The 144,179-nt window shown below is 32.7% G+C and overlaps 8 protein-coding genes across 11 annotated transcripts; 3 read left to right on the top strand and 5 right to left on the bottom strand.

Annotated features, from left to right (window-relative positions):
* The first annotated feature begins 30,833 nt into the window (after positions 1 to 30,833).
* On the top strand, positions 30,834 to 34,347 carry LOC7478842 (UDP-glucuronic acid decarboxylase 2). The gene is made up of 7 exons (XM_052450638.1): positions 30,834 to 31,774; positions 32,206 to 32,285; positions 32,387 to 32,470; positions 32,582 to 32,656; positions 33,345 to 33,437; positions 33,849 to 34,047; positions 34,168 to 34,347. Exons 1-7 carry the CDS (start codon positions 31,003 to 31,005, stop codon positions 34,197 to 34,199), a joined length of 1,335 nt encoding a protein of 444 aa, XP_052306598.1. The 5' UTR covers positions 30,834 to 31,002; the 3' UTR covers positions 34,200 to 34,347.
* Positions 34,348 to 35,514: 1,167 nt separating this feature from the next.
* LOC7478843 (uncharacterized) lies at positions 35,515 to 38,117 on the bottom strand. The gene is made up of 6 exons (XM_024594794.2): positions 37,956 to 38,117; positions 37,786 to 37,832; positions 37,088 to 37,112; positions 36,538 to 36,612; positions 35,998 to 36,102; positions 35,515 to 35,807 (listed from the first exon to the last, which is right to left on the bottom strand). Exons 2-6 carry the CDS (start codon positions 37,788 to 37,790, stop codon positions 35,691 to 35,693), a joined length of 327 nt encoding a protein of 108 aa, XP_024450562.1. The 5' UTR covers positions 37,791 to 37,832; positions 37,956 to 38,117; the 3' UTR covers positions 35,515 to 35,690.
* A 15,870-nt stretch (positions 38,118 to 53,987) lies between these two features.
* Positions 53,988 to 57,605, bottom strand: LOC7487784 (caffeoylshikimate esterase). Of its 2 annotated transcripts, none has more exons than XM_024595139.2 (8): positions 57,403 to 57,605; positions 57,191 to 57,287; positions 57,073 to 57,105; positions 55,317 to 55,463; positions 55,106 to 55,236; positions 54,887 to 55,024; positions 54,673 to 54,771; positions 53,988 to 54,566 (listed from the first exon to the last, which is right to left on the bottom strand). In XM_024595139.2, exons 1-8 carry the CDS (start codon positions 57,427 to 57,429, stop codon positions 54,207 to 54,209), a joined length of 1,032 nt encoding a protein of 343 aa, XP_024450907.1. In that variant the 5' UTR covers positions 57,430 to 57,605; the 3' UTR covers positions 53,988 to 54,206. The 2 variants fall into 2 exon arrangements, with proteins under 2 accessions (XP_024450907.1, XP_052306288.1); XM_052450328.1 differs by having other exon boundaries at positions 55,317 to 55,450.
* A 13,328-nt stretch (positions 57,606 to 70,933) lies between these two features.
* Positions 70,934 to 72,318, top strand: LOC7487786 (60S ribosomal protein L22-2). The gene is made up of 2 exons (XM_052450172.1): positions 70,934 to 71,292; positions 71,806 to 72,318. The coding sequence occupies exons 1-2, from the start codon at positions 71,060 to 71,062 to the stop codon at positions 71,948 to 71,950; spliced, it is 378 nt and encodes a 125-aa protein (XP_052306132.1). The 5' UTR covers positions 70,934 to 71,059; the 3' UTR covers positions 71,951 to 72,318.
* Positions 72,319 to 80,962: 8,644 nt separating this feature from the next.
* On the bottom strand, positions 80,963 to 83,734 carry LOC7478844 (blue-light photoreceptor PHR2). The gene is made up of 4 exons (XM_006386675.3): positions 82,637 to 83,734; positions 81,846 to 82,066; positions 81,644 to 81,745; positions 80,963 to 81,374 (listed from the first exon to the last, which is right to left on the bottom strand). Exons 1-4 carry the CDS (start codon positions 83,603 to 83,605, stop codon positions 81,293 to 81,295), a joined length of 1,374 nt encoding a protein of 457 aa, XP_006386737.1. The 5' UTR covers positions 83,606 to 83,734; the 3' UTR covers positions 80,963 to 81,292.
* A 13,707-nt stretch (positions 83,735 to 97,441) lies between these two features.
* Positions 97,442 to 101,620, top strand: LOC7487787 (O-methyltransferase 1, chloroplastic). Of its 2 annotated transcripts, none has more exons than XM_002301446.4 (7): positions 97,442 to 97,800; positions 99,414 to 99,562; positions 99,647 to 99,767; positions 100,122 to 100,246; positions 100,388 to 100,516; positions 100,607 to 100,771; positions 101,171 to 101,620. In XM_002301446.4, exons 1-7 carry the CDS (start codon positions 97,614 to 97,616, stop codon positions 101,240 to 101,242), a joined length of 948 nt encoding a protein of 315 aa, XP_002301482.2. In that variant the 5' UTR covers positions 97,442 to 97,613; the 3' UTR covers positions 101,243 to 101,620. The 2 variants fall into 2 exon arrangements, with proteins under 2 accessions (XP_002301482.2, XP_024450641.1); XM_024594873.2 differs by lacking the exon at positions 97,442 to 97,800 and adding an exon at positions 98,887 to 99,318.
* A 2,328-nt stretch (positions 101,621 to 103,948) lies between these two features.
* On the bottom strand, positions 103,949 to 109,545 carry LOC7478845 (uncharacterized protein C57A7.06). Its single transcript, XM_002302681.4, has 11 exons — positions 109,063 to 109,545; positions 108,587 to 108,770; positions 107,688 to 108,163; positions 106,982 to 107,200; positions 106,408 to 106,731; positions 105,837 to 106,184; positions 105,671 to 105,748; positions 105,488 to 105,580; positions 105,031 to 105,402; positions 104,533 to 104,664; positions 103,949 to 104,325 (listed from the first exon to the last, which is right to left on the bottom strand). The coding sequence occupies exons 1-11, from the start codon at positions 109,384 to 109,386 to the stop codon at positions 104,176 to 104,178; spliced, it is 2,700 nt and encodes an 899-aa protein (XP_002302717.3). The 5' UTR covers positions 109,387 to 109,545; the 3' UTR covers positions 103,949 to 104,175.
* A 22,880-nt stretch (positions 109,546 to 132,425) lies between these two features.
* LOC18109788 (U1 small nuclear ribonucleoprotein A) lies at positions 132,426 to 135,840 on the bottom strand. Of its 2 annotated transcripts, none has more exons than XM_024594691.2 (5): positions 135,601 to 135,840; positions 135,280 to 135,452; positions 134,572 to 134,665; positions 133,441 to 133,529; positions 132,426 to 132,842 (listed from the first exon to the last, which is right to left on the bottom strand). In XM_024594691.2, exons 1-5 carry the CDS (start codon positions 135,731 to 135,733, stop codon positions 132,552 to 132,554), a joined length of 780 nt encoding a protein of 259 aa, XP_024450459.1. In that variant the 5' UTR covers positions 135,734 to 135,840; the 3' UTR covers positions 132,426 to 132,551. The 2 variants fall into 2 exon arrangements, with proteins under 2 accessions (XP_024450459.1, XP_024450460.1); XM_024594692.2 differs by having other exon boundaries at positions 135,280 to 135,499; positions 135,601 to 135,747.
* Positions 135,841 to 144,179: the final 8,339 nt, after the last annotated feature.

Below are 144,179 nucleotides of genomic sequence, written 5' to 3'. Positions count from 1 at the left end.
GTGCGAGTAGGTGTGTGAATGTTAAAATCACCAATAAAAAATATCACGAGACTTTTACAATCCTCCTCCTCAAAATGATCTGAACTACTATGTGACTCTAAATATGAAATGTTAGTAATATTTAGAGTAATATGATGAGTGACTCAAGTGTTCAAGTTCCAATTAGAAGAATCAAAACCAGTAAAAACAAATACCATGATCTATTAAAACTAATAAGTTCACTTACCTAATAGATTGTAAGTTTTGCCCACTTCCAGATTGAGAATTATTTTTGTTTCTATTATTGGTCTATAGAGGGCAGAAAGTAGTCGAGTGATTCTAATTGCAACATAGTTGACACCATGAGTAAGGTTGCAAGATGGACTAATTTTTAGGTTACATAGAGCTAAAATTATGATAGAAATTATAGGTTGGACCACAACAATGTTATCAATGACCTCGCCTATGATAGTTAAACGTCCAACAATCATTAGAGAAATTATAACTAGAGTATTAACCTCGACCTTATTGGGGTACAAGATGCAAAAAAAAAAAAGTGAGATGTTTGTTGGAAGGTTCTGATATCATTATGTTGGCGAATGGAAAGGTGCTAAAAAGTTTTCATGTAGAAAAAACTCATGACTTAATAGTAAAGAGTTCAATTCAATAAAATATATTGATTTTTTCTAAGCCATAAAAGTAGTTACAAGGTCCTTACATTTGAAGTTTTAGGATTAAAGTGTAAAAACCTAAAATTAAAGGGATGAAAAATGAAGAATCTAAATATTTTAGGGATAAAATTGAAATTTTTAAAAAAATTAAAGGATCAAAATAAAAATTTATGGATTTTATTGTTAATGCATAGTGCAACCCACGATAACACTACAATAAAAGTAGCAGTTGTTGTAGTTCGTAGTATTAGTTAGTTTCTCACGCGTTGTCGCTAAGAATGTTATGATAAAGTTATTAAACCTAGCTTGTCTTGAATGGTGGTGACTCGTTGACCCGGTTCATAGCCTCAGATGGGTTTCAAATTAAACTAGATAGGGGTCGGCCTATTATGACTTGGTTGACCTAGCTAGTCAACCAATGACTCAGTCGAATTAATCAAAATTTGGTTTAAATTTTTTTCATTTGAATTTGCTTTCCAAACCATGTTGTCTAAATGTTGTTTTTAATATTGATTAAACATTGTTTTTTATTAACCCGAATTAACTCGTCTAACCTGTAACCCAATTCAGAAGCCCGATCGAGTTTAATAACTTTTCTTTTAGGAATCTATTTCTTATTTAATCATACAATAATAAAAGTAGATATTTACAAGAAAGACAATGAATAAAATTATAGAAGGGAAATGTTATTTTCTTTGTCAATTTTTTTTCTGATTAATATTTTTTTGACCACGAAAATAATTTTTTATTAGCATCAGAATTCAATGAATAAAAAAATAGAAAACAATATTTGTAAAAACTATATTAATTTAAACTAAAAAGTTTAAATATATTTTCAATCAAAAACCTAATATTTTTATTCAATCATTTCTTTTTTACTTTGACAAAAAAAAATGTTTTTTTTATGAGAAATTGTTTTTCTAGCAAAATATTATTATGATTGTGAAAGCAAGTTTCAATTAAGAAATTAAAAAAGTATTAGCTATTCAATTTGACACACCTATATTAAGAAATTTAAAATCAATAAATTTGAGATAATCATTTAAAAATAAATAAAAATAATATATATATATATATATATATATATATATATATATATATATTATTTTAAATACTAATGAGCAAATTATTGTATAAAATCTGCATATTAGACAAACACATAAATTTATTCATAAAGAAATTGATAATGTCATCATAAGAAAAAAGCACTAATCTTCTATAATATAATGGAATAATTGGGTAATCACATAAATATTATTGTAATAAATTATTTTTAAATTATTTTTTGTTAAAAAGTTTCTTAAAAAAGGAATCTAGAAAAAGGTCAATCATGCACGGGCGTAGCCTCCCAGCCCATACATGTTTAGCCTAAGAAAAATAGAACAAGTGCAAGGGCCTAGAAGGCCAGACCCATTTGTCTAGAAGGCTAAACCTTTTTTTTTAATGGGCTAATAACACATTGTCCGCCCATTCTTTTTTAAAAAATAAAAAACATAGCAAGCGACGCATCCTTTACTATTTGCCTAGATACCTATCAAAGGCCACCTTAGAGACTAAAAAGTTAAGCCCTAGTTCTAGGACTCCAAAAACTCATTGCCAACCATTATTCATATGAAACACCAAAACAATACTCTAAAGACCATAATAAACTTATTTTCAACTCCAAAATAACATTAAAGTTTTCTAAAAATTCAAAATTAAACCAAAACCAACAAAAAATTTCAAGCTCATATCTACTCTTTTTTTTCTGATGATATGAATGGTAAAAATTGCTTTAATGGAGCTTGCCTTGTCAATAGAAACTCATTAACACTAAGATCAGTCTTTTTGGTGGTTAAAATATAGTTGACTGGCAATATTTTCTCTTCTTTTATTTTCCAATGAGTCTATTTCTTCTATTAAATTTCATGGACTAAAAATGAAAAACAAATGAAGTTTAGTAATGAAATATAAAACGCTAAAAAACCAATGACCAAGAAACAAAAAAACAAAAATCTCAAGAACCAAACTATAGTTTTCCACGCCCCATGAACAATAATAAAAAAAGGGGAATGCTTATTTGTTTCTTTGTCAAATTTAGCCCTTATTGTTCCAATGTTTTAAATTGATAAAATTAAATTTTAGTTTGCAAAATCAATCATCAATTTAATATTGAGATACTTTTTTATATTGGGATTATACGATGTATCACGTGATCCATAAATTAAGAGGTTTAAAACCATGTGAACAAAACTTGAGAAGATGAAATTAAAAAAACATAGGCCATGTTTGTTTTCCGGAATTCACTTTCCGGGAAACCACTTTCCGGGAAACCACTTTCCAAACATTCCTCTGTTTGTTTGCCATTAGGAAAGTTGGTCAACAGAAAACACTTTCCGGTCAACGTAAAACACTTTCCAGTCAACGGAAACACTTTTCGGTCAATGGAAAACGCTTTCCAGTCAAAGAAAAATTTGGTTTGGTTTTCAGGAAAGTGTTTTCCCTTTTGGCTGTGTTTGTTTTCCGGAAAGTGGTTTCCGAGAAACCATTTTCCAAACTTTCCTGTGTTTGTTTGCCATTAGAAAAGTTGGTCAACGGAAAACACTTTCCAGTCAAAGAAAAATTTGCCTTGGTTTTCAGGAAAGTGTTTTCCTGGAAAATTTGGGTGGAAAACACTTTCCGGAGGTTGTGAAAAATTTAGAAATGTCATTATTTGCTGATTATATCAAATTTGATCCTCAAACTTTTGATTGCTATATATAATTTGTTTTGAATATTTATTTTTCAATTCCATCTCTTAAAATTTAATTTTTATATTAATTTTGGTCCTTATTTTTATAATTGCTATTTGCTTTTTCCTTATCATTTTTTTATTGAAATTTTTTATCTATCAAATTTAATCCTCATTCTTTTGATTGTTAGTTATTTTATTTGAAATAATTTATGAAATGTTAATTATTATTATTTTAATTTCTTCACCTTTTATTTTTTTTTAATTTTTTAGATTTGATCTCTATTATTTTGATTATTATTTATTTTATTTGAGATAATTTATGAAATTATATTTTTTTTCAATTTCATTCTCATTCAACTTTTTAATTTGTAAGATTTGTTCCTCATTATTTTAATAAACTTGAGAAAAATAAAACATTAATAAGTTATTTTCCAGCTCATTTTCCATGACATAACGAAACACTGGAAAGTGTTTTCCAACTTATTTTCCATTACACTACCAAACATCGGAAAATACTTTCCCGGAATTCACTTTCACCGAAATTCACTTTCCAAAAAAAAACTACTTTTCAACAAACAAACGGGGCCATAGTGACAAAAAAAAGTTCAAGAACAAAAAGAGGCTAAATTAGACACACTGTAGCATTTAACATGGCACAAAAAAATAGGGGAGTGGTAAAACAAACTGTGAAAGAGGGTTTTGTTTTAGTTTATATTAATTCATTGGCCCGTGCTTCGCAGCGGGTCAATATAAAAAAAATATTAAGAGTATGGAGAATGTTTTAATAGTGTTAGTAAACTTAATCAAATGGGTTAATTTTTAAACTTCTACTCAACTCTTTGTCAAACTCAAATAACGTTGGTCTAGCAACCAGCGGCGGAACCAAGGGGAGGCAGCAAATTTTTTTTTAAAATATAATAAATAATAGGCTTTTTAATACTAAATTATTATTTTATTAGTTATGTTTGACTTTAAAGCTATATCTCCATGTATCTTTATGTAAGTGGAAACCAAAAGGACAAATAAGCTTTTCAATTTAATTCCCTTCCTTTATTGTCTCTTTCTCTTTCTTCTCTACAACCCTAACCGAAAAAATTAATAATACAAAGCATAAAAGTTAAAGCAAAGCTGCTGCCAATTAATTCTTCATCGAAACAAGGTAATTAGTAATTTAAATTTTGTTTATGTTTGTTAAAAATTTGATGAATATATATATATAATTCTGCTATTTTGTTTTTTCAGTACTAGTTTTACCATTTTTTATTTCTTGTTATAGTGAATGTTGTTTTTTCTAATTAATTGGATATATATTATGGGTTTGTTTGTTTCGATTATGCTTGGATTTTTTTTATGTTTTGTTTTTAGCAGAGCCACCAAAATTATTAATTTTTTCTCACATGTACCTTACTATCACCAGGTCACATGTATCTTACTATCACCAGGTCCACTATACAATTAGACACGATCTTTCTAGCCAAATTGACTTCTTTGAAGAGCGTATACCCAACTTTGATTCAGTGTAAGTTTTCTTTTTTAGGAACCAGTAATCCTATTTTTTATGTTAGATATGCTTTTATATATCAATTTATTTTTTTAATATGTTAATTTTGCTTTCATATGTCAGTGTGGTTTACATGTAAAAATTTATTTTTGGTTCTGATTATTGCTTCAACACATCGTTATTTGTATTTATTTTTTAAATAAAAAACAATAAAAATTTATGATGTTTTGATTTTAGGTTGAACCATGAACAAAATAAGAAGAATTGATTCCTTTTATGAGAAAAAGAAGAAAAATATTGATAACTCACAGCCTAGTGAATCAACTCCAATGTGTGATGTTGAAGTTATGGTTGAACAACTCGAATGTGCTTCAGTTTATGAAGAACCTGCATTGATTAATGAGCAACCTCCTACTAGAATCGACATTGCTCATCTGATTATAGATCCAAGCAATCATCCTCAAATTTGGGAATACCCGGTTAATCAACAAGATGAAATTAGAAGGGCATACATTAATTTGGGGTCATATCAACTTTTGATGTCTGAATATCCGCTGACTGGTAAAAAACATCCTCGTCGATTTCAGTCTCATTGGTTCAAAAGTTATCCATGGCTTGAATATTCAGAGAAAAATACTGCATTTTGTTTCCCTTGCTATCTATTTTCAAGTAAGTCATCTGGAAAGTCAGGATCAGACACATTTATTGTTAAAGGATTCAATTGTTGGAAGAAAGTTAATGATGGAGAACGATGTGCTTTTTTAACTCATATGGGAAAAAGTCCAAATTCAACTCATAGATTTGCTACCAGGTGCCTGGAAAATTTGAAAAATCAGTCATGTCATATTGAGAAGGTAGTTAAGAGGCAAACTACTCAAGAAATTCTAAATAATCGATTGCGTATTAAAGCTTCAATAGATATTGTTCGTTGGCTCACATTTCAAGCATGTGCTTTTAGAGGACATGATGAACGTCCAGAATAAAAAAACCGAGGTAATTTTCTTGAAATGTTGGAACTTTTAGCATCATACAATGAACAAGTAGGTGCTCTTGTTTTGGATAATGCTCCACAAAATGCTAAATACACCTCGCATCAAATTCAAAAAGAAATTTTGCATGTCTTTGCTAGAAATGTTTAGTCTTCAATTCATCATGAGATTGGTGATGCAAGATTTTGCTTAATTGTTGATGAAGCTCGAGATGAATCCAAAAGAGAGCAAATGGCCCTTGTTATTAGGTTTGTTGATAGAAGTGGATTTATACGAGAATGATTTTTGGATATAGTTCATGTCAAAGATACAACTGCTTCAACTCTTAAGAAAGAGATTTTCTTTGTTTTATCTCATCACAATCTTGATGTTCAAAATATTAAGGGCCAAGGGTATGATGGTGCTAGTAATATGCGTGGAGAGTGGAATGGATTGCAAGCTTTATTCATTAATGATTGCCCTTATGCATATTATGTACATTGTTTAGCTCATCAATTACAATTGGCTCTTATTGCTGCAGCTAGAGAAATATCTGATGTTCACACTTTCTTTCAGAACTTGATTTTTATTGTTAACATTCTTAGTGCTTCTTGCAAGCGTAATGATGAATTAAGGGCTTTTCAAGCAGCTACAATTGAACATTTAGTTGATTTTGGTGAGATTGAAACGGGTAAAAGAGTTAATCAAGTTGGTGGTTTGCAATGACCTGGAGATAGCAGATGGAGTTCGCACTTCAAATCAATTTGCAGTTTGATAAAAAAAGTATGGGGCAACTTGCTAGGTTCTTGAAAACATCGTTTTAGATGGATCTACTTATTCTCAACGTGGTGATGCGAATTTTTCATTTAAGTTGCTAATGTCATTTGATTTTGCATTCATCTTGCATATAATGAAGAATGTTATGGGAATTACTGATGTGCTTTGCCAAGCTTTGCAAAAGAAATCTTAAGACATTTTAAATGATATGCATTTGGTGACTACCACAAAGACTTTAATTCAGAAGTTAAGAGATGATGCCTGAGAAACTCTTTTAGAAGAAGTGACATCATTTTGTAAGCATCAAGACATTGAAGTTCCTTATATGGATGCTTGTTTTTCTAGTGTGGGACGATCTCGCCGTAAAACAAAATCAATAACAGTTGAGCATCACTATCGAGTTGATATATTTACAGCTATCATTGATCAATAGTTGCAAGAGCTAAATAATAGATTCAATGAGCAGGCGATCGAGCTTTTTAAGTTAAGCACAGCTTTAGATCCTAAAAATAACTATAAATTATTCAGTGTTGAAGATATATGCTTACTTGTTGACAAGTTCTATCCTGAAGACTTTTCTGACCAAGGAAAAACTCATTTGAGATTCTAGTTGCAGCATTATGAGCTTGATGTGCCCAATCATCCAAAGTTAAAGAATATGTCATCGATTGCTGAATTATGTCAAGGATTGGTTGAAACAGAAAAATCAACAATTTATTCACTCGTTGATAGGTTGATTCGGCTTCTTTTGACGCTTCCTGTTTCGACAACAACTACTGAACGAGCTTTTTCAGCGATGAAGATTGTTAAAACAAGACTTCGCAATCGGATGGAGGATGATTTTCTTGCAAATTATTTGATTGTCTATATAGAAAAAGAAATTGCTGAAAGATTCACAATTGATAATCGATGATTTCTACTCTATGAAAGAACGACGAGCACAATTAAAATAAATATGTAAGAATCATTCTTTATTATTTTTTATTTCATTTCAAAGTTTTATCAAACATAAATAATGCATCGCTTTAGCTAATGTTTCTTATACATTTTGTATGTTTATATTTTATAGGTACAAAGACCAACAAAATTAAAGTGATGAATACATTATGAAGATGAAATTAACTTCATAGCTTTGACTCAATTTGGTATTGCTTTAAACCTCTTATCTTATACAAAGATTGTCATATGTTTGTAGTTATTTCTTTGAATAAAACTAAATCATGCAGTTTTTTTTTTTTTTACAATTCATGTACAGTAAATTAAAAAATTTATATCTTTTTATATTATTTTGGCCCCCCTATCAAATAATCTCAGCTCCGCCCCTGCTGACAACCATGTTAGACTCAAGCGCATACCCAAACTACTTGGGTCTAGCAACCATGCTAGGCCCAAGCGCTTTAAGTCTGGCACCGAAGTACATTGGGTCTAACATGTTTGCTAGACTCAAGTAAACATGTAGCTTTTCAACTTTAAAAATAATAAAGCAATATGAAAATACCAAAATGCCCCCATGATTCTAGATACACAAAAAATAGTGTGAAAGCATAAAAATACTTGCAACTGCAAAGCTTATTTTTTTTTATTTTTTTCAAGGCTAAACATATATTTTAACTATTTAACAGTTTGTGAATGTCAAACCCAATCGTCTTGGATCTGGCAACCATGTCAAACCCAATAATCTTGGTCTAGATAATAAAACAATATAAAAATACTAAAATACCCCTATGATTATAGAAAATTACACAAAAAATAGTGTGAAAGAACAAAAATACTCGCATATGCAAAGCTTATTTTTTGTCTTTTCCAATGCTAAAGATGTATTTTAACTATTTAACACTTTGTGAAAGGTCAAAAAAACCCCTAGGAAATAGTTCTTAATTTTGTTAACCTTGGGGGTAGAATAGTATTTTTATTATGCAAATAAACGTGAAAAGACTACCATACCCCCGCTCAAACATTTAATGACCAGTGATCTCATGAAAAATACTAAACTACCCCCACAACCAAGGCTTCAATTTTTTCAACTAGAGGGTAAATTGATAATTTAACTTTATGTGAAAAGATAACATTAGCTCCATCTCAAGCCTTCAGAGCTTGGAAAATCTATTGTACAAGTCTACAGTGGACTGTGTCTTTATCCACATTACACTTGCACAGGGTTGCCAGATCCAAGCGTCTTGAGTCTGGCAAACATGTCTGATTTGACAAACAACAAATAAAAAGGATAATTGTGAACTTTAGTTGTCAGGAGAGATAAAAAAAAATGCAAACAATCGATTACCGGTGGCAATCTAACCATTATCTGTCTACACGCGCCACACCATGTGTAAGAGGGCACGACTTAGCATCCATTTAGACGGCGGATGGCAAAATTTGGCCACCGGAAAGTGTCCTACACACCTCTTTAATGACGCGGACACCACACATTCGCTGGAGAAGAAAAAGAAAGCCAAAGAAACGTTTATCCGCTTGTGAAAGATAAGAAATTAAAAGTGAAATTATTATTACAATTCACAGTAAAAGATCTCTTGATTTACAATGATTTCTCGACACCATTTAGTTTTTGTTATAATATGTATATTATTACACTATAAACTAACTTATACATTAACAAGATTGGCCCTGGGAGCAATTTGACATCATAAATATAGCCCAAGAAGGGCATGTCATTTCCAATAAGAAGGATAAAATGCAGACTTTACATGGCAAAAACCGAGAATCCTATGAACACCGTCATGTGATAAAAAAAATGTATGCCAAATAACAATTTGCCTTGATCCCTTGCCGCCGTGACATTTTCTTGAACCCAATGGTAAAACATTCGCTTGTGACGTCAAAGTCTAATATGCTCTCAGAAATGGGCAAGTTCTCCAAAGGCTATAGAGAGGGTGGGTTGTTTGCAATTATCATGAAGAGAAACGACAAATAGTTTTGCTCTCTCGAGAATCACAGGTCGAATCCCTTTCCACAGAAGGATTACCAGTTCCTACAGAAATGAGTCGTTGCTCATCCAGGTGCAAGGAAAATTCTCCACTTCCCATGTAATTGGAATATTTTATAAAGTAGTAGAGGCATTTTGGAAGCAATTATTAGCACACCAGACACGATGGTGGGTGCGTAGTTAGCAATTTCTCGAAAGAAAATATTTAGCACACAGGTAGTTCGCTTTCGATGGATGGAGACCCAATACCATCTTCGTCTCCACTACAATCTTCTTGATCAGCTGTGAAATTTTCAAGGAAGTCGGTATCTAATCGAGTTATATAAAACTAGCAAGAGTCGTGGTCATCGAAAACTTGTCAGAGAGTATAGATGTCTAATGTGCGGAGGAGATAAAATGTCCAGTCATGGTTTCTTCTTCATGGTCCTTGCTTTTTTAGTTAAATTATTTTCAAGTCGTTTTCTGGGGGAGAAATGATCAAATAAATATTGCTTGGAAGACACCAATTATATTTATGCAAATTCAAATTGAAATTTCCCATCATACACTCTAAACACTAGTAAAAAATTGACAAAAAATACCGACGTGGTTTTTACTGTTGGTAAATTACAGTGACATTTACTGATGGACTATTTCTTCGCTATGTCCCTTGGTAGTCGGTATGTATCGAGAGAATTATAGTTAGAAATGATAGAATGAAAAAAAAAAGGGAGAAAAAAATAGCGTGTCAATATAACAAATGATATTGCCGATGAAATGAACTAGTCGATGAATCTGTTAGTAGTTTTTAAGTTATAACCCGACAATCGACCTTCTCGCTCCCCCACTTCTTCTTTTTCTTCTTCCATTTTTTCACCAAAAAACAACAACCTCCTATTTTATCACAAATTAAGCTCTCATCATCACAAATTCGACCACCCCAACACTCATTTTGTCAGCATCCATGTTCTGGATCAAAAATGGTATTACCCGTTTTTTTGTAAATCATTTTTAAAATGCTATTTTCTTTGCATTTTGATCTAGTATATGAAGTTTGTTTGTGTGCTTACTTGTTTTTATAACTTTTTCCTATCAAAATTTGTTATATGGTTGTATGATTTGTACATGATAGGATTTGTTTAGGGTTTTGAAAAATTATATTTGTTTGTAATTTGATGAAATTAAGTTCGATTTTGTAATTTAGATGTTTTGTAATGAAATAAATAATGTCTTATTTAATTAGTACATTTCATATTTTGTTAATTTTATTGTTAAATTGAAAATTTTGGTAAATGTGGAGGAATTTGAATTTTTATATAAAATCAATAATGATTTAAGTGTATTATTAAAATAGATTGAATAAATTTGAGTTAAACTAATGATATAAACTAATGATATCTAATTAGTTGGGTGTCGATAATTCATTTAGTTCACATAATTAATTAATACATGTTGTTATAAATATTCTATATAGATTTCATACAAGTAATGGATAATCGTTCTTAAATGTATCAAGTTTCACTCGAAGGGTTGTGTATGATGGATTATTTTAACGGGGTTAAGGGTTTTATTAATTACGCACTATATAATCCGAAATATATTAGTGGAAACGGTTTTAGAAATCCATGTAAGAGGTGTAAAAATAAAAAGTTTCTCGATTTAGATGTTGTTACGATGTATTTTCTACAAAAAAAGGTTCATATAAAAATATTTGTGTTGGTTTGCACATGAAGAACCATATATTCCTTACAAGATCAAGTTCATCAATATCAATATTACCAACGGAATGACCGATATAATATAAATCATCAACGATAGGTTTTTTGACTAACTGTCATTGTCCATGATTTGTTCGGTAAATATTTTCCCGATGGAATTGGTATCTAAATACTAATATAAAAATCCATCGATAATATGAAAAATTCTGGTAGTGAATTTAGTGAAAAAAGTAGTATGCAAATAAAACGGACTAGTAAAGTTTTGTTGGAACACAAAGCTGTTGAAGATAATCAATCAATGGACATCTAGGGGTCTTATTCATCGCATCAAACCATATTATTTTTCTACCACATGGTTTGGAGATGATGAGCATGTAATTGATACACAAGTCCCGAAGAAACATATTTGCATGATTGCAACAAACTTAATGGTGACATGCTTTTAACGTGTGAGTGCGAGAAATGTTATTAAACGTGTGTTGTGTAATAAGATGTAGATTATTTTATAAAAAGCATTTAGATCATGATGTTTTATTCAAGTGATTTTTTATGATTCCATAATAAAATCATTTTAAAATATTAATTTAATAAACATAAAATTTAACACATTTTAAATATTATCAAATATAGTTCATACTAGCTCATTACCAAATTAACTAATATACAACAATAAAGTAGTTGGAGTTTTTTTTTTTTTCATTTTCAACTTTTTTTTCCTTTTGCAATGGAATTCTTTTGTCAGATAGAATTAGACTTGAAATTATAGAATAAAAAAATACCAAATGAAAAGATAAAGGAACAAAAAATAAAACACGCAAGATATACATGACTCACTCCAGATTCACGATAATTTTTATTTTGGTCTAAAGTTTTTTTTTTCCAATTCTTGAGTTTGAAAGGAAAAAAAAAAGATCATTAAAAAATGATGATAAAAAAAAATTACCAGTTGTCACGATCTCAATAATCAAAATGACAAAGCTTAGTACCAAAGGGTTGCGAAGTTCGAAGATGATGATGATTTTTTTCTCTAAACATGGCAGGAATGACATATCCAATTCTATTTTAATTTTTGGGATTCAAATGATTTTTTTATAGTGATTTTGATGTGTTTTGAAATTATTAAGTGGTTTATATTGATTTATATGGTGTTTTTAAATAAAATGGCTTGAAAAATAGAATTTTAAGCCACCTCCCACCTCCCCTCAATTTTTTGGCCTCTACCATGGTGTTTTTGAATGAAATGGCTTGAAAAATAGAATTTTAAGCCACCTTCCCACCTCCCCTTGATTTTTTAGCCTCCACCATGATGTTTGAATTTTGGGCACCAATAGACCACACCTTAGCACATGCTTGGGCTTCCTAATTTAGTACAGGCTCAATTCAGTACAGGCTCGTGTCCCTAACATATTTTTTTTATTTAATTAAATTTAGATTTTTTTAAAAAATAATTAGTTTAAAATATTAATAATATATTAAATTCATCAATTAATTAAGAATATATTTTAAATGTTATTTTAATAATATTTGCAAGTTTTTTTACAACCCATCATTATTTTTTAAAAACAATTATATGGTTATTTTTTTTAATAACGTATATTTTTATTATTATATAATTAAATAAAAAATATTTTAAGAAACTAATGTTAAGTCTAGTTAAGTTCATGGCTCCAATAATTAATTTTGTAGATTGACTCACGTAACCTGGATCAATCAAAGATGTCATTATTAATATTTTTTTAAAAATAAGTTGTATACATTAAAGTTTTAGATCATAATTAAAATTTTATTTATAAATAAAAAAATATGTTATCAACAAATGCATTTTTTACATTAATATTTTTTTATAGAACCCCGAACCATAAAAAGATCAAATTGTGCTTTTAAACCGTGATTTTTTACATTTTTTTTACATTTTTTACATTTTTTTTAGGTTTATTATCTTTTAAATATATAATATAATGACTAAATTACTCTAATTTTCTCGTTGTGCTCTTGTTTTGGATAATGCTCAATAAAATGCTAAATACACCTCGCATCAAATTCAAAAAGAAATTTTGCATGTCTTTGCTAGAAATGTTCAGTCTTTAATTCGTCATGAGATTGGTGATGCAAGATTTTGCTTAATTGTTGATGAAGCTCGAGATGAATCCAAAAGAGAGCAAATGGCCCTTGTTATTAGGTTTGTTGATAGAAGTGGATTTATACGAGAATGATTTTTGGATATAGTTCATGTCAAAGATACAACTACTTCAACTCTTAAGAAAGAGATTTCCTTTGTTTTATCTCATCACAATCTTGATGTTCAAAATATTAGGGGCCAAGGGTATGATGGTGCTAGTAATATGCGTGGAGAGTGGAATGGATTGCAAGTTTTATTCATTAATGATTGCCCTTATGCATATTATGTACATTGTTTAGCTCATCAATTACAATTGGCTCTTATTGCTGCAGCTAGAGAAATATCTGATGTTCACACTTTCTTTTAGAACTTGATTTTTATTGTTAACATTGTTAGTGCTTCTTGCAAGCGTAATGATGAATTACGGACTTTTCAAGCAGCTACAATTGAACATTTAGTTGATATTGGTGAGATTGAAACGGGTAAAAGAGTTAATCAAGTTGGTGGTTTACAACAACCTGGAGATAGCAGATGGAGTTCACACTTCAAATCAATTTGCAGTTTGATAAAAATGTATGGGGCAACTTGCTCGGTTCTTGAAAACATCGCTTTAGATGGATCTACTTATTCTCAACGTGGTGATGCGGCTTTTTCATTTAAGTTGTTAATGTCATTTGATTTTGCATTCATCTTGCATATAATGAAGAATGTTATGGGAATTACTGATGTGCTTTGCCAAGCTTTGCAACAGAAATCTCAAGACATTTTAAATGTTATGCATTTGGTGACTACCACAAAGACTTTAATTCAGAAGTTAAGAGATGATGGCTGAGAAACTCTTTTAGAAGAAGTGACATCATTTTGTAAGCATCAAGACATTGAAGTTCCTTATATGAATGCTTGTTTTTCTAGTGTGGGACGATCTCGCTGTAAAACAAAATCAATAACAGTTGAGCATCAATATCGAATTGATATATTTACAGCTATCATTGATCAACAGTTACAAGAGCTAAATAATAGATTCAATGAGAAGGCGATCGAGCTTCTTAAGTTAAGCACAGCTTTAGATCATAAAAATAACTATAAATTATTCAGTGTTGAAGATATATGTTTACTTGTTGACAAGTTCTATCCTGAAGACTTTTCTGACCAAGAAAAAACTCATTTGAGATTTCAGTTGCAGCATTATAAGCTTGATGTGCCCAATCATCCAAAGTTAAAGAATATGTCATCGATTGCTAAATAATGTCAAGGATTGGTTGAAACAGAAAAATCAACAATTTATTCACTCGTTGACAGGTTGATTCGGCTTATTTTGACGCTTCATGTTTCGACAACAACTACTGAACGAGCTTTTTCAGCTATGAAGATTGTTAAAACAAGACTTCATAATCGGATGGAGGATGATTTTCTTGCAAATTATTTGATTGTCTATATAGAAAAAGAAATTGCTGAAAGATTCACAATTGATAATCGATGATTTCTACTCTATGAAAGAACGACGAGCACAATTAAAATAAATATGTAAGAATCATTCTTTATTATTTTTTACTTCATTTCAAAGTTTTATCAAACATAAATAATGCATCACTTTAGCTAATGTTTCTTATATATTTTGTATGTTTATATTTGATAGGTACAAAGACCAACAAAATTAAAGTGATGAATACATTATGAAGATGAAATTAACTTTATAGCTTTGACTCAATTTGGTATTGCTTTAAACCTCTTATCTTATATAAAGATTGTCATATGTTTGTAGTTATTTCTTTGAATAAAACTAAATCATGCAGGTTTTTTTATTATTATTTTTACAATTCATGTACAGTAAATTAAAAAATTTATATCTTTTTATATTATTTTGGCCCCCTTATCAAATAATCTCAGCTCCGCCCCTGCTGACAACCATGTCAGACCCAAGCGCATACCCAAACTACTTGGGTCTAGCAACCATGCTAGGCCCAAGCACTTTAAGTCTGACACCCAAGTACATTGGGTCTAACATGTTTGCTAGACTCAAGTAAACATGGGTTTGGCGCAGCTTTTCAACTTTAAAAATAATAAAGCAATACTAAAATACCAAAATGCCCCCATGATTCTAGATACACAAAAAATAGTGTGAAAGCATAAAAATACTTGCAACTGCAAAGCTTATTTTTTTTTATCTTTTCCAAGGCTAAACATATATTTTAACTATTTAACAGTTTGTGAATGTCAAACCCAGTCATCTTGGATCTGGCAACCATGTCAAACCCAAGAGCTTTGGTCTGGATAATAAAACAATATAAAAATACTAAAATGCCCCTATGATTATAGAAAATTACACAAAAAATAGTGTGAAAGAACAAAAATACTCGCATATGCAAAGCTTATTTTTTGTCTTTTCCATGCTAAAGATGTATTTTAACTATTTAACACTTTGTGAAAGGTCAAAAAAACCCCTAGGAAATAGTTCTTTATTTTGTTAACCTTAAGGGTAGAATAGTATTTTTACTATGCAAATAAACGTGAAAAGACTACCATATCCCCGCTCAAACGTTTAATGACCAGTGATCTCATGAAAAATACTAAAATACCCCCACAACCAAGGCTTCAATTTTTTCAACTAGAGGGTAAATTGATAATTTAACTTTATGTGAAAAGATAACATTAGCTCCATCTCAAGCCTTCAGAGCTTGGAAAATCTATTGTACAAGTCTACAGTGGACTGTGTCTTTATCCACATTACACTTGCACAGGGTTGCCAGACCCAAGCGTCTTGAGTCTGGCAAACATGTCTGATTTGACAAACAACAAATAAAAATGATAATTGTGAACTTTAGTTGTCACGAGAGATAAAAAAAAACGCAAACAATCGATTACCGGTGGCAATCTAACCATTATCTGTCTACACGCGCCACACCATGTGTAAGAGGGCACGACTTAGCATTCATTTAGACGGCGGATGGCCAGATTTGGCCACCGGAAAGTGTCCTACACACCTCTTTAATGACGCGGACACCACACATTCGCTAGAGAAGAAAAAGAAAGCCAAAGAAACGTTTATCCGCTCGTGAAAAGATAAGAAAGTAAAAGTGAAATTATTATTACAATTCACAGTAAAAGATCTCTTGATTTACAATGATTTTTCGACATCATTTAGTTTTTGTTATAATATGTATATTATTACACTATAAACTAACTTATATATGAACAAGATTGGCCCTGGGAGCAATTTGACATCATAAATATAGCCCAAGAAGGGCATGTCATTTCCAATAAGAAGGATAAAATGCAGACTTTACATGGCAAAAACCGAGAATCCTATGAACACCGTCATGTGATAAAAAAAATGTATGCCAAATAACAATTTGCCTTGATCCCTTGCCGCCGTGACATTTTCTTGAACCCAATGGTAAAACATTCGCTTGTGACGTCAAAGTCTAATATGCTCTCACAAATGGGCAAGTTCTCCAAAGGCTACAGAGAGGGTTAGTTGTTTGCAATTATCATGAAGAGAAACGACAAATAGTTTTGCTCTCTCGAGAATCAGAGGTCGAATCCCTTTCCACAGAAGGATTACCAGCTCCTACAGAAATGAGTCGTTGCTCATCCAGGTGCAAGGAAAATTCTCCACTTCCCATGTAATTGGAATATTTTATAAAGTAGTAGAGGCATTTTGGAAGCAATTATTAGCACACCAGACACGATGGTGGGTGCGTAGTTAGCAATTTCTCGAAAGAAAATATTTAGCACACAGGTAGTTCGCTTTCGATGGATGGAGACCCAATACCATCTTCGTCTCCACTACAATCTTCTTGATCAGCTGTGAAATTTTCAAGGAAGTCGGTATCTAATCGAGTTATATAAAACTAGCAAGAGTCGTGGTCATCGAAAACTTGTCAGAGAGTATAGATGTCTAATGTGCGGAGGAGATAAAATGTCCAGTCATGGTTTCTTCTTCATGGTCCTTGCTTTTTTAGTTAAATTATTTTCAAGTCTTTTTCTGGGGGAGAAATGATCAAATAAATATTGCTTGGAAGACACCAATTATATTTATGCAAATTCAAATTGAAATTTCCCATCATACACTCTAAACACTAGTAAAAAATTGACAAAAAATACCGACGTGGTTTTTACTGTTGGTAAATTACAGTGACATTTACTGATGGACTATTTCCCTGCCATGCCTCTTGGTAATCGGTATGTATCGAGGGAATTATAGTTAGAAATGATAGAATCAAAAAAAATTAGCGTGTCAATATAACAAATGGTATTACTGATGAATCTGTTAGTAGTTTTTAAGTTATAACCCGATAATCGACCTTCTCCCTCCCCCACTTCTTCTTTTTCTTCTTCCATTCTTTCAGCAAAAAACAACAACCCTCTATTTTATCACAAATTAAGCTCTCATCATCACAAATTCGACCACCTCAACACTCATTTACCCCTTTTTTTGTAAATCATTTTTAAAATGTTGTTTTCTTTGCATTTTGATCTAGTATATGAAGTTTGGTTGTGTGCTTACTTGTTTTATAACTTTTTCCTATCAAAATTTGTTATATGGTTGTATAATTTGTACATGATAGGATTTGTTTAAGGTTTTGAAAAATTATATTTGTTTGTAATTTGATGAAATTAAGTTCGATTTTGTAACTTAGATGTTTTGTAATGAAATAAATAATGTCTTATTTAATTAGTACATTTCATATTTTGTTAATTTTATTGTTAAATTGAAAATTTTGGTAAATGTGGAGGAATTTGAATTTTTATATAAAATCAATAATGATTTAAGGGTATTATTAAAATAGATTGAATAAGTTTGAGTTAAACTAATGATATCTAATTAGTTGGGTGTCGATAATTCATTTAATTCAGATAATTAATTAATACATGTTGTCATAAATATTCTATATAGATTTCATATGAGTAATGGATAATCATTCTTAAATATATCAAGTTTCACTCGAAGGGTTGTGTAGGAGGGATTATTTTAACGGGGTTAAGGATTTTATTAATTACGCACTATATAATCCGAAATATATTAGTGAAAACGGTATTAGATGTCCATGTAAGAAATGTAAAAATAAAAAATTTCTCGATTTAGATGTTGTTACAATGCATCTTCTACAAAAAAAGATTCATATAAAAATACTTGTGTTGGTTTGCACATGAAGAACCATATATTCCTTATAAGATCAAGTCCATCAATATCAATATTACCAACGAAATGACCGATATAATATAAATCATCAACGATAGGTTTTTTGACTAACTGTCATTGTTCATGATTTGTTCGGTAAATATTTTCCTGATAGAATCGATGTCTAAATATCGATAGAACAATCCGTCGATAATATTTAAAAGTCTGGTAGTGAATTTAGTGAAAAAAAAAATAGTATATAAATAAAACGGACTAGTAAAGTTTTGTTGGAACACAAAGCTGTTGAAGATAATCAATCAATGGACATCTAGGGGTCTTATTCATCGCATCAAACCATATTATTTTTCTACCGCATGGTTTGGAGATGATGAGCATGTAATTGAAACACAAGTCCCGAAGAAACATATTTGCATAATTGCAACAAACTTAATGGTGACATGCTTTTAACGTGTGAGTGCGAGAAATGTTATTAAACGTGCGTTGTGTAATAAGATGTAGATTAATTTATAAAAGGCATTTAGATCATGATGTTTTATTCAAGTGATTTTTTATGATTTTCACATCACCAGAATAAAATCATTTTAAAATATTAATTTAATAAACAGAAAATTTAACACATTTTAAATATTATAAAATATAGTTCATACTAGCTCATTACCAAATTAACTAATATACAACAATAAAGCAGTTGGAGTTTTTTTTTTTTTCATTTTCAACTTTTTTTTCCTTTTGCAATGGAATTCTTTTGTCAGATAGAATTAGACTTGAAATTATAAAATAAAAAAATACCAAATGAAAAGATAAAAGAACAAAAAATAAAACACGCAAAATATACATGACTCACTCCAGATTCACGATAATTTTTATTTTGGTCTAAAGTTTTTTTTTTTTTCAATTCTTGAGTTTGAAAGAAAAAAAAATCATTAAAAAATGATGATAAAAAAAAATTACCAGTTGTCACGATCTCAATAATTAAAATGACAAAGCTTAGTACCAAAGGATTACATTCGTCGAGCGAAGTTCGAAGATGATGATGATTTTTTCCTCTAAACATGGCAGGAATGACATATCCAATTCTATTTTGATTTTTGGGATTCAAATGATTTTTTTATAGTGATTTTGATGTGTTTTGGAATTATTAAGTGGTTTATATTGATTTATATGGTGTTTTTAAATAAAATGGCTTGAAAAATAGAATTTTAAGCCACCTCCCACCTCCCCTCAATTTTTTGGCCTCTACCATGGTGTTTTTGAATGAAATGGCTTGAAAAATAGAATTTTAAGCCACCTCCCACCTCCCCTTGATTTTTTAGCCTCCACCATGATGTTTGAATTTTGGGCACCAATAGACCACACCTTAGCACATGCTTGGGCTTCTTAATTTAGTACAGGCTCAATTCAGTACAGGCTCGTGTCCCTAACATATTTTTTTTATTTAATTAAATTTAGATTTTTTTAAAAAAATAATTAGTTTAAAATATTAATAATATATTAAATTCATCAATTAATTAAGAATATATTTTAAATGTTATTTTAATAATATTTGCAAGTTTTTTTACAACCCATCATTATTTTTTAAAAACAATTATATGGTTATTTTTTTTAATAACGTATATTTTTATTATTATATAATTAAATAAAAAATATTTTAAGAAACTAATGTTAAGTCTAGTTAAGTTCATGGCTCCAATAATTAATTTTGTAGATTGACTCACGTAACCTGGATCAATCAAAGATGTCATTATTAATATTTTTTAAAAAATAAGTTGTATACATTAAAGTTTTAGATCATAATTAAAATTTTATTTATAAATAAAAAAATATGTTATCAACAAATGCATTTTTTACATTAATTTTTTTTATAGAACCCCGAACCATAAAAAATAAAAAATATTAATATTTACCAAAAGCAATGAAATAAATAAAAGAAAATTACTTTGCAATGAAACGCGTACCAACTACTCTAATACAATCTAATTAATATATATCAAAAGCAGATGCATGAAGGAGTGCACAAAACTCATAAATGGTGTGACTAATTAGCAAGCCTTTGAATTTGAATATATATATATATATATATAGGTCGCTTACAAACCACTTAAAGCCTATCGAATTTGCAACTTGTACTAGCATTCCACTGAGAGAGGGAAAAAAAAGATTTGCTTCTGGTTAAATTTTGAAAGAATATTATTAATATTTTTTATATAAGTGCTTCGCGCGCCTACTGTGTTAAAATTAAATTATTCCCAGCACACCGCATCCATTAACTAATCTTTCCTCGGACAAATCCCATGCACAGTAAGTAGAGTGAGGGGACAAATCCACGTTGTTCCTTGGCAAACCTACTTCTCGTCCCTCCTCGTCAAAGATTATACACATTCGCCATTCTTAAGTTGTGGATATCATGTTAGACTCCGTAAAAGGTTGACAAGGTAAGGTATTTTATACACATATAGCATGTAGGGAGATGAATATTTTTTATATTAATATTTTATATTAAAAATCATTAGAATAAATAAATGAAATGAATTTTATTGGCCAACATGGGGCTTATAATGATAGTCAAACTCATACTCACTTGATGCCAAGCAAACAGATATTGAGTCTAACAATTTGTTATATTCACGTATGTTTGGGCTCAGTGCGTAGCTGAACCAAAAAACGTTGGGTCTGATAGTTTCACCAAACTTATATGTACCTAGACTCAACGTTAATGTTAGCTAAACCCAATAATATCATGTCTGACAACTTGTTAAACCTATGTATACTTGGGCTTAACGCGTATTTAAACCCAATGATATTGTGTCTGACAGCTCGTCAGACTCATGTCAACTTGAGCTCAAAATGTAGCTGAATCAAACGTTGAGTTTGGTAGCTCATCAAACTCATATCTGCTTGGGTTTAGGACGTAGCTGAACCTAAAAATGTTAGGCCTGAAAGCTCGCGAGACTTATGTCTACTTGGGCTCGGCACGTAGCTAGATCTAAAGATGTTGGGTCTGACAACTCACCAGGTCTATATTCGTTTGGATTTAGCATATAGCCGAACCTAAGGATATTGAGTCTGAAAACAAGCCAGACCCATGTCATTTGGATCCAATATTCTACCACACGAATATAAATAAAAATCTCACTCTCCTGTCATTAAATTATTACCTTGTCTTTAGCCTTTTTAAATATAGATTTAGGTTAAAAATTAAATTTAAAAATATATTGATTCACCACGTATCAAGCAAGAATGCCTCTCTTTTTTTACATTCTATTATTCTAATTTTCATCATCTTCGTTATTGGCAGGCAATGATAAACACACAAACATTCTATTTTTTGACTTTCTATTATTCTAATCTTCATCTTTTTTATTATTTGCAAGCAATCATAAACACCCAAACATTCTATTTACAACCATTAAGACAACATTTACTAAACAAGATCTTTAAGGAAACTTACACTAAATATAAAGGTGTTTGAAAGTGTGGTAATGGTGGTTTTTCAAAGTGTTTTTTATTTGGAAATGTATTAAAATAATATTTATTTTTTAAAAATTATTTTTGATATCAGCACATCGAAACGATATGAAAACACAAAAAAACAACTAATTTGAAGTGAAGAAAAAAATAAAACATAAATAATTTTAAAACATAAAAATAAACAAAATCTTGATCTTTAAGATAATATTTACTATAAATAGCCTCTAAAACAACCTACATTTTACAGGAAATTTACATCAATATTTGTCTAACAGGTATACCAATTTAAATATTGAAAGATCCCCTTTATTTTGTTGGGTTCAAACTATAATATTTATTTTAAATATTTTTGTAACATATTTATTTTTAAAAAACTATTATTAATACGTGTTAGAATCACAAAAGACCCACATTGCAGAAACGTGGGAAATGGAAAGGGTCCTGCGCCACGTGGCTGGAAAAGAGTCAACGTTGCTTAAGAACAAATATTGCTCCACCCCCCCCTCCACCTCCTGCCAGCTACTTATATACAATGAATACTGTTATAATTATAATTATAAACCTGAGGAGTTTCTTTTGCTTTATATTATTATGCATATGTGCAATGAGAAAAATTATTTCTATGTTGCATAAATATTGTTATTACAAAATAAAATTATAGGGTTCATTTAAAAAACAATTTAAAGAACTTATGGACCGAAATTAACATCATAAAAAAGAGGGTGTTTTTTATTTTTTTTATAATTCAAGAGGTGCAGATTTTTACATTTTAATATCTTATTTTTAAAAAATTTACATTTTAATCATAAAATTTTATTTTTCTTATATTTAAGGCCTTGACAACTAGGAGATGGAAGAGAAATTCAATATAAAAAGAGAGGAGAGAGAAAGCTTTTGGTCCATCATGTTTCAATAATAAAAAAATCAATTTTAATATTAATAGGTTTGTCTTGACAAAGATAGTTTAATGAAAATAATTTGAGTCTCTAATAATTTGAAGAAAAAAAATTGATATGAGATAAGTTTGGTTTGATTTTTAGTGTTTAGGCAACTTAAAGCTTGTTTGTTTTTTTCATTGGAAATTGGGTTGTTTAGTTTCTAAGAATATTTTAAGATGTTTTTAATTGAAAAACATAGAAAATTAGGTAAGACTCGAAATATCAAACCGTGATTTAGGTTCTGTTTATTTTTGCGTTTCAAAAGCGTTTTTAAAAAAATTTAAATTTTTTTATTTGTTTCAAATTAATATTTTTTGGTATTTTCAAATAATTCTAATGTGTTGATGTCAAAAATGATTTTTAAAAAATAAAAAAACATTATTTTGATGTATTTTTTAGTGAAAAACATTTTGAAAAACAACTGCAACCACACTTCCAAACAGGCAAATAATTGAAATCCTTATAGACGCACAGTGCATCATCCACTTAATTTTAATAAGAAAAAAGAGGCTCATTTATGCCAATATCTTCGATAAGATTAGAGGCTTTTGTGATATTATTTATGTTTTTTTAATGATTATGTATGAAACTATATTAACAAAAAAAAAAAGCACATGAATATTTGATAAAAATAAAATATATATTTTATTAGTTTTTATTATCAATTTTTTATATTATTTCCTCAAACTAATTATTCTTTTATTTCTCAATAGAGTCACATAAAACTATCAAACCATTATTTTTTTCATTCTATGTTGAAAACTGCTTTAAAATCATGGTAAGTTTTTATTCGAAAATTAAATCATGCTTATGATAAAAAAAAACATGTTTTTTTTTTGTCATGGTAGAAAAGAAATGAATTAAAAACAAAATTAAGGGGAGTTATGGCTATCCAAATGCAAGGTTCTCTTCCTTCTAAATTTAAATTATTTGAATTATATATATATATATATATATATATATATATATATATATATTGCTTTTAATTTTTATTGAAATAATCATATTATTAATACAAAAGATTCATGATTTCATCAAGATAAAAAAACTGAATGAACAAAAAAAAGAAGAGATTTTGATAGCAGTTGAGATCCCCGGTTGTCCAGGGTGGCCGGATGCCCCCACAACATTTTGTTTCACGTTACGAGGTCTTCATCATCATCTAACGAAATAAACAAAGATCTCTGCTTTATATAAAACATAATTTCTTGCTCAAAATCTCTCAAAATAACTGATTAATCTCAACAAACATTGCCTCTGCGATGATAACGACAGCAACCGTCGACGACGGAGATCGACGTGAGTATATCTTGGTGGATGAAGAGCCAGAAATCAGGGAATGCTTTTTTAAAACCATTCCTCTCTTTGCTTTGAATGAAATGCATGTCCCCTCTCCCGGAAACCTCATGCAGCTATTCATGCAATTCTGATGCTGGCCGGCACGTTATTTATGTGAAATTCTTATCTTACAGTTTCACCTGCGCTGGGCATAGAATGATTTTTAAAAAAATTAATATATTTATATTAAAAATAAATTTAAAAAAATAAAAAAATTAATTTAATATATTTTTAAATAAAAAAAACTCGTAAAAACAACTATTACTACACTAATAACACAAGGGATTCGCTCGGGGAAGATGGAGATGGCCATTCTGGTAAGAGATTTTTGGTAAACGTAAAGTGGTTTTTTCCTTAAAAGAATTAAAACAGTTAATATATATTAATGCTATAAGTTAAAGGGATATTAATTATTATAAGTAGCTGCATGTTAGGTTAGCCATAAAACGAGCGTTTAAAACACTCCAAGAGAGTCCACCAAAGTGCCTTTGAGTGCTACCTTGGAAAGCCATTAATGGAGGCACCAACATCACACCTAGTTTTCAACAAAATCACAATTAAGCCTATATAACTTCTCCCTCAAGCGACTAGCAGCTAATATTTGAACATGTCTAGCTAGCCAGCCAGCTATTATTTTTCTTAAAAAAAAAAAGAAGTGAGAAAAAGTCATTCAGAACCAGGGAAGACTTTTTTACACCCCCAAACGCATTTATAAACTGGAAACACTGGTAAATTATAAAACCTTTACATGGAGATTATGGTTTAAAATATTTTTATTTAGAAATATATTAAAATAATATTTTTTTTATTTTTATAAAATTATTTTTGAGTTCAGTACATGAAAATAATATAAAAACATAAAAAAAATTAATTTTTAGCAAATTAAAATTTGAAATTCAAGGGAACATGATTTTAATTGCGTTCTCAAATAGTCTCTAAATCATTATGCTTCAACAAGTCAAGCAATTAAAAGAAAAAAAAGAAGAAGAAGAGGAATTTCACAATTGAAATTATGTGATTGTGAAATCTTGACTATATAATTAGCACAAGACATGGCTTAAATCTAGTGAATATGCAAAGGACAGAACAAGAATACAAGGATTCTCTCACGGTCTTTTGAGAAAAATTAAGCATTTAATTATTTCAATTTACCCATTTAATTCAAATGGAAAAGTATTGGAATTTTGTCATATAGTTTCAAAAAAGAGCAATATGCTTTAAAGAAAGAAAAGGAAAAAAGGCAAAAGCTAACGAACATATACCTTTTTAACAAAAACAAATCAATGAACTTGCTATCATAATAAAATATTTATTTTTTTAGGGTATATTAGTTATTATGAGATTTATAGGAGACAATTTAGTTTTTATTATCTTTTAAATTCATAATGTAATGACTAAATTATTCTAAATTTTTTTAAAAAAAAGGTTGAACGGGCAATTCTATCTTTTCACATTTTAAAAGCATTATATAAAAACTATATTGCTCTTAAAAGAAAAAGATATTAAACTTACATCTATGTGGCTTTTTTGCATTTTCAAATTGTTTTTTTAATAAACAAATTTTCAGGGGGGCAATTTTATCTCTTGATTGAAATAAATATTATTAAAAAAATAAATTTGTTTCCATATGCAATGTCATTTTATGTCCAAATGCTACTTTATGAGATGACATTATAAGCGTCTCATTGTGTTTTTTCTATTGGTGTTGCACGCGTACACAATGGCACAGTAGTTGGACTTTGATGAACTTTTTTTTTCTTGTACTTTTTTCTCTCTCTCTTCTCCTTGTCAAAATATAAAGGTGTCGTTTAAATTTTTTTTTAATTTAATCCTCATTCTTTTGAGCTATTTTTTTAATCTTTTTTATTGGTTTTTTCTTTAATATCGCCCTTCATTATTTTGTTTCATTTAATTTTTATATTAAATTTTTTTTGATTGATGTTTGTTTTTTTTATCTTTTTTTCTAATTGAATTTTGTTTTCAAATTCATTCAATTGCATTGGATTTGAAATTATTTTTATATTAAATTTAGTCTTCATTCTCTTAATTGCTATTTCTTTTGTTTTGGATTTTTTATTGTATATTTTTTTTTTAATTTCATCCTTCAATATTTTGATGATTTAGAGTTTTACTTCTTAATTTTTTTAGGGTTTGCCTTCTATAAGGTTAATCCTAAGCTTATAACCAGGATCACGAGTTTTGAATGTTAACACAAGTTGATTTTGGTCTTTTTTTTTTGTCATTTTTTAAAATTGATTTTTTTTTCAATTTCATCATTCAATATTTGAGTTGTTGGGAATTGGTCTTCATATTTTCTTTTCAATTTTTATTATACAAGGCTATCTCATCATATGCCTTTAGTCGCGAAGTTAACTCGAGTTGACTAAGAATTTTTTTTTTTTTCAGTTTCACATTTCAACATTGAGTTGTTTGATAATTCATCTTCATAGTTTTATTCAGTATGCTTTCAACAGGGTTACATTGGTACCATGACTAGATCATAAATTTGACATGCTAATCTAGATGGGCTCGAGTCAAGTTTTTTTTTTACCTTTTTTACATTGCCAATTTTTTATGATTTATTTTTATTGCAATTGTGTGTGTATATATATATATAATAAAAATTATATACATTTTTTCTCTTTTACCTTCTATATATACTTTTCTCTCTAGAATATGGAAAACCTTCATCCTTTTCTATCTTTCAAACATAAAGTTATCACAAGACTTGATAATGTTTTAAAACCTAGATGCTTAAAAATAAAGTTTTTTAGTGGTTGAATTATAAATAAATGAAATTTTCATTCAATTAAACCTACTTTCCATGGAAAAGGAAGTTGATAACTTGATGAAACAATCTTGATACCTATATATATATATATATATATATATATATATATATATATATATATATATAAGTTCCATTTAAGTGGATTTGGAGACCCTTAAATGCTTAAATTAGAATTTTTATAGGCAAAAAGTGTAAAAAATATACAAAAAAGCATTAAATTTTAAGAACAAAGTTATTTGTTAGTGTTTTGGTATCAAATGAATGCTCCGTAAAGAAATGATATATGTATGTTGAGAATGAAAATTATAAACTCTTTAATCCATGTACCTTGTTTTTTTATTCGAATGAGAGGGGTGGAGAGTCATTATACTATTGTAATATTATTTAAAAACAAATATCTCTTACACAAACATTAATGAGGACAAATATCTCATACACAAACATTAATGCGAGACAAACATTCCTAACATGAATATTAATGAGATGAAAATGTAGTAGGTAATTGAAGACTCTTGTATACCTAGGGATGCATATTATGTAGGATCCAGACAAAAGAATTGGGCTTAATAATTAAAAAAAAACCCTAAAGAAATAAGCGTTGGATTCAAGTCACAAAGTCAAGCCTAAAAAGAGCCAGGACATGAGTCGGACCTAAGAACATTGGGCAACATGCCTGGATTCTGGTGTGAGGCCTAGGCCTATAAGGTGTTAGGTGTACGCCCAACGCTTGGACTCAGGAGTGTTACCCGAGCCTATGGGTTCTAGGTGTGCCCAACGCATGGGCTCGAGCGTGCTACCTAAGCCAATAGGGCCCTTGGGCGTGGGCCCGATATTTGGGCTTAGGTGCTACTTCCAAGCTCACGAGTGCGGGGATTTGCATAGTACCGGGGCTCATGACGATGAATTAGGTTCAAAAAAAGTTTTTAAAGTTTCTTTGGAGCCTAATTCAAAATTAAAACGAGGTTGGATTAACTAAAATTTGTTTTTCTAAAAAAATGTTGATAAGATTAATAAACAAACTTTAAAGAACTCATAAGTTAATCATTTGTGTGTGTACACACACAAAAATAATAGTTTAAAAAGTTAATCTTGATTTCGTTATAAAAGGCTGTGGTTTCCATTAAAGGCGACGACCGCCCATTGTCCATACATAGTTTATGTTCTTAAGAGTGCAAAGAAAAGTCGTACCAATTGGACTGCGTCTTTTTCCTTGAGCTAGTCAGATACGTGGCCACTCAAGGATGGTATCGATCGAGGAGCCATGACGATACTAACAGCGCCGTGAGTGGTGTTTGTTTCTTTTCTTTCAGATATTGTAATATTGGTTCAATATTGATATTTGGGAAATAATATTATCTTGTATTTTCCAGCACTCGCACCCAAGGATTTAATTAATTCAAAAGGCTGAATATGTACATCGATATTAATTGAGTGAGTATACAGCTACAAGCACGCACGCGCATGAGAGAATATTGGTTGTCATCTTCTGCTGTCATCTCTCTCTCTCTCTCTCTCTCTCTCTCTCTCTCTCTCTCTCTCTCTCTCTCTCTCTCTCTCTATATATATATATATATATATATATATATATATATATATATATATATATATATATAAATCAAGTTATGAGAAATAATAATTTAAATTAAACATATACCTGGATCATAACTTTCAGACCCGGTTCGGTGGCCGGTCCGGGTTCCGGGTTGTTCAAGTCAATTATTATTTTTTTAAAAAATAAAAAATATATTATTTTAGTAAAAAAAAAAAAATCAACGGGTTGCAACTGGGTCTTACCGGTTCAACCGGATTAATAGGGTTACACCAGGTTTTTTCTTCCTTTATTTTTCTTCAACCCGGCCCGGTTCTAGCCCCGGAGCGGCCGGGTCCCGGATCGATCCGTCAGGCCGGACCGGATTTCAAAACTATAATATGGATGCTAGATAGGTAAGTAAAAATAACGTTGGTGATCTTTTCTTACAATTAAATACTCACTACCATGTAGCAAACCCTAATAAAAATAAATAAATAATGCTCTCATTAATTTTTCTTTAATTCTTTTTTAGATGAAAAAGAAAAATAGTATCTTATTTCGATTTTCGAGATCCCAACAGAACCCAAAATAACATTATATATTATTAGGACATATTTTTACCAGATACTCAACATAACATAACACTGTGTCCGCATACAATACAAGCAGAAGAAAGATACCATGATAGATAGACCAGGGGGTGTTTGGATGATTCTAATTTTAGATATTTTTTAAAAGTATTTTTATTTTAAAAAATATTAAATTAATATTTTTTTATTATGATTTATTAATAATTTTAATGTATTAATATTAAAAATAAAAAACTATTTTAATATATTTTTAAATAAAAAAATATTTTAAAAAACACACTCCCGAAGTTTCTCTCAAGTGGCAGCACGAAATCTCGTTGCATGTAATGCCCATACACTTTTTATCCTTTAGTGTTAGGCATGGAAACCAGTTCTGTCAATTATTCTCTGGTTTCTTTTGTCTTCTTGTACAAGATATTTTAGAATTCTAACTCAGTTTAATAAAAATTATGGTGAAGTAACATATAGTAGAAAGATATTAAAAAAATAATGCAGTTTGAACACAATTCATACTGAAAATACCGTGATTAAACACTATTGTAATTGGAAATAGTTATGGTTCCTCTCGATTTAATTAACATACATACGAAGTTAACTTAAATTTTTATAAAGATTCAATAACTGAAAAAAAATGTGTTATTAAAGACATATCATAGCTTTATTTTTTATATATTCAGTACTGTTAGAAAAATTTTGACTAAATAATTTTAATCATACCTTGAAAAACCACCAGATATGGTCATAATTTGTTAAAAGTTTTATTCAGTGTTAATTTATGGTTAATTACGATTTCATTTAATGTTCTTATAAAATATAATTAAAATCATTTTGTCGGGATCTTTTTAACGATATCGGACATGTAGAAACAGAGCTCCAATATGTTTCCCATGACTTATTCTTTTTTTATTTTTCTCTCCTCCAACATCACTTTATCTTTTTTTTTTCCTAGCTATTCAATCTTTAATTTTATCTTTTGATCACTGAATCTTTTATAAAAATTTTAATTAATTATTGTTTAGATTAATTAATTCACGAAAGGAGATGTTTTGAAACTTTTACTGAGCAACATTATTTTAGGTAATGTTATTTTAAATAATAGTCGTGTAAAAAATACACTCTCAATTGCTATCGCAAATAATTATGTACAAAAAATAATATCCTAAAATACAGTTGTATTTTTAATATGTATTATTATCCCAAAACTTTCAGCTGGCTATGCTATTTATTTATTTTTAAAAAATTTGTTATGTGTGTGTATATATATAATTTTAATTTTAGCTTTCATTTTTAGTACATTTAGAAATGATGAAGCTTTTACCTATGGTTAGATGGATTGGACCAGACTTGGAGCTTGTCACTGTCGGGTCTCAAATGAAATGCTCATTTTTATGATTTGTTACTGAACTAAAAATGTAAAGTCAAATTAGCCAACGGAGACAGCAGCCACCACCCACCCACACCCACCCTCCCTCCCCCAGGTAATAGCAAAAAGGGTTTAACTTAATATATAATTAATTAAAATTAAATTTCCAAGAATTGTTTTGGCACCTCACCTAGTGACAACCGTTTACTTTTCAAAGCCAATAAAAGCAATGCAAAGCGATGGCAATTTTCAGTAATTCCTTCAATCTCCAAACCTTGTTTAACACTCCCTTCCTCCTTAAATATCGAAACCCAACACGTAACCCAAATCCACACCATCACCACCTCCGTGAATCGAAGGTGAGAGAGCTTCTCTCCAGGCGAGCCTGTCTCTCGTTTCTGAATTGACCCAAACACTCTCCACGCGAAAAGACATTTTTGTTTCTTTGTTGGTTCTTGTGATCTGATACAAAAGATGGGATCCTCGGAGCTGATTTTTAGAGGTCATGACGAGACTCAACCAGCATCTGATGCTTACTCGCCTAAACCACCGAAGCCATGGCTCGCCGTCACCCGACCCATTCGTTACCTGCTTCTTGAGCAGCGACTCGTCTTTATCCTCGTCGGCATTGCTATTGCCACTCTTTTCTTCACTCTCCTGCCTTCTTCCTCTTCCTCATCCCCTTACGAACACGATCCAATCCCAAACACTTTCTCTCACTTCTCTCATGAGTTAACAACCCCTATGCGTTACAAATACTACGAGCCCCTTCGGGTAGGACTCCAATCAGCCAATTCCGGCGGCAAGATTCCGCTGGGACTCAAGAGTAAAAGTCTCCGAATCGTTGTTACAGGTGGGGCTGGGTTTGTTGGGTCTCACTTAGTGGACCGTCTGATCGCTAGAGGAGATAGCGTGATCGTGGTGGATAATTTTTTCACGGGAAGGAAAGAGAACGTGATGCACCATTTTAAGAACCCGAGATTTGAGTTAATCAGACACGATGTTGTCGAGCCACTGTTGTTAGAAGTGGACCAGATCTACCATCTTGCTTGTCCTGCATCGCCTGTTCATTACAAGCACAACCCGGTCAAGACAATAAAGACTAACGTCGTGGGCACATTGAATATGTTGGGTTTGGCTAAGAGAGTTGGTGCTAGGTTTTTGCTTACCAGTACCAGCGAGGTTTATGGTGATCCTTTACAGCATCCTCAGGTCGAGACGTACTGGGGCAACGTTAATCCCATCGGTGCGTTTTTGCTCTTCTTTTCTTAAATTTAATTAATTGATTGATAGCCGGTGATCGATATTTTGTAACAGGTGTTGTGGTTATTTATTTTTAAATAGCATTGAAATAAAGCCTGTGGCTAACATGTGCTGCCTAGGTTACAAATAAAAAGACAATGCAGACCTGTTGTCTTTATTTATTTTTACATAAAATTAAAAAGGGTGGCATCGCACGGCGGCGGCCGGTGTGGAAGTGGGGCTCTTGGATCTTAGATCCGGTGTTGGTAGTTTTATATGGTCAAGGAGTAGCCCGTGACTGACGAGGCAATTAATCGGACGGTTATTAACTAATTAAAAGATATGTAAATAAGAGAAAAGTAGTGATTAACTCGAGTTTTGAATTTTCTGAGACAGACAGATCTTGACAACTGAGATGTTTGTCGTTTTTTACAGGTGTCAGGAGTTGTTACGATGAAGGAAAGAGAACTGCTGAGACATTGACTATGGACTATCACCGAGGTGCTGGTGTAGAGGTGGGTGTAATTTGATAGTGGCCCACCAAGCTTTTGTTTACCAGGTAAATTCAGCTTATCTAACACACAACGCATTTTTGCTTGTAATCTAATTTTTTCAGGTTAGGATTGCTAGAATTTTCAATACTTATGGACCTCGAATGTGCATAGATGATGGCCGTGTTGTTAGTAATTTTGTTGCTCAGGTATTTCTCTTATAATGATTTTCTAATCTGATTGCGAGTACTCAAAGACATGAATGTTAATTTTCCATTAAAAAATGATTGTTTTAATAGAAATTAGCGGGTATTGTGCAGGCACTAAGGAAGGAGCCTATGACTGTTTATGGTGATGGGAAACAGACAAGGAGTTTTCAATTTGTTTCTGATTTGGTAAGCCTTTTAAACTCGGTAGTTGTTGGAGCTTGGATAGATGCTTTACTGCCTTTTCATTTGATTTTGCTACTTTTGTTGCCCAGTTGGCTTGTAAACATTTTATTCTGCATGCGCATCGCACATTTAAAAGGAAAAATGACTTCTGCATTGGGTGTGGTTCTTTTGTAACTCAACTCTGCAATCATGGGTTCTGGGTCGGTCGCTAGTAATTAATTATGGACTTTTAGCATGTAAATATGTTGCTCAAACTCCCAAATGCTTGCCTGCCTCAAGTTTTCTTCTCAAAGTTTTTAGCAACACGTGAAATGAGTCGTATTAAATGCTGAGTGTCCTGGATGGGGTCTAGATCTTTGCATTATTGTTTCCAAAAGGAAGACAAATTCTCAGAAACCATGTAGCAAACAGTTCATATGCTCATTAGAGGTGGGAAAGCCTTAAAAAACTTAGTGGGGTATTTTGTTTATGAAAGTGAAAGCTTTTATTGATGGATTGAGACAGGGAATTGCATCAGTAGCTTGTGTTTCTCCGTCTTACAGAGCATTATTTCTCCATCAAGTTAACATACTCTGATTATTAGTTTGATGGTTATTATATGCTAGTTTATGCATGGTTAAGCATCTAGCGTGTTCTTTAGTAGCTGCTGCTCAGGATTTACTTAGACAACCTGTTACATGTGTTGAAATAGGTTGAGGGTCTGATGCGCCTTATGGAAGGAGAACATGTAGGGCCTTTCAATCTTGGAAATCCGGGTGAATTCACCATGCTCGAGCTTGCCCAGGTGAGTGTGTTTCTATTCATGATATCCATGTTACTGTTCCAGGTTTCAGGGTCGTAGTCATATGTTCTTCTTTTAAAAAAAAAAATGCTGAGAATTTCTCAATGTATGAATTGTTTTTGCGGTCCCTTAGTGTACATATCTTCTAAATTATCACCTTGGCAGCAAATTTTTTAAAAGATTGTGTTGGCGGTGGCGGCAGTTTGTTTGGTAATCATGTAAATAATAACTAGCACCTTGTATTTATTCTTTATTGCATTAGATCTGAAAATGGTATAATAGTTAATTACAGACTCATTTAAGTTATGGCACTGTTGTACTTCCTAAAAAGAACAAAAAAGAGGGGCTGTGCAGTGTTATTAGCCACATGCTTCTGTTTCCAGCAAACTTAGAAGTCCCCATTTGTTTGTTCAGGTGGTCCAGGAAACCATTGACCCAAATGCAAGGATAGAATTCAGGCCTAACACAGAAGATGACCCACACAAGAGAAAACCTGATATTACGAAGGCTAAAGATCTCCTTGGCTGGGAACCTAAGATATCCCTTCGTCAAGGTCTGCCAATGATGGTCTCGGACTTCAGGCAACGTGTCTTCGGTGACCACAAGGAAGAAGGCACGACCTCCACCATGTCAACATCTTAAGTCGGCATATATATGCAGCTCGAGAGCCAACAGAATGGTAATTTCTCCGGTGGATAACCAATTTATTTTTTCCCCACCCCCAACAATATAGGAAGTGGTCGTAGCAGCAACAACAGCAGATGAGCGTTGTTCTCTGAGGAATAGATTTGGAGCTGTTCTTTTGGCCTTTGTTTGAGTCATCCTTGTAATTTCAATGTTACTGTCCCCTTCAAAGAATGTCAGGCAGTGAGCCCTGCAATTAAAATTAAATTTTGCCTAGTTTTTGATGCAATTGATATGCCTAGCAGCATTAGAAATAAGCTTACCTCCTGTTTTCTCGTTCACTGCATGAATGTGTTAGTCTTGTTTCATACGCTGTCCTTATTGCCAGTAGAAAAGTTAGAAATCACACGGGCCTACAGATTTTGATGCTCGCAGGATTTTTCCCCGTCTTGTCTGACAACGAGCATGTCGATAAACAAGTTTAAAAATTATTATTTTTAATTTAGAATAAAATTCAAAATAAATAAAATTATTAAAATAATATTTTAAAAATTCCAATTATATAATTGTTTCCATATTAGATCATAGCTTTTTGTGGTAATATAATAATTAATTTGTGAGTTATTATATATTAATCTAATATACATTTTCCTCGGAAAAAATGCTCACGAACATTCCATGAGAATGCAAGGACGCCTGCTCGTGCCAGGGATGAAATGGCTCGACCAACGTACGAGGAATGGACGAATGCAGCCACTCTTTCCAGCTAGAAGAAAGCAACCAGACAGCGTGACCGTTGACCAGCCAACCGGCAAATACTTCTTTTTAGATCATAACAGGTTCTTATTTAAAAAATGATGCTTCTTATAAGAAACCATATTTTCATCCAAACAAAAACCAAATACATGAAAAGATTTAAAAAAAAAAATAAGAATTTGATTTAGGAGATAATTGTTTTTCCTCCTTGACTCAAATTATTGATTTTTTCAAGAATATTTGTTTCAGTTGCTTTTAATTTTCATTAAAAAAAAACACTAATAAAAGAAAATTTTTTCCTAAAAAAATTAATAAATAATAAAAGGAAAACTTGCCAAACAAAATACATTTTTTCTTTCAAAATTTTAATCCTTATTTTTCTTCAAAATATCTATTTCACCACGTCTACTAGCATACTGAAAAAGCAGATAATGCTGATCAAAATTCTGCCTTAATTTAGCAAAGCATGATGTGTGCGTTTCATGCGACCCCTAGAGAGTCTGATAGTAAAACATGGTTATTTACTTAGATCATGGTGGTCCAGCAGTGCAGCAACCAAAACAAACCTATCTACTCAGGCAAACGCAGTGCATGCCATGCGGTTAGGAGAGGCTAGCCCATTGAAAACTCAGCCAGCTTAACTAGGTTATAGGAAAGAAGAGGGTGGCAGCGAAGGGAGTCTCTGAGAATAGCCCCACCATAAAAAAAGACCCTTTAAGCAAACAAACTTTAAAGTAATTGTACCACAACAAAAATTTAAGCAAGGCATGTTAGCTCCACACGGACCAGAAGGTTCTCATCCATTTCCTAATAGAGATTATATAAAACAGGAAGGCATATTAGCTTGTTTGGCAAAAAGATTAGGGTTATCACATTTCACTTAGGATTCCTAAGGACAATGATAACAGAATCACCACGGAGGAACATTTTGCTGATGAACCTATCTTTGTTGACTGGCTGAGCTTTCTTCTTGCCTTTCCCGGTTTTTGGCACCTGAACCAGAAAAGTATGAGCATTTAATTGAATTTAGAGGTTATTAAAAGGAAAATATAGTATATGACTGAAAAGTTTGACACCTGAACCACAAAAGTATGAGCATTTAATTGGATATAGCAGTTATTAAAAGGAAAACTTAGTATATGACTGAAAAGTTGTAGGTACAGAGTCTCAGTGAGTAACCAACCTCAGTCCACATTTCCCTGACATTCTCAAGAACCATGTTGCAATGTCTATCAAATGCCCTCACACGTCCAAGAAGCTTCTTGTTGTTGCGGCAGTTAATTAATACCTGAATGGCTAACAATCATCAGAATGTAACACAAAAGTCCATACTAACCAAGATTCTAACAGTATATAAGCAAAATCATACCCATTCCATAAACAGTCAGTGATTTCATCAGCCAATATCACATCTGATAACTCCAATTCCAATAAATGGCATCAGTTAATTAGGGAACTTTGATTGGAGCCCAACATGCATGTACAAACTAGTTCTGGTGAAAGAAATCAACAAAACAGTGATTTAAAAGTCTCTTATGCCTAGAAAACATGGCCATATTATCACAACTTGCCATAACAAAGTTTTCTCCAAGCAGCCCCATTAGCTAAAATGCCACACATCAGAAATATTAACAAAGAACTCAACTTTAACTTTAAAACCAGGAAAAGCCCTCATGGCTCTATTCTATATCCCTTAATGATATACTAGGTCTGAAAACATTACCTGGGTATTATTTTTTACACTCATCATCAGAACAGAGAGTGGCCCAGTGCTGAATTCCTCCTCCTCGTTCTTGCTCTATAAACAGTTTCAAGGTGTTACAAGCAACCAAAGAAAGTAATATGATGAAATTAGTGAAGAGGCATCTCACAAATTACTAGCATTTTCCTTGCAGACAAAAGTAAATTTGTACATCAACTGATAGTTATAGCTCAATTCTTAATTGAATTGCGAAACAAACATCACATTTAATTTGGCTTCAATTCTTTCTTGAATTACAAAATATTTAACCACATTTGCCCTTTCAGTAAAGGTCATTGCTCACGTACACAGAAAAATACTGGCACTATCCTGTCTTTAGAATCAGGAAGGCAGCATGTTGAAGAACTTGACTCAAGGGCATGAAAGAAAATCAATCAAGCCAGTAGCCAAATGCAGCACACGTTTTACAATAAAGTTGGGTAGAATAACATGTCGTATCTAATCCAATCTAATTCTCTCTAATAACAAGTTTCAATATTCGACACACTTATATTTTTTAAAAGTAACATACCGGGGCATCCTCTTCCATTGGCCTACTGCAAAAGATACAAAGGCGGAAAAAGATGTTAGTATATCTATGCCATGTTCATTATAATATGAAAAACAAAATGTATCCATATCAGAAGTTAATTGTCAGTACGACTGCTAACAAATAATAGACAAATCACAGTAGTTACAGCACCTGCTTGCCTTGGAAATTTTCATGCAAAGACATACTAGCATAGCATGGTCTATTGATTACTGAAATTGCAATAACTTGACTGTGCAAGTAAAGAAAGATATCAACCTAATTAGGTAAATTTACAAAGCAGGATTTGGTTACTAGGAAAAGAAAAATCACAGATTTCCCAGGAGTCCTGAGGTAACATAATACGCTATAAAAATTCTGTTCAATGCAGAGAAATTAATTAAATACAGAAAAGACAAACAACATATATATATATATATATATTGAACCACAACCTTCTCCAGCAAGTATTTACAACAGATTAAGATTCAAATGAAATAAAAGAAATAAAGACATCCAGTTATTATTTTATTAAGTGAATGATAGCATTAGAGCTTGTAGTTTCAAAATGACGCAAAAATTTGTAGCAAAACTATTACTAAGAACAAGCCATAGTTTGGTAAAATAGTGGAATCAAGTAAATCCATCCATATCTAAAACAAAAGAAAATAAGAAAAAGAAATAGGGTTCAAGGAAGTTACCTCATCCTGAGTTACGAATTTGAATCTCTACAGACAAGCAAAAGCTTCTGCAGATAAAGAAAGACAGAATTAGGGGTTTCAGTTTAGTAAATCTTCCCCAGAAGAAAATACGAGCATAATCAAGCAATGAAGCAAGATCAAAAGGAAAGAGAAGGTTTGAGTAAACTTACCTGCAGGTATGAGTTAGGGTTTAGAGCACGAGAGGGAGGGTTTTGGGATTTCCTTCTTTTTCTTTCGACACTCAGATCTCGACGAGTGGGAAACAAAGGGGTCCGATCCGAGACGGTGAGGATTACCGCTACTTGGCGCTTGATTACAATAGTAGGCCCAATGAGCTTGATTCAGTACACGATGTTTAAGATTCCATGGCCCAATTATTATTATATCACCGGAAGATGTGGAAAAAATATTGTTCTCCATGCCATTTTCCATGCATATAAATCACTTGAATTGTTATAATAATTTGTTATTTTTATTATTATTATTTTCAATTACATAGGGATCAAGTTGATGACAAATTAAAGCATATTTATTAATATATTTTTTTATGAAGAGCAAGACTCAAATATAAGGGATCAAACTGAAAAGGATGGTAAAAAGAGATAGTTGTTTTAAATTTGAGGCAAAACAATCACCTTAGTCCTCAAACTTTTCAAATGATAAACTTTCAACCCCTCAAAATTTATGCAATTTAGTTTTGGTCACAAATTTTATTTTTTTATTTTTTGGTCTTAGATTTGAGAAAAGAGAGAAAAAATGAGAGGATTCTGAGAAGTCTCGTTTCACATCGATTCCAACCATAAAAAGAGATGATTTTGGTGTCAATGAGTTTCTCTTGATGAAGAGAGTTTATCCTAGGAGCTATCTTCCCTTGACCTTGCCTAAGATGATAGATGTAAGCTTAGAAATAATTTCAGTTTCAAGTTGACATGGGTTTTCATTCTAATTTTTGAGTTGTTTAAGGCCATAAATATGCTTTCTAAGATGTTTAAGGTGTTTTTTTTAATATCAAAATATGGTTGAGAATGGGGTTCTGTCGGTCTAAAACATAACAACCTTAACTTTTTGGTGACCTCTGGTCTCCAGAATCTAAGTAAGGTAGCCCACGCATCGTTTGCTATTTGTTCAAAAAAGAAGAAGTAAAGGGTGAATGACATGTCATTTTTTCCATAAAAAATAAAAAAAAAATAAAGAGGCCCAGGTGTACTCGGCCATCCAAAGCCCCCCCTCCCCCCCCCCCTTTTTATTGGTTTTTAATTGATCACAATTAAATCTTTATTGATTTTTATTTTTTATTTTTTTTCTAATTTCAATCGTTTAATATTTTATTGGCTATTGATTAGACAATGTAATTTGTTTTGGTTTGATTTTTTTAGTTATATGATTACAAACAAACACTCTGATATTTGGTTGGTTCTTATTTTTGCAGGTGTTTATCTTTTATAAAAAAAGATAAAAAAAAATTAAATCTAATTGAGTTCATGACCTGGATTAGGAGTTTGTCTGATTAAGAAATACACTTCATCATGTTTTTAAATTGTATAAATATTCCTAGATTTATTTAATTAAATACATGCATAAACTTTTCAATTTGCGATTAAGATTTTTTTTACGTCAAAATACATGCAAAAAATGATGTCGTATTGAAAAGAAATTTATCTTACCTGCAGTAAAGCACGAACCAGATAGCTAGCTAAACACAAAAGGATGTGGTTAAATCATCGTAGCCACACTTATAAAACACTATTTATTGGTGTGTTTTGTTTTCCTTTTTATATTTATTTTTTTAATATCATCTTGTATCAACCCATTCTTATTTGTTTATTTTTTTTCAATTTTATCATTCAATATTAGATTGTTTTGAGAATTGTGCTTTGTAATTTTGTTAAATTTGTTTTCCAGTTAGGTTATATACCATCTAATGGATTTTTTTTCTCAATTTTAACCTTTCACATTAGATTTGTTGGAAGCAGGGCTTTGTAATTTTTTTTATTTGATTTCTATGAATTTATCATGATCTTATGACTCAAGTTGCAAGTTTAACATGTTAGCTTTAGTTGAGTTGGGTCATTTTTTCCCCCACTTTATCTAGTTGATTTTTTTCGATTTAATCATTCAATATTAAATTGGTTGAAAATTAGGCTTCATATTTTGTATATGCTTTCAAGGGGTTATTTTGGTCCAACAACATGACTTGCGGGTTTGACGTGTTGACCCTGGTTGATCTGATTTATTTTTTAGATCTTTTTTTAATTGAATTGGTTTTTTCAATTTCACCCTCCAACAACTAAATCTTCTTGTTTTTTTTTAGTTTTTTTTTAATATTATCCTTCAATATTAGGTTGTTTAGGAATTGAGATTTGTATTTTTTTCTAATTTGCTTTATATGAAGTTATCCTGATCTCATGAATTGTTTTTCTCGATTTTAGCTTTTAATATTGGATCTATGTAGCAGCTTTCTATGAGGTTATTCTAATCTCTTGACCTAAGATTAAGGTTTAACAGGTTGACTAGGATAATGTTCTTGTCCTTTTTTATTTTTCTTTCATTTTCATCCTTTAACACTGGGTTGATTAGGAATTTGCTTTCATAATTTATTTTTATTTGTTCTATATAGGGTTATAAGGGTCTCATAACACAGGTCATCTATTTTACAAGTTAATTTGGGTCAATCCAATATATCGTCATCTCAATATTTTTAAAAAATATCATACAATATGTCACCGTATCAATATTTAAAGATGATATTGTCTGATATGTATCATATTTTGAGTTCATGATTAAAAAAAAAATTAGAAAACATATTAGCAATGATTGAATATTTTTTACATAAAATAAAAATTTATCTGTCTCGTAGTGCAATGCAAACAAATGATCTAGTAAAAAACTCTAAATGCTTTGGCAAAAAAATGCATTATGGACCAATATATAGTGCTTTGTTTTTTTCATTGCTCAACTTTTGTTTTTATTTATCCTTTGTAGCCCCAAATTAATTGTCCTTTTAAGAAAATATGTTGAGAAATAGCAAGATTCAAAGACAAAAGATCAAAGTGAAAAGGATGAAGAAAATGGGTGGCAAGTCCAAATTGTAGCGAAACATTCACTCTGGTCCTCTTACTTTTTAAATAATAGAATTTTGGTCCTTTTAGTTTCCCACATTCCATTTCTAGTTCACAACTTTATTTTCCTTATTTCTCAATCCTTAGTTTGAGAGATAAAAGAGAGAGTCATCAAATTCTAGTGATAGAGAAAAAAAGTTTCGGTTGATATCAATTTCAACAATCAAATCAATCAATATTGGTGTCAATTAAGTTCTATTTGATGGGAGGGAGTTCCATTGAGGTATTTTCCCCCTTGAAATTACAAAAAAAAAATAAAAATTGCAAGAGATAAAGTTTAGGAGAGGATTTTGCTTTTGATTTGGATTTGTGTTTGTGTACAAGTTTTAGAGGGTTTTTCTGGTTTTTTTTTTTACATTATAGGGACGTGTTTTAGTTGTTTGGTATGAAAATTGGTTCAAAATAACTTTTTTGGGTAAAAAAAACACCCTGCTCGATTTTCTAGTCACCATTTTGGTAATTAGAAACTAAGAAGGCAGATGACGAGTCATCTACTTTTATTTTTTTTCAAACTATTTAGGGGGGTCGACATGTTGACCGCTCCATTTTCAAATAAAAAAGATTTAAGGGCTTGCTTGCGCGAGCCTATCCTTGCATTCCTACACACGTGCCTTTTTAAAATGGGTCAAGTTCGCGCACGTGATCCCTTTTGCTATTTTTTAGTTGATATCTTTTTTATATGTATTTTTTTAGTTTGGATTAAATTTTTTTAGTTGATATCCTCTCTCTAATTTCTTAGATTGTTTATTTGGCCTTTATTAAATAGTAGTTTATATATATATATATATATATATATATATATATATATATATATAATGTTTTAAAGAGATTATTCTAATTTATAAATATATTTTTTTATGTTTTATATAAATAAGCTTTATTTTCATGATGTATTTATAAAAATAAAAATTACTTGTTCTTGATAAGAAAAGATGACCTTTAAGTTAAAAATGAAGAAGCAGGTACATTAAAAAGAAAAGTTGGGGTTAAATATCATACTTATTTATCTTTTAATTTTTTGAAAATGATTATATTTTTATTTTAGAATTTGGTTGGCATTACCACCTCTTTCTCGATTTTATTAGTTCATATATATTAAAATTTATTTTATTTAGTATAAAACAATGTCTTTATGTTTCTTAATTAAAAAATTATAATAAAGTGAAACACACTCGCAACATTATCTTATTTTTGTACTATATTAAAAATTAACTTATGATCCTATACACGGTGTTACATTAACAACTCTTTTTTGTATTTATTAATGCAGATGATTCTTGTTTTATTTTATTATATGTAAGTATGGACTTTTCAATTCACAATTACATTATTTTTCTCAATGTAAAAAAATATGTTAATAACACCTATACATTTATTCGACTCACGGTGAAGTGCTGGTCAATTGACTAGTTTCATGCTATTTTTCATTAGCTCACATAATTTTTTTCTTTTCATTTTTGAACGTTCGATTGTTTTGGGTCAACTCTTAGGATTTTACATCATCTATTTAAACCCAGTAAGCTTTGGATTTTATGCATTAACCTAATGTTAAATCATATAACTAGTAAAAAGGAGTTGATAATTTATTCAGTATTAAAGTTAAATTATGAAAAAAATAAAAAATAACTCACTTACTATAGGTTCTATTGTAAACATTGTGGTTGAGGGTTTATTTTTTGTTCTCTATTATTGTTTCATCTTTGCGCTTTATGCTTGTATCTAACTATGTGTCCCGATATAGTTTTATTTGAGTTTTATTGCATGCTTGAGGTTTTAGAGAGTGTTTACTATGTGAATTAATCATTAATTTTATGAAAAATAATATTATTTTGTTGGCCAAAGAAAAATAAAAGAACAAAGATCAAAATTAAGAAAACAATATAGCATTTCATTTTTATTGTTCATGAGGCACAAAAAAGTACAATTTGGTCTATGATTCTTTAGATTTTTACATTATTTGGTCCTTATTATTTGAGAATTTCAAGTTTGAATCCTAGACTTTATTTTATTTCTATTTTGATTTATATGTGTTGAAGAAAGATGGGGAAATTCATTAGAAAAAGAGAAGGAGAAAGAAAACGTTTTGTTGTTTATATTCTAGCAGCAAAAAAATTTGATCTTGATGTTAAGGACTCGTTTTAGAGAGTGAATAGGAGTGTGACATAATGGTCACACAACCCATAATTAAGATTGAGATCTGATCATGAAAAGCTAAAAAAGATCTGATAAGAGTGTAACATAATATAAGCATGTCCCAAAGTACTAGCACTATTTGAATGAAGTTGAATGATGTCACGACGACAGTAATCTTTAATAAGTTAGATTTAGTTTGTTCAAGAACCACAGAATACAAAAATCTCTCTCACATGTTAAACTAAAAAGTTCAGAAGTATTATTCATCAAAGGTGCTGAACTTCAGGCTTTACATGTGTTTAAATAGTTCTGAGAAATTAACCTTAATGAATCTACCCTTATAAGCTGAATTGATCCATTTATAAAAATTGACCCCAAACCTTTATTAGTAAGCCCAAACCCTAATCCAAAAAAGTCTTGGATCCTAGCTGAAAAAAAAATATTAATTAAGCCCAAACAAACCTTGTGCTGTAGCTAAAAAACTTATAAGTCTAAGTCTTGTTATGCCGTGAGAAGAGAAAAAGAAAATAAAACATTATAGGTCCAATACAAGACTTATTTATAGCCTATAATGCTGTCTACTAATCCTAAAAACTAAAAGAGAAGTTGTTGCCCTTTTAGTTTCCAAGTTAGAATAGAATTTTGATCTCAACCTTGTATTTATCATTCTTTTAGAAGGAAAAGGATGCCGCCTTTAATGCTCCTCTTTGCCGCCTTTTGATATCCTTCCAACACTAGAAAACATAATTAAGTTATTGAATTATTCTCCTTGCACAACAAGGTAACTTTGCTGCCACATGTGTTTCCTAAGTTAGCTTGACTTCTTTTGTTTTCTTTACTGTGTTTTCTCCTCCTCTGACAAGGAAGTAGAAATAAAAATAATAATTTCTAATATTTAAAGGAAGTAATTAATGTTCTTAGACATAATAGGAATCCACAAAACACATGAAAACATCATAAAACAAGGTTGATCAAAACTGATACAAAATTGACAGCCTTATTGCCAAAACTTCATGGCCCAAATAAGGGTGGATTGGGTCCCTTTTGAATATGGATTAAATGTAATAAAGCATTCTCTTGATGCTTCCAAGGACCCCCAAGTTCAGCCTTGGTTAAAGTTTGCACAACCAGTCCATTCAATGTTTTTTTCAATGCCTTCGTTTTGAACCTTGTGATGGGCCTATTTGAAACATGTAATGAGTCCTTGGTGTTTATGGGTATATCCATATCATTAAAAGGATTTGAACTCAAATTAAAACCTATGTCAAACAAAGTAAGATCAACAATATTAAAGGTAGCTCTAACACTGTACTTACCTTGAAGATCAACTTTTTAAGCATTATCATTAATCCTTTCTAAAACTTGGAATGTACTATCATCACGAAGCTGTAACTTTGATGTCCTATGGTTAGGAAACCATTCCTTATGCATGTGCACCCAAACCCAATCACCGAGTTAAAAAACAACCAATTAATACCCTTTATTTGCTTTAGAAGAGTACAACTTGTTCCTTTTCTCTATTTGTACTTGAACTCCCTTATGGAGTTCTCTCACCATCTTTGTCTTCTTTTCACCATCTAAACTTACCCTTTCTTCCAAAGGCAAATGAATTAAATTCATAGGAGTTAGTGGATTAAACCCATAACGATTTCAAAAGAAGAAAAGTCAATAGTCGAATATACAATTCTATTATAAGCAAACTCAATAAAAGGCAAACATTCTTCCCAACTTTTCAGATTCTTTTGAATAATAACATGCAAAAGTTGTGATAAATTTCTATTCACTATGTCATTTTTTTCCATCAATTTGAGGATGACAAGTTGTAAAAAAAAAAGAGTTTAGTTTCCAACTTTCTCCACAAAGTCTTCCAAAAGTAGCCAAGGAACTTAACATCATAATCTGAAGCTATACTCCTATAAATGTCATGCAAACATACAATCTCCATAAAGAACAAGTTTGTGATATGAGATGCATCATCTATTTTATGGCATGTAATGAAATGCATCATTTTAGAAAACCTATCAACTATAATAAAATAGAGTTCTACCTTTCTTTGACATAGGTAAACCTAAAACAAAGTCCATAAAGATTTCTACCTAAAGTTTGATAGGTACATACAATGGTATATACAGTCTATATGGTTGTACTTTAGATTTTATCTTTCTACATGCAATGCACTGTTCACAGATTCACTACACATTTTTTTTCATCTTTAGCCAATAGAAATTTTTATGTAATACATTCAAAGTTTTTGCAACCCTAAAATGACCTATTAAACCATCCTCATATGCTTCACGAACAAGCAATTCACACAAAGAACTAGCAAGACCATACAATCAATTCTCTTTGAACAAGTAATCATCCATCAAATAAAACTTGTCAAAAGCCAAATGTCTACATGCATTATATATTTTGGAAAAGTTAGAATTATTAGCATACAATGCCTTCACATATTTAAAGCCTAGCAATCTAGTACTTATAGTGTTTAGAAGAACATAGCTGTGCAAAAGTGCATCAACCACTATGTTTTCTTTGCCTTACTTATACTTGATACGTAAGAAAAAGTCTAAATGAATTCAACCCCCTTTTTGCATGTCTTTTATTCAACTTACATTGTCCTTTCAGATGTTTCAAGAACTCATGATCTGAATAGATTACAAACTCTTTTAGCCATAAGTAATGTTGTCATGTCTCAAGTGTTCTTACCAAAACATATAATAATTTGTCATAAGTGGGATAGTTCAAACTCACTCCACTTAACTTCTCACTAAAATAATCAATGGGTCTTCGATCCTGCATTAACACAACTCCTATTCCTATTCCAGATGCATCATATTTATCGCACCCGACATCGCAGCGACGTTTAAAAATTTCCTAGTGAAAGAAAAAATATATGACTTATTGTTCTTGGATGGAGGAAATGTCTGGTTTAAGGAGTCGCCATCTAGTATTATGGTCACTAGAAACCCTAACTGGTCAACAAAGATTTTACGGTATGGAACTAGTTATGTAAAAGAGAAGATACTATCACCCTTAAAACGTTCTACCTAAGGTAGGATGCATTGTTAATTTTGTCTGAAGTTGCTAAAGATTGGCTGTATTATGCTTTTGATGGTCTACCTATAATATTCCTGACTCTGGCGTCAATGAATATTCAACTACAAATAATTCCAACTTTAGCGTTGGTAAATATTACATAACCAAAAAAATATGGTATTCCTGACTCTGACGTCAGTTAATAAATCAGTAAAATTTGGATTGAAAGCAAAACATATCTTTTTTTTAGAGAAATAGAAAAGGAAAGATATGTATCGCATATCAGATTTGCATTTCATAGTAAAAGTCTACAACCCAAATACAAGAGACCCACAAATAAATCTAAAAGGGTTCTCAAATTTTTTTTCCAGAACTTTTTGATATCTAAAAAGACTTGTTTGGCTAGATATCAAAATAATTAATAGTGAATTTAAAGGGAAAGAACATAAGAGTGTGTTATGCCAAACACACCCTTAGCCCAAAGAAAATTGAATCAGTTGGGATGAGGCCCAACTCAGCCTCAACAGTTCCTATCTTCCTTTTTATTTTTTTTATGGGCTGAATCTAGCCCAATTAATCTAGGTTAGGCTTGATTAAGCCGACCGAACTTGGTCATTGCCTAACCTAGTGACAAGCCACCCTTTGTTAGTAGATGTGCGTGAATTATTCACGCACGCTTGTTACATGGACAAGCTAATTAAATTGTCAATGAAGGGAAAAGAAGAGTTCACCTGGTCTGTTGCTGTTGGAGAAGAGGTTGATGGTGCTTTGAAGGAATGTAAAAAGTCTTTTATTTTGTTTTTGCTCTTTTGGTTTTCCTCTATGTCTTTGTCCTTGTTTTTGGTTTTTGCTATCATTTCTTCCTAGAAAGCTATGGTTCTAGTATGGGATGTTAGTTTCTGGAGACGAGGTCACGAGGCGATGATGAAGAACTCTTATTATTGATTAGAGTTTACGGGGTGCTACTATTGTTGGTTGGAGGCTGTCATTCGGTTGAGGAGAAGAAAAGGTGTGACTTATGACTGAGATAGAGGAAATCCCTCTACTGTTGCTGGCTTGAGCTTGCTCATGGTTGCTGGAGCTGCTGCGGGAGACTGGTGAGTTGGCTTGTGTGCTGGTTCTCATGGCTAAAACATGGGAGAGCTATTAGATGTGGCTGCCGGTTGGAACTACTGTCACAGGGAAGAACAGAGACAAAGCAACATCGATTAAGATGTGGAGGAGCTGATCACGGTTGAAAACCCTTATGAAGTTCACGATCGAGACATGGTTTTTGGTCCCAGTTTGGACAAGACTGTTGTTCCTAATCAATGTTAGTATGATGGCTACTCTTACCTTAACAAAAAATGCAGAAAAAATAAATGATCTAAAATATAAGGGAGATGGTAAGCTTGTGCTTTATATGCAATGAACTCCTAGCTGGCTTGGATAGTGGAGGGAAGCATAATCCACGTGTGGCTGCTGGTCTTATCTTAAGACCAAGACAATTTTCTTCTCTTTCAAAAATAATAGGCACGTCAACTTTAAGTTTTGTTCCCTCATCAGCCCAACACAAACACCAAATTAAATATCTTCCCTGTTTTTTCAGTCCTCTGTATCTTAATGGGCAATAGAGTTCCGAATTCAAGCAACATCGAGGACCCAGACCTAGCTCGAATCTGAAGAGGGAAAGTGGTGGAGCAAAAAAAAAGGAGTTGTACGGTCTTAAGAATGGCTTGAATTTGTTTTTTTTTTTGTAGTCAGTAATCTCTTTCTTAAGGTCAATCTGTTTGATGGGTTTTTATTAAGAAGACTTTGAGGAAAAACAAAAGCAGGGATTCTGCCTTACTCTCCGTCTCTAACTGAGACTCTTCTGTCTGCAACCTTTCGCAGTGTTACTTGGATTGTGTGGTAACGTTAAGTTTGGGAGTGAAATGGCTGCGATGGTGATAGAGACAAGATGGTGGCTCTGTTGGTGAAATGAGAGCTAGGGTTTTTTTTCCCCGTGTATTGTGCTCCCTCCTTTTGATATATACACTGCATCTGTATTTATAATATAAGAGTCCCAAAATATATGAAAAACAAAGTTCCTATTCTCTTTTTGAAATTTAAATTTGATTAGAATTTAAAATTAAATTTGAAAATGGATAACTATCATTATCTTGATGATCTTTTTAAATTGAAGATTAGGAGAGAATGATAAAAACACATTATAATCCCTAGTTTTTCTACAAGTTGACAAATCACACCTTTAACCAAAATCAATCTCTGATCTTTTAATTTCAAATTTTAATCCCCTTAAAATTAAATTAAAAGCAAATGGGTCAAAATTGGGGTATAACAACATTCAATTTCAAATGCTTTTATAAAGTCGGGTAAAGTTAAAACAGGTGCAAAACATAATTTGTTTTTCAAAAAACAAAAGCCGATTCTTGTTCATCCCCCTATTTAAACCCAACTAACTTTTAACAATTTCATTCAAGGGTGCAGTTAATGTACTGAAATCTTTCACAAAACACCTATAAAAACTAGTTAACCCATGAAAACTTCTTACCTCATTTATCGATTTGGTAAAGGCCAATCTTGGATGACCTTAACTTTCTCCTCATCCATCTTGATACCCTATGCAATTACAACATAGCTAAGAAATACAATTTTATCCATTCAAAAAGTACACTTCTTAAGATTAGCATACAATTTCTCATTACGCAACACACTAAGTATATTACACAAATGATCAAGATGCTCATTTAAGTTCTTACTATAGATCATAATATCATCAAAATACACAATCACAAACTTACTTATAAATGCACGCAATACATGATTCATTAAACACATAAACATACTAGGTGCACTTGTAAGTTCAAACAACATAACTAACCATTTATACAAACCATACTTATTCTTAAATGCAATTTTTCACTCATCACCTTTTTTCATCCTAATCTAATGGTATCTATTTTTCAAATAAATTTTAAAGATGTCTATACTTTATCATTATATTGTTAATGGCTCGACAATCAACATATATCTTTCATATTCCATCCTTTTTAGGCATAAGTAACACTGACATAATGCACAAGCTTATACTCTCATGAATGTATCCATTCTCCATCAGCTCATCAACTTGCCTTTGAAGCTTCTTTGTCTCCTCAAGGTTGCTTCTATAGGCTAGTCGATTTGGAATTCCGCCCCGAGTACAAGATCAATTTGATGTTCTATTCCCCTCAAAGGTGGTAATCCGCTAGGGATATCTTCAAGAAACACATCTGCAAACTCTTGCTACAAAGAAACAACAACACTAGGCATAACGTGATCAAGATCGTTAATGTTAAAGTAAGTCTCCTTGTATACAAGTAAAAGCATTGGCTTATTATTGAAAAAATACAGATCTGACCTCACCCTCTTTAACATAGAAATTGTGTTGTTTTTTTTTCTATATAATTCTCATCACACTTACCGATTTTCTTCACTTATTTTATCTTACCTCCACTCGCGGTCAGATTTGGATGTTTTTAGGTGGTGACCGAATGGTATGATTTGTTTGGAGTGTTGACAAAATGTTTGTTTATGTTTGGATGAGTGGCTAAATGGGTTGCAATAGTGTTTTAGGTTCTGGTAAAATCAGATGGTCCTCCCCCCCTATTTCTTACCTTGATTTTTTCTTCTTGTAGCCTTATTCTCATCACCTGTTTGGGTGTAAAAGATACAAGAATGATGATTTTACTATTTTTTTTACAATGGTATACCTATTTTTAACCCCATCATGAATTGTTTTCCTATCATACTGTCATGGTCTCTCTAATAAGATATGACTCGTTTGTATTTGTACCACATCACACAAAACTTTATCAATATATTTCCCAATAAAAAATGGAATCATAACCTATTTAGTCACTTTCACTTCACCATTATTATTCAATCATTGCAATTTATAAGGTCTAGTATACTTAACAGTACACAAATTTACTTTACTAACAAAAGTAGTGCTAGTCATATAGTACAACTTATGTTATCTATAATTAAACTACATATCTTGTTTTGTACATAACATCGCATATGAAAGATGTTTTCTTTTTGCTAATCACTTTTATCTTTCTTGATCTAAACTTGAAGTGTACGCCTTATAACTAAGGACTCCTCAACAAGTAATGCCAATTCATCCTCAGTAAAATCCTCAAATGGTGGCATGTTTTTACAATTGGATTTGTCACTCTCGAATTTCATTTCACCATTGTCTTCATCACCATTATCCTCTTGTTTGAACCACTGTTATTAAACCCGGCCCGGCGGGTCGACCCGGGATCCGGTCGACCCGGTGGCTGGACCGGTCCGGGTTTAACAAAAGACCGGCTGTGGCAACAGCCCGGCCAAACCCGGGCGAACCCGGACGAGACCCGGTTTTTTTTTTTTTTTTTTTTTTTTTTTTTTTTTTTTCAAATGTGGGATTTGAAACACATTAGTATATATACTCTATGTTCCCAAGAAAAAAAGTCATGTTTTTTCAATGTGGGATAAAAAACCTTTTGGTTTAAATACTTCAACTTAAAAGGATAACATAGTATTTTTTCAATGTGGGGTTTGAAGCCCTTTCATATATATATACACTATATTCCCATGAAAAAAACCATGTCTTTTCAATGTGGGATAAAAAACCTTTTGGTTTAAATACTTCAACTTAAAAGGATAACATAGTATTTTTTTCAATGTGGGGTTTGAAGCCCTTTCATATATATATACACTATGTTCCCATGAAAAAAACCATGTCTTTTCAATGTGGGATAAAAAACCTTTTGGTTTAAATACTTCAACTTAAAAGGATAACATACTATCTTTTCAATGTGGGGTTTGAAGCCCTTTCATATATATACACTATGTTCCCATGAAAAAAACCATGTTTTTTCAATGTGGGATAAAAAACCTTTTGGTTTAAATACTTCAACTTAAAAGGATAACATAGTATCTTTTCAATGTGGGATTTGAAGCCCTTTCATATATATACTCCATGTTCCCATGAAAAAAGTTATGTTTTTTCAATGTGGGATTCGAAACCCATTAGTATATATACTCTATGTTTCCAAGGAAAAAGTTATGTTTTTTCAATGTGGGATAAAAAACTTTTTTAGTTTAAATACTTTAACTTAAAAGCTTAACATAATATCTTTTTAATGTGGGATAAATTTTTTTTAAAACTATTCTTTTAAACTTCATAATATGTATAATCTATATTTACATGGATTTTTTCATATGAAATATTAAATTTTATTTTTTTTTTTAATTTTTCAGGGTTAATCCGGCTTGACCCGAGTTGACCCGGGTTGACCCCTGAAACCCGGGACCCGGCCCCTTGGCCGGGTCAACCCCCGGGCCGGGTTTAATAACTATGGTTTGAACACTCTAAAGCGTAATGTACAAGCCTCTAACACTTGAACATTTAACATCCCGAGTACATTTAGGTTGAGTGTTAGATTTACCTTTGAAACCCATAGAGGCTTCAACCTTTGCTTTAGGTGGTTCAGCTTTGGTAGAGACAAAAAGTTTTAGTTGGGTATCCCTCTTTCTCCTTAAATTCATCTTCCAATACGATGAAGAACCTAAATTTAAGAGTAATGTAAGAGTGAAGGTCATCTAGGACACTATAATGGCTTAGGAGATAGCTTAATGAACTCAATCACAGAAGCTAAATTGTTTAGAGCAAACAATTACATAAATGTCAAATAGCTTAGAACATCTAGTTTGACTAATAACATACACAAACATGAATAATGATGATGAAAGGGATTGCTTGGAGACTTATATTGGGGTGAACTAAACTCTGGATCTATTCCTATTAAACTCATATAGACATCATATTTATATGGACAATGGTGTTTATGATAGACAAAGCACTGGAGACTTCATTCATGGTCATTTTATTCATAGATGCATCTCTAAATTTGATGAGATTCCTTTCTTTTAAGGAAGATTTTTAAAGAAGAGATTTATTAATTGGTTGTTAAAGTTGGAAGCTTACTTTTATTTTAACAAGATTACTTGTTATCAAAAGTAGTTGGTGTACAGAAAATTTCATAATGGTGCTAAAGAATGATGTTTGAAGTTCTAAAATATAAAAATCATACTAATAAGCTTTTAATTCAATCATGACAAGATTTGAGACAATTATTAATTTAAGAGCTTGTACAAGATGATTATAAAGAGATTTTATATTAGATAGATTAAAAAAAAGATTGTTATTATTTACCTTTTGTTCAACATTCTTAAATAGCAAGGAGACAAAACATCAAGGAAGTGTCATCTCTTCAAACTAGATAGTTTCAGCTTCACAACAGTGATAACAACAACAACACTTTTATAAACACTACATTGTTGATGTTTCATATTTTAATGCTGAAGGAGAAATCAATAAAGCCCCTAAATTTGTATCTTGTATTGATTCTCAAAGTCTTGTAGCATTTTTTTTAAAAGGAAGAATCCTTTTAATCAAACAATCATTGAAGAAAAGTTAGAAGAGCACAATCAAACATCATTGATTATATTGCTCTTCATGGAAAAGGATGATGAGACTAAAACCATGATTCAAAACATTGAAGAGTATATGTAAGATATATAAATGTTGACAAAACCATAAAATTCTTCCTTACCAAAGAGTATTGTCAAAGTTAATTTGCAAGGTGATGGATTTAAGAGAGTACAAAATGAAGAATTAGACACGAAAGTATCTAATTTTAAAATTTCAAAGCTAATCCATTATGCAGAAAATAACATGGTTAAAGAGGGAGTTGAAAAACGGTTGTAGTTTTTTAACATTAAGTTGGAGAAAACAAAGACAAACAATGATATTTCAATCATAGATGAAGATCTGCAAACAAGGATATGAGGGACACAATGACTTTTAACAAGTTTTTTTTTTAAATTATGGAAGATTATCTTGGAGTTCCTTTACATATAAAGGTTGAAGAAGCTGATTTGGTTGACATGATAGTAAAAGAAGTCAGTTTGTGAATAGGCTAAATATAGTGCTATATTTAAAGTAACTATTTTTTTGGAGTGGTTGAGTTCAATATCTAATAGTTAACTCGAGGTAGAGTTTTTTTTGTAAGTAAAGGGACTAACATGGGGCATTTTCTTTATTATTTATGGAATAATTATTTTTATTGTATTGCTTCCTTAATTGGTAAGATTTTTTAGGTTTTGAGGAGTTACATACAAGTCTAACACGTAGTTTGGTGGAAAAAAAACCATAACTTTTGATGTAACCTTTAAATTAGGTTGAAATTTTTCTAGAATGTTCTAAAGGTCATGTTCCCTATACAAATAAGAAGACAACTTCATCCAAGTTTGGAAACATGTCCATATTCAGTCAAAAAGTTTATGCTCGAGATTTTCTTTATTTATCTTCTTGTTTTTTTTATTATTCTTTTTTCTATTAGATTAAGACTTTCAATTCAATTAGGATTGTCCTTACTAATTATGACACTTTTCTTGTATTTAAATGTGGCTATGTTCTGTATAAAATTATTGAATTACAAACTTTTTAGAAAATATTAGAGTTTTCTCTTTATTTCTCAATCCCAATAGTTTAAACTGTTAGGTGAGGTTTCAAAATATGATTTATATTATTCTCTAACACACTCCCTCAAGTGAAAACCTTTTGGGCTTGAAAACTTGCATAGATCCACATTACCTTGTGTTTAATTTTTATCAAATAAATGAAGATGGTAAGATTCAAACTCGTGATTGCTTGGTCATCAAGGCTCTGATATTATGTATAAGAATTATCTCAACCTAATAGCTTAAATTATTAGATAAGATCCCAAGATATAATTTAAATTATTCTCTAACAAGTTCTAAGCTACTTATATTCTCAAGGGAAGTTTTACAATGTGATGATATTTTATTCTTCTTCGTTGTCTCATTAGTTTCCACTCAACATGACTCTCATGAATTTATAGCTAATCACTATTGATTTTGAGACCGCAGCTTGGTGAGACATAAGCTGATCATCCATGAAACAGCAGCAGGGAAATGTGGAATGTAACTTGAGCGAAAACAATTACTTGATTTCTTTTTCTTCTTTCACCTATGAACATAATTTTCACATGTTAGGTGATATGAGAACATCTAGCTCTTGAACATCAGTCATGAGAGGAGCTACATAGCTGAATGAAGCGTGCGTGGTTCCTTAAATCCACAAAGATAGAAACGATGTGATTGTTTCTGAGTCGTAGGTGGAGGAGATGGAAGTTTCTCTATGCCAACATGGAAAGTCTCATGCAATGGTTCGACAAGAAGAGTTCCCTCGGCAGTGTGCTCGTCAAGCCAAGCTATGATATCGGCAAAAACGACTCCTACGTTTTCATCAGTCTCTCCCACTGTCAAAGCATGCCACATTCCGGGGTACATTTTCATGGTCTTGTCTTCGCTGCTTGCTCGGTCGTACAAGGCCTTGCTTACTTCAGGGTCTGTCACTGTATCTGCGTCGCCATGCAACACTACGAATGGTAGTGTCACCTGCCAATTCAACGATCCAGTTAACCCAATCGCCGTAAATGTATCGTGCTTGAATCGAAACTTCGGAGTAAATAAAGGGAGCCGAAGAGCAGAGTTGGTAGCAAACCTGCTTTAAACTTTCCTCGACCCTCATGCTAGTTCTGAGCATTTCCAGGGCTGTTTTAAGCCTGGGCTTGTCCTGGTATATCAGCTTGTTGTTCCTTATCTAAACCATCACCATGGCAGGATATATAAAGATTTTACATGTATAAATGTAGCAATTTCCTTATCATAACATCTATCCTTAAACAACGAAAAGAAAAACACAGGGAATAGCTTACCTCTTCTCTCTTAAGAGGGTCCTTGAAGGCAGAGTCAATGATATCTTTCGTAGGGACAATCTTCCACTTCGGTATAAGGTCTACCAAACCAGTCAATATATTAACAACTACCGGATGTGGCTTCAATTTCTCCGATATCTAGCAAAGTAAGCATGCCTTAGAATTAATGATCAATTATCTACCCAAAATAAAACAGTAGCTAATATATACACTATTCACCTTGCACATAGGAGCAACAAGAACGGCACCATGGTAGAACAGAGGTTCCTTCTGGTGGAGTAACAGGGCAACTGCCCCTCCCATGGACTCTCCATACAGGAACCTGCCCTTGTACCTGTAATCTTTCTCAGCTGAAAGTCAACAGAAACAAGTTAGCATAGCAGCCTGCAGCGCCACCATCACATTCGGGATCAATTGCTAGCTAGCTCACCACAAACTGACTTGAAAAAATCTTGGCAGTCGTTCACTATATTTTCAAACTTCTTGATGTAACAACGGGAACCAGCGGACCGTCCATGCCCCTCGTAGTCAATCCCAAACACAGCATATCCAGCACGTGCTAGCCTGATTCCACATTCTATTCAAATAAAAAAACTGCTTCATTAAACCAGGATACCACCATTACATCAAAGACTTCTAGACTTCTAGTGTCTATGGACCTCGCTGCTCAGAAATTCTTTCTGGTCAACGGTTCCTGTAGTTTGGTAGGGTCATTATTATTATGTATTTATTGTGGGGAAAGATGCTGGTGGGCGTTACAGTCTAACCTGTTTGTCAAATCTAACTAAACTTTTTAATGGCCACGTACAAATTTTTATGCATGCACATGCATGATAAACATGCATGCATGAAACCATCATAAAAAAAAAAACTCTTCAATACTCACAGTTCAAATCCTTTTATAATTATTAAAAATTTATATAATTATTAATTTCAAGATTTATAAGATTAGTCAATGTATAAATTAGTACAAACATTCAAATTAATAATAATAATAAAAAAAAAACTTCACACCCAACCATATCCCCAAACTTATGACAAATGTGATGGGGATAAGACATACAATATTGTGGTCTTACTTTATCAGCGGCCTGAGTGTATTGTGAGGTCCCATAAATATGAGGACACGTGTAATGGGTTACGAATCAGCTGTACAGAGATGGCCATCTTTAACTTCTATTGTGTTTCGGATTGTCTTGTGCTTTTAAAATATATATCTGGTTTAAAATAAAAATATTAAGTTAGATATTTTTTAAAAAGTTTTTTTCTATAATTTTAATGTGTTTATATATATATATAAATTATTTTAATATATTTATAAATAAAATTAAAAACACTATACATCGCAGTCTGTCCTCTTCGACAGATAATTGGCAATAATTCATCATGTGGTCTCCAAACTAAAGACAGATGTCTCATGTGTGAAAGCAAAAGCACTAGAGCATTCATTCCTTGTTATTTTATATTTTCAGAACCTGTAAAATTAATTAAGATATAATAATTCGAATATCTATATTAATAATTAAAAAAAAACACTAGCTATATTCCTATTTATTTCTTGAAGACCGGCTTTCATTCCATACGAAAAACGTAGGTTGCACGTGTCCTCATATTTATGGACACCCACTATCACATAGAAGACCACTGTATCATTTGCCTGCACTGTGCTGTGGTTGACTCTATATTGTTACTATTTTTCTAATAAAAAAAATATTTAAACTAGGTATGGTTCACTCGGTATAATCTAGTTAATTTTATAGATTAAAAATAATTTAAATAATCCATAAAAAATATAATTTAAGTAAACATTATTCAAGATAATATTTTTTTTAATATTATTAAGATAACCATATATTTGTTTGCCTTGGTAAACGCTGTTATAGATGATGAGGATGACGTTTGTGTGGATATACATCCATCTAATTTCGGCTTCCGCGTTTAGAATGGAAGCGCGAATTGTTTTTCTTGGCTTTCATTAATTTTGAGTCATAAAAATCAAGAACAGGCGTTGGGATATGAACACTGTACGAGCAATGATCAGAGTGAACGTACATGTTAGGTTTCAAGTGATCAGAAGAAGAAGAAACTGGGCAAGCGTCCGAATTAATTAGCTATCATGAACAATTAAGGCATCGCAACTAAAAGCTGTGCATAAGAGCAACAAGTCATTAAGGGGTATTTATTACCTCTCATGGAACCACTGCACTCCATGCCATATCCTGCAAGCTCCATTAATTAATGGATTCAGTGAATATTCACACCAAACTCCCGGCAAGGAAGTAACCAAGAGGGAAGAAAAAATACCATGACAGAGGAAAACAAGTGCTCTTGGAGAAGAGGAACCCGAAGGCAACCATCTACATGTAAAGAGCTGCACTCCTCTTGAACTTCTTATATACCCCTGCCGACACACCACCATACACATTTCCTTTGCCAAATTAAAACCAGGAGGCGCTAGCCCAGGAAAGAAAATTAATACATGGATAATATTCAGAACCCTGCGGTTCAATTATTACCTCCTGATATTCAAACTCCATCTCCATGCAAAGCTAAGAAGAAAACACGACCATAAACTATCGAGGGAGGATGATGCGTGGCTTCAGGTCAGACGGAGAGAACTCTTCTATGCTGGGGGGAAAAATATTGCTAGTAAAAGAAGAACGAAAAAAGTGGGAATATTTGGGGAGAGAGGTCAGTGAGATTTGTTTGCGATGATCCCTATTCCTTGTACAGTTAGGATGCCTTAGGGTTATGTTTATTTATAGGAGTTTGAACTGTTCCAAAAGTTTTGGGGTGCCAGGTGTCAATAAGTCCGTACGAAAATAATTAATAAAGGATGCTCCCTCCCAAACTTCATTTCATTTAATACTTGTTTGTTTCTAGAAACTTATTTTTCTGAAAATCATTTTTTTTATTTTTTTATTTGATAAACACAAGAAAAATTGATAAGAAAAAAAAATAAAGTTGTATGATAGAAAAGTGTTTAAATAAAAAAAACATGCCAAACACATGCTTTATTATTTTTTTTTATTAATAAAAAAACTCTATTTTACCCCCTGTTGTATGTGAAAGATTCAATTTTAGTTCTTTTTTTTTAATTATAACGACTGTTTTGTTTCTTTTATTTTTTCTATTTTTCTTTAGCCTTTTTCTTATTGGTATTTCATTTTCCTTGTTTTTTCATTTTTTTTTATTTCCAGGTGCTTTGTTATTTCCTAATGCTTTGGTAATAACAAATAGAATAGTGAAAATTTTATTCACATGGAGTATAAATGAATATGAGGGAGACGAGAATATAAAATATAAAATGAAAATAAGATTTTTTTTAAATAATATATAGTTATATTTTATAAAATAAGCTATATATGAATATAGGATATAATAAAAAAAAATTATCATTACACTTTTTAGATTTTATTCTTTTTTTTGTAAGTGATTAAATATTTATATTAAATATTTTCATATATTAGATAAATTTGAAAAAAAATTAATTAATTAATAAATTATTTTCCAGTTTATTTTCCATAACATAACCAAACACTGAAAAGTATTTTCCAGTTTATTTTCCATAACATTACCAAATATCAAAAAATAATTCACTTTCCAGAAATTCACTTTCTAAAAAAATCACTTTCTAAAAAGAAATTACTTTTCAGCAAACAAACGAGCCTATATCTTAATTTTGGCTAACCTTTTTAGATTCGGCGGATCAGGTTGAGCAGAGAGTAATTAAAGCTAATTAATTTTAAAGAAAAAGATATATATATATATATATATATATATATATATATATATGTATATGTATGTATATGTATGTATGTATGTATTTGTTCTCTTTCTTGGAAGTAAATAATAGGGTGTTAATATATAGTTACTCTTTGCATATTATAAAACTTTATGATATGGTTTTTCTAAGTAAAAATAAATAAATAAAATTTATGATATCTCATTTAAAAAATACATATCTAACGACTAACATAATAGTTTTACTTATTATTTTGTTACTGATTTCACGCCTAAACCCTAAAAGCACCACCATTGTTATTCTCACTGAAATAGTACTATAGATGACCAAACCAAGTTTTCATTATGGACTCTCTTCATTTTTTTTTTCCGGCTTTACATGAAATTCAGTCCTTACAAGTGCAAAATATTTTATTAGATTTACCATATCAATGTATAATAAAGTTTTGTTTATAATAACCCTCGGTCTGTTGACATAGTGAAGTCATCACATGTAGATTAATACCAGTTTTTTTTTTAATCAGAATATCAAATAAATTTTACCAATAAAAGAAAAAAATGATGTGTATATTCTAAAAATTCACACACACACACACATAGTACTATAGAAAAAAACTAGTTATTTAACCAGTGATACGCGACAAGTTATTTTTTTCTTCAAAAAAATATAAAGTATGTAGACTGCTTCAATGTATCTTTTAACATAGAATATTTTTTTTTTTGTAATTGAAAAGCCAATACAAGTATCTAACTAAATAAATAATAACCATTTATATAAATAAATTTTAAAAAATTGTTGACAATAACCAAAAGAAAAATTTTAAAAATTAAGAGATGAATGCATATCGAGATATTCAATCATACAAAATAAGATATTCACTTAATTGTGTTTACTAAAATTATTTATTTAAATTAATAAAAGATAAATTCACATCCTAAAAAACTCATAATCTAAAAGATAAATACAAATGAAAATGACTGAATAAACTCACGACTTATAAAAATTACGCAAGACTGAACAAATCAGCAATGTTATTTAAAAATGAATATTTTTTATTTTGAAAAATAAACTTTGTTTGTATAAATAAAAAAATATTACAAATAAATTAAAATAATATCTTGAAAAAACAAACACAAACAAAACAATTCTAAAAAAAACCTTATATTAAAAAATGGCATGCAAAACTCGTGATTTGTACCATGAGATCAGGATAAATCCATAGAAAAGAAATTAAAGATAATCACCCAACCAATATTTTTTCAAAAACAAATATATTATGATGTGTCCATGAGTAATATTATAATAATACACTATTACACAAGCACAATATATATGCTCTAACATATCTACATAACACATTAAAATTATCATACTAATTCAGATATAATTAACACTTTCAAATCATAATTTATTGAATACCTTCGCAAGACCTTGTCATTAGCATCATCTGGTGATGTGGTAAATGTCTTTTCAATCTATTTAAAATGTATGCTACCCCTCTTCAATTTATAAGCATAGGATGTCAATCCAAATGAATGCTTATATAATGCAATCTAATTATGCACACCAGTATATATGACCACCCGTCCATTAATAGAAAGTCCAAGCAAAACTGTAGAGTCTTGCAGTGTCGGTGTCATCTATTCATACCTAACATGGAATGTGTGTGTCTCATATCTTCATCGCTCAATTAGTACATGGATCAGATCATGGTTAAGCTTGAAGTGCTCTAGACAACTGATGCATAAAAAATCAGTCTTGAACACATATGGCTAATTAAACTCGTTCATACAATTTCATTCATTTATATGTTTGACAATAAATTATAACCTCATCTTGCACAATAATTTAAATATAATACATAAATATATATACATTTAATGTTAAGTAATGAAAATGTTTATTAAAGTTAAATATACTTACAATATCAGAGAAAATGTCATCCTAATGCAACCATATTATTTGATAGTTTTACCCATATTTACCTAGTATTTTGCCTATGTTTTATATATAAAATGCTTTGATATTCTTTATTTTATGTTTTGAAGGCACTTTTGGATGTAAGATTTAAAAATAAGTAAATTGGAGATAATTGACAGATTTAACCTCCAATCGATGTTTTGTGTAGAACTTGAGCTTTAGAGGTCAAAACGAAGTGATTCCAGTGGCATTAGAAAGCTAACATCCATACCTTTCTGTACATATATGGCAAGAAAAATAACAAGAGAAAGAGCATGGAGATCTCAGTCTTCAAAGACAAATCTCGCATTCTGCCAATGTTGACCTTTGGCCATTCCAACTTGCATATCTTGAGCTACAGAAGTTCATTTGATGCAAACTCAATTTTGTTGGATTTTTGACTCGAAGACCTATCATCATACCAAATATCAGTAGAAAGCGAGCTCATATGAGAGATATATGGATTTTTCTAAGATGACATATGAATTCTACCAAGAGACAGGTTTTGTGAAGAAATAAGTCCAAATTATGTCCCAAAGCATTCAATCCGACATCCAAGTCTTTAATTCGACAATTTAACTCCTCTAAGTCAAAAGTCAAAGCTTGAAGATTTTATGCAAGGCTATTTCACTTTTTTTAGGAAAATAGTTATTGAATTACTTAAATGTAAATTGTCTACTTAGGTAAGGATAATTTTGTAGGAAAGAGATATTAGAGTTTCCTATCAAATAAAAAGCAAGAGGGAAAGGAAGAGGGGGTGGTCAGCCAAGAGAGAAAAAATGCACATTCCTCTAAAAAACCTGAAATCATGCATTCTTCTTTCTTTTTGATTAGTTGTTCAATAGACATGCAAATCTAAACTTTTTTTTTTAGCTGCAAGGACACAGAAACTTTCGGGTTTCAAGAATTGTGATATTTATTTTATATTTTATTTTTAGTTTATATGATGAATGAATATATTTGTTCTCCTATGTTTATTTCCTATGATTGTATTTAATTGCTAGAGCGGACTCTAAATTATTATTGTGAACAATCTATTGCTAAGTTTGCTATCAAAACCAAAGTAGTGATATATAAACTTGTGAAGCAACTGAGTTTAATAATTATGGCGAACAATTATGTTGTCTAGATTAATCAATTCATCTAGTTCTTAAGGTTGTCATTGAATTAAATTACTAGTGCGGGCACTATGGTTGTTTGATGGTTAGGATTAGTTATACAGCGGATCTGTTAACTAATCAATGTAAGAAAATATAAATTTTCAGAGTATAAATTGACATTTTATTTTCATGATTAGTTCTGATTTCTGTAGGTGGACGTTTACTTGTGACCAAGTTTTTTTTTTTGATAAATTTCGATTTTCTTTGATTTAGCATTGATTGTTTCTTCCTGTTTACTATTGCATAACATAAATAACTTAAAACCCCCCAGTTGCATATCATATAGCATAAAAATCTGAACTAAAACTTTCTCGTGGGATCGACCCCTTGCTTGCTCTATACTATCTTGTTTATTTAAGCTAAGATAATTAATTTGTGCGACTGCGACATCGCAACACCTCCAATTGATGTATATCCTATAACAAAAGGACAAGAGTGTCAACAGGTCGATAAGCATGTACTATTACTCAAACTCTCCATGAAAATAGTCATGCTCTCTGGGAATATTAGCCTCATAATGTGTTTTTCCATCATGAGAAGAAGATTTGTTATCTTGCTTGCATGACATCCTATGTAAGAGTATTTGTGTTTAATGTGAAATTAGATAAGTTTAATATGCTTTTAAAAAATATCATATTATATTTTAACAAGTATATTGTCATTCATACATAATCGAACCTTAAGTTCCCATTTATTTTGTGTTCTTCTTTCATCTAACACTAACCAGCATATTTCCAAATCAACATATTGTCGGTTGTCCTCTACTTCCATTATACTTAATCACAACATGAGTTACACTTTGTCAACTACATCAATCTACATCATAACAAAGAAGAAGAAATGAACCTCTAAGAATACAAATCTTGTCCATAATTGATGCAACCATATTATTTGATAGTTTCACCCACATTTAACTAGTGTTTTGCCTATGTTTTATATATAAAATGCCTTGATATTCTTTGTTTTATGTTTTGAAGGCACTTTTGGATGAAAAATGCAAAAAGGAGTAAATTAGAGATAATTGGCAGATTTGACCTTCAATCGATGTTTTGTGCAGAGCGTGAGCTCTAGAGATTGAAATGAAGTGATTCCAGTGGCATTAAAAAGCTAACATCCATACATTTCTGGACATCTAGGGCAAGAAAATAAAATGAAGAAGAGCATGGAAATCGCAGCTTTCAAAATGAAATCTCGTAATCTGTCAGTGTTGACCTTCGGCCATTCCAACTTGAATATCTGGAGCTACAGAAGTCCAATTGATGCAAACTAAATTTGTTTTGGATTCCTGACTCAAATGTCTATAAACGCTCCAAATTTCAGCTAAAAAAGATTTCAAATGAGGGAGATATGAGTTTTCAAAAATGACAATTGAATTCTGCCAGCAAACAGGTTTCGTGAAGAAACGAGTCCAAATTACGTTCTGAAGCATCTAAACCGATATCCAAGTTTTTATTTCAGCAATTTAGCTCCTCTAAGTCAAAGCTTGAAGATTTCATGCAAGACTATTTCTCCTTTTTTAGGAAAATAGTTATTGAAGTACTTAAATGTAAACTGTCTACTTAAGGGAGGACTATTTTGTAAAATAGAGACTAGGGTTTCCTAGGATATAAAAAGAATGAGAGAAGAGAAGGGGGGCAGCCAGACAAGAGGAGAAAAACGCCCCCTCCTCTAAGAAACTTAAAATTATGCATTCTTCCTTCTTTTTGATTAGTTGTTCAACAAACATGCAAGGCTAAACACTTTTTCTTGGTTGCAAGGACACGGAAACCTTCGGATTTCAAGAACTGTGAGATTTATTTTACCTTTTCTTTTATGTTTATATGATGAATATGTTTGTTCTTCTATGCTTATTTTTTCTATGATTGTTTATTTTAATTGCTAGAGTGGACTCTAAGTTAATATTGTAGACAATCTATTGTTAAGTTTGATATCAAAACCGGAGTTGTGGTATATGAACTTGTGAAGCAACTGAGTTTAATAATTGTGGCGGATCTACGTTATTAATCTTAGGGAGAATATTCAATCAAATCAAACATAGACTGCGGACAGTTATGTTTTCTTGATTAATCAACTTATCTAGTTCTTAAGGCTTCCATTGAATTAAATTACTAGTGCGGACACTGTGGTTGTTTGATGGTTAGGGTTAGTTATATGGTGGATCCGTTAATTAACCAATGTTAAAAAGATATAAATATTCAGAATATAAATTGATGTTTCGTTTCCATGATCAGTTCTGATTTCTGTAGGTGGATGTGTGCTTGCAACCAAGGTTTGTTCTCTTGATAATTTTCTGATTTTATTAAATTTTGTTTGATAGTTTCCTGTTTTCTTTTGCTTTAGCCTAGATAACGTCCAAACCCCCTCAAATTGCATATCATCTAGCATAAAAATCTGACTTGAATCTTCCTTGTGGGATCGACCCCTTGATTGCTCTATATTATCTTGTGTGTTGTATTTGAAGCTAGGGTAATTAATTTGTGCGACCACGACATCGCAACATTAATCAATACAACTATACTAAAGCAATCTTTTTTATCATATCCATATGTTACTTCACATTCAAAAAACTATCCCTCTTATCATTCCTTATTTTGCCAAAACCTAACCATAAGCTTACTAGATGTTCATTTCTTTGATTCTTCTTGTCTTAACATGTTTTCAAGCTAGTACCACATTCCACAATAGTTACATTAAAAATCTCAAGTACACATTCATTGACATTTAACTCACCTAAACATGATGAACCTAACAAATATCATGATTTACTTCCCAACCTTTTAGTTAAATTTAGAAGTTCCCATCATCAACTTGCTCTTACAACACACACAAATATACATAAAAATCTAAATTGAAAGAACTCCCCCCCTACACTTTCCCATTTGGCTGAAAGTTAAAGGTCTCCAATAAGCCAAATTCTTTCATCAATTTTCATCTATTTCCTTATCATTAAATTTATATTTCACAATTCTACACTTAATTTCCATTTCCTTCAAATTTCATCTATAAACCCTAACTTGAATAATTAAAGATTTATTCAATTTCTATAATTAAACACTAACTAATGATAATAGTTTATAGAAGAGTAACTCACCCAGCAAATTTGGATGAGTAATGGCAAATTCCTTTGTAAATTTCTTAATCAACACCTTCTTCTTCCTTCTCAACTCATATGGTCTCTTTCTCCCTCTAACTTCTCCTTATTGCCAGCCTTTTATCCTCTCTTTTTATCCCAAGTATAAGTTGAGGTGGGCTAGAGCGCGCGAGGGGTTTTTATGCTTAAAACCCACTTTGCTTAAGACCTTTCCCCTCTAAAAGTTTGGGTGTCCTTTGGACCAAATTTTAACTTCTCAACTTTCCATTTAATGAACACCAAGAAAGTTTTGTTTCTTTTCTATATGGGATAAAGTTCTTTTAAAAAGTTTTGGGTTTCACCAAAACATGTCAACGAAGGATTCTTTAAGATCATTTTCTTATTTACTCATAATTTGTTTAAATCATGTTAATGATCCATGTTAAAGAGCTTATGTTAGAGATTAAATTTCAACAAAGTCTTAACCTAAAAAGTAAGTTGACACCATTTTTAATCTAGCAACAAATGTGTCCATTAACCATGTTTTTAAATAAATTTTCCAACAATCCCCCATACAAATGAAAATTTAAAAATAATCTTTTATACCCTAAAAACTTATTTTTAAAATGAACCCAAACCCAGACTTGACCCAAAGGCCAAGCATAAGTAGGTCAGGCAAGAGCACACGAGGGGGATTTATACCTAAAGCCTTCTTTACTTAGGACATTTCCCCTCTAAAAGCTTGGATGTTCTTTGGATCCAATTTTAACTTCTCAACTTTCCACTTAATGAACACCAAAAAAGTTTTGTTTCTTTTCTATGTGGGATAAAGTTCTTTTAAAAAGTTTTGGGTTTCACCAAAACATATCAACCAAGGGTTTTTTGAGATCATTTTTTTATTCACCCATAATTTGTTTAAATCATGTTAATGATCCATGTTAAAGAGCTTATGTTGGAGATTAAATTTCAACAAAGTCTTAACCTAAAAAGTGAGTTAACACCACTTTTAATTTAACATTTAATGTGTCTATTAACTAAAATTTGAAATAAATTTTCCAACAATCCCTTATAGAAATTAAAATTGTCCGACCAATTTAAAAACAACTTAAATTTGTAGAGAGATACTAATTTGGTATATCATTACATTAGAAGAGTTAAATTTTAGCTTTGAACATTCCTTAGTGAAATACTATCAGATTTACTCACTAAACAGTTAATGAGATGTCTTGAACTATTTAGCTTTTATGTAAACCAAAACAATAGTACTCATATAGTTCTCTACCTATATTTTTTTTTTCTCACTATTATGTTTATTTTGGCCCTAAACAACTCTTGAATTTATAAGTACTTTAGAAAATTTAGTCTTTATAAAAATTCTTAAAGAAATGACTGTATTTTTCACTTATATAGATGATATTTCATTAAGAATATTATGTTATACTCCACTTGGTATACCAAAACATGAAATTATTTTGAGCACAACTCACTCTTTATCATGTTACAGTTAACACCTATTTCATCATAGAAAAAACAAGGAATAATAATTTCCTAATGCTACTGGGAATGTTATATGATTTAGTTTTCTATTTGAACCTAGATCATAAGATCTCCAATCAACTAGCTATAGTTACCATCATTACACTTTTTCATCTTTAAAGCCTATTCTCCTCGATGAATTATACTCAAGCTCTCTTGACAAATCTCTGGTTAGCGAATCCATAATATTTTCCTTTAACTTTACATAGTCAATGAAAATAATTATATTGGAGAGTAAGTGTTTAATGATATTATGTTTACGATGTATATATTTAGACTTACCATTATATATATTACTTTGTGTCCATCCAATTGTTGACTGATTGTCGTAATGGACACAAATTGTTAGCACTGATTTTGGCTAATATGGAATATCCTCTAAGAAATTAGAAAAATATTTAGCTTCCTCTCTAGCTCTATCAAGAGTAATAAACTTTGATTTTGTCATGGATATTATGATACATGTTTGTTTAGAGGATTTTCATGACACAACTGCTTCACCAAGTGTGAAGACATATCTACTAGTAGATTTTGAATTTTTAGTATCAAATATCTAATTGGTATCATTATACCCTTCAAGTATCGTCAAATAACCAATATATTATAGCCTATAGTCGAAAGTGTACCTTAAATATTTGAGTACCCTTTGTACTGCTTTCCAATGATCTATACTTGGATTACTTGTAAATCTACTTCGTTTGCTAACCAAGTAAACAATATCAGGTCTTGTGCAGTTCATAACATACATCAAGCTCTTAATTTTGTAAAAATATTCTATTTGGTCTATTCCGTTGCCTTTTTTTTTTAGACAGATGAACACTTATATCCATCCATGTTTCCAAACGATATCGTTACTTTTAAAAAATTTATCAAGAACTTTCTCAACATAACAAGATTGAGATCATACTAACCCATCAGATGTCTTAGAATTTTATATTTGTAGTATGGCATTAAAAACACCCAAATCTTTCATATCAAACTTGTTAGTTAATATTTTCTTAGTAGACATGATCATATGATCATTACTGTCCAAAATAAACTATCATCCATATAAAGACATACAATGAAATAATCTTTATCTATGTTTTTCACATAATTACATTTTTAAATTTTGCTGATTTTAAACTCATTTGATAACAAAACCTTGTTAAAATCCTCATGCCATTGTTTAGGTGTTTGTTTCAAATCATATAATGATTTGAAAGTTTACATACTTTTTTTTTCTTGTCCATTAATAACAAGCCCCTCGAGTTATTTCATGTAAACCTCCTTATCAAGGTCATCATTTAATAAAGCTATATTTACATCCATTTTATGTATTTAAAGCTTGTTAATAGATGTGATGACTATTGAAGTTCATATGGAAGTTATTCTTAACATATGTGAATATGTGTCAAAATAGTCTACATCTTCTTGTTGTCTAAAAACTTTAACAAGTCTAGCTTTATATTTGTCAATATTGCCATTGACTTTCATTTTCCTTTTAAGTATTCACTTATAACCTAATGGTTTATTTCCAAGAAGAGGAAGATCCATTTGTTCCCATGAATGATTATTCATAATGGATTCAATTTTACTATTGATTATCTTCTTCTAATAGGAAGCTTCTGGACAAGACATTGCCTCAGAGTAAGTTTGAGGTTCATTTTTTAATAAGTATATTAGAAAATTAAGACCAAATATTTTGTTCATTTTGTTCATTTTACTCTTTCTAAGTTTGACTTCATCATCTTCTGATTGATGATGATTACTTGATCTAACTTCAACCATTCTTTTAAGTGAATGATTTTATTATGCTTCCTTTCATGGAAACACATCTTTAAAAAACATAGAATTCCTTGATTCCATAATAATATTTGAATGAATATCCTCAATACTTTACTTATGTATAAGAAATTGATATGCATTACTATTATATGTATATTCGATAAATACACAATTCACAGTTCTACGCCATATCTTGACCTTTTCATGATCATGTACTACTACCTTTACAAGACACCCCATTAATTTTATATATTTGTAGGAAGGTCTTCTACCTTTCCACAATTCATATGATATCTTTTCTAATTTTTTTATGAGGTATTTTATTAAGTATATGATTGTCAGTTAGAATTGCCTCTCCCTACAAGTTCTGAGGTGCTCCCAAAACTATCAATATGACATTCATTGTTTTTTTAATGTCCGGGTCTGACATTTGTAATGCCATTTTGTTGAGGTGAATAAGAAGCATAATTTGCTGAATAATATCATTTTAGGAACATAATTCATTAATGATGCTTTGTATTTTCCATCTCTATCACTTCTTATTACTTTTATTTTCTTATTAAGTTGATTTTCAACTTCATTCTTGTAATGTTTAAACATTTCAAGAGTCATATTTGCTTCTAAACAAATAAGTATAACAATACATTATGCAATCATCTATAAAAATAATATAATATTTTTTCCATATCTAGTTTGCATAAACTTTAAATCACCAATATCCGAGTGAATTAAACCCAAAGGTTCACTACTTCTTTCAATAAAATGCAAATAAGTTTTTGTGAATTTTGACTATACACAAATTTCACACTTATGATTTTTCTAAAAAATCATTATTGGTAATAAATCAAGATTTATTAACCTTTTTATAGAGTTATAGTTCACATGGCATAACCTATCATGCCACGTGTCACTAGACTTAAGCAAGCAAAAAGAAGTGACACTCCTCTCCCATAAACATTTTATTTTTAGAGAGTTCAAATTTACCACTCTTAAAAATCAATTTGAAACTATTTTTACTCAACAATGAACTAGATATTAAATTCATCTTAATATCAATAACTAGGAGTGTTCATGGTTCAGTTCGGTTTAGACTTAAAAAACCAACCGAACCGAGTTATATTAGTTTTGTGAAATATTAACCGAACCGAACCAAAATCCAATTCAAACCGAACTGGTTCGATTCGGTTAAATTCGGTTTTTTTGGCAAAAAACCGAGAAACCTAATCCCATCACCAGTAAACCTAAAAATTCAACAAATCATGAAGTTAACAAAATCAACAGCAAACTTGAACTTATTATGAAGCTAACATTCCTGCCCAACAACAACAACCATGTTTTCACATTGAAGCCAACCTTGTAACCTAGGATACATTTATATCAAAATTGTTTCGTAACCTAGGAGAACATACACTGATTAAGAAAAAGTTTCAAATCAAATAGCCTCACAAGAGTTCGAAACATTATTCAGGAGCAAATGAGCAAAATCTAAAAAGTAGAACTGAACTCTATCCTGCATGTTGTAGATATGGATTTGTAGATCTGCAAGAATGGAGGAGGATCGCGAGAGCTTGCACATAAGTAAAGAGAGAAGAGAAGCCCTGCCTGTTGTAGATCTGGATTTGTAGATATGCAAGAATGGAGGAGGATCGCGACAGCTTGCACATAAGTAAAGAGAGAAGAAAAGCCCTGCCTGTTGTATGTGGGTTTGTGTTCGGCCAGTAGTAAAGAGAGAAGAGAATGCAAAGCAGTTGAGAACTTGAAAGGGAAAAGAAGAATGAGTTTTGAGGTGGAGAGGTGGTTTGCAATTTGCACAGACGACGACTTTTTGTGAAGGCAGGGGAGAGGTGAGTTATGTTAGGGTTAGGCTAATTAACAATTTATACCCCTGCATAGATGACGTCTTTTTAGGATTTTTTGGTTGGTCCAGTTAGGTTTGCCGGTTTTAGTTTTAAAAATCAAAACCGAACCGAACCTGTTAAAATTTATGGTTTTAAAAATCGGTTTAATTGGTTTTTTATCTCGGTTTAGTTTTCTCAGTTAATTGGTTTTTTTAAACACCCCTATCAATAACATAAAGTACATTGTCGAGAATCAAAAGTTTTTTGAAAGTACTCTTCAATATGATATTTCGTGCACCTAGTATTTAGGAAATTGATAATTCTTCATATACAAATATTCATTAACTACTTATATATATATATATATATATATATATATATATATATATATATATATATTGTTTTACTAGTATGAATACACCACTATTTAGAAATTTTATTGGTAACTTTGGAAATAATAACGAACATGCTTATTTCTAAAACTTTATAAGCAATGTAGGTGATGAATCTCATTGTTAATATTAGCTTCAAGAATCATTCCTCTCGATGTATGCCATGACCCCCGTATCACAGTTGCCTGAACAGAAATCACAAAAGTTTGTTCAGTTTTGAGTAACCAATCAAAGTTTTTGTTTGTCAATGGAACTTTCTAGAGAGTTGTGGTTACCATTCCGACACCAATGATGGAATCTACGGCGAGGGAAGAGCACAGCACTATGCCCATGAGCTTCTCTTCCATCGCCCTCTCTTTTCCCAATTCTCATCTCCCCCTTTCCCCCCATCCCCTTACCAACACATGAGGGCAGAGCTGAAGCTAAATTAAGATAAAAACGACGTAGTTTGCAACTATGACTTGAATCTTCGAGGATGGCGTCATAACTTTAGCAAAACGCTAGTGTGCGTAAAATCACTAGAAGGGCACTTAAACGACGTCGGGAGAAGGAGTCCTCCTAAAGAATAGAAAAACCCTAGGGCCCTTTTTCATCTCATCCCAATATAGTCTCTCACCCGCGCGGCGGTCTTTTATCTGCTGGGAGAGAGAGACGGTTCCCTTTTTGTGTAAATCTAGAACGTCTTTGAGAGAGTAAAATTGAAAAAATGAGTAAGGCAGCAGCAGCAGGTGGAGCCAAGGGGAAGAAGAAGGGAGCGTCCTTCGTCATTGATTGCGCCAAGCCAGTGGAGGACAAGATCATGGATATCGCCTCTCTCGAGAAGTTCCTCCAGGAGAGGATCAAGGTTGGCGGGAAGGCCGGTGCTCTTGGTGACACTGTTACCGTCACTCGTGAGAAGAGCAAGATCACCGTTACTTCCGATAGCAACTTCTCTAAGCGGTACTTTCTCATCGAACTTTCTTTCTGACCATTGCGTGGATCTGTCCTGTCATCTGTGCGTGGATTTTGCTCTTTGAATGAAACCCTCCTTGATATTATGCTACATATTAGATTGTTTTTTTTTTTTTCTGGAATAACAATAAATAATTGTCTCGGTATTTCCTTAGAAAAATTAAAATCAGCAAAGCATGCTCTTAGCCTTCAATGCAGTTGCAGATAGTGAACATGATGAAAATCAATGTGATTTCTGGACATGTTCCGGATAATTGAAAATGGGGAACAAGGCATTGTTATCGTAGTCATTTTCAGATTGGGAAACAATGATATCTGAAACAAAGTTGTTTTTCCCTTTTATGCAAATGACTGAGGAGCAACTAGAGGGAAGCAGTCTCTTTATCTTTGCATTGATAGAATATGCTGATTGGTATTCATTTTAAGATCTCTGAATCGTGTCCACCCTATACTGGATATATAACCTAAATATTATTTCATATTATTTGTGTTTTTTTCCAGGTATCTTAAGTACTTGACCAAAAAGTACTTGAAGAAACACAATGTGAGGGATTGGCTTCGAGTTATTTCTTCAAACAAGGACAGGAATGTTTATGAATTGCGTTACTTTAACATTGCTGAGAATGAGGGGGAGGAGGAAGACTGAAGACTCGGTACACTATTTTTCAGATTGTTTACTTATTTTAGGGCCTCCTTTATCTATCAGCTGTTGGATCTATAGGCTTGTTCTTTGAAATTTTGGCTACTGATAAGTGGATTTCTATTTTCAATTCTCATGTATTAGATGTTATTAATACCATCCGAATTTCTTGCTAGAGTTTGTCTATAGAGATTGGCATGGCTAGGTTTTTATATATGCCTTCTCTTTCGCATCATTATAGTTTTTGCCACCCTTGTTTTGAATAAATGCATACTCATGGTGGCTGTTGCTTTACCTCTACTCTATTGCATTGGTGTTTGTTATGAGTTTCTTGTTTCCAAATGAGAAGGATTGCAGCTTTTCTGATGTTTTAATGCCTGGTCTTGTACCTATATCTTTATTATTCAAATTATTAGTTCGGGATTAATTGATGGCATTAACGATGTTCTGTGGTTCGAGTTGATGAGCTGTGGATTAGAATTACTGGTATTGCCTGCTTTAGTGAAAGGGAATGAGGTGTTTTTGAGGATTGCCGAGCTTATGATCCTTTTGTTCAGCACAATGGTTGTCTGGTTGACCTTTATGGGAGGCAGGACTTATTGAGGAGCCATGGAATACCATAATCTGTTCTCAGAGGCATGTCATGGATCTCATGGAGGCACACCGGGGATTGAGAAAGTCTTCAGATTGGTTGAGGTTGGTGGTACTTTTCTTGAGTGTTTTATTTTTTTGTAGTTAATCCTCATGAAAAATGCCCAAAATTTTGGAGTGGAGCGTGGAGGGTGAATTATGTGCGAAATAAGAGTTAGGTATTGCCAAACCTGGATTATCATAGTGAGAAATTGGTGGTTGCCCTCTGCATTTTAAAGAGAAGTCTGGACTATGGCGTCTAGGTACTGCCACATAAATGTTAAGAACCTTCAGAGTTGCTGTGATTGCCACATCACTGTGAAAGTGATCCCTAGGGTGTTCGATCAGGAGATTATTCCCATGTCATTAAATTTCTTCCAGTTATGGATTAAAGTCAACACTAGTAGATTTAGCAAGACTATCAGAAAGAAATTACCAATTGAATGAAACCAGAAATTACAGGAGCTAGCTGAATTGAAGTCTGTCCAGGATAGCTCATATAAAAAAATGATTTTTGAATATTAGTTGTTTTTTATAAGTAGTTTATGATAAAAATAAGTTCAGAAATAATCTTAAGTTGGGCGTATAAATAGAATTCACAAGTTAAAAGTCTGTCTCCATTTTATACCAAACTTTTGGTTCAAGTTAAAAGCGACATCTAACTAAATATATTTATGATGTTTTAAGTCAATGTTTCATGATTAACGGAACCTAATTTTTTAACAAAATGGTGGATTATAGCTCTTTCCTGAACTCAAAGCATTTAAGCTCATTGACATATTTACTTGTGACATAAAGAAGGTAGGCTTTGTAAATGTTTTATTCTTTTTTTGCCGGAACTTGTTGCAAATTAAAAGTCAAAAAATTGATTTTAAAACTAGAGGGGTTGTGGATACGTCAATTTGGTTTTTACTTCAAAAAAAAAAAAATAACTAAATTAATTTATTTTAAAAAAAATTCAAAATTAAAATCAAATCAAAACTAATTCAAACCAATCAATTTTAATTCGATTTGGTTTATATTTTTATTGGCCTTACTATGGCTTTTAAAAGCCTTGTAATAGATTTTAAAAGCTTATTCCGATTGCCTAATTTCTTATGTGTTTTAATTGGTCCTTAAAAGCCTTTTAATTCATATAAAATCCTATTCTAATTTACCAATTGTTTTTGTCTTTTTGTTTATGTAATTGAGCTTCTGTTTTTTTTTTTTTTTGGAAGAGCTACTTGGTACTCACAATAATATGATAATACAGTATCAAATATTAATACATCAAATACTGATACAAATAATAAAAATAGAAGAAACCATGGTTAAAACCATAGTTTTCAAATGATTTTTGAACTAATTATCATTTGTTGTCATAGACAACTTTTCACCAAATTCTAAGTTGACATGTTAGAATGGGAAATGAGTTAATTAATAAATCATAAAGTAAAATGTGTAAATTATAAGATAAATTACCTAATTTAAGGTTTTCGTAAGTTTTAATACCATCAATCAAGATTCTAATGTCGAATAAAATTGATCCATAATACAACCAATTTTGATAACAAACAAGTGCTTGAACGATTGTTACAAAACACCATTTTGTAATTGTGCAACTTTGAGTTGAAAATCATTATTTTTCATCATATGACATCCTACATATTCTACATTTCCACCTCAACTCAACATATTCTACATTTCCACCTCAACTCATCCTAGATTTACATTGCCAAATATGTTTTTTTACTTTATCTTTTTTTAGTGTGCTTCTAAAACCTCCTAAAGTTTATTTAATTGATTCTAGCTTGCTATTATTTTCAAAAAGGTTTCACTCACCATTATCTTTTTCTTTGCATAGATAAAAAAAACAACATAATACTAAAAAAAAAATAGGATTACAATAAATATTTTAGAATGTCATTCTTTGAAAGAAAATAAACAAAACAATAACAAAAAAATCAATATAAATAAGCTCTCTAAACCTTTCAAATACGAACTAGCAAAGTGCTATTAAAAAAGCAAGCTACATTGCGCTGAAAAGAAACAAGAATCTCCATCCTATCCCCCAATTGCCTTGATGAGAAATAATTTTTGAAATTTTGCATTTGTAACCATTCAAATGGGTTAAAGATTCTCACCTTCAATGATTATCATAGTTTTCTTTCTATAATTTTTAATAGCTACCAAAATAATCCTGAAACCTAAATTATAGATATCTGACGCATGCACTATACCATTTAATTTCTACCAAGTGTCCTAGTTTGTTCTAAAAGGAAGGGCAATAATTCACAAATCATAATTTGATGTCACGAGAATGGATCCATGGATTTACATGCACCTAATTGAAGCTACTAACATAACAATACAACTATTAAAGTGAATTTGACAAGGCTGAAGAATCTCATAAACACATGAATCAAACAACATGCATTTTTAATAAAAGAAACATAAACACAATACAAGAAAAATAGAAGATCTACAACACCAAGCATTCAAAACCTAGAAACACACCATTTCACTCACTACAACACCAAACTTGACCAAATTTACTCGTTTATAGAAGTGTGTAAAATCTCATGGTTCATAGAGAAAAATACAAGCTTCAATAGAGACAGTAAGACATAAACCAGAACTACAGTACAATACAAGCTTAAAAAATACAAGCTTCACATAGAAAAACCTTGTGGCACACTGATAGATTACAGGCTTCACCTGAAGAGTCCTCTAAAGTTTCGAGTAGTACTTTTGCAATTGAAAATATGTTTTGGTAATGACAAGAGAAAAGTATTATTGTTGTCTTGAATAATGCCAATTGAAATTCCTATAATAGGACATTAGAGAAAAATGCATGTAAGCATTTTCTAATAAATGACAAAAAAAGTTGTATCTACATGAAGAAAATGAAACATGACATTGTAAAAGGAACAACTAGATTCATAATAAAACAAAACACATAGTAGGCTTATGCCCTAAATAAGAATTTTGTATCACCAACTTGAAGAATAAACAAACTTGTTGCAATTAGGGAATTGGGAGAAGAAGGATACATAAAGGATTGACCAATAAAGGAAGAATTGATCGTTGAAGTAGTCATTATGTTCAAATTATGTGTATAAATAAAACAAAGACATGCCATTTAAGTGATGCTGTGTGTTTTAATTAACTTTCATAGTTTTCACGTGTGGCTTGGGAAAGAATAGCTGAGGTGCTGAATTCGAGATTGATTTTCTCTGCTTATAATTTCTTTCTGTTGTAACAGACTTCATAAGAAAAAGTTAATAAATTAAGTATTACTCCAAGGAATTTAAAGATTCCTCTCTCTGTCTCTGTCTCTCTCTCTCTCTCTCTCACACACACACATTCTCTTTTTTATCCTTTATGCCTTTTTTGAGCCATGCCCTTACAGTGGACAAGTCATCTTTTTCTCTAATAAATATTTGAGACTAATGTGACCAATGTGGATTTTGAAATATTTACCCCACAAATAATGCCTCTATTTAATGACAACATGAAGAATAGCTAGCATCTCTATTTCATAGGTGGAGAGTGCTAGTTGTTTTGCCCCATATGACTTGTTGATGAATGCAATGAGGTGTCCTTTCTACATTCGGATTGCCTTCATTCCCTAACTACTAGTATCTGTTTCCACAATAAACTATTTTACCAAATTTGCAATGCCAACACTAGTGGATTAGTCATAACTTATACCTTTGATGTGATTGAAGGTTGTAGTTGCATCTTCCATCCACTTGTAGGAATTGTTTTTTAGCAAATTAGTTAAGGGTTTACAGATAGTGTCATAACCTCTTGCAAATATCCTATAATAACCAGTGAGACCTAAGGATCCCCTCAACTGTTTATTGTTGCATAGTATGTCCCATTCCAAAATTGCTCTGATCTTCTAAGAATTAGCTGACATCCTTGCTTCAGAAATAACATGACAAAGGTATTCTACTTAATTACTACAAAAAAACACATTTGTTGGCCTTAGTATATAGCTTGTTAGCCTTCAACAACTCAAATACAATCTTTAGGTGTTCCAAGTGTTCTGTCATAGTGTTGTAGATAAGGATGTCATCAAAGAACACAATAATAATTTTTCTCAAATAAACCCTGAATAGCTCATTCATTAGACTTTGAAATGTTATTGTGGTATTAGTTAAGCCAAAGGGCATGATTATGAATTCATAATGCTCATTATGAGTCTTGAATGTTGTCTTATGAACATCCTCATGGGACATTCTTATTTGGTGATAACCAGATTTGAGGTCAGTTTTAGAAAAAAATAGTTGCATCAACTAACTCCTCCAAAAGGTCATCTATTAAAGGGATAAGAAATTTATCCTTCACTGTGAGTTTGTTCACTGCCCTATAGTTAATGCACAATCTCCATGACCCATTTTTTTTCTTTATTAGGACCACTAGAGAAGCAAAAAGGCTATAATTGTGCTGGATGATTCCAGAATCCAACATTTCCTTGACCATCCTCTCAACAACATCCTTTTGTATACTTAAGTGTCTATAAGGCCTAAGGTTGACTGGATTAGACCCTTTCTTCAATGGTATATTATGGTCATGACTTTTTAGTGGTGAGAAACCCCTAGGTTCCTTAAACAATTCTTGGTAACCCACTTTTAAAGCTTTAAAATCAGCATTTTTATTAGCACAAGGTTGTAACATAGTAGACATCAATTGCACTTTTTGGCACTAGTCCTCAATGAATCTTAACATGTATAGATTAATTTCAAAAACTAATCTAGTGTTGTTCAATAAGCCATTTAGTTCCTTGAATCTAACAGCTTCCACTAATACTGAACCATCTCCCCTGAGAATCACTTTTTGACCTTGCCACATAAATGTTATCCACATCTCTTCATAGTTGCAAATGATAGTTTTCAATCTAGCTAGCCACTAAATTCCTAAGACCATATCATAATCTTTTAATTTCAGAATAAAAACATCAGCCACAAATTCTACTCCCTGCATTAACCATTGAGAGTTTTTGCAAATTGAAATGCAGGTTATTACTACACCATTTGCTACTTGAATAGTTAGGGGTTTGATATTGGTGAGCTTATAATGCAACCTATCAGCTACTTGGGTGCTGATGAAATTGTTTGTGCTTTCAGAATCCATAAGGATAAACAATAGATGTTTGTCAACCCTCCTAGTGACTCTAATAGTGTTTAGGCCAGTAACTCCTTCTAGAGCATTAAAAGATGTATGAGGATTGTGAGTGTTAGCCTCAAATTCATCACACCTTCCTCATTACCCTCTTCTTATAATTTAATAACTTATAATGAATAAAGCTTGTTTTTCTTACACTTGTGCCCAAGCGCAAATTTGTCATCATACCAAAAATAAAAGCCTTTGGCTCTCATTTCACCCAGGTCTTTATGCATTATAAGTCTAATGGTTCTTGTGGTATTGATGGGATTATGGGTTGGGGTTAGTAAAATGCCTATATGGATTGGTTTAGAGATGTCGTTGTGTTGTGCATGTAAGTTTTTGTTGTAGCTAGGTGGTGGGTAGTTCTTGTTTTGGTATGTGTATATGGCTAAATGGTAAGTTTATTTGTTAGGAATAAAGATGTTTCATGGGTAAGGGTGTTATCATGTAACATGGCTAATGTGCAAGCTTGTTTTAAAGATTTTGGTTCAAACATCTTAACTAAGTTTTTAACCTCTACTTTCATCCTCCCAATGAAAAACCTCAAGGTATTTTTCTAAAAAACTTCAACCATATTCCAAAGAATATCAAAATCCTTGATGTAAGTTTTGAAGTTACTTTTCTGTTTCAAATCAAATCCTCTAAAGGATTATTTCCTTCCCCCCTAAATCTACAACATAAAGACTCCATATACTCCTGTCAAGACACTTTTTTGTCCTTCCAAACTTCTCATAAAATTTTGATACCAATACAAGACCATTTCACTTTATGAGGCCAACTTAAGTTTTTTATGTTCAACATCAAAATACTGATTACATTTATAAATCCACTTATGAACATCTATCCCTTCAAAAACAGGAAACTCTTGTTTTGGTTTACGTGGTTTATAAAAAGAAGGTGTGCCTTTATTTGGCAAGTTGAACTTGGCAAAAGAATCCTCTGTAATTGGGTATTATGGTGCATTGATGGTACTAGACTTACTAGTAGAGAGTTGAGGCTTCTACAATAATGTTTCCACACTATAGACAAGAGCATCTATAACTTCTTTAAGCTCCGTGAATCTTACATTGGTATCAACCTGTATATCATTAAGCTGCTATTGGAGTTGGTCATATTTTTGTGTATGCTCCTGGTTGACAGTTTCGTCCACCTTCCTAGCATCTTGGAATCTCATCTCAGGTGGCATAGTGAGAATCCAAATATGCTTGCTCTGATACCACTTGGAGCAAACTAAATTCTCAGATTCACAATTAAGAAATCATAGAAGAATTAATGGAAGAAAAAAAGGCATAAAGGATATAAAAGCTACTTGAGAATTCATATATTAGCCTTGAGGAGGGGCAACTATTGCAAGTGGGGAATTGATAAAAGAAGGACACAGGAAGGATTGGCCAGTAAAGGAAGAACTGACTGTTGAAGTAGTCGTTATGTTAAAATTATGTGTATAAATAAAACAAAGACATGTTTAAGTGATGCTATGCGTTTTAATTAACTTTTATAGTTGCCACATGTGGCTTAGGAATAAATGGCTAGGCGATGAATTCTAGATTGATTATCTCTGCTTATAATCTTTTTTTCTATTGTAACAGACGCCATAAAAAAAATTGATGAATTAAGTAGTACTTTAAGGAATTCGAAGATTCCTTTCTCTCTCTCTCTCTTACCTTATCTAACCTTCTCTTTTTTATTCTTCATGCCTCTATTCTTCCATTAATTCTTCCGTGATTTCTTAATGGTGAATATGAAAATTTAGTTTGCTTTAAAACCTTTATGATAAACCCTTAATCAATCACGATGCCAATGATCTTCTTAATAAGACAAAGAGATAGAGAGATTGAGACTGAGAGATTGAAAAAGGCAGAGAGCTTGGGGCGGTTGAGTTTAATAATACTGGGTCTGATAATAATCGAGTAATCAACTAGCAAACGCTTTATAATTACTACTTTTGGCATTGATTTCTCAATTGATGTGAAAAACATGTAAAGATTGAGAGAAAAAAATATACAGAGAATGAGAGGGTGTGAGAGTAGAGACAAAGAGAGCTTGAGGGGCTGGGTCTAATAATTGCATTAGGGTTAGATCAAATGAAATTTTAATATTTATTCTAGGTTCAAATTGGTTTAAACAGGTTTGATTCAGACCAGTTCAATCAATTTCAGTCTTTTAGAATCAAAACTAAACCAAATCGAATTGTTTTTTTTTTCTAAATGGTTTATTCAATTTTTTTCACAGTTTAATTTTTTTAATTTTATTAGTTTGTTGGGGTTTTTTTGCATGATTTTAGGTATCTTTTGTTTTTACGGTGAAAAAATGTTTTTTAAAAAATTAAAATATATTTTTAAATTAATTTTTTTTATATTTTTAGATTATTTTGATAATGCGAAGAAACACGAAGGCATAAGTATCATAAGTATTATGAGTGTATTTACTATGGATTATTTTTGTTGTGCTCTCCTCCCTCGAAGCTCTGGCATTATTTTATAGGAAGCTTTTAACTATTTTATTTTTTTCATTCTTTTTGGGTTGCTTCCCAATAATTGAAAAGGTATCTTGTATCCATTGAACTCTCTCCAATTAAGGTTTTCTAGGATTCCCTTTGTATCATGCTGCTACAATACAGCACTACAGATTCGTATCAAGGACATTGGCCTGCTCTGCTGTGCTTACTTTGCACACAACACAGGACCCCAAGAGCATGAATTAACCCCGAGAACAATGCTTATGTATTGTAACTTGTCATGTGTGTGCAAGAATTTAACAGGCTGCTCAATTGGACCAATCATGTTTTCCTTTTAACAATGGCGAAGTTTGATCTTTTTTTCCCCTGGAAAGCCTAAAGCACCGTGAATCTTGCTATAAAGAAAAAACGGATCACTTGACAACAGAGTTGGAGGCCAGCTCAAGCAGAGAACAGGAACAGCACAAAATTTGAGTTAACCCAGGTAGGATGGGAAGAACATAAAATCAATGCATGCATTGTTCATCACAAGAGCTCAACGGCATGGCCGTGAAAGTTAAAAGATACTTCTACAAGTGGGGATTCCTCGATTCATCTGCAATCTGCGGAACAGACGAGGACTGTATTACCAAGCATGGTAGCAAAACTAGCTCTCAATATTGACGATTTTCTAGGGCTGAAATCCAACAAACCATAGGATCTGCACTGTGCAGTTGATGATGAAAAATGATCTCTAAACAGTTGCGCCGACTTGGCTAGGGGATTGATTCCCTGACTTGTGAAAATATAATTCCAGATAGAAAGCCAAATTTGATCCAAAACGAAAGGTAGAACAAATAAATACAAATACTTGAAGCTATTTATCAAACTGAGCAGAACCAGGAGGCATGCTATTCACAAGGGGGCAAGTGAATAACAAATTCTCAAAGGCAGAAGTCCCAATTCAAGTATCAACCAATTTATTGCAGCAAGAACCACAGTTGAACTATCTTCAAACTATTCCTACTACAACACCTAGCAGCTCCATTTTGGAAAATTCATCAGTGGTAGGAATAAAACCCTATTTCAGGGAAAATTTCCTCTTCACCACCAAAACAATGCCTTGCCTAAGCAAATGCACCCGTACAAGCTGTGGCTGGAGTTGCTTCCAGCTGTTTCCTTGGAGCACTGTACTTCTTGGTAATGAATCTGCAAAAGAACAATAATATAAGATGTTATCATAGCAGTTTTTAAGAGATTAAAATGGTTACTCTGATGGAGCCCCTACACATCTACCATAAAAGAAACAAAAATAAGACAACCTCGCAGAAATTGAAGCAAAACCTGGTTTCCCTATAATTTATCTCATTTTTATGCTATGTTCACACCAATAAAATGCCAAAAAAAAAAAGTATTGATATCAACAAAATATGGAATAACAAATGTAGGCATACAACTTGTATGTTTTTTCAAGTTACCTGAAGAAATCCCGCCACATCAACTCAAACATCAACCAGTTCATTCCAGCTCCAGGTGAACTGCTACCACCACTATTGTGATTTGAGGCAGCAGAAATTGTTCTATCAATAAAATAATATCATTCATGAGCGCATGCTTTCTAAATGATATTGAAACAACATTCAAGAGGAGAGGAAATTAAGAAAGAATTTTAGGGCACACCTTGTAGCAGTCTTTTTAAGCTCATCAAACATGGAACGGGCAGAGACGCATCCCATTGTGAGCCATGGAGAAATTTTGCAGGAGAAGTTTGCACCGTATATGCTTTCATGGCTGCCACCCTTGGGAGGTTGTGCTTGACACTCAGCTGCAAATTTGTTGAGCCTCTGTAGTGCTTCAGTCTCGCCTCCCACCATAGAAGCATTTGCAGCTGCCTTTCCATCCTGCATTTTTATTAAAGGACAGCATCATGAGTGCAACCAAAAGTAATGATAATAAGATCACAAAGCATTATGTTTTGGATAGATGGTTCCTGGAATATGCGAGACGAGCAGTTTACATGAGGAATGGTAATCAAACAAGGTAGCAATGCAAACAGACAACCACTTTCAAACAGTCTAACCATTTTTAAAAATGAAAACCTGGGATTGGCAAGTATTCAGGCTAACGATGCAACAAGTACCCTGATGTCAACAATTCAGATTACATGATTATAGCATTAAAAGGCCAAATTGATCTACTAAATAAGCCCTGTTTCCATCCATCACTCACATGAGTCATAATTGAACATCATATTGTTAAAACATAAAACCTTTTCATTTCAAGTTAAATCCTAGCCATCTAGTCAAAGTCTGATTTCTATTCACATTCTTCCTACCAATAAACCGTCATCATAACTACAGTTTTCAAAACAGAAATTTGAATGATCATAAAAAAAAACAGTGAACAATAACAACATCTATAACATAATCAAAGCACACAAAAGCATAGCAAAAGGACAGTTTTAACTGAACCTGAGCTGGGTTGAGACCCAAATCCAATAAATTTGGGATATCCCCAGGCTCCACATCTCCTCTTGAAGGCAAACCCTTTAATTGATCCAAAGTCTCAATGGTCTTCCTAATCTCCAAACCCTGCACTTTCTCCTTGAACCCACCATAATTCGATGGCATATCTTCCAACTTGAAAGGCAAATCATCCAAATGATACAAGGTACTTCCCCAAAAGTACTTAACCTCAACTCCCTCATCTTTCATGAGCTCTTCGATCTTCTCCTCCGCCTTAACCTCATCATGAGACACCTCTCTATGTGCATACACAGCATCAGCTCCAATAGCCTTAGCCAATTCAACCAATACAGTCTCTGGTCTCCCAACTCTCACCACAAGATCAGACCCTCTAGCCTGCAAGTTCTTGCGGAGGTCAGAGACCGATTCAATCAAGAAATTGGCACGATAAGGCCCAGTCTTGTCAAATCCAGAGGAAGATTTCCCATAGTCTCTCGGGTCAAAACAATAAACAGGCAAAACAGACATAGAGTCATTGTTGGCAGAGTTGAGGCACTCATTGTCATGGACACGCAAGTCATTGCGAAACCAAACGATGCAAGCTCGACGAGTTCCGGCAGCATTGGAGGGGTCGGAGGGGCGGCGCGGCCCAAGAGTGAGAGGAGTATGGAGAGGGTTGGCAGAGATGGTAGACTTGAAGGAGAGTTTGGGAGAAGAAGTGGAAGAAGTGAGAGAGAGGTGAGTTAGAGAGGTGGCTTGAGTAGGTATCTTAGCCTTGGTTGGAGGAGAGGAAAAAAGACTAGAGATTTTGGGTTGAGTGAAAAAATGGGTGGGTAAGATTGTGGGAAGAGAAAGAGAAAGAGAAGCAGTGGCAAATGGGGATGAAGAGACAATGGCAAGTTGCTGCTGTTGGTTTTGGTCTTCTGAAGTGGATTCTGGGGTGGTGGTTTCCAGGTTTTGAAGATGGGGATCCATTTTGGTTTGGAGAAAGAAAGAAGATAAGCTGTTGGGTCTGGTTTGTCTTTGCGTTCTTGTCACCTTACAAAATGGTTTGGTTTCAAAACGCTATTATTGTATGGTTGTTTTTAGGAGCCCTCTCCACCTCTGTCCTCACTCCTCACCTAACATTTCCACCGTTCTTTTGATTCCCAGCTGGACTTCTGATCTCGAAGGGTGTTTTGGTAATTATGCTCTTGGCTGGTTTGCTGTTGTTGTCAAGGTTGTCAATTCCGTTCCGTTTCGTCCGGAATGGCCGAAACGTTCCATACCAATTCAAAAAACGGAACAAAACGGAACAAATTTCATCTCATTTTAAATCTCGGTCCGTTCCGGATTTTTCGGCTAAATTCCACCCGGAACGTTCCTGTTTCATTCCACATGTTCCGTTCCGCTCTTGAAAAGCCATTGAATCAAATTGAACCTTGTTCAATTTAATTAATTAAACCACCCAATTATAAAAAGTTCTTTTTCATTACAATTTTCAATAACAATGATATTAATAATAATATTGAAAATTATTATTACTATTTTCATTAACAATGATATTAATTTTTTAAAATTAGATTTATCATTAATATATATGGTTTATATTCATGTTGTTTTTTTCATGTTTATACTTTGTAGGAATTTAAGCAAAACAAAGGATGCTTTAGATTCAATTAGCCTTGATAACATTAACCTAACTTTATATTTAAAATATTTGTGTTAAAACATTTTACTTTCATAATATTTTGATATTTTGTTTAAGTTGAATTACTTTAAGTTAAAGATCTATTTAATCTTGACTATTTAGAAATATTTAAAATTTTAAAATTATATTTGTTTGGCATTGTGTTTGTATTGCATAATTTATAATTAATTTATCTTGAATTTGAATTATGTTTGTTGAATATATATATATATATATATATATATATATATATGAACAGTACAACCTCGAAACGGCACGCCGAAACACTCCGAAACTGAAACATTCCATTCCAATTGAAAAAACAAAACACCTACCGAAACGAAATTGATAACCTTTGTTGTTGTTATGGGCTTTACTTGCGGCTCAGATATTTTTATTTTTATTTTTATTAAAAAATTATATATAGTGATCTTTTTAATGTATTTTTATAGTTTAAAAATTTTAATTTTAAATAATTATATATATATATATAGTTAAATAAATCAAGAACTGTGTATGTAGATAAATAAATAAAAAATCATTACCAATACATAAAAATAAAACTTGAAAAATTGAGATAGAAGTAGATCAATATATTTAATCTTAAAATACGAGATATTTACCTAAAAATAACAAAAATAAAATTTTGTATCCAAATTGAATTGAAAAAATATCGAGGTGTTGAAATTATATAATATGCGTAATTTTAAAGTTCAAGGACCAAATGTATCTTTTGTGAAACTTATAGTATACTACTTATGTTTGATGTTTTTTTCATTTCAGTCTGTTTTCTTTTAATTTCATTTTTTATAAGAAGTCAAAATTAATTAGTCTTCAATTAGGACTAAATCACCAAAAAAACTTAAGGATCAAATTAAAAAAATATAAAATTTTGCACAGCTCATTCATAGTAATGTATGAGAAGATAAACAGTGAAGCCTTGCACAATGAAAAACCCATACCTTTTAGAGTAATACTTAATAATTATTGTATTTGAAATGTCTATTTTAGAGTGAGGTAGATGTTGTGTTTTAAAGTGTTTTTTACTTATAAATATATAAAATAAAAATATTGTTATTATTTTAAAAAAATTCATTTCAACACTAGCACATCCGAACAATAAAAAAACACTAAAAAAAATAATTTAAAAAAAAATCAAATTCAAATTCAAAAGTAAGCGCCTATTTGGGAGTAAGATAAATATTGTGTTTTAAAGTGTTTTTCGCTCACAAATGCATCAAAATAATATTTTTTTTATAAAAAATTATTTTTTATATTAGCACATCAAAACGATCCAAAAACACTAAAAAAATTAATTTGAAAAAATCAAATCCAAGAAAAAAAAATGCTTCTTTTTTATGCTTTTAATGAAATACAATGGCAAGTTGCATTTTATTAACAAACAATATCTTACTAGTAGGGTTTGCATAGTTTCAACTTGCATGTTAGAAAACTCAAAAATTAACTTTTAAATAATTGTTATTTTTTAAAAAGATTTTAATAAAACATAACTTTCTTTTCAACCCACATTGTAATTATAATTGCAATTATAGTCAAGTCATAGCCACGAAAACAAGTACAATCAAACATCTAATGATTAACCTTAAGTCTTCACATTCATAATATCTTAGGAGACCATTCATATTTACAATGAATTTCTTTCTCGCATCATTTCCTTTCAAATTCTAAATGACAACATAAAGAATAAATAACTTATTATCTATTCATCCGAGTCAAACCCAAGATAAACTTAAAAGATTTAAATACATAATTTGTGACTATAATGGCATGTTTCATCATTAAAAAAATAAAAAATAGATCCAGGGGGGGGGGGGGGGGAAGAGAAAAGAAAATGAAAAAAAAATAATAAAGCAAATGTATCTTAGGACTCCTAAGATAGTGATTTGTTAATATAGTGTTCTTGTTTATGGAGAAATATATTAACATTAACAAGTATGGTAGAAGAGTGGTGAAATACTATATATCACTCTCTATCCTCTCACATTTCATTATTTTTAGTCGTGTTGTCTTGAAAAATTTCCCTTCTTGGTCCCTCTAATTTCCGATCATCAAATTTTATATTTTTTCAATTTAATCCTCATAAGTTACTTTTTTGTTGTTCTTGGATTTTATATTCTATTTAGATTGCATGTTATCATGTGTGCTTGGGAGTTCGAAGATTGTTTTCAAATTAAATGATTAGTTAATTTTACATGCAAGAATTTTTAGTCATTGCCAAACACAAAATTAAAAGAATAAAGATCAAAATTGACATTGACAAAACTAACAGCCTTTTTTTCCAAGTGTATTGTTCAAGATACATGTAAAGCTACACTTTAGTCCCTCAATTATTATTTATTTTATATTTGTCCCCTTATGTTTTTGGATTTTTTTGTCTAGGTTCCAAAGTTTATTTTCATGTTTCAGTCCCTGGATATTAAGAGAGGAGAGAGAAAGTTGCCAGAAAATTGAAGAAGCAAGAAAGCTCTTGGATTTTCAGATTATAGCTACTAATAACTTTGATTTTGATGTTTATGAATTTGGCTTCGAGAGAGGAATTCAACGGAGTTAGTTTCCATTTTCAGTGATTAAAAAAATGGTTTTTAGGAGGTTTTTGAGGTTCAAAATATTGGATTTTAATTTTTTGATCATAAAAAACAGCTCTAGTGACCAAAAAGGATGGTAAATAGACAACACATTGTTTATTCAATAAGGCAATGCATCATTTGTCTATTTAAAAAAAAAATAAGGGAGCATACAACATGTCATCCATTCTTTATGAGAAAATAAAAATCAAACATGCAGGCCTAGGTATGCTTGGGTTTTAATGTGGACCAAGTGCGAGAGCCAATTTTTCTAGCCCATCCACTCTATATCCTTCAATTTTTTTTCTCTCTGCATTTTATAATTATCAAATTATGTCATTATTTTCAAATAATATTAATGTCATTTATAGTAATATTAACAATTGCTTCTTGAATAATTATATATATAACTATATTTGTACATATGAAATATCTATTTTTGTACTTTTTATAATTTTTATATATCTATGTAAAAAATTATTAATTCATTATTTTTGGTATTTTTTATCAAAAAAAATTTAATCATGATTTTTTTATTTAAAAAATAATATTTTTAAAACATATTATCGAGAAAAAAAAGATCGCATTAATAAGGGAAAGAAGTTTTAATTAAAGAGATACATTTTCTATATTTATTTCAAATCATTAAATTGTTTTTGAATATTAATTGCACTTCGGTCTGTATTCAATAAACAACATGACTAAAACTATATATTTTTGTTAGAAAAATATATTAATAATAGAAAGAGAATTTACACTAGCAATTATATTTTTTATACAGAATTTAAATTATTTCTTTTCTTATGAAAACTAATTTTTATTGCTATATAATTAAATAAAAATAAATAAAATATCACCTCGCATCACAATATCAAATATATTCATATGCATTATCTTTTTATTACGTTTTTTGAAGCAAATGAACGCAACTACAATAATAATTTTAAATTTTTTTTGGGGGTCTTAAAGATCTCATTAGACAATATAGGATACTTTAGGGTTTGTGTGAAGATTACTTAAAGATTATTTCTTTTTTTTTTCCTTAAGGTTTGATCAACTCTTCAAGGGTAGATTGTTGCAAAAGTCATCTAATTGTCAATCCTTTAATAGTAATCCACATGAGCTACAAGGTTAAAATTTTTCTAAAACCTTTTTTAGAAGAGAGATTGTTATGCATTGAGTGCTAAGTCTTTCTTTTATGTTTGTTCTTTTCTTTTTCAATTCAAAAAATTATAAGGCATAACATTCTATTTATAAAAAAAACCTGATAATTTTATTAATGAATAAATAGCACTTTGCTCCCTGAAAACAATATCACGTATATTATTTCAGGATAGTTTTAGAAATTTATGCAATCAAATCCCTAACTGATTATATATAAGTTTTAGAAATTGAAAAGTAGAATGTAATTAATTATCTAGTTATAATTTCTTACCAATGATTCTTATTATGTGTGATCCATTAGGTTCCTAATATTTGGGTCAAAATATAAAGCAAAATAGTATTAAATAAATTAAACAATTTAACTTATTATAAATTTAACAAATTGATTGATTTATATTTGAACATCAAGTTTATCATCTAACATTGTCTCATAATCTCTAAATATTAGAAAAGTCATATGTGATTTGATTTAACATTTTATTGACTAATTTCTTAGTGTAATTATTATCCTTTAATCAATAATATTCTGATTTAAACATTCGAGTATAGGGTGGGTCCACTATGTTAAATCATATTTATTTTCAACATCATGATCATTGATTATTTGAATAAGACTTGAAATTATTTTCAAATATTATTTCACTTTTCACAAGGATTTCTTAATCAATACTCCTTGATAACATGTTGAACATTTTTTTCTTAATTCATCTAGGATGATGAATTATCTCTTGATCACTCAAATACCTATATTCATTTTATGTATACTCAATATCTGCCCATTTATTACCATTGATTGAGACAATGTGTGGTCAGGATCAAAATATATCATTCCATATATAAGATAATTTAGTGATCTCAAGTTTAAGAATTATTTACATAGCTACCACCACATAAGTCTTTCCATAGACACAAGTAATCTCTCCAAAAAGAATTCTTATGCATGTTAGTTCAGTAAATTTGTTATTTAATAAGCACATACATATTCGTTCCAAGTATTACTCATACATCAACTCATGCGAACAACTACTTCCTTTCATAAAGAAAAAAAATATATAATATGTACTAGTTTCAACAACTTTAATTACTGTCTAGTTTTAACAGAGTATCATTGACCATAAATAGTTAGAAATAATATGCTTTGATGTAATAGAAATCTTCATAATTATAACTATTTTATAACTATTTTTTTTTTGTAAAATATTTTTGTCCAAATAACTCTATCTTTATTATAGACTAACTAATTAAACATAAATGAATATTAAATATAATAATATCTTTATAAATAATAAAACATATATATTGCATGAATAAAGTCAGTGCTACATGAATCACCTGATTGATTACAAAGCATATACATTAAAACTTTTAGCTTTTTACTTTAGTTTTTTAACAATTCTTTTCATAATTTATTAATTCATATTATTTTCATTTTATTTTATTAAACACCAGCATGAACTTTTCGATTCTCAATTAAAATGATGTCAAAACATGCATTATTGTTGTGCATTCTTTTTATGCGTTAAAGATTAACTTGGAAACCCTATTGTATTAGAAATACTTGGCTAATACTAGGACTTAAACAAATTAAATATTCATAATTTATAGAAGATGATATGCTAGCAAACTTAGTTTCTGCATAGCAAGCGGAGTTTTGAAATTCATCATCATAGCTCTATAAGCTCTAGAAAATGGAGTGTCGCCAAACTGTAGTGCTTTCAACGTTACTGAAGCTTTTTTTTTTTGGGTTTCTAAAATTGTAAAAGAATTTTTTAGCTTGGAAGAATTTATAAAACATATATATCATTGTTGGGATACACCGATTTGGATTAGTTCAGCATAAAACAATAATTTTCATTTAAAAAAACATTGAAACAATATTATTTCAAAATTAACCTCACGAACTGGGCTCTTATTCGAGTCTTTTGTCGACGCATCGTGGGAGGGTTTGGTTCTTCTTGAAACAACTTTCGTTGTTATTTCCTGTAGAACCGCAGCAAATAACAACGGGGGAAAAATCATTTTAAATTGATGAACATAACCATATTTATTAATTACATGAGCTTGCAGCAGTAAATACGAACAACCCATCGCGTGATTTTTAAAGTGGAATAACACTACATTCAAACCCAAAATGAAGCTCCATCGTCCCATGCATTCATTCTTAGTGAAACAAAAAAGAATGCATCGAACAACCTTTAAATGAAATGACAGGATGTTTATTAGCTATATATAATTGAAGCATTAGGCATGAAAATGGCCACTGCTACTGCTAGCAATATCAGTCAAACTGAAGATCGCGCCATTGATGATCTCACCGAATAATAGTGAGAGTACTCAGGCTGAGCGAATAATGAATATTCTAGTCGGCCATTGATGATCTCACCGACAAGGTAACACGGGACAAGAAATAATAAGAATTAAAGCCGGGAAAAGAAAGAAGCTTTTAAAGAAGAAGCTGAGAAGAGAAAGTAAAGAAAAAGAAGAAAGGGGATTGGAGATATGCAAAGTCTGCAATATTTTCATTAATCATCAAAAACTACTTAACATTTAGAAAAGTAGGGTATTAATACTAAAACCATAACTAGAACAAGCGATTGGGCTTATGACCCACTAAATAAAATACCCAACAATAATTAAATCAAACCCAACAAATAAAGCCAAATTAATAAACCTCCACTAAAAGTTCATATAAATTAAAACAAAAAACATAAGTTAAAGCTCAATCTCTCAATTGTTTGGGCTATCATCCATCGTCTATGATCATACGCGTGCATAAATAATATTCCGGGTTCGGTGTCCCCGCCAATTCTCCGGGGGTTGGAAGAACTCGACCCCGTCGAGTATAGGTCAAGGCAACTCCAATAACGCTCTCAAAGATAAGGATCAAGCTGTTGTGATGTCTCTCTGATAATCTAAGTATAGTCTGAATCTGGTCGTCGAGCCCATATACCGGGATTTGCTGAAGTTCACCATCCTTGGTAAAAACAACTTGTGCATTCAAAGTAGCATTAATATGTTCCTTTTGTGCCAAAGATATGGATAATGAGGTAGTGGTATCAAAAGAAGCATCAGGAATATGTTGTATTTTATAAATACTGAGGTCTTTCATGTTAAAAGTAGAGCTAATATCAAAGTTTAATGGCAATTTAATGACATAATTATTTGATTTAATCATTTGCAACATTTTGAATGGTCTAGCACTACTTACTTGCAATTTATAATCGATTTCCAAAGGACACCGTTTAGGTCTAATCTGTATCATGAAATAATCTCCAACATTAAGTGCATTATGATACTTAAGTAAATCAGCTCGAAATTTGTATTGTTCATTACTTGCTTGAATTTGCTTCATGATCTCAATATGCAAATTATGAACCCTACATGGTAACGACTCAACTGACTTAGACATCCTATCGTGAGGAGATATAGGAAGGTGTTCTATAGGCTTCTCAGGTTTGTAACTATGAACACTAAATGATTGAGGGTGTGGAATGAGACAAACATTGTTTGAAACCTGTTTAGATATGGTATGGACACAATCAAGTAAATTAGGATTATGTTCATCTTCCTCATCACGTGCATGAGGTAAGGGGTCAAGAAGTTCAACATGTTGCTCTAAACTTATGATGTGCTGGACACCAAGCATGTGCGGTGAGGAATCAGGTAATTTAAGAGGACTTATATCATGAGACTCTTTTAAGACCATACTTATCTCTATAGGTGATTCCACTGAAGAGTTCCCTAAAACTTCCTCTACCATTAAAGCAGACATATCAGACTCTTTCTTAACCTCATTCTCAAGCTCATGTGGACTCATTGTGTTGGGTCCCTCTTCTTGCACATCCTTGTCATCTAGGTCACTAAAATCCTCAAGATTAGGCTCATACACTTCAACACTACAATATTCCTCTTTACCTATATTCTTATGTTTTTGGATGATTAAGAGTTTAGAGGTGCAATCTAAAGAGATATGGCCAAAACCTAAACAATTAGTACACTTAACCTTTGAACTCACTTTAGACACTTCATTGACAACTCGTTTGCCCTTATCTTTCTTACAAAGTTGGGCGCTACTAGGATTAGATCTGTGGGGTGGAGCACCTAACAAAGAATCACTACTTCTAAATTGGGACCTAATAGGGATACTATAAGAGTCTTGACAATTCTTTCACTGATTCTTTGTGACCAACTTGTAGTCTTTAACTAAGGTATAAGCTTGGTCAAGGGTAGATACACCTTGAAATACAACTTCTCTTCTAAGATCATCTTTCAAGCCTTTATAAAATCTACGCAAAGTCATGGCTTCATTCTCTCTTACGGCACATCTCATCATGTAATCGTTAAACTGTGTTATATACTCATTGATAGACTTATTTCCTTATCTTAGATTGTTCCATTGGTCTAAGAGTTTATTCCTATAAGACTGGGGTAGATACTTCTCCTGAAGGTTTTGTTTCATTTTGATCCAATCAGTTATAGGAAGTTTACCTCTCATCTCTAAACAATCTTCAATTTCACTCCAATAAGTTTTGGCTTCACCAATAAGCTTCATCTTAGCAAATCTAACTTTTCTATTATCAGACAGGTTATGCCACTCAAAGAATCGATCCATATCACGAATCCACATATCAAATATCCAAGGGTCATGACAACCATCAAAAGTGGGGGCTTCTATTTTGTTATGGCTCAAGACTCGCTCATCAAAGTCATCGTGTTTAGAGTAACCTAGATGATAGTCATACTGGTGGCGCTCAGAGTGAACTTGTTCATAATGATTATTCTTGTGATATTTATTGGTCTTTGAGTGCCTTATTCGAAAACTCTCTTGGGGCTCAATTCTTTTAAACATGTTGATTACCTAAGTTTGCAGTGCCCTTTAAATGATCATAAGAATACGACTAAGGGTTGAGTTTACGGTAAGTGTAAACTTAAGTTTGGACACTAGATGATCATGACACAAAAGCATGCAACACTCACTTAGAAATGAAATTGAGATCATAAAAGGTTCTTGCAAGTGAAGTCACAATACAAAAATAAAGCTAATTTTTTTTTTATCTTTTTTTTATCCTTTCTTGTTTCTTAAATGTGGAGATTAATCAAGAACAAATTACACTAATAAAATTGTAAGCATGTAATACTAGATTCTTAAGTGTAAATGATTAATCAAACACGATGTCATAAGCAAGAATTCATAATTATCAAATAAAATAAGATATTAACTATCACTGATGAAAGAGGTTGATGAACAAAAATTAACAATTAAAATGCTAGGTGAGATTTTTTTTTATATACTTTTTTTCTTTTTTTTTTGGCACAAAAAGAAATATTAATGATAATTTCGAATACTAAGTGCAATACCAAAGAGGTAAAATCAACAAACTAAAAGTAGAGTTATTTACCGATCAAGATTTAGCTGTGGAATTGATCACGGATGGACCTCAGATTATGTGGCAGCTGACGTGGCAATAAGCGATGACATGCTGATGCTGCTGACGTGGCATAGCTGACTGAACTGATGTGGCTCCAGACTGCTGGCGTGGTGGATGACGTGGATCCAGAGGGCTGGCGTGGCGGATGACGTGGAATGGTTAATTAATTTTGCCTCCAATGTCTTCTGTGCTTCAATCCTCTTCGCTGAGTTTCCTTCTTGCTGTTGTTGGCGACGAGGCGTGACTGCTGATCTGTTGATACTGCTGTTAAGACGTCGTCAGGGCTGAAAGACGAGTTGTGGTGGCTGCGGTTGGTGCTACTGCTGCTGCTGGAGGGTGTGATTTAGTGGTGGCTGCGGCAGATGGTTTGTAACGCTGTTTTGGGTTGCTGAAGACAACTCTGCTGTGGTGGCGTTGCAGGATTGTGGAGATAACAACTCGGTGTGGCTCTGTGGGCTTTTTGTGGCGCGGAGTGGTGATGGTGGCTAGATGTCCGATCTGCCGATGGTGAGGAGAGGATGAAACTGGTAGGTGCGCCGCCGCCGACGAAGGTCTACTGCTGCTGGTGTGAGCGACCTGTTGTGGCTGCGGGTTGTTGATGGCGTGTACCTATAGATTGATGTGGTGGTATTGGCTGTGATCGGCGTTGAAGGCAGACTGATCATCGTTTTCCATATTGCTGCATTTTGAGGATGAACAGTGAACAATGCACAGTGGTTTTTTTTTTTCTCGTAATCAGAACAGTAGGTGTTTTTTTGAACAAAGAACAGTGAACAATTTTTTTTTAGATCAAACCGGATCTAGGGTTTAGCATAAACATTGTAGATTGTTTAATTGTAAGAGCAATTAAAACCTTGGCTCTGATACCAAATTTGACGCGGGACAAGAAATAATAAGAATTAAAGCCGGGAAAAGAAAGAAGCTTTTAAAGAAGAAGCTGAGAAGAGAAAGCAAAGAAAGAGAAGAAAGGGGATTGGAGATATGCAAAGTCTGCAATATTTTTATTAATCATCAAAAACTCTTTAACATTTAGAAAAGTAGGGTATTAATACTAAAACCCTAACTAGAACAAACGATTGAGCTTATGGCCCACTAAATAAAATACCCAACAATAATTAAATCAAACCCAACAAATAAAGCTAAATTAATAAACCTCAACTAAAAGTTCATATAAATTAAAACAAAAAACATAAGTTAAAACCCAATCTCTCAATTATTTGGGCTATTCTCCATCGTCTATAATTATACGCGTGCATAAATAATATTTCGGGTTCGGTGTCCCCACCACAAGGTGACTGATACCAATGCATAGCTGAAACAAGTGAGATGCAAGCCAGCAATGAAGCCATACAGTCGCTATATTCTAGGGCTGGTGGGCGCTGCACATGTATCAAATTCTTTACAGGTCATGCATGGTTACTTGTACAACAGGCGCTTCCATGCAAGATCTAGACAATACCTTCACAACCCCAGTATAGAACATGTCATTTTTATCTCTACAAGTGAGATCCATTTGTCGGGATGACCAAACACAATAAGATGAGAGCACATCTCATGGAAATGAGGAGAGGGTGAATCGCTCATATATATGAGAGAATTACTCTGAATAATAAACCAATAATGACACCTCGCCTGTAACCCCGAATGCATGGTGGCTCTACCACCAGGTTACCCTATGCACAAGAATCTAATCCTGAGCTGCAAATTAACGAGGAATGATCACTAGGTTGCTCTTTATCCAATGAGTTTATTCCTAATCAAGAAATTATGTTGTTTGCAAACTAACGAGGAACCACTAGGGTTCACTCAACAACATGGGAACTACTGACAAGATTTTTAATCTTTATAGGTAATTGAGGAGCCAGCTTTTGTAGGAACAATTAAGCCTAGATCACCCTTTTAACAATGGTTAACAATAAAAAAAGCCATATCTAGAATGGATCAAACCAAGCATACCCGTTTCCTCATGGTTTCGTTGTCCTAAATTCACCACATTCTCTGGAAAACATAGTCAATCCATCACAGAACAATATTGAGGAAAACTTGTTGCACAATACATTGATGTTGATGATTATGCCAGACTAGATTTATTTAATAATTCACTAAGTAAGGCAACCTATGTTCGGTATATGAATTTGCCACCCAATTCTATATATGATAGATCGATTGGCAGTAATTAAACAGCTCATTTCATTCACAATTCTTTCAAATTGAAGAAAAAAATTAGTATTTCTGAACTTACACGGCCAGCACCATTACCTGATGAATCCGCCTAATACTTTATTGAGTATTTCAAACAAGCAACAAGTGTCATACCCTTCGGCTTGATAAGGAATTGTTAATTCACCTAGTGTGGGGCGATTTATCTATTAGGTTAATTAAGAATGAAGTTTGAAGACCATGAATTCATTGAGTTAACTCACCTAGTGTGGGGCAATTCATCTGGATTAATGTGTACAGATTAAAAAAATATAAAAAGAATGATAAATAATAAATTTTTTAGACAACAACGACAAAAGATTCAATTCAATGTTGCAGTTGTAGATGTTGAAGTTGTTCAATTGTGTAACAAACAGATCCTTTCTTTTTTTTTTTATCTTTTTTTTTTACGTGGGTGTCCGGGCCAGTTTGCGCGCACCACGACTAATCTCACGGCCCACTGAACATCCTGCAAATCCAGTGGGTATGTAAGACACCGCGGGGGTGACAGACGTGCACATGAGGGCTCGAACCCAGGAGCAACGGAAAGAGACAAGCCTCTCCTTTCTTGTAACTTGGAGTGGTACATATAATTAGTAGTTAACACGAGGAACTGAAAAATTCTCATGAAACTTAGTAATTTTAGGTTATTTTTGTTTATTAGCACAATATTTTTTTTTAAAAATAGGTAAAATAATAAATTTTGAAAAAAAATAATTAGTGAAATAATATAATTTTTATATATCATGATTGGAAAATGCAACATTCATACTTATTATTATTTAAAAACGTGACATTTAAAAAATAAATTGTGAAATGAACTGAACAAATTATGATGAGGAAAGAAAAGAGAAAATAAAAAAAGAGACTCATGAGACACATTGAAGCTTCAATTATTATTGATATTATCGAAATCTCAACAACAAAAAATTCAACGCAAAAAGAAAATCACTAGTAATGATTAGAGTAGGCCACACTTATTATTCAAAAATAACGAGTGATTCATTTAATTTTGACAATAAATATAGTATATTTTGTCCATTATTAATGATTTTTTTTTTATTATATTTATACCATCAAGAAATTTTTGATAATATTAATAGTATCATAATCAAAATTTTATTTATTTATTTATTTATTTCTCTACTTATGATAATTTATGTAATTCATTTTATAATATTTTTGAAATATCACTTTTCGAATAAGAACAAACTTGAATTTCACGTTTTACAACCGAGATATATACAAATCATTCATTATTATTTTTTAAGTGTTATTTTGCATAAAATAATAATTAAAAGGTGCTAATTTAAAAAAAATTCGTAATAGCAGCCGTTCGGCCTAACTTGTGAGGATTACAACCGGGATATTTGGAATCCTTTTCAATCATTTCCCCTAAAGTACCAAGAGTATCGTTTTGCGAGGTTATAAAAGTTTGTTTTTATAAAAATATTTTAAAAAAAATTTAATTTTACTAATATTAAAAATAATTTTTAAAAAATAATATTATTTTTATATATTTTTAAATAAAAAATATTTTAAAAGCAACCATAGCTACATTTAAAACTGTTTGGAAATATGCTACAAACTGTTTTTTTTATTAAAAATCAATATTTTTTTATGTTTTTATATTTTTTTTAATATATTAATATTAAAAATAAATTTTTAAAAATAAAAAAAATATTATTTTAATATATTTTTAAATAAAAAATAATTTAAAAAATAACTTTTACCACGTACCTACAAACTCAAACGCCGCCTCATCTAATTCTGTACGGGTCGTGTCATCTGGCTTGCTCTAGGCACGTAATCTACCCTTAACCCGTTGTCTTTCTTTGCATTCAGGGAGCAATGAAGGGTAGACTGTGAAACCTCTTATTTTTGCTGGGCAATCCAATCTTTGATCATCAAACTACTAAATAAATATTTTCTTACATATGGAAGGGTTGTTGGGCTTTGTGCGTTCACCAGCGGCTACTCCTATCGTGAGCCCTTCTCTGTTCTACCCTTCAAAATCAAAGAAAAATAGCTGGTTGAGAGCCAAACTCAACGCTGAAAATGACCCATTACTCCAAGCCGCCACTAGTGCTGCTTCACTTCGTTTCCAGGAAATGCATCGACCAGGCAAACCTCTTCTCTTTATTAGTTTATCTGATGCTGAGTTCTTTTTCTGTCGGCCATTTTGTCGAACAGTTAGATAAGAAATTGAGATAATGGCTTCATGTAGTCAAATCCGTGCAAACAAGCTCATAAGGTCTTTTTTCTAATACTATATAACGCATACAATGTTATATGTTGATACCGGTCTAATGCAGAATTTGGGTACCTGTCTTTCACATGGAGAATTACAAGCTGTATTTTAATCCCCAGTTTTTGGCATTATGATTTTTTTTTTCCTGCCAAGCCAGCACACATTAGTGGTTTGCTGTTAGCTGTGATTGAGGGGTGGGAACTTGAACCTTAGAACATGAAAACAGTCGTGCCTTTGAGGCATGAGTATTGGTCTGTCGGCTAAGCATTGACGTGGATGGTTAAATTAGCATTACTTGCTGATGATGTTCCAAAATTTAATATGCTAAGGAATGAGGTGTATGGATAGTGATTAATCATATGTTCATATCAATATTTCCTTTTTTTTAGCCCATGAAATATAAAATTAATGATAGAAGTTTTGATACCTGCAAAATAGTTCAGTGGGATTTAAAAATCCTCCAAAAATAAAGTTAATAACTTTAAATGAGAATGGTAATAGATGAAAGAAAGAGCCTTAAATTTCAAGAACAATAATGTTTGTTTTTATTTTTGTGTGATTAATGCTCTAAGGGCTAAGATATATAATTTTGGAGAGTAGAAAAAGTAAATCTAGATCTTGAAGAATTCATAGGGTATTTATAGTTCATGAGTCTTGTTCTTTTATAGAGATGAGGGGCTGAAGTGTTATTTTACCTTAATAACATTTAATGAGATAATAAATATCTCTTACATATACATTAATGAATGAACATTTTTATACACCTAGAGATGTAGGGAAATTAGGATGCAAAAATATAGTTGAGCCCATGGAGGCTGAGCTCCTCCTCTTAGTTGTATCCATAGGGACTGAGCTCATCCTCTTAGCTGAATCCAAGGGAGCTAGGCTCTTTTCTTAGCCGTGTCCAAGAGAGTTAGGCACCAAGGGAAGCGCCTAACTCCCTTGGGCATGACCAAGAGAAGAATCTAGCTCTCTTGAGTTCAGCTAGGGGGATGAGCTCGGTCTACTTAAAATTACTGACTTTATCATCGAAGGGTCTTTTAAATCCCACCGATAAGAACTGTTTTGCAGGTATTAGGACTTCTACCATCGATTTTATATTTCCAGGGCTAAGGAGAAGGAAATAATGATATTAACCACTATCCGAACACTAAACAACTTGTTCCTTGAACATACTAGATTTTAGGACATCAATCACTTGCAAATAGCTTATTTGGGCCTGCCATTTTATTGTTTGATAGTTGCTAAATTAAAACCTTTCAAAATGTGTTTTTGTCTGATAAAACTGTACTGTCAATTTTTGTTTGTTCTGAAAGAAGTAATCTTCTTAGGTTGTCCCATTCACTCACCAGATGAGTGAATATAAACAGAGCTTCTTGTTGCTTTTCCAGGTTAACATTTCAATCTTCTCGTGGCATTTTGATGTTGTACGAGGTTTGTGTATTAGCTGGCTGGAATGTAATTTGCATTGATTCTTGCATTGCAGAGCCTCTTTTCGTGGATCCATATGCTGGTTGCTTTGTTCATCCCGATGTACAGATGGATTCGAAGTGCTCACACCAGTATTGCCTTGCGACTAAATTCATTGATGATAAGTTACTACGTACAGTGAACCATATCGATGGACTCAAGCAGGTACTTTGCCTACCAAATTCAGGCTACATTGAACATTTTGCACCATTTTGAAGTAATTTATTGTTTTCCATCTGTACCCTGCAGGTTGTTTTGTTAACAGATGGGATGGAAACTCGGCCATATAGGCTTAACTGGCCAACTTCAACTGTAATATTTGACATATCCTCAGAAAGGATATTTAAAAAGTCAGCTGAAAAGCTTCAAGGTGATTGGTATATCACTAATTCAATAAATTTACAACCATGCCAGTGTCTTGATACATCACTCGACCATAAAGTTGTTGCTAGGGATGATTAGATTTGACATGTTAATCATGCCTGCGTTTTGAGTGTGGATCCACAGATTATTCTAAATATTACAATTAGGTTACATTCATTTGGGTGAAAAGGTTTTCATGTTTCAGGATTTCATAAGAAGTTAGAGGAGTATTGACATTAACTCCATCTGCAAATCTATACTCATCAAAATAAAAAATGTGGTTCTTCTACATGGATTTATAAATTTGAATTAGTTAGGTAAGCAGTACAAATGCTTGACACTATCTTCTTGAAGATGCTAGGTGTTGGGGCCAAAATTCCAAGAAATTGCTTGTTCCTTCATGTTCCTTTGGAGTCCTCTGATATACAACACAGTCTGCTTGCTAAAGGCTTTAATGGTAATCAGCCTAGTGTATGGGTCATCCAGGTGATTGAGGCTTCTATTTTTTTTATGAGGATTCCAATGTTGCATAAAACCATTTGACTTTGTTATTTTGTGAGGAAGTTGTTATAGCATGTAACTTTGTTTCCTTAACGAGGGAAATACTGTTATTATATGGGTTTACAGGGACTGCCTGTTATGACTTTGGCAAATTTCAAAGAAATTTTGTTGGTTGCCAGTAGTTTGGCCATGAGTGGATGCTTGTTCTTGGGGGAACTGCCTGCATGGTTGGCAGAAACTGAAATTGGCATCAAGGTCAGATTCAGACTTCAAAACTGCCTTTTCTTTTCTTTTACCTTCTCTCAATAAGCAAGGCCCTATCCTGTTGTCTGGCCTCTTGCACAGCCCAGCGCAGAGAAATGGATGAACAAGCTCTTCATGAGCAATGGCTTCCGAGTGGACATGATTGGCTATGATGAAGTTGCTAAGAGTTTAGGAAAGGAAGTATCACCAGGAGAATACAAGAATATATTATTTGTCGCAGAACAATTGCAATTTTCAGATGATCAGGTGTGAATATAAAGCACTTACTGTTTGATTCGTGGGTTGCTTGATAAGGGAGGGGGGTTAATTATAAAAAAAAGTCTTCTCCTAATGTTTTATCTGTTGATGTGAAATTCTCAAAGAGTGACCGTTATTTGGAATTTTAGGTATATCTATGTTAAGCATGTGTAACTGTGACTTGATATTTTGAGGGCTAGCGATTGTCAAATTATTTGATCTCAAATATTTCTTGTATAGTTCTTTAATCTGTTGTTAAAGGTTCTTATTGCATGGAGTTGTTTAAATATTTCTCAAACCATGAGTGTTATTCTTTATCATGGGAAATTGATGGCTAGATCATAAATGCCAGAAGCTTCACGATTGCAGATGCCATTATCTGATGTATTTGCCTTTTTTTCCTGTCAGATGGAATTTTGGAGGAGAGAATTACAAAGGGTTGAGGAGGAAGGGGATGAAGAAGGGTTCGAGGAGCTCTAAATTTAAACAAAGAACTGCATTACATTAACATCCTTTCCTCTCTTTCTTTTTTTTTGGCTCTTCTACTTCACTATTTTTTTAGCAGTTCTTCAGAACGTGTTAACCCAAAATAGAAGGTTTATGTAATAAAGTGTTCCCAAGTTTCTTTGAACCTCCAGTCCAAGTGGCACGTCTCCCTTTTTGTATATAGAGAGGAATCGAACTACATGAAAGCATTTTGGGATGGAGAGAGATCCAGGGAGAAGCTCAACTGAATAAAAGCAAAGAGCACTGATTTCTGGGATCCGGGAAGGAGAAGATCGCATCCGGTGTATGGTTATTGCAGTCTTATGTGTAATTGAATGAAGAACAACTCAATAAATTTCAGTTGTCATTTCACATCGAGGTTTCTTCTTGGTTTTTCAGCATGGGAGGGAGCAATGAGAGGAAACCTGGAAATGAAGTGAGTTTTGGTAAAATGATGCCCTCATTTCCCTGTATGCATGCATGCATGCATGGTTTACAGTGCAAAATAAAATCCATCGCATGAGCATTATTAAAAATCAGGCATGCCTTCATGGTTATTTGAAATTACTCTTAAAACAGACACAAGAAAATTATATAAATTAAATACATTTGATTTTAATAAACAAGGCTTTGCAGTGATTTAAATAAAAATTCAGATATCTACTTTTAGATTTAGAGGTTGAATATAGAAAATTCTTGGACTTCAAGGGTCAAACTAGAATGTTTTGTAGATTATAAGAAAAACATGTTTTATCCAAAGATTTATCGGTTTTTGTTGGTCAATTTAGATGGGAAAGTTCCCATTAAAGTCTTCGAATTTGTCAAGCACTCCTCAAAAGTCAACCTAAATTCAATCATATATATATATATCATGTCAGTGCAGACCCCATAATTCACTTAGCAGATGCGAGACATTCATTTACGAACAAATCCTCAATTTGGCAATGACACTTATGGACGGACAATCTCTACAAAGTACAAGCTTAATACAGCCTAGTGAATTCTTGACGAGTCAAGGTCATAAGCACGAGATGGAGCAATCTATCACAGATTCACAAGCACCAAAAGCAAGGAAGGAAGCTATGTGAACGGAAACAAACCCACAACTCGGACAAAGCCGGCTACTAATTTGTCTCACTTCCGACGGATAGTTACTTTTAGTTAGCAAGGAGCAAGACAAAGATCAAGCCAGTTGGCAAAGAACCACCACCTCATAGGATTAGCTGAAAAATCTCCTTTTTCTAAAAGGAAATATTCTCGAAGTGCCTTCGGATGGCCATTCAAGGCAGTATGCATAGCCACAAGCTTCAAAAGTAAGGAGAAGACAGGTGAATCAGGTGCTCTTATAGACTTCAAAAAAAAAAAAAAACAGAAGGGTTGCATTATGGATAGAGTCAACAGCACATTCAAATGATCTTTTGTGAAATTCAGATGATTCCTACATAGAAAGAAATCAAAATTCAGTATACACACTTTGCTATGGATTATATTGTTCAACGAAGTGGAAAAGGTCTATTCTATCTACATATATAAAAGAATTTGGCAAAATGAATTAAATACAATACAGAGCTATTAATGTCGCCCACTATAGTTATCTATCAAGAAAAGGGCCTGAGAAGAAAGCTCGAATCCTTCTTATCGACGCATGTATGCCTTTTCTTTTTTTTCCTTCTTAACTGATCATTGCCAGTATTGCTATCATCATCCAACCATTTTCATTGATAAGCAAATAGGATAGAACAGAAGCAATAAAAGCATGGTTTTAGTATTGACTGTTCTGTGAAGGTGAACATAAACGTAGGAAGAGAGAGCTTAGAGATACCAAAAAAATATGAAATCCCAAGTGCCAATCTGTTAATGATGTATCATCAGCTGACAAGCATGCTGATTTTTTCTGGCATATCTAGATTAGAGGAGCCGTGCTCCACATCCCGGTCTTCCTGCCTGAAAATTGATGTTGCCATATAACCAACTTTGGTAGATAAAACCCACAAGAAAATTGCATCCGATAGATGTGTAGGGCTGTAAGCTAAAAACAACGAGAAAGCTCGAAGTTTATTCAACTTTCACTACATAAATTTTCCTTGTTCGACAATTCATTATTAGCATTTGCAGACCTAATCCAACACAGCTTTGTAGCAAGTCGATCAATTCCTTGTTCGACAATTCATTATTAGCATTTGCAGACCTAATCCAACACAGCTTTGTAGCAAGTCGATCAAGCTTTCTATAATAAAAACCCTAGACTGACTATCCTCTCTCCCTGCAATTTTTATCTTTCGGAATTAGCAAGAGTAAGGGAAAGAGGAGTCCAAAAATGAACAGTGTAAGAGGCATCCACCTCTCCCTGGGTTGGATGAGGGAGACAGGTTGAAAGAGCGGTGGTCGTCAGAGATGGGAAAGCCGGCAGAGGTTTGGTGCTCTCCAGTGTAGCCTAAGAGTGAAAGTAACAGCTCGTGTGACGTTTCTTTACTTTCTGTTTTTTTAATTTCTGGTAAGGTGGTAATTTTATACAGTCATTACCATTAACATAGATACATGACGCAATTTCATTGGATGGAGTGGTAGGAATCCTTGTAATACTGGAGTTATTTTCTTTATTAACAAACGAAAAAAATGCCTTATATATATATATATATATATATATTAAACAACGAGCATGAGGGTTGATTGACGCGCTGCCGGATTACGGGGCTCATGTCACAAACATTACCAAGTAAAACTTGACTTGGCCTGATCTCTTAATTTAATGCCCCAAAAAAGAGCCACCTCGAGCTGCCTCAAATTCAAAAATATCGAAACTTCATGCATCCCAAAAATTGGCAAATACAGGAACTCTACACAAAATCCAGGACAGAGGAACCGCAATAATCTTAGCCTATAGAAAACATCGTGAGCTGAAAATGCGGTCAGTCTTCTTCCCCTCATCATGACTTTGCCACTACTGCCTTTACTCTGCCTTGGCTCCGATTTATCCTTTGCTTCTGTCCACTTTCTCTATGCTCCTCCCCTCTTTCATGGGAATCCACATCTTCATATCTGATTGGTTTAATAATCAGCCCTTGTTTTTTCACCACCTGCATGGGATGCCTTCCGGATTAGAGAATAGTTGCGGCAAAATAATCGAGCATCCACGAGATATAGAGAAAGCATAACATATACAAATGCATTTTAGCCAGACTCGTCAAATTTTTCATAATACAAAGACCTTCCACATCCAAAAATGAACAATCAAAGTTAATCATAAGAATATAGGAATGTGGATTTGTGAGAAAATCACTCACTTCAGGCCGATTAAGAGCTCTGACAGCTGTTGCAGGATTGAATTCAGGCCCTATAGGCATGCGGATGCTCTGCTCAAAAACTTCCTTCGATGTGAAGGGGTAAGGCAGTGTTCCTGTAAGCAATTTTTCTGCCTGCAAAATCCAAACAGGGTACAGATTATTTAACTACCACAACAAATACCAAAATCTTTGGACCTACAAGGTAAACAGCACAAAAGGGCAACCCAAGCTCAAGCTAGCAAACAATCACTTTGATACAAGAACAGGAAAACAGTCTTTCATCTTCACAGCATTTCACAAACGATGATTTTTTTCCTAAACAAGTAGCATTTCAACTTAATCAATATTACAGTCTCAAAATAATACTCTCGTTCAATTGAAAGCTTCTTAGCCAGAACTTAAAGGACACTGGTTTTTATATTCATTATCACAATGTGATTTTCAACACGAGACAGCAGAAAAAGATGCCTGGTGAATCATACAACAAACATCACTAACCTTTTTATCCAACTTCTCTGAGATGATAACATGTTTAAGATGTGCATCCTTCCTTTTCCTCAGAGCCTCATCCCTTTTTCTCTTTGCATTTTCATGCTCTTCCAAAACCCATGAAGGCAAACCTTTCTTTTTCTGTACCCGAGTCCATTGGCCCCAGCCAGGAAGTTGAACAGGTTTTTCAGGTTCAGGATTTTCCTCGTTCATAATTTCCTCTTTATCTTTGCTAAATTCTTCTTGCACATCATCCCCTGCAAAAGCTTCACGTATAAGCTCTGCTTGGGAAGGAAGCTTGTAAGATGATTTGTGCTCTGAAGACAAAATCCCATCCAGCATCTGTCCTTCACTATCCGCATCACTATCCTCCCCTACTTCCTTCAGGGTTCCAGAGAAGAGTAAAAATTGTAAGAAGCTGCCAATTATAAGAAGAAGAAAAAGAGTACAGCAGATGAGGTCATACCTCTAATTCTATATCTCGATTATGGGTAACAGGTTCAACAACTTTCCGAGACCTTTTGCCATTGGTGTCAACTTCATTTCGACTGCTGCTCATCTGCTAGTTATGTGCAGTTTATTCTCAGGTTACCCAATCCATCCATATGGAAGAACAGATACAAGTTTTAAAAAAGAAGGCAAACATTACCTTTTTCCATGTGTCTGAATGAAGCATAGAAACTTCATATGTCGTCTTGGGACCTAGGTCTTTAACAAGTTCAGAAATCTGCAAAGAATTATGTTTTTCAGGTTTGCAGCCTCAGCAAAAGAGATACAATTTCATTATAGGCTGGAAAGAAACCAAAATCCATTACCTTCAAAACAGAATCCCGAGGAGTGTTGGCATCTACATCAAGCAAAACAGAATTGACATCGATATTATTTTGCACATCATCTGTTCTGCCTAAACCAACATCAATGTCTTCTTCAGCTTCCAACTCAGCTTCACTATCACTGGAATAACTGCTTGATCTGATCTTATTTTTAGGTTCTATAACCTGCATTTTAGATGCACCAAACACCCTTCGACCACTCACACTGCCTGTTTTTGTAATTTCTGCCCCATCTGCATCCTCCAGCTGCATCAATGACGATTCAAACTCTTGAATAGCAAGCCTACCTTCTTCATCAGCTGCTTCCTTCTTTTTCTTCAATGCCCTTTTCTATACCAAAGCAAATTAAAAAGAAAAATAATGAGAAAAGATAGAAAATTTATTTAAAGGATCCATAGAAAAATCTTAGGGAAGAAGCAAATGACTGGAAGAGTATCATTTTCAAGCAAGGTGTCAAAGTTTCTCCCTGGGAAGAGAGGAGCAAGAGGGGAGGGGGTAGTAAGAAGGCAAGCATCAGTTTAAAGAAGAGAAGCATATAAAAAGCAGACATTACCATGAAAGGTAAAGACAGGACTCCCGAATCAGGCACTTCATCATCTTCTTCTAATACTCGTCTTGTCTTCTCTCTTGCTTGTGCTAGCAACTTAGGTGCCTTGTCCTCTTCTGAACCACCTGCATTTTCGCTATCTTCTTCATCGCTGCTGTCATCACTGCTGCTACTGTCATTCATAGAGTTCATTTTCCTAGTCAAAAGAGCATGCTGATGGAGTTGTTCAGCCATAGCAGCTCGAGTACCTTCATCTTGGGCATCCAAACCACGCTTAACAATACGTTGTGCCCATTTCGATTGGTTTTTGTGCCTTAAGGTCATGCGTTCCTGCATCAAATGTACAAGGATAAGAGTGAGCATTTGAGTTTCATTAATTATCTTTAAAATTTTAGGGACATGAGGAATTTGTTTTTCAGAATGTTTTTGAAAACTATCGAAATTTGGATAGTTTTTTAATTATTTCAATGGTAACTATAAATTTTTTTATAGTTTCATTAATCATGATAAGAGTTTCAAGGACATAAACAGTTTGATTTTCCGAATGTATTTATTAAATATATAGAAAATGATCAATCACCTCTGCACGTTTGAACTCTTGCTTCATTGCCAGTTCTTTGGCTTCTTCTGCATCCATCGGCATTCCTACAGATCCTTTCAATCTTTCTTTCTTCAACAACCGATGGTATGTTTTTGATTTTATCTTCTTGACGCGTTTCATCTTCACCTCATGGCGGAAAAGAAGGCTCCGCATTTTTGCAATATGATTTCGACTGTTTACGTAATCTTCAAGGGATATCTTCCAAGCATCATGAAAAATATCAGTTTTGCAATAAAATAAAGAAAAACTGCAAATCATGCATCAATATGCATACAATTAAGCCTGATGAGACAAACAATTTTCAGGCACCCAGGCACCAAAACTATGACAACCGATTTCTCAAAGCTAAAAATTAAACAAAAATTGTCCAGATCACCCAACCCCTACTCTGAGCACCACCTCTTTTTTCCCCTACTGTTCTCATATGCAACTGTTATCTTGAGAATCTCTTTGCTGATCGAGAAAAAATACTCAAACAAATAAATAACATATTTAAAGTATTGGATGTTTGCTTTTAAAGACATAGAGAAGATCAACCTGAGTCAGAAACGTGTGAATCAAAAAATGGCAAGAAAACTGCAAAAATATGGGTAACAGAAAGAACACAGGAGCATAGGTGACCTGCATATAGAAAATATTAAGACACTAAATTGAATCAAGCAAAGAATATTTATGGCCTCCATACCTTATTTAATTCAAGAAGCCTTGAGCCATCTTCTTTATGAGCTGCCATAACCTTGTCATCATTAACTAATGAAGACATTTTCTTCTCAAACTCAGTTCTAGGCTCAAATTCGGACGCTATTGCCCCTACAGTTGAAAACCCTGAATCTGTATCTTTATCAAAAATAATGGTAGGTGCCTCCCTATTCCTCTTGACCAAAGGCTCCCATCTTGTAATATCTTTCTTTGATTGTTCATAAGCAGCGTTCCTTTCTAACCTGTCTCGATCCTCCTTGGGAAGTGGAGCTTGAAGAAGCTTTCCTTTTTTCTCCACATGACGAGTTATATTTCGAAGCTCTCTATAACCAGGTTTTCCTTGAATGCTTTCAAGAAGGTCTTCAATAGCAATGCGGCCATCACCATCCAGAACATCACGAGTAGGATTATATTCAGACTCTGGATATCCCTCGGATACAACAACTTTGTTTTTCTTCCGGCCTGGGAACAGCATAAGATTCGGGGCCATTCAAACCTCTAATTACTAAAACACAAAAGCAGCAGGCAGATATTTTATGAAGGCAAATATATGAGGTGAAAATAGTAATGCTGTAACCTTGACTAAGTTTATATTCCAAATATACAACACAATAAGAATCCATAAATGGATGTAAAAACAAGACACCTACTCAAAAACAACTGGAACCCAAAAAATAATTACATGAGCATGAAGAATGTTTTCCTCTCAAATGGTATCCCCTATACATAATTCATGTCTGCATCTCTGAACATGTCTAGATGTAAAAGATGCTTACACACATTTCAGCTTCAAGTACCCTAACTTCATTGGTAAACAAGTAAGCATGCATTGTACATGAAAAGAATATCATGTACCCTACTAATCTTGAGAAATGGAAGTGATACCTTGAAAGGCCTGACTTGGCATTCCAGTGATTCCTTGCAACATCCTCAGATGCCGTTCATCATCTTCATCTTCAACATCATCACCAAGTTGATCTAGGTCTCCCTTTTTACCCTTATGGTCAGCAATCTTTTTTTCGCCACCATCAAAGTCATAATCGTCGTCATCCGATTCAACATTCTCATCCTACATTAATTGAAAAAATATTTGAGATACCATCTAAGAAAACCAATGTTGGTAGATAAAAAAAGCCATCATTTTAGCAAAATGAGTAGAGTTAAAAAAAAACAGTCAATCAGTATAGCAAATTCCGATGCCATCAAGAAATAGAACAACATCTAATAACACACGAAATCCACTCTTCTAAAGTAAAATCCAGCAGTCGTACTAGCTGTTAATTAAACAGAAAATAATTTTTAGACAAGCTATGCTATGAATAAATATATATATATATATATAGGGAGAGAGAGCTAGAAACCTTAAAATCCTCAGGTAACTTATACTCGTAATTCTCAACGGAATCGAAGCGGCGGTTCTTCTTTGATTCCTCTTCAGGCACTTCTTCCTCGTATTCATAAACGTCGCCGTTAATACCTTCATCTTCTTCACTGCAGGACTGGTCATTAGGGTTGATTCGATCGAGCTCTTTCCTAAGAGATTGAGGTAAGCGTGGACCGGTTCGCCTTTTCTCGTCCTCACTCTTGCCGTATTTTTTGCTGAATTTGGACTTTTTGGTAAATTTTTGTGGTCTATCATGTTTCTTACCGTCTCTCGATTTTCTCTTCTTCTCTATCATCTTCATGGCTTTGTATTTCCAAATGCTAGATTAGTTCGGGTAACAGCGGCGGTGCTTGTAAAATCTCCACTCAAAGTTATACACGCCTGCCTAGTTGGGAATTGGGATGGATGAAGAGACGCCGTTTTGTAGAGGAAGAAGGTTAGGTTTCTTAAGCGACAGAGGCTCCAAGGTTTTGGCCTTATGGGTTTTATATAAACTACGTCGTTTATCTCCTGGGCATGAGAAGGAATTGTCGAGTATATTCATTTATTGTACCGTAAAGGCACAAACATTTAACTAATCATCTTGTAATTAATCATGATTATTAAAAATAAGAAAGGTTCAATCAATTTTCAAATCAGAATGTATTTTTTCTATTCCATTGAAGAAAAACATGCTATTTAAGCTGTAAAAAATATAATTATTAAATTCGGACTGGTCCAGTGGATCAATCCAGAATCTGGTGAATAGACCGGTTCGGATAAGGTAAAAGACCGGGATGAGCAAAAACCCGGCAAAATCCAGTTGACCCGCCAGGTTGACCCATGACCCAGGTGACCCGGCAAAACCCGGTTGAGACTCGTTTTTCTTTTTTAAAATGTGTTTTTTCTCCTAGCCAGAGACTCCTTTTTTATATATATATTTGTTAGTTAGTTATTATTTTTTCAATATGGGATTTAAAAGCACTTTAGTATATATATTTTATGTTCACAAGAAAAAAAGTTATGTTTTTTCAATTAGAAATAAAAAACATTTTTAATTTAAATACTTCAACTTAAAATGATAAAATATACTAACAAAGTATCTTTTCAATGTAAAATAAAAAATCTTTGGAAATAATCTTTAAAACTTTATTATTTATAACATCTATAACCTATATTCACATGAATTGTTTTTTTAATTTTTTCATATGAAATTTTAAAACTTCAATTTTTTTTTAATTTTTTCAGATTGATTCCGGTGGACTCGGGTCAACTCGTGTAATCTGGGACCTGGCTCCTTGGCCGGGTCAACCCCGGATCGGGTCTGATAACAATGGTAAAAAGTCATTGCGAGTAATCATGAACTAAATCAAACTATTTATATCAATCGCTCTAAATTGAAGTTAATTTTTAATATAAAAGAAAAGAATATCCACATTATATAATATCATGGATTTTTTTTAATTGAAAAAAATAGATATGTTTATTCTTACTAAAATAAATTAAGAGAGTGTGTGTATGTGTGTGTATATATATATATAAATGGATTAATAAATAAATAAAAGGTTATTAATGCTAGTTAAATACTAAAATGAGAAGATAATCTTCTTAGTAAAAACAAAAGATCTTGTACATGTAAATATTTCAACCCAATTATCTTTTTTATTTTATACATTTTTATTTATTTTCTATTATAGGTTAATTCAAGTTAATAAGAACAAATAATTTTTATTTTTATAAATGCATCATAAAAATACAGCTTATTTATATGAAATATAAGAAAAACATTATAAATAAATTACAATAATCTCTTTGAAGCATTATGAAATAAAAAAACAAATTCAAATTATTTTTTTAAAATAGTTAAACTAAACTATTTAAAAAATAGAGAGAGAGAGGGGTTGTCATTAAATTTTAAATAAATAATAATAATGAAAAGTTAAGCTCTATTAGCCCTAACAGGTTAGGCATGCGCCTAGCTAAACTGAAAAGTCTAGTCGCTCTTGATTTATTACCGCTCTATCTTTTTTTAACGAACTATATATCATTTATTGAATAGACAACAAGTCTGGACAATTTCTGATCATCTTTAATAATTGAAAAATCAAGTTTCGAGTTTTCAAATCCTAAAAACTCATTCTTAACTTCTTTTCACTTTAAAAATACCTAAACAAAATCTCATAAGCCTAAATAAATTCATTCTTAACCCCAAAACAACCTCTAATCAATAGAAAAAACTTAAGAAACCATGATTTATTTTTCCATAATGGTTGAAAGGGCACATCACCTCCATTGAACTCCCCTTGCAATAGACAAACCCATTGAAACTAAAATCAACATTTTTTATTGCTAGAATATGGCTAATCAAACTCTTTCTCTCCTCTTAACCTTTTTCTTTGACCTTTTCTCTCCTTTCTTAGCGTTTAGAGACCAAAACATGAAGAAAAAAAAAATTAAGCTTGGAGATAAGATGTAAAATGCTAAAACAATAGGGACAAATAATACTTAAGAGACCAAAGTGAAGTTTTATACACCAAAATTAAAAAAAAAAGGCTTGTTTTTTTTGTTAAATTTGGTCCTTGTTCTTATAATTTTTTTTTAAATTGCAAACTAAAATTTTATTTTGCAATGTCGATCTTTAATTTATCAACGAAATATTTCTTAGCAATCATATGTTGTCGCTACCCGACATGAATACGAGACCTCTGAAATTAAAGGGAAAATAAAAAAAAATGGAGTTGTCACCTAGTTTTTAAGAAAACTAAGAATCCTGAAACATGAACTAGTTCTAAAAATTTGAGTAAGGGGTTTTTTTGTGTTTAAAGAAAGATAAACATCACCCTTATTGCATCTTTTCTGAAGAAAATGTTACCTTAGTCATGTGTTTTTTCCGAAACTTGTTTTATGCATGCCATTAACTGTCTAATTTTTTTATAAGCTTACTCACAAGTCATTTATTATTGATCAATTTTTTCTAGCTAATGTTGGACCTTGAATCAAGAGTGCCGCAACTCAATAGTTTTTTTATATATCTTTTTTCAATTAAAATCAACATGTTGAGCCTATGTCAGTCTCTAAAACTAGGAGACTCATTAATCTAGTTGTTAAAACTAAGTTTAAAAATGCCATTGATTTGATGAAAAGTCACTGACACATTTTTGAACTCATTTTAGGGTTAAAAGCATCATACAAGATTTACGTTTGTCCCTAAAACTAGGCGACATGTCAACCTAAATATTAAAAACATGTTTAATAAAAATGTCCTCAATTTGACAAAAACTTGTCGATGTAATTTTTATTCTTCTTCTAAAAAAATATTTACATTGAAATTATATACTAAGACCATAAACGTGCAATATAAAATATTAAAAATGACATCAAATTCCAACAAAACAAATAAAAAAAAATTCACACCAAACATAACAATTCAAAAATAACATCCACACACAACTTAACAATTCAAAAACAACATTAATACACATTAATTTTCATATCGAGACCGAACCATTACGCCTTAGATAAACCTGTTGCAACTCAATCCTATTTTTCCACTCCAAATTTTTTCTTTTGATTTTCTCTCTATTTTATTTCACTCCATTTCCCCCCCTAAAATTTGTCTCCTCCCCCTCTCTTTCCTCTTGATTTCCCCCCGTCTTTTTTTTCCCTACCATTCACATATTTATATAATCCTATCTAATAATATTCTTATTCTTTAATACCCTTTTTCTTTTTCTTATCGTCTCATTCTCTAGAATGTTCTACTAACTTCTTTTCTCTAATTTTCTATTTTCTACCAAATTAATGTTGAAGGATAAAATAAAATAAAATAATATAACCTGTTAAACTCGCGATCTAAATCATGAGATCAAAATAACTTCATAAAGATAAAATAAAAAAATACAAAGCTCAATTTCCAACAAATCCAATGTTGAAAGTTGAAATCGAGAAGAAAAAAAACGTAAGAACGAGACATCTCCATAAAAAAAATTGAAAAAAAATTAAGAAGCTCAATTCCCAAACAACATAATATTGAAAGAAAAAAAACCATAAAAAAAAGAACATTGAGTTGTTGGAGGGTGAAATTAGAAAAACAATTCCAATTAAAAGGGACAAAAAAAAGGGAAATGAGAAAACCCGAGCTAACCTGCTAAATCTACGATTTAGGTTATGAGATCGGGATAGTCCAATAGAAAATAGATAAAAAAAAATTATGAAGCCAAATTATAAAAATATTCAATTAAAAATGGATAAAAAAATGAATAGAGTCAACCTGATTTAGCCTACTAAATATGTCATCCAAGTCATGAGATCGGGATAATCCTATAAAATAAAATTTAAAATAATTATGAAACCCAATTTTCAACCAACAGAATGTCGAAGAATGCAATAAAAAAATCAATTAGAGAAAGCGGTAAAAATTTACCTGAGTCAACTCGAGCTAACCTATTAAGCCCGCGACCTGGGTTAGGAGATCGGAATAAATTCATAGAAAACAATAAAAAAAAATAATATGAAACCATGATTTTAATAGATCTAATGTTGAATGTTGAAATTAAAAAAAATTAAATCCACAAGACCGATATATAACCCCACAGAAAAAAAAAATTACGAAACACAATTCCTAAAACAACTTAATATTAAATCATAAAATTAAATAAAAAACGAAGAAAGTAAAGAAAATAGGTTGGTGAAGGTTTACATAAAAAAAAATAAACAAAAAAAAGCATATTTTATGGTTGTCGCTATAGTGATTTAGCCACGTTTCTTTGAGTGTTTTGTTAATAATAATAATAATAATAATAATAGGGATTTGTTTTTAATAATTATAAAATAAAACACACTATCTGTTTTTTTTTTTTTTTTCACAATTTATGGTTGAGTTGTAGCTAATATAAACAAGTCAAGATTTTTAAGTTATAGATCTAGATGGAAAGAAATATAAATAACGATGATAGGAAGGGCACATTAATTGACGAAGAGCAACAAGCAGAGAGATGTCTGAGCTTATTAGCTCCTTTTTTCTTCAAGACTATTTGATCCATTATTGTGGAATCTTTGAAAATTAATAAATGTCAATTATTCATATTTAATGTATCATAAATCTTCTCCTTTTAAAATCTGGAGGTAAAGACAATTTTTCTGTATAACTGGATACATTGAATTTTTCATCACCTTTAAAAATTAATTACTAGCTAGTTTATATTTATACAAAAATAACTTTATCACATTGAATTGAACTAAACCGAGGAATATTTTGCACGTGCCCTGCAGTGCAGCACTGTCCTGTACCATGGCAATGACGCAAAGCACTCGCAGAAACATCTAGTAAATGCCTGCCCGTTAGGGCTCCTAACTCGTTTTGTATATGCATGATCTTGCAAGAAGGTTCAGTGCAATATCTTTAATCAAATTAGACAGGTGAGCTTTAGTGAATAGTGACAGTGAATATATGTGCACATCAGTCCCCACAGATCTAACCAGATCAGCCATTGTTACCTGCAACATCCATCCACCAGCGGTGACTGAAGAGGTGAGGAGCCCGTGTTGGAGAAGAAGAGCGCGTGCAAAGTGTAAGCACTTCATCAGGATTTTGCACGTGCCCTGCTTCTCCAGCAAGGAACCGCTCGCCCATTAAAATTTCATACAATTGGCTAGCTTGCTGAAATATAAAATGTTAAGCTAGTTCGGTTGTCTGAAATGTCTGTAAGAAACTCGTTTATTTATAGGTGCGAGTGTCGGGAGGGAGATGGGGAAGAGATACGTGCAGAAAGAGATTGCTCATTGCTTCATTTAAAGCATAGAAAAGGAGTAGTGCTGCTGGGTAAATTTCAAAGTGTTGTTAATGGTGTAAAAGAAAATAAATAATAAAAAAAAGAACCTTGGCAGCCATTATTCGCAAGCCATGCTATCATGGTGGGTCGAGAAGAATTCAAAGTAGAGGAGATGTATCTAAGGAAAGACCAAGAATGGTCATGTCATGCCTTAATTTCTCAAAAGCCACCAAACCCTTTGTTCTTTGCAGGATCCAATGCACTAGCTATCCTAGTCGAAACAGACAGAGCACAAGCTTCTGATGAGTCTGAGATCTATTTATGAAACAAGACAGCACTCCTTTTGCCTTGCAGTATTACTAGCCTTTGGATCAAGAATCTCGTGCCATGACTAGGTCCCATGGTTTTTTAGGTGGGGTCACATTTTTAATTTCTATCTCTTGGGAGGAGAAAAACTTTTCTGGTGCAGTGCAAGCAGTGAGATCAGAAGAATAATGTATGATGCACGTAGGGTTTGCGTGTTGGTGCATGTCTTTTGAGTACATGAGTTCTTGAGACCGAGCTGGGAGGCTCCCTAGGCAGATATGATTCCCTATATGGAGTAGGCTCCTGGCCATCCCCATGATTTATGGCGAGGTTAATTTTATAGATGGATCCAGTCTTCAAGCAGATTCAGTCTCTAACGTTGAGCTCAGTAGTCATTGAGGTGAGCCAGGCCGCCGGCGTAGGGTATGGTTACAGCTCATAATCAGACTACAGCCCCATACCCTTCCTCTGTAGGAACTTAGCTAAGAGTGGAGGAGCATGCGTGTTTTTTGATGTTGAATTGAAATGAGAAACGAATCTATACTGCCCATTCCTCCAACTTTGAATGTATATCACGCTCACATTATAACGCTGCTTCGGCATTTTTAGGAGAGAACAGCACATACACAGCGTGTGATTTTTTCAAGACATTTACGTGACCTTGGCAAAACAAAACTTATGCCCTTTTACGTGCTAACCATCAAAAGCTTCTTTGAATTGAAGATGTAGATTAATTAAGAAGCTTAATTACAATAATCTCTTGGCCATGATGTTTTGTAGCTCTTACTAGCTAAAATGCTAATGCAGAACAAGGAGCAGTGCTCTAAGAGCTCGTTTGGGAACGCGGTGTTGGGGATTCCGGCTCCCCATGCGCGGACCGGGGGTGTACTGATAGTTGCTCAACGGAGGGTAAAGCACACTGACACAATATTTTACGTGGTTCGGCAAAACCGCCTACATCCACGGGAGAGGTTCATTTTATTAGAGATAGAGAAATGATACAATAAATACATGGAGGAGGAGGATTATATCCACTCTACTCTACTCCCAGCTCTCACACACAGCTGTTGAAGCTGCTGCAATGGCAGCAGGGCTGCTGCCCATGGCAGCAACTCTTCTTTCTCTCTTCTTCTCGTCACTTCACTCTCTGCACTCTCACGTTCTCTCTCTCTCACTTTGCTCTCAAAAACATGCCTCTTTTATAGGCAAATATGGTGAGCCTCTTCAGCACACTTGTCAATCATGGTGGGACAAGAAGGCCTTAAACCATGCCACCATTAGTGGCACTAATGGAGCAACCACTTGCTTAGTGGTGGGGTATTGCCACTAAATGGCAATATCCTAACAATCACCCCCTTTGCCATTTGTGTGGGCAATTGTCCTCTTGCTTCTTCAGCACGAGCTTGCATTCTGCATCTTTTCCAAGCTTACCATTCTGAGAGCGTCTTCAACACAACATTCCCCTTCGAGCATATCAACCATGCTCGGTCCGGAATGATTTTTCAAGCCTTACACCAAGGCTTACAACACCCCCTCAAACAAATATTTCCAAGTGCGACAGTCATTTAGTATTTCAATGTGATCACAAGCTCACCACTCTTCCAAGAGTCTACTCATCCAGGAGTTGCGCCTGCCCTCTGTTCCACCCTAGGAACCACGCCTTACTTCTCCTTGAGTCTCTCGCTCTTAGTCGTAAGAGTCCAGGTAGCTCTCCACCTTTAACCATGGGGGCAGCCCATTAAAGGTTGATCCATATCTGTCTTCATACTCTGAGTATTACAATGTCATTACCGAGCTCACCACCTTGACAAGAGTCAACTCGTTCCCGGAACCTGCGCATGCCCGTCTGCTTCTTCATAGCAGCCGAGTCTTAATGCTCCACAAGTCACACACTTATTGTCCAAGGCAAATGTCTTCTAGCTCATTGATCTTTAGCATGGGGGCAATATCCATGAAAGTCAATCCTGCATTTGTCTCCATACTCATCATAGCCACTTCATTGGCTATACACCTGTCCACTCATATCTAGCCATTACATTGGCTCTGGGGTTGTTCTGAACTGGGCTTATATCGTGGCCCACACACCTTCTCCTTAGGTGTCTTCGCCCGTTGTCATAGGGCAGTCTGATCTGGGGCTCATATCAAGGCCCTCACACCTTCTCTAAGGTGTCTTCGCCCGTTGTCATAGGGCGGTCTGATCCGGGCTCCTATCTTGGCCCTCACACACCTTCCATCTAAGGTGTCTTCACCTTTCATAGGTGGCCGCATCCTCCTTCAGCTGAGATGCTTCAAAATGGCTCCAAAAGTCTCTACCACCATGTGCACTTATGGGAGAGATTACTACCACTGACTACATAGAAAGAGAAAGTTGCGGTATACTCCTCGCAATCCTCCACCTCGATTTCTATGTTTGGAGCTTCTGTGCCTTTCTGCTTGACAGCTCCACCTACACCAACTCTCTTTGGTGTCTTCGCCTTTCATCATAGGCGGTTGCCTTGTATCACAGGCATTTGCACCCCCTCAATTAGGTGCCTCTGCAACAGCTCTCTTTCCATCCTTGCATGCATTGGAAAGGTCTTCGCCTGTTGTCTTCATTAAGAGCATAAGAGACTTCCTGTTGTACAAACTTTAACAGTCTCTGCTCTGAGCTTCATCTGGGAACTCTTCTTCTCCTTGCACCTGTTGTCTCATTACAGTACCTCGTTGGATCTTACGGGTACTCATGCACAATCTCCGTGTGCCCTCGTGCAATTTCTGTTCTCCAGATTTTTCCCCTATTCCTTGCTTATGTTTGACAGCAGCTCATCCTGTCATAACACCTATCCAAGTCAAAATAGGGTGCCAATCTTTATCCCCTTGCTGTATTCCTCTTCCATTATCAGGGTCTTCATCAATTCTCCCCTCGAGAAATCACAGTCACCGAATCTAACTTCTTTGGAGAAATCACCACTTCATCAGATCCTTGATCATACGGAACCCAACTATTCCCTTGTGCCGTCATCCTGCTAGTCGTCAACCGTTTCATTACAAACTGCTATATATACGAAAATAGTACCGTATGGATAATCCTTCCACTAAGCAAGTTCCCAGGAAAGATTGGAGGGGTCACACTGGTCCCGCTTAAAACCCAATCTCCTAGACAGAACTTCTTAGGCCATATCTATCCATCGTACTGTCTTTTCGTATATACAACCATTTGCTAGCTTTGTCCTGGCTTTCCTTTACAAGTGATCTGGAATATACTGGTTTAACACATGATTTCTCAACATCTGGCGAGACTACCAGTTCTTAGATTCGTTAAGATTGGTCTTCATCAATTTTCACTCTGCACCTCTAATTGTCCACATGATCCGGTGTCCAGAGTGTCCCAATTTTTCCTTCCCTCAAGGCAATTAAAATTCTCTCCACTTAGCAGTTCAGCACATGTAATTGGGTAAACATGTGTGACATGTTCTTCTTCATCTCCATCGACCACCATGATGACCTTCAGATGCCTCCTCATCGGGCAATCTCTTTTGTTAATTTACCACTGCCACTTTTGGTCTCAAATCTCAATGATCGGACCGTACCATTGCATCCGGAACGATCAAATTAGCTGGAAACAAGTTTGAAATCATCCAAATCGCATTTCAGACGGCTAGGATTTGATCAAAACAATTCTGGCCTGATGAACGACCCAGATTCAATCTCAGATCCGGTTGCACGTAGACTCTGCTGCACAGAATCTTATCCCTCGGCTCGCGTCTCGGCTTCAAAACGGCTCGGCTCAACTCGGCTCGGCTCGCGGCTGATGATGTGGCAGGTGGGTCCCACTTTGCTGACGTGTCTGCTGACTGGTCGATGATGTGGCTGATGACATGGCATGCCTACTGTGCATGCTGACATCACACTTACATCAGGCTGATGTCATCCCTGGCATGCCTACTGTGCATGCTGACATCACAATTATGTCATGCTGACGTCATCCGTATCCGGGTCAGTCACATGGGTCGGGTCAACTGGTATTCGGGTCGGGTCAGCCCATCCGGGCGAAGAAGACGCGTGGGGCGCGTCTGCGCGCGTGGGCAGACGCCCTGCCGGAGAGTGATGGAGAGTGCGGCCATGTCCGACGTCCGATTTTGACGTCGTTTTCACCAGTGGCTTCGTCTCGGCCTCCTCTACACAATGATATGGTCAAAACACCATTTTGAGAACTTTCATTTTTGAGCAAAAATCAAACACCCCTCTAAACCATGTGCTCTGATACCAATTGTTGGGGATTCCAGCTCCCCATGCGCGGACCGGGGGTGTACTGATAGTTGCTCAACGGAGGGTAAAGCACACTGACATAATATTTTACGTGGTTCGGCAAAACCGCCTACATCCACGGGAGAGGTTCATTTTATTAGAGATAGAGAAAGGATACAATAAATACATGGAGGAGGAGGATTATATCCACTCTACTCTACTCCCAGCTCTCACACACAGCTGTTGAAGCTGCTGCAATGGCAGCAGGGCTGCTGCCCATGGCAGCAGCTCTTCTTTCTCTCTTCTTCTCGTCACTTCACTCTCTGCACTCTCACGTTCTCTCTCTCTCACTTTGCTCTCAAAAACATGCCTCTTTTATAGGCAAATATGGTGAGCCTCTTCAGCACACTTGTCAATCATGGTGGGACAAGAAGGCCTTAAACCATGCCACCATTAGTGGCACTAATGGAGCAACCACTTGCTTAGTGGTGGGGTATTGCCACTAAATGGCAATATCCTAACACGCGGCTGCGGCGGCGTTCCCAAAAAAATTGAATGTTTTTTTCACTAAAATTTAATATGATTTGTATGTTTTGGATTGTTTTGATGTGCTGATGTCAAAAATAATTTTTAAAAAATAAAAAAAATCATTGACATGCATTTTGACACGAAAAGTTATTTGAAAAGCACCCACAACCATACTGCCAAACACGTTCTAAGAGAACATGAACATCAAAGACCAGCTAGCTAGTTAAGGTCTATGACTATGGAGTGAGCGCGCGATCTGAAATGTACTTTCTAAAATGGCTGGATTTGGTGTCTCTCTTGAATCACCATTTTTGTCCTGTGGAGGAAGAACATAGATTCTGGGATGAGGTCATCATCAAATCTATAGGCATAAATGCTAGCGTGTGCACCCTTCTCTTGTGGTGTTGTAGCAATAAATGCTTTATTTGGTCATGCACTCGTACATCTTCAAATACTTTTCAAACTCAATCATGCTCCCAACAAGTTAAATTCTACAGTACTTGATAAGATTGTCAATTACATTTCGGTAATCATTTTATTTTCTCAATTTAAATGAAATATTTTGGTTTTAAAGTGTTTTGTCATACTATATATATATATATATATATATATATATATATATATATATATTCAACAAATATAATTTAAATTCAAAATAAATTAATTATAAATTATATAATTCAAATACAATATCAAACAAATAGAACTTTAACTTAAAAAAATTCAACTTAAACAAAATATCAATTTGATTTAATAACTTTTCAAATCCGGAACAGAACATGTAAAATGAAACCGGAATATTCTGGTCAAAATTTATCTAAAAAATCTAGAACAAATCGAGATTTAAAATGAAATAAAAATTATTTTATTTTTAAAATTAGCATAAAATATTTTGATCATCCCATGCAAAACAAAATGGAATTAACAGCCTTGTACTTGAGATGCTTATATTTTGACTCTGCCTCCGGGGAAAAAGAAGAAAAAAAAGGAACGCAAACGAAAGCCTTAACAAGAGGCAATGGGGATAATTAAGCTTCTCTTGGGATCATTGAGCGAGTGAATTAAGCTAATGCATGTAATGAAACCCTTATATATGATAAGCTACAATTACAGCCCTGCTTTTCCCTACCTCTGCATAGATATTAGACAGGACTATGCTTACATTCAATTTCTAATCTTTGAAGTGTATGCTTATATTCAATTTCTATTCTTCGACTAGCAAAGGATACTAATCTCATACACGTCAACTCATTTTCCAATGGCCAAAATGTTTGTCGGATCCTATCAACAGCCTTCCTTTTATAGTTATTAAACTCGGACCGGTCTAATTGGTCAATCCAAAACTTGATGATTGGACTGATCCAGATAAAATAAAAGATTAATAAGAATAAAAAAAGGGTCAAACCCGGTCGACCCGGTAAAACCCTGTAAAGACCTGTTTTTTTTAAATGTGTTTTTTATCCTAATTAGAAACACTTTTTTCCATATTTTTTAATTGTTTATTAACCATTTTCAAAGTTTATTATATAAATATTAGAAGAATGTTTTATTTTTTCAATATAAGATTTGAAACTCTTTAATATATACTCTATATTCATAAGAAAAAAGTTATTTTTTCAATTTAAAATTTGAAGCCTTTTAGTATATATAGTTCATGCTCACAAGAAAAAAAGTTATGTTTTTTCAATGTAGGATAAAAAATCTTTTTGATTTAAATACTTCAACTTAAAAGGATAAAATAATATCTTTTCAATGTGGAATAAAAACCTATTGAAAAAATAATATTTTAAACATCATTATTTAAAACATATATAACTTATATTCATATGGATTGTTTCTTAATTTTTTTATATAAAATATTAAAGTTTAAATATTTTTTTAAAATTTTCCGAGTTGATTCAGGTTGACTTAGATCAACCCGTGCCCCGAATATAGTTTGATAACCATGCTTCTTCTCCATCCTTCCCATCACCACTAGTTTCTAGCTGATCAGAGTTCAAACATGCCATCGATATAACTCTTCCGAAAATTGAAGTTCACCAACTCCTTTTGTGCAGCAATAATTAACTTGGCATTAATCTTCAAGTAAGCAAAGCAGACCATTGGCTTGCAAAGTCTACTCATTGTTTGGCTTGGAAAGTCTACTCATTGTTGAGCAAGAATAGTCTGGCCATTAGGAGTTTCCATCCATAATCTGATCACATTATGAGATGATTTTCTAGCATAACCATACATCACATAAAAGCAGCACGAGCTGCCTAGCAATAATTTGCAGTTCTTGACAGGAAATTCACAGAACAATTGCACAGCATATACGTGCAGATAAATTTAGAAAAAGAAAGGCACAAAAGGATGACCTTGGGATAGAATGCCAGTCCAGTTTGTGAGGCGAGAGCCATGCCATAAAAGCGTTCTGTTTTTTGTGTTAGAGAACTGCCCAGAAGAGCTAAGAGGCATTATTTTACAGCAGCTTAAAAGTTGCTTGCAGGAGTGAAAGTGAACCAACTATGAACATTTGTAATTGTTAAATATCCAGAATTACTGGACTTCATGCGAAAATGCGTCTCTTTACAGATCATGTGATCTTAAGCTTACAACCACAGCAGTGCAAGTTCATGTTTTTAGAATAGCTATTTCAAGAAACTTGCTGGAATGGTGGAATTGTCTGTCTATTCTCCCTACAAAGACATTACTTTGGTAATAGGTAGTTTTCTCTTTTAAAAAAAGGACCAAATTATGACGGCAACAATTTATCTGAATAGAAAATGCATTGTTTACCCTTTCTATGACAGGGTGATAGATGGTATGAGCACAATCCTTTAAGATTAATAGTACCGATAATGACAGTAAGTAGATTAACTTATCAGCCGTGTAATTAGAGAGAGAGAGAGAGAGAGTCACACTTTTTTTTTTTAAATCCAAAATTACGAGGAATGACCGTGTAAAATTCTATGCAAAAAATTATGTCCAACAAACATAAAAAAAAGTTTCCCGAACTTCTTCCAAGTCCCAATTTTTTTTTTTTGCTGGAAATTGCATCTTGCTATCTTCAATACTCATATAAGTAGAAATAAGAGCTCTGAACCATCTAGGTGGTGGCCCAGTGGTAAAAGCTTGGGACCAAGAGGTTTGCTCCCTCTGTGGTCTCAGGTTCGAGCCATGTGGTTGCTCATATGATGGCCACTAGAGGCTTACATGGTCGTTAACTTCAGGGCCCGTGGGATTAGTCGAGGTGCGCGCAAGCTGGCCCGGACACCCACGTTAAACTAAAAAACTAAAAAAAAAGAAGAAATAAGAGCTCTGAAAATAGAGAAGAGAAGGGCTTGACATCCATACTCCTCCTAACATCTAAAGAGGGACAATCTGAAATTAGTTTTAAGTTGATTCATCAATGAAAAATATTTGTAGCTCTCTTCAGCTGTGATATCACTCGGTGCATTGATAACTTAAAGCATGTCTTCTACATAGTTATTCCCTGCAATGTTATTTTATAATTCATGAGCACTACCTAGCAGATTCTGTTAAAATACATCACGAAATCAAACACATAGCAAAGATTATTCCAACTAGTGAATCAAACACACTCACCATTGATATAGTTGACTCGCTTAGTTTACCAAATGACAATTCATTAGCATCGTATCCTGAAAGACAAGACAAACAACATAGGTTAGAGAGCTACAAGTGACATTGTAATGAAAATGAAAAGGTGTATAGAACTGAAGTAATAAAACCCAGAATAAAAGAACTACCAATGAAGCACCTATGTCTCACCCACTCAATGTCCTTGTTAAATTTAGCACCCTTCTCTGTTGTAAATGTGATAACAAAAGAGCCAATATTTACAGTCTTCAGGGAGGCAGAGACTTACTAGCAACCTTGAACAGAGAACGGATGAATAGGGAAAAGGGAGAGAAAGAAGAGAGGGAGAGAGATTCTTGTTTAATTCATCATTTCATTCTTCAACTAACTACCACCACTCCATTTTGTTACATATATCAGCAATTTTAGGTTGCCTCCAGAATGTACAGCCATTCTACACGTGACAAACAACACAACAAAAGAATAACTAATTTATTTAAATGATGCGTTTAGTAAAGGATAAACAGTGTTTATAATGGTCATTAATTTAAATGTTAACATTTCCTTCTTCTTGCTCTGTATCAGACCCTTTACTTTCATTGTTCTTGTAACAATGCCCTCCTCTCAAATCGACCTTATCCTCAAGCGAGAATCTAGGAAACCTTAATGCCATTTTGTCAGTATACTCCCATGTTGCCTTTGATGGTAGTGAGTTCTTTCAAAGAACAAGAACTTGAGTGCTGCTTGATTTCCCCCTTTTACCATCCTTCGGTCTAGGAGCGGTTGAGGTAGTAATTCTGGTTTACCCTAATAATTTGAAAGCTAATTCTATACAATATTATAGCCCATATGCTTCTTCAATTGAGACACATGAAAGAGTGGATGGCTAATTAGAATGGTAATTGCAACCTATATGCCATCGATCCAACCTTCTCTATAACCTAGTAAGGACCATAATACTTGGATGCCCATTTCTATGATGTTCGATGAGCTATTAATTTCTGTTTATAAGATTGTAGCTTGAGGTAGAATAAATCACTAACCTTTAATGTTTGTTCACTCCTCTTCTTGTTGGCCAATTAAACCATTTTGTGCTACACTACTTGCAAATTGTTCCTTATAATTTTCAACATTTCTTCCTTGTTTGATAGAAGTTTGTCTACTATTTCATTAGCTGAATCTTTAGAAACACAAGGAATGTGGATTGGTGGCATTAATCCATATAACACTTCATAAGGGGTGTGCTTAGTTAAAGTGTGGTAATTAGTATTATACCAGCACTCACATAATGGTAGCCACTTGGACCATTGAGTAGAAGTATCACTGCGCATGCATCTAAGGTAGCTTTCCACACATTTGTTTACGGCCTCTATCTGACCGTTTGATTGAGGATGGTATGCTATAGAGTAGTGTAAATCCACCCCTTGACAAACAAATAGACTCTTTCAAAATTGGCTCAGGAACACAGTATCTCGATCACTAACTATGGTAGCTGGTAAACCATGAAGCTTGTAGACATTGTCAATGAAAGCCTTAGCTACTAAGGTTGCAGTATAGGTGAGTTAGGGCTTTGAAGTGAACATATTTACTAAGACAATCCACTACCACTAGGATAACCTCCTTGCCATCAGACTTGGTAAACCCTCAACAAAATCCATGTTAATATCTTAGAAAGGTACTTGTGGAATAGGCAGTAGTTGCAATAGGCCAAGAGTCAACACATTTTCTATTTTGTTCCTCTAGTATATATGACACTCCCTGACAAATTGCCTCATATGTCTTTGTTGTTTGTTCAAGTAAAAAAATATTTTTTACTCTTTTAGTAGTCATTGTAGCTCCAGAATATCCTTTAATGACAGAGTCATAATACAATACTATCAATTTATTGTGTAGCATAGGATCATTCCCTACTACAATTTTATCTTTCATATTCAGATGACCATTCACCTATTTGTAGTTAGGATAAGAAGCTGGATTTCTAATAAGATCCTGAATTATAGTCTGAACTACCATATCCTTCTCTCAGGTTCCCTTGACTTCTTCCATAATGTTGGTAGTTATAGTAGAGACCACCAAGATGCATATTTCTCCACTAGAAACCCTGAAAAGGGCATCAACAACTCTATTTTCTTTGCCCCTCCTATACTCAATCTCGTAATCAAATCCCAGTAACTTAGTAAACCATAAATGTTGAAAGGGATAAGTTACCTTTTAATCTAGTAGATATTTAAGGTTGATATGGTCAGTGCGGATCTTGAAATGTCTTCCCTATAAATAATGTTTTTATTTGATAATAACATGTAAAATAGCAAACATGTCCCTCTCATAAGTTGATAAAGCTTATTGTTTCAACCTAAAAATTTTGGCGATATAGGCAATAAGATGTCCTTCGTATATCAGAACTATCCTCATACCTCCTCCTAATGCATCCGTCTCAACTACAAAAACCCTATTCAGGTCAAGTAAATCTAACATAAAAGGGCTGGTCATGACTTTATTTAGATGATTAAAAGCCTCAATCGTTGTAACAAATCATTCATAGGCATCCTTTTTAACTAACCGAGTTAAGGCTTGTATATACTACCATAGTTCTTCACAAACTTTCTATAGTATCTAGTAAAGCTAAGAAACCCTCATAACTATTTAGGCCCCGTTTGTTTACTGGAAAATAGTTTTTTTTTGGAAAGTGAATTCCAGAAAAGTGAATTATTTTCCGATGTTTGGTAGTGTAATAGAAAATAAGTTGGAAAACACTCTCCAGTGTTTGGTTATGTCATGGAAAATAAGCTGAAAAATAACTTATTAATGTTTTATTTTTTTCAAGTTTATTAAAATAATAAGGAACAAATCTTACAAATTAAAAAGTTGAATGGGAATGAAATTGAAAAAAAATATAATTTCACAAATTATCTCAAATAAAATAAATAATAATCAAAATAATAGAGATCAAATCTAAAAAATAAAAAAATTAAAAGATGAAGAAATTAAAATAATAACAATAAACATTTCATAAATTATTTCAAATAAAATAAGTAACAATCAAAAGAATGAGGACCAAATTTGATAGATAAAAAATTTCAATTAAAAAATGATAAGGGAAAAACAAATAACAATTATAAAAATAAGGACCAAAATTAATATAAAAAATAAATTCTAAGGGATGAAATTGAAAAACAAATATTCAAAACAATATATATATATATATATATCAAAAGTTTGAGGACCAAATTTGATATAATCAGCAAATATTATGACATTTCTAAATTTTTCACAACTTCCGGAAAATGTTTTCCGCCCAAAATAAAAGGAAAACACTTTCCTGAAAACCAAGCCAATTTTTCCTTTGACTGGAAAGTGTTTTCCATTGACCAACTTTTCTAATGACAAACAAACACAGGAAAGTTTGAAAAGTGGTTTGCCGGAAACCAGTTTCGAGAAACAAACACAACCTTAATATTCTTAGAAATAGGTCAATCCAGAATTGCTTGGATCTTTTAAAGGTCAGTGACTACCTTTTTTTTTAGAGATTACATGCCTTAGGTATTCAATTTGGTTACTATAGAAAACACACTGGCTTTTCCTTAGAGATTGAAGTAGTACAAACACTATCTTCAGGTGTTGTAAGTGATTTGTCATAAACTTGTTATATATAAGGATGTCATCAAAACACCAATATAAATTTCTTGATATATACCCTAAATATCTCATTCATTAGGCTTTGAAATGTTGCAGGAGCATTGGTTAAGATAAAGGGTATAATCAAGAATTCATAGTGGCTATTGCGAGTTCTGAAAGCACTTATCCACTTTTCCAGTTACTCAAAGAGTATGAAATCCATTAACACCTTCTAGTGTATTGATGAATATATAAAGGATAATAGCTTTAAAACTGAATTCACTATCTTCTCTTATTGCTTCCTCTTTATCATCTATAATTTATAGAGAATAAAGTTTCTTGTTTTTACATCTATGACCTGTCACAAATTTCTCATCACACCAAAAGCATAACCCTTTAGCTCTTCTCTCATTTAACTCCTTATTTCTTAGTGATTTAGTTGGTTTAGAATTTGATTTGTAGGTAAAATTTTGGGCAGGTGTAGCTAATAGACCAGGTTGATGTGAGTTTGAGGTATTGATAAGTAGGGAATGAGAGTTTCTATTTATGTTGGGATATTGGTGAAATCTAGTTTGACCGATTTGATTCATATTATTAGTGGATTGTTTAAGGTTATTTTAAAGGTTTCTGTAATGGGATAATGTGTTCTCTTGTAGACGAGCTAGGTTATAAACTAGTTTGAATACCTTAAGTTCAAATATTTTAACCAAGTTCTTAATCTCCACCTCCAAACTGCCCATAAAGAACACTATAGCTTCTCTTTCGCTAATCTTAGCCCTGTTCCACAGGATATCAAAATTCTGAATATAAGCCTCCATACCTCTATTATGTTTAAAGTCCTTCAATTCTTCTAAAGGATCTTTCTATCCTCCAAACCTACAATATAAAAGCTTCCATATACTCCCCCCATGAAACCTATTGACCTTATAAACTCCTCATGAAATTTTGATGTCAATATAGTGCCCTACCATCTAAAGAACAAGAAGCTATTTTAACTATTTTGAAATCATTTATCTCTTTCATATCAAAGTATTGATTACTTTTATAGAGCCATTTATGCACATCTTCACTGTTAAAACATGGAAAATCCTTTCTAGGTTTAATACCTTATAAGAGTGTTGTCTTCATTCACAAGTTCAACCAGGTTTTGAAGTAGAACACCTATTGTGAATGTCCAAGGAATATTTCATGGGATTGTGTTCTACAGTAGTTGATTGCATCTTCTGTAGCAAAGACTTGGTAGGCACCATTAATGAGCTTATTGAGCTCCTCAATATTAGTATCTTGATTAGATTTGGTGTTTCTAACAGTCATAAATTTAAATGTTAACATTTCCTTTTTCTTGCTCTGTATCAGGCCCTTTACTTTTATTTTTCTTGTAACACTCTCCGTCAAAGAACTCTAAGAAACCAATATTTTTCTTTTTCTTTTCGATTGAGATAATTATTTGCCATGCTTTCTTCACGACAATTACAATTTTCTCCATTTCCTTTTCTTTTCTTTTTTTCTTTTTCTTCTTCTACTTCTTCTTCTTCTGCCGGCACCACAATCATTTTAAGAAAAATCATTTCCCCAATTCCACAAAACCCAAATTAATATTGAATTTAAATCCACACAAACAAATAATGTCAATTTCAATTACAAATAATATTGGTATCTAATAACTCCAAATAAAATCCATTAATAAATAAATAAGTAAAAAGTGAAGTTTTGGATAGTACACTGAAGTGAATGACTTTGCTTGAAACACATAGCGTATTTGAACTTCAATCAGATTCAACTGAATGGCTCTGCAATGCTAAACCAGACCATCAACATTCACTTCAAAAGGTGTTATGACTGATGAAATAAGAACAAAAGAAAAAATCCCTATATAGTAGAAAGATTGAAGCAGATGGCATTACAAAGCACCCATTAGTATATATGTACTTTTGAAAGGCATCTTAGACGACAAGTTGTCTCAATCACAAAATGAGAGACAACTGTCTAAAACAGGAAAGACTCGCCTAGAGCTAAAATAGAAGTGGCTTCATCTTAGAGTGTAGAGAAATTTATTTATTTATCCCGTGAAATAAAATTAAAGCAAGAAAACCCAAAGTAGGTAATTGAAAATGGGTGAGTGACAAGCCGTGGATCAGCCGCCGCCGCAGCTACTGTGGAGGTGGTTGAAAATATAGTGGTCGGAGTTTAAAGTGTTTTTCGCTCGGAAATATATCAAAATAATATTTTTTTTATTTTTTAAAAATTATTTTTAACATCAGTATATTAAAATGATTTGAAAATATAAAAAAATAATTTTAAACAATTTTTTTTTAATTTTTATAAAACATGATTTCAACTACATTTCTAAACACTTCATATTCAGCAGCAAGCAGCAAGCAGCAGCAGTTAGCAGGCAGAGAAGATATGATTGGGTGTGTGATGGCTTTAGAGGCGGCTATGCTTCCATGCTTGCCTGCCAGGGAGTTCCAAGCCATTGACCCCTCTCCCCATCATTCTCACCAGGGTTAGTGACAACTTTCCATCTGTCTCTTTTCAATTCCCATTGCCTTTTTTTGGGGTAATTTTCTGCAATACAATATAATTGGAGACGAGACTTGCTAGTCTGAAGGACATAGATCATAAAAAAGAGAGGCAGTAGAATGATTCTACCGTGTTGTTTACGGTTTTGAATAATTGGAGCTGCAATGGTGGAAGCAGCTAAGCTAAACAAGTGGTCGAGATTTTTCGGGGGCTGAGCTTTTGATGCATGTACTGATATTGTAGCATATACTCTAGTTTTCTTCACTCTTCTTCCTATTGATCACACTTTCCATGATATTCTGTCCCTGGTTTGTACTGTATCAGCAGGGAATGATGAACTTCAATAGTGTTGTCGCGGGGGGCGCGATGTCGTCTGGCGACGACGAAGGCTCCTGTCGTGCCTCCTGATGAGGGGTGCTGTGTGTTGGAAAGAGTTTTTTTGGATTTAATCATAAAATTATAATTAATGTTTAGGAGTCGCCACCTAGTATTATGGTCACTAGGAACCTATAGTCTGCGAGAGTCTGAGTAAGGGACTGGTTGTGTAAGGGGAAGACGCATCACCCCCAGTGCACCCTACCTAAGGTAAGCTGCATTGTTGTTTGATTGTTTTTTATAAGTCGGGTTTCTATTCGTTGGTTTTTTCTAAGACTCAAGGCAGATCTCTCTCCATGAGAGAGTCTCCACCTTATCGGATTAAATCCTAACCGTTCTAAAGTCTGAATTTTAGCATCATATTTTTTACATTTTATATCTTTAATACTCGAGGGTGTACATTATCGTGTGATTTTACACCCCACAAATATTAAAGTCTACTTCTAGACCCTAAAAAAAAAATGACATGTTGGCCAAATCTTAATAGATAATCATAAACCGGTTATGATATCCATTTTTAGAATTTTTTTTTTACATGAAAAAGATGCAATTTTTGTTTTTTTTTTTATGAAAAATATGCTTGGAGAAATTTTAGGATTTGGCCGTATGCAACAAAATATTTTTTCTTTCTGAAAATGTTTTGAAATTTTTTTTTTGAAATATTTCGGAGAAAAACCAGGTATTTTAATACCAGATTTGTATTTTACAATGTAAATATATAACCCGATATTATGCAAAATGGATAGAAAAATATTTGAGAAAATCACAATTTTTTTTTAAATGATTTTTGAATTTTTTTGGATTTTTTCATTTTTTTTTAAAAGGAAGTATATAATATAATATTATATATTAATAGCAGAACGTGAACAGTAAGTTCACGTTCTGCATGCAACTTCACAGTTGCAGATGGCGGAGCAAAGCGGGAGGCAACCTTGCGGAGGAGAAGAAGCTGCTGTCACTGGCCTGGCGTGAGGTTGGAGGTGGTCTGGGTAGTCTCCCTGAAGCTGGTGGCGGCGTCTGTGGAGGAGTCGGTGCTGCTGCTGCCGATACTGGAGAAGGAAGAAAACGAAAATGGTGGTGTTGATTGGCTGCTGCCGCCGTGGAGGAAAAAGGAGGAGCTTTCGGTGGAGAGGGATAAGTTTGGTGGAGAGGGTGGTAGACGAGCTGGTGGCAGCGTGGCTTGGAGTCGCTGAGAGCACGGTGGAGAGAGAGAGTAGAGAGAGAGACTTGCTGCAGAAAAAACTGGGGAGGAGGCTGGTTTTTTCCGATTTTTGGACCCGATTTTCTCCTCCATCAGGCCATCAAATCCAATTCTATTTATAGGCACTGGAATATGGAAATCTCTTCTACAAAGGGAAAAATTTCAGCTCTTGATTCTGTTGGGAATGATCCCAACCGTTGGCTCAAAGTAGACATGGTGCACTGTCAAATTGTCAAATCTGCAGCTGCAGGCTGCCTGAGTTGGCATGTTTAGGTCGGTTCCAGCACCGATGGATTGTCATTCACACTGAAATATTGACATGTAGCTGTAGAGGAACTGCAGAGGATCATTTCCGTTCACGTTTGGTTAAATTTGGTGGACGTTAGGTGCATTAAATGCACCTGCAAAGTAGGTAACCGGACCAGCCTTTTCTAAAAAAAATGAAGAAGATAATGAACAGTGCTGAGATCTGTTTTTGGTCAAAGTTCATTTCAGTCCTCTATCTTTCAATTTGATTTAATGGCGCCTATAATTGACCCTAAAACTTTAATTTTCTTACGAGTTTGCCCCTGATTTTGTCAATTGAACCCCCATAGTTGGCCGCCTGTTGCAGAATGGTCCTTGGATGTGAATTGTGTCAATTTAACCCCTAATTGACCCCAAAACTTCAATTGTCTTGCAATTTTTCCCCTGATTTCAATCAATTAACTTGGTAAAAATTAAATTTAGTCTCTTAAAATTCTAATATTCTCAATGAAGCCCAAATTAGGCTCCCAAACTTAATTTTTCACCAATTAAGCCCCAAATAAAATTAATTTGATCCATTTAAAGTATAATTAAGTCCTTGCACTTAATTAAATCCTTCAATTGGACCCAAATTAATTCTTAAACATAATTAAAATTTAACTTGGCCCATGATTAAATCAAATTGGCCTATTAAAAATTTAATTATGTCCTTGGACTTAATTTTTATGCAAATTCATCCAATAATCATTTAATTTAACAGGCTTTTAGAGTATGTGCAATTAATCAAATATTGTTGGGCTTCTTATAACAGTCGTGCCTCAAATATCGACTGAAAATGCCCAATCTGTTTGGGTGGCAAAAATGTTATTACAACTGGCAACAGCATTATCTAATTTAATCTGCCGCACAGCACTTGCATGAAATTACTGTAGAGTGATTTTCAGAAGCAAGAGAAAATATGACAGGAGTAATTCATAACTACAATGATACATTAAAAATCTTAACCTCATATTCAAACTAAGATTAAAAAAGATATAGGGAACAGTTACAAGAAGTTTAAGGTCCTTGTGTTAGCTCTCTCCTATGAGTAGCCAAAACCCATTTCATATTTGTCTATTTCTTGGCATAGGTAATTAACATTGAATTCTGCTGTAACTTGAAACCCTGAAGTGCATGCATAGCGACTGTTGATTGCATCTCATCTCCGTACTCCACAAAGGCAATCCCAGGCTTTGTTTCCACCATCCTGACCTCCTTAAAACCAGCGTACTGCTGGAATAACATTTGCAGCATCATTGTAGTAGTCTCATTGGGAAGATTTTGAATAAACAGAATGTTATTTGGAGGAGCTGGAGCCTCAGGGACCATAGATTTCACACCACCTAGATAGGGTATTTGAGAAAGCTGCAAAAATTTGAAGTAAAGGTAAGGATCATACTAAGAGATATTGGACATCCTTTTCAGAACAGTGGAAAATGACAACAAATTGCCAGTTTCAGAAAACAGGCTGCATCCTTGTGAATCTCAGAAATGAACTCTTTCACTAATTAATGGACGTGAAACTAATTTCCAGGAGTAGCTTCTCACTAGACAAGGCAACTAGCAACAGATTGTTTCCATTCTGTGAATCTAACTGGATGATGTAGTTGGATAAGTTAATCAACATAGTAGAAGCAAATAAATGTTTTCCATCAGTAAATAGAAGTTACATTCTAGATTGAGCAACTAAAAATGTAATCCTCTTTGCCTAGCTCAAGTTCAGTTTAAATATATTGACCTGCATCTTTACTTTATAGCAAACAAATAAAATAATTTGTAAGAAGTCAACTTAATGGTCAAATCCTAATATCAAATTAACTTACAACAGCTGAATTTCAGGTGAATCATAATCACAAACATGGATCCAATTAATCTAGATACAGAGGAAAATGAGGTTAACCTACAAACCACATTATAAAGAACCCAGTAGTGGTAATCCTAAGAAAGCAGAAAACATGCTTACAGGAGGTGTTGTCCCGTAGGCGCCGCCATATGCAGGAGTCAGACCCACTCCCACTTGATTAGTATCATGTTGATCTTTCTTCTTTTTCCCTGCCATTTGAAAAATATAGATCTCAGAGGGAAATAAATCAGAGACAATCTACACATTCATCTCAAATTGGTTTCTTTCCTACTATTTAAAAAGGAAAAGAAAAAAAAATAGCATGTTGCACAATTCAGTTACTATCAAGCATGCTTGAAAAAAAAAAGACAAATAAATCCCTAGATGCTAGTTTAATTTTTTTAAGGGTAATTAAGTAATATTATGGTGCTGAAAAAAAAAACAAAAATACTGATTTGTTGCAAATCAATTTGGTAATGATCAATGGGTCATGTGAAAAAGACCTTACTACCCTAATCAGAAAGAATTTGTTCTTTAAAGGAGTAGTGGGAGGAAAATAGAACTTGAAAAAGTTCAATAACCACAAACTAACAACCAAATGAAACCTAAGTTAGAGGCTATAATATTGGATATTCAGCCTAAAGCTTAATAAACATAAAAACTCTGTAGATCTGGTATGACACGTCATGCTCCAATGAGATATGGACTTAAGCTTTCTGAAGTGGAGTCAGAGTCATCAACAAAGTAGGATGTGTTGTTTGAGGATGAGGTAGGAAGCTGATATGTGGAGGATTGGTTCTAGAGGTTCTTAGTAAGAACTTGTTTTGTTCTATATATATATATATATATAATTAGATGAACAAGTCACTCTTTCTATAATCTATATGTGAAGGCTATGAAATTATGAAATTTCCAAGTCAGACAATAAACTAATAATTATAGTTACACAAAAATCACTCTATAATCTACAAGGGCAAGGCCATGACATTGAAATTGTGAAATTGCTAGGTCAGACCGTAAATACACACAAAATTACAATTGGTCACACTCAATCCTTGAAATAATGGCAAAATATTTTTTTTTTTGAGAAAAAAAAACACAAAAGTGCTACTACTCCCTTGTGCAAACACAGAAACAAAAGCATGCTATAAGAAAATGCTTAGCATTTATCATTGAGCTTCTTTCTATCATTCACTAACATACAGAAAAGAAACAGTGTGTGTGTGTGTGGGGGGGGGGGGGACATCTTACCTTTTTCCTCATGCCTCCTTCGTTTTTCCCGAGGAACAAAAGTACCATCAGCCTTTGCTACAATATCTGATTTAGTTTTTGCATATTGTATTCTCTGCATTAGAAATATTGTTTGACAACATTAATTCATTGCAGAAGAGAAGGATCCATGCTTTACAATAGTTGAAACATAGAAGTATAAGCTCAGTAAAGCGAGAAAAAGAAAACAATTCTGTGCCAATAGATTAAACAACAATAAAAAACTAAAACAAGTGAAAAGGTTATTCTATACTTCGAGGCAGGAAGGATCAAAGTCCACCCAGAAAATTGTCTAAGAATCTCTATAGTTTTACTGATTGATGCTGCATAAGCATGACCATGTACCTTACATGCAAACAAGCATCTAATTATTTTCTAGGTCAAGCTATGGACTAGCGATGCTTACAGAATAAGAAATAAGCAGATAAGCACTAAAAAGGGCAGCTGCAAAATCTGGGTCCATTTGAGCCCTCCTATCCCACCTAAGCAAGGCATTTAATCTCCAAGGAAAACAATACGGAACCCTTTTTCAGAAGGTTGCCTAAGTTATTACATACTTTCCCATCAAAACTCTGCCTAGAAATCTAAAATCATACCCATAGTTTCACATATGAAAACAAATAGGATAATTTCAAAACATTAAAAAAAGAAAAAAAAAACTAGATGCATAAACTAATGATACAAGCATACCATGGGCTTATCATAAAAGGGGAAAGACTGCATTTGCCTCATGGCATTAGAGGCAGACTGAACATCCTCAAAAACAACCCAAGCTTGCCCTTTGTGTTTCAATGTCTTGAATGCCAATATCTCCAGTATCTTCCCGAATTGCGAGAACACAGCGTGCAGAGCTTTCTTCAACTCTTTTTTTTTTTTTTTGGTTTTCAAATCAGACATTACAACATAGAAACTATATATATATAAGAGAAAGAGAAAGAGAACGAGAACGAGAACGAGATTTGAAATTTAATAAAAAAAACAGAGAGAGAGAGAAGGGAATTCGGGCATTACCATCGATTTTGATTTTTTCGTTGAGGTTATTGATGTAAATAGTCATGTTCGAAGAGACTTCAGTACCTGTGCTACTATTATTATTGATATTGTTATTCACATCAGCCATGTCTTTTCTCTCCAGCAATGCCATGATTTTCCACTCTTGATTTCTTTGTGAGCCAGACTGGGGTTTAATCTGATTTCTCGAGGGTTCTACACATTTGCCCTAAAAATAATAATTGCAATCAAAAGGAGGAAGGGAAGCGCATCTGCGTTAGGCCCAACTTGTCTACCCAATCCACCTTCTTGAGTTAAGATTGGTCAGTGAGAAATCGGCTTGTTTGTTCGGCCGATCATAAGATAGAGTCCATTTTTGTTTCGGCCCATTACTCAAGGCCCTCACTTTGGGATCTCAGATTGGTTCGATCAAGTCTCCTGAACCGACCACTTGAATGTGACCTCTAAATTCCTGAAGCATCATTTATGACTTGTCTTCGTAGATACTAGTTACATAACCCGCGCGATGCCGCGGGTTAATTTTTTTTATATAAAAAATATTAAAAAAACAAATATCTAAAAGTATTAAGTCTTTTTACGAAACTACACCCAAGAGTCTTGAGTTTGGCTGCAACACCTAATCTAAAAGTAATATTAATAATATTAATAATAACATTAAACTTACATGACTCAAGTTTAAGTGGGTCTGGCTGCAATACCAGATTCAATAGTCTTGGATGTGGGTCAAGCTGTAAGGTCGTGTCCTAAGAGTATGATAATTAAATAAATTAATTAAAAATAAAAAAATAAATAAAAAAAACCAATAGGAAGAAAAAAAAACTAATTAAGAAAAAAAATCTAAATTAACTGGGTTAACCCTTCAAACCAGGTTAACCCGTCAAACATTGGATTCGTGTCGTGAAAGTTTGATAACTAAATAGAAAAAAAAATTTGATGGGTTACCCAGAATTAACTGGGCTAACCCGTCAAATCAGGTTAACCCATCAAACCTGGGATCCATGTCATGAAAGTTTGATAAGTAAATAGAAAAAAATTGAACATTAACAAACTAAATTAAACAAAAAAAATTAATTAAAAAAAAACAAACAAAATGCATTAGCCTTTTTACTATGGACTGCACTGTGCAGTCACAGTTAAAGGTATAAAAACGGCAAAAAAGAAAAAAAACAAAAAACTACAGGCATCAGCCAATAATTAAATAGAAAAAAAAGTTAATATTGATGAGAAAAATTAAATAAAAAAATATTAATTAAAAAGAAAAAAATAAAAGAAAAAAAAACTTATATGAAGAAAAAAAACTAATGAAGAAAAAGAAAAAAATCAAAATTAACTGGGTTAACCCGTCAAACCTGAGATCTGTGTCATGAAAGTCTGATAACTAAATAGAAAAAAAATTAATTAAAAAAAAAAGACATCAGTCTTTTCACCGTAGACTGCACCATGCAGTCCATGGTGAAAGGCATAAAAAAAAAAGAAGCAAAAAAAAAAACTAAAAGCATCGGCCTTTTCATTGTGGACTACTTACAATATTAAAAGATGAAATCGGAAGAAAAAAACTAATGAGGAAAAAGAAAAAAAATCTGAATCAACTAGATTAACCCGTCAAACCTGGGATTCGTGTCACGAAAGTGTGATAACTAAATAGAAAAAAATATTTAATATTAATGAACTAAATTTAAAAAAAAAGATTAATTAAAAAGGAAAAAGCAAAGAGAAAAAAACCTACAGGAAGAAAAAAACTAATGAAGAAAAAGAAAAAAAATTGAATCAACTTGGTTAACTCGTCAAACCTGGGATCCGTATCATAAAAGTCTAATAACTAAATAGAAAGAAATTTAATACCAACAAACTAAAATAAAAAAAAAACAATGAAAAAAGACAAAAAAAAAAAACTAAATGCATCAGCTTTTTCATTGTGGACTGCACTGTGTTGTCCACAATAAAAAGCTTCAAAAGGAAAAGAAAAGGAAAAAAAACAAAGGCATACGTCACGGGTTAATTTTTTTCTTTTATAAAAAATATCAAAAAAAGCTAAGATTTAAGAGTGTTAGGTCTTTATGCAAAGATATACCCTATAGCCTTGGGTCTAGCTGCAACGATTGACCCAGGAGTAATATTTATAATATTAATAATAATATTAAACATACATTACTCAAGTTTAAGTGAGTCTGGCTACAACACCGGACTCAAAAGCCTTGGATGTGGGTCTGGCTGCAAAGTCGTGTCATAAAAATATGATAATTAAATAGATTAATTAAAAAGAAAAAAACAAAGAAAAAAAACCAACAGGAAGAAAAAAACTAATGAAGAAAAAGAAAAAAAATCTGAATTAACTGGGTTAACCCTTCAAACCAGGTTAACTCATCAAACCTGCGATTCGCGTCATGAAAGTTTGATAACTAAATAGAAAAAAAAATTAACGGGTTAACCCAGAATTAACTGGGTTAACCCGTCAAGCCGGGGATACGTGTCATGAAAGTCTAATAATTAAATAGAAAAAAATTAACATTATCAAACTAAACTAAACGAAAAAAATTAATTAAAAAGAAAAAAAAGCAAAAATAAAATTCCGGGTTTACTCGTCAACCCAGGTTAACCCGTCAAACTCGAGATCCATGTTATGAAAGTCTAATAACTAAATTAAAAAATTTAACATTAACAAACTAAATTAAAAAATCATTAAAAGAAAAAAACACAAAGAAAAAATAAAAAATAAACCTTAAAGGCATAAAAAACAAAAAAAAAAACAAAAAAAGAAGACTGTTCAGAGTTTCATTGTGGACTGCACAGTGAAACACTGAGCAGTTTTAGTATATGTTCTAGTTCTAATTCTAATTCTAATTCTAATAGAAGGGTTGCACAGTGGTGCGTGCAAAGTGGATCTAAAACTATGAACTTGTTGTTTGGTTTCTCTCTAAGGCATTCTCTGGTGCAAAAAGAAAGAGATGGGGAAGCTGTAACCTGTCGAAAAAAGACAGGGAGAAATATGGCAGGGAGCTAGCCACGTAGCCACCAAAACTAACAAAAGAAAAAAGGCTAGAACTTATCGCGAGAATGAATAAAACTCTCCCCGATAAATACTTTGAATCCACAGTAAAAACAGCACAGGAATTCACAGTGATTTTAAACACAATCTACGAGGATTCACTGAGCAGTTTTAGTTTTTTTTTTTAATTAGGTTATTTTTCGCGCTTGGACCAAAATTGTTTTGAAAGTAAAAATGATAATATTTGAATCATGAAAAACTTTTTAGTATTTTCATTAAATTTAATATAATAATTTAAACTTAAATTTTTTTGATTTGATTTTTTATTTAGCATGAATTTTAAATTAAATCTTATAGAAGTTGCCCCAATATGACATTATCAAGAGGGTAGGTACAAAGAAAAAAAAAAGAAACATGTTATGTTAACCCTAGACAACCTGCTAAACCTATAACCCGAGTTATGGACTCCAATAAAATTTTATTTTTATTTTTATTATATGATAAAAAAAATATAAAAATCAATTTACTATCAACTTAATACTGAATAATAAAATTCAATAAAAACTCCACACTAAAAAATGAAATTGAAAAAAAAAATCAAATGCTAAAAAAAGGGGAAAAAATAAAGAAAAAGCTTGTTACAACAAAGCCCTAACCCGGGGGTATGCGGGAGCTAATGAATTATTAGGCCGAGTTGGATTTGAACCAATGTAGGCATGTCGTCAACGAATTTATAGTCCGTCCCCATTAATTGCTCGGGCATCGACCCAAAAAGAAAAAATCCTGACTTTTTAAGTGTCAAGAAATCATCTCAATCCAATAGTTTAAATTTTTAGGTGAGGTCTCAGGATATAATTTATATTATTCTCTAACACATCCTTTTAAGTGAAAGCTCTTTGGACTTGAAACTTGCACAGGCTCACACTACCTTGTGCTTAATTTTTATCAAATAAATAGGGATTGTGAGATTCGAACTCGTGACCGCTTGATCATCAAGGCTCTGATACAATATTAAAGAATCATCTCAACTTAATAACTTAAATTTTTAAATGAAATCACTAAATATAATTTATATTATTTTTTATATTAAAAATCTCGTAAACTTCCTTTCATAATACCCTATCTCCAAGGTAAGTCGAATCTCTACTGCCTTGTTGAAAGAGAGATGTCCTGAACCACTAGACAACGAGGGTACATTTGCTCGGTCGTAAGCGTATTATATTCATATTATGTCTACCGCTTCATTTTTTAAAAGGAAAGAAAACATAGATAAGTCGTTTGTTGCCTATAGCGTGAAACACACGTGACCTTAAACTAAGATATTCATGGTACAACACAAATATATTATAAAATAATTAAGAAGAAATATATCAGCATGTTTAACTATAAACGGAGCCATGTTGTCAATAACTCCTGAATTTTAATTAACAGAAAGGCCAAATTGCATCTTTACAATGAAAAGGAAGGTCATGTGATCACCATGTATTCTTTTTTATTATTATTATTAACATGAGTGTTTGGCGAGTTTACGCGCACCTCGACTAATCCCATAGGTCCTGAAATTAATAACCATATAAGCCTCCAGGGACTATCATATTAGCAACCACAATAATCATCATATATTCTATATTATAGAATCATTGCAATTAGTGGGAAAGTTGACCTCACTTGAGAAGCTACAACTAAAAGCTCACCCCATTCCCAAAATTAAGCCTAATTTTCAAACCTTTTACCAGAAATCAAACTTGAAAAAAGAAGAAGAAGATGATTTAGATTCGTAGAAATACTCGATGCTAGCTTTTAAAAAATCAGAGGATAAGGATGGGTGGGATTTGGCCATCGTCAATTTTCAAAAGGCGAGAGCACCTTTTCTTGATGTATGTATACAAATACAAGACGTTGCTTTGACTCCCACTCCACTTCATTTGGTTCATTTCTAGCTTTCTTCAGTGCCCCAACTTCCCTGGATACAAAAGGAGACAACGAGAAAACAAGGACCGACAATTTGAGTAATATATCCTAGCTAGGGCTTCTTCGGTTTAAAGAAATCTAACTTATATTCTCCTTATCTAGTGTTGGAGCAGCAGCTATCAAGAAGGGAAGGATCTGTTACAAAAATGGCAGAAATCTTTACAGCTAAAGAACTCGAGAAAGCCGCGACAAGTACCATGAGAGTAGAATTCTTGGCCATGGAGGTTTTGGGACACAGTTTACAACAGATGGAAGAACTGTTGCAATCGACAAGTCCAAAACAATCGATCACAGCCAAATCGGGCAGTTTATCTATGAGGTAACTTTGATTCCTTTTTGGAAAAAAAAAAAAAAAAACAGAGAGAGAGAGAGAGAGAATTCAGTTGAAGCTTTAATTCAAGCTTTCATGCATGCTGCTGTAAGTTTTGTTTAAAAATATTTTTAGCAAAAGCAACAAATGAAAAAGGAAAATGTTATTTTTTATCGTTGTATTTTTTATTATGTAATTGTTTTTAACAAAAAAAAACAGTTTTTTTTATTGACGTTTTATAATTCATTGAATAAAAATTAACACCAATTAAAAAACAAAATTGTGAAAACTATTATAGTTTGAGCTAAAAAGAAATGTATGTTTTTAATAAAAACCCTAATATTTTTATTAAATATTATGATCATTATTTTATAAATAAGAAATTATTATGCCATGACTAGAAAAAAACTTTTTTTTTCTAGTCATTTTCTCTCTCAAATATCAGAAATGAAAACATAAAATGAATGAAGTTTAGCATTAAAACATTAGAACTTTCAAAACATAGGGACTAAAATTAAAAAAAGTAAAAACTTAGAAACCAAACCAAATTGTAGTTTTATGTGTCCCTTGAACAGTAAAAAAGGAAAAGGTCTATTTTTTTGTTTTAGAGTTAAATTAAGTCCTTCTTGTTTTAATTTTTAATTAATAAAATTATATTATATTTTGTACTATTAGGCAACATGTATCAATTTATTATCGATATATTTTTTTAACATCGCAAATACCTTTAACATGTAAACTGCAACAATATATTTACGAGGTTTAAAATTATCTTAATATAATATTAAATAATCAAATTTTTAAAAAAAATTATACAATTTTTTAAGGATAAAAAAAAAACTTACTTGTGGCAATCCATAATCACGTCTCCTCCACAACAACAATAATAATAATAATAATAATAATAAGATAAAATACTGTCTTCATTTAGTTTGTTTTTTTTATTTTAATTATTATAATGACCCCGACCTTTGTAATTAACACAAAGGTCGCATTGCATATTTTGGTATATAATAAAGCGCAGAACCAAACTAGAAAAGGAAGGTCACGTGACCATTACAGAATCGTTGCAATTAGTCTGAAGTTGACGTCACTTGAAAGCTACAGTTAAAAGTTCATCTCTTGACCGAAGCCTAATTCGCAAGCCTCTGAACTGAAGCCTTTTAAAAAATAAGAGGATAAGAATGGACGAAATTTGGCTCTTCTCAATTTCCAAGTGGCGAGCGGACTTCTTCTTGACGTGTGTCTAAAAAGACGTCGCTTTGATTTGGTTCATTTCGCGCCCATCTTGTTGATTTGGTTCATTTCGCGCCCATCTTGTTCAACTTGTATGGGAACGTTTGGGAACGCGGCTGCGGCTGCGTTCCCAAAAAATTTAATTTTTTTTTACTAAAATTTAATATGATTTGTATGTTTTGGATTATTTTGATGTACTGATGTCAAAAATAATTTTTAAAAAATGAAAAAATATCATTAGCATGCATTTTAGCATGAAAAGTTATTTGAAAAGCACCCGCAACTACACTGCCAAACACGCTCTATGTTAAAGTTTAGTTTAGCTAGATGTAATTTTGCTTGAATATAAAGATTGAAAAGTAAATTGATTGTAATTAATCTTTTAAAATTCTAATAACATCACATTAATCAATTACACTACTAAACTATGTCCACAAACAAACTCAAAAACCTCTCTATAAAAACTTGAATTAAAACTCTAGAATGATAGACAAAAATACAAACTAGAAATGTCATGTCGAGCGAGCATGCACGTGTGACTTAAGTTCCAAGCCGACCTAGCCTAGGAGACCCTTTAAAAATTTTGGTACTCTACGAATTGAATTTTAACTCTTCAACTTTGCAATATAAAATATATAAGAAAGTTTTGTAATTTTTCAATGTAAAATTAAAGGATTATTAGTTTATAAAACATGACAACCAAAAATTCATTGAGATCAATTAATTTATCATTACTCATTATTTGTTTCAAACAAGTTAATTTTATTTTAAATAATTATTTTCAATAAAGTTATAATTCTAAAATTGAATGGACTCTGTTTTTAATTTGATTTCAAATATATGCATTAATGATTTTTTAAAAACAAATTTCTAATACAACTTCCCTGAATACAAAGGCAACAATGAGAAAACAAAGGCATGTGACCGCCAATTAGTTTAAACAAATCTAACTTATATTTGCCTTATTGTTTTTACTTGTGCAAAGAATGAGTTTTAAAATCTCTCAATCATTTATTCCATTAGCTACAAGAAATAGAAAAAAAAGGTAGACTAAAAATTTCGAGCAGTTGAGACTTTAAATCCACTCAAGCTTTTGGAAAAATTATCTATTGTTTTTTTTCTTTTTTAATGGTTTGACAAATAGATTTTATATTAATACGTCAAACTATTTTTATGTTAAACAAATCTATATTTTAATCAATTGTATATTTTTTTTCCTAGTTAAAACTAAAATTTAGAGCACCTCAATCATTTAATGTAGTTGATATTGTTCAAAATAAGCATAGAGTAATTAAACGTGAGCATGCGTTACTTAATTTATCTACCGACCAAATATGTTGACCAAGGAAGACCGGTATTCATATATATTAAAATTATAAGCATGTAATATTATATATCAAGGCAAACTTACAGTCAAAATTAAAAATTAGCACGTACATCAAATATATATCCAAACTTGCAATTAATATCAAATTAAAGTCTTAATATGCATTCTAAACATACAAAATAGTTAGACTTTAATTGAAACAAAGTAAGGTAGCAAGACCTTTTAGAATCTAATTAAGATGAATATAGTTATTATTAAAAATTAATTATTTGTCCTTAAAGTTTTAATGTTTCTTATTTGGTGCAAATAAGATGTTTATTACAATAAGTTTTTCAAGATTCCAACAACACCATCTTATTTAAATGCATTTCTAAATAAGGTCCACAAACACAAGAAAAGAACTCAAGTATCTCTTTACAAAGAACAAACCTAAGATCTAGATTGAGAGCAGAAGTAAAGCTTAAAATTGAGCTAAAATCAAAGGAGAAAACACTAAAAATTAAGGTGAGAAAGAGCTGTAAAATTTGTTTAAACTTTTGTAGAAATTGCTTTCTATAATCCTTTTTTTATAGTGGGTTTTGGAACCAAAACTAATAAAGAATTAATTATGATATTTACAAGAATAAATTCTATCCATAATAAACTTTGATTACTCGTCGTAAAACCATAATTAATCCTCATAGTTTTAGCTTTAAATCTGATTTATTTTTTTGAAAAGGTCATCTAGATTTTGAAAAACTGATCAGATT

This window comes from Populus trichocarpa, chromosome 2 (genome assembly GCF_000002775.5).
Source record: "Populus trichocarpa isolate Nisqually-1 chromosome 2, P.trichocarpa_v4.1, whole genome shotgun sequence".
Taxonomy (NCBI): Eukaryota; Viridiplantae; Streptophyta; class Magnoliopsida; order Malpighiales; family Salicaceae; genus Populus; species Populus trichocarpa.
This window is presented reverse-complemented; position numbering and strand designations above follow the sequence as displayed.

Excerpts from the sequence above, each read along its gene's own strand:
- LOC7478842 (XM_052450638.1), top strand. The coding sequence starts at position 31,003 with ATGGGATCCTCGGAGCTGATTTTTAGAGGTCATGACGAGACTCAACCA. Across the intron at positions 31,775-32,205 it reads GGGCAACGTTAATCCCATCG|GTGTCAGGAGTTGTTACGAT; the intron begins GTGCGTTTTTGC and ends CGTTTTTTACAG. Across the intron at positions 34,048-34,167 it reads CGGTGACCACAAGGAAGAAG|GAAGTGGTCGTAGCAGCAAC; the intron begins GCACGACCTCCA and ends CCAACAATATAG.
- LOC7478843 (XM_024594794.2), bottom strand. Across the intron at positions 36,103-36,537 it reads GTGTAAAAAATAATACCCAG|GTATTAATTAACTGCCGCAA; the intron begins GTAATGTTTTCA and ends TTAGCCATTCAG. Across the intron at positions 35,808-35,997 it reads TCAGGGAAATGTGGACTGAG|GTGCCAAAAACCGGGAAAGG; the intron begins GTTGGTTACTCA and ends TTTCTGGTTCAG.
- LOC7487784 (XM_024595139.2), bottom strand. The coding sequence starts at position 57,429 with ATGGAGATGGAGTTTGAATATCAGGAG. Across the intron at positions 55,237-55,316 it reads TTTTTTCAAGTCAGTTTGTG|CTGAGAAAGATTACAGGTAC; the intron begins GTGAGCTAGCTA and ends GTTGACTTTCAG. Across the intron at positions 54,567-54,672 it reads TCGAGGAAAGTTTAAAGCAG|GTGACACTACCATTCGTAGT; the intron begins GTTTGCTACCAA and ends TTGAATTGGCAG.
- LOC7487786 (XM_052450172.1), top strand. The coding sequence starts at position 71,060 with ATGAGTAAGGCAGCAGCAGCAGGTGGAGCCAAGGGGAAGAAGAAGGGA. Across the intron at positions 71,293-71,805 it reads GATAGCAACTTCTCTAAGCG|GTATCTTAAGTACTTGACCA; the intron begins GTACTTTCTCAT and ends GTTTTTTTCCAG.
- LOC7478844 (XM_006386675.3), bottom strand. The coding sequence starts at position 83,605 with ATGGATCCCCATCTTCAAAACCTGGAAACCACCACCCCAGAATCCACT. Across the intron at positions 82,067-82,636 it reads TGGGTCTCAACCCAGCTCAG|GATGGAAAGGCAGCTGCAAA; the intron begins GTTCAGTTAAAA and ends ATAAAAATGCAG. Across the intron at positions 81,746-81,845 it reads CTTAAAAAGACTGCTACAAG|AACAATTTCTGCTGCCTCAA; the intron begins GTGTGCCCTAAA and ends TTTTATTGATAG.
- LOC7487787 (XM_002301446.4), top strand. The coding sequence starts at position 97,614 with ATGGAAGGGTTGTTGGGCTTTGTGCGTTCACCAGCGGCTACTCCTATC. Across the intron at positions 99,563-99,646 it reads ATATCGATGGACTCAAGCAG|GTTGTTTTGTTAACAGATGG; the intron begins GTACTTTGCCTA and ends TGTACCCTGCAG. Across the intron at positions 99,768-100,121 it reads GTCAGCTGAAAAGCTTCAAG|GTGTTGGGGCCAAAATTCCA; the intron begins GTGATTGGTATA and ends TGAAGATGCTAG.
- LOC7478845 (XM_002302681.4), bottom strand. The coding sequence starts at position 109,386 with ATGAAGATGATAGAGAAGAAGAGAAAATCGAGAGACGGTAAGAAACAT. Across the intron at positions 108,164-108,586 it reads GCCAAGTCAGGCCTTTCAAG|GCCGGAAGAAAAACAAAGTT; the intron begins GTATCACTTCCA and ends TGCTGTTCCCAG. Across the intron at positions 106,185-106,407 it reads TCCTGTCTTTACCTTTCATG|AAAAGGGCATTGAAGAAAAA; the intron begins GTAATGTCTGCT and ends GCTTTGGTATAG.
- LOC18109788 (XM_024594691.2), bottom strand. The coding sequence starts at position 135,733 with ATGGCATTGCTGGAGAGAAAAGACATGGCTGATGTGAATAACAATATC. Across the intron at positions 133,530-134,571 it reads AAGGAGGCATGAGGAAAAAG|GGAAAAAGAAGAAAGATCAA; the intron begins GTAAGATGTCCC and ends TTCAAATGGCAG. Across the intron at positions 132,843-133,440 it reads CCTACGGGACAACACCTCCT|CTTTCTCAAATACCCTATCT; the intron begins GTAAGCATGTTT and ends AAATTTTTGCAG.